Genomic DNA, 144179 nt, shown 5'->3' on the forward strand with positions numbered 1-144179 from the left:
CCCAGACGGCGCGATTGCTCTGAAGGTTAATGGAATGTGTGCTTGCATATGCTTAAAAAAATTTTGTTTTACTTCCTAACGTGGTAAGTATTAATAGATACAGCCCACATAAACAAAAGCACTTGAAGGGTCCGCCATCATTTTTCAGAGTATGAAAGTGTCCTGAGAACTGCTGTTCCAAAATATGAACAGTATTCTTTGTTTTCCTTTTCCGTATATCAAAACCTGAAAAATTCCTTTCACAGAAGTTTGATATTATTTATTCTTCTTGATTATGGACAAACGAACAACTTTCAGGTTATGTAGGATATATTATAGTCATAAGGAGAGCAGTAGATCTTACTGTTCAAAGCTCCTTTGAGGAACTGATAAACACTATGAGCCCTCTCAACCACACATAACAACAGACACACACGGCATTTTACAAAGAATTTCATAACATTTTGAACACCCTGAAGTCTGTCTATTGATACTGTGGGGTTCTAAGGCTCTAAAGGAGTCCTGCAAAAGGACAGAGAAAGAAACCTGGTTACACTGGTTTCCCATGACTGACTTCCTTAAATTGTTTTACAATACAGTTTTAAGGTAAATTTGGGTAATAAGATAAAGAGAAGCTTAATGAATAGTGGTTCCTTTTTCTCCTCTGTCTCTTGTCATCTCTGTTTCCCTCCACAGCATAAATTAAGATGAATTATTTCTAGTTATACTTGAACTCAATCCACAGCAGAAAAGAATATTGTTTCTGGTCATGTTGGTGCATGGGAGGTTTTGCAGGCTTACCTTTCTTCCTTAGATCCTAAAAATGATAACCTTAATTACATAGCATACATCCATTTCCTTCAAATTATTCTGATGATTGGGCACCTGGGTGGCTCGGTCAGTTAAGCATCTGCCTTCGGCTCAGGTCATGATCCCAGGGCCCTGGGATCCAGCCCCGCATCGGGCTCCCTGCTCCGCGGGGAGCCTGCTTCTCTCTCTCCTCCTTGCTTGTGCTTTCTGTCTCTCTCTCTCTCAAATAAATAAATAAAATCTTTAAAAAAAACACAAATATTCTGATGCTCTCATAGATTTTAAAAACTTCGCTACATGCAGATAGGTGAGCCGACATAGAGACTCTCTTGAGGACTGCTTAGTTACAAATACAGCTTCTGAATTCACTAAGATGTATTTATTGAGTACCTCCTGAAAGACAGACCTGGGCATTGCAGGGGCTATTTGAATACAACATGACACTTGGCTGAGACTCAACTAATGTATAGGACATAATTCATAAATGAATAGGCATTATATATGTGGGAGATAGTGTAACATGAGCAAGCATAATGGTTAAAAAGAATGTTCTAAATGCAGAAAACTTGGTGGATATAGTATTTACTCGTTGTATGGCTTGTCCAAATATCTTAATCTGGTCCACTGAATTGGCATAAAGAATAGTACCTGATGCATAATGTTATTATGAGAATTAAATTTAGTAATGCATATAAAGTACAGAGAAAAGTGAGTGTCGTGTAACAAGTGCTCAGTACATCATATTACAGAGAGTGCTATGGGATGTGATGCAATGAAAAATCCAATATGATTTCGGAGAAGGATAGGATCACCAGGAGTCAGAAGGGTCTAAGGGAGAGTTCACGAAAGAGGTAAGACCTCAGCTGTGGGGCTACTAAGTGGAGTGGGGAGTTATAAAGTTCTTGGTGCACAATAAATTTAAAATATAATGGAGGAGAGAGGAACAGCCCCAATACGTATAAGCACAAGTGTCAGAAACATGGAAAGAATGCTGGGGTCTCCAGAGATATACATAGAAGTGCTAAAACACAGGCAAGTGAAAGGGATAAAGAGTGGGCGTGAGTTATTAAAATGATTGGAATGGAGCTAAGTATATTGCACTATTTATGGGACCAGATTGTTCCATTCATCCCTCCCAAATTAAATTTCACTTTTCTCGTAGGAATCTTTTGTGGTTAATGGTTCCAAAGGGAGGATTTGTCTTTTATTTTATTTATTTTTGAGGAGAACACACCTTAGGCACACATAAATACACACACACATACACACCCACACCCCCAAATGAAGCATGTTTATGTGCCCTTTAAGATATTTGTGGTTTTGTCTCTTCATTGAAAGAGTTAAAAAAATAAAACCTTAGGAAAGGAATTTTTGGAAAAGGCTCACAAATACATTTAATGGAAACAGAGGTATTTCTACAGAAACATTTCAGGAATATTCTAAAGTAATGATTTTGCAATTCTTTGCCGATTTTTTAAAATGCTCATGGTGATATATCCTGGCTTTGTTAGTCCACTTTTCCTCATTAAGAACTCCCATTACTCTAATTAAAATAACACCGTCTGGTTTTAATACTGCACAATAAGTCTTCTACCCCTTAATCCCATGGCTGAAGTAACATTCACAGTCTGGACCATGGAGAAGTCATGTGGTATTAGTTCACTTGCAGCTACAATTTATGGATTTGCTGATGGAGGAACGTGAGAGATAGTGGTGCTAGAGATTAAAAAAAAAAAAAAAAAAACAGGTAGAGGATCCAGAAGAAAGAATAAGATACTGGAGCTGTGGGCATACATGGTAGATCCTCTCAAAATGGAGACCTTCATGTTCTAAAGAGAAGACCTTTTTGAAGAGATAGCATTTGATGGATCTCTACGAATCAATTTCAGGTGGGGGGGTGTATATGGAAATTATAGTAGGGTAAAAGGACTGAAGGAAGGGTGACTTTGATGGGAACAACCTTGGTGAGTTCAAGGAACAGAAAGAAAATAAACCCATCTAAATTGGAGCGACAGAGGGGAGAGAGAGATAGGAGACAAGTCAAGAAGGTAAGCAGAGCCCAGATCACGTTGGATTTTGAGGTTATTCTGAGGTAATGAGAGACTGGATATTTGTAGCAGAGGAATATGTGACATTTCTCTTTTTTCTAAATATACAAGAAAAAAGCCCAACTGCAATAAAAAAAAAATCTCTATCTCTATCTATCTCTCTATCTATCTATATATTTATCTATCTATCCATCTATCATCTATCTATCTATATAGCAATCGGTGTTCAAAACACCAGAGAGAGGTGGGAACCAAAGAAAATTAGAAGTCAGAGAACTCCAACCCCTCTTAGCTCTAGTCAATCACTGATGCCAGAAATGAAGGCCCAGCATTTTCTTATAGTTCATGGTGTTTTGTTTGGCTTGGTTTTTCAAAAGAATCTAGAAATCCAGATTTTCATGTAAGAACTTTCCATTTTCTTAATGTTTGCAAACAGGACAAATTTTCCTAAAATTAGGATACAAGCCATCACACTAAATTCAAGTGTTCAGTAGACAACACTAAACATGTATGGAAGCCAGACAAAGGATGTGACTTGATAATTGGCCACCTTTATGATGTCACATCTTGACTTTCAAAGACTGTGAAGGAGAATGGTGAAAAGGAAAAGCAGATTAACATTTATACCTAGGTATCAGTCAGGGTCCTGGCAGGAAACAGATGGCAGACAGAGACAAGTTATTGGGGAGAGACTGATGAAGGTGAATTTATAATCATGTAGGCAGTGTTCTGGAAACGCAACAAGGGATGTTGATGCACTCAGGGCTAGGATCAATAGGAGTTAGCATTTCTATTCCTGAAGAAGTCATCCCTGAAACCTGGAAAAGAGTCATAAAAAGGGTGCTCATCACCACCTATGGCCTTTGGTGGAGCAATACAGCCACTACCAGACTATGCCATATCAGGTGAAGAGCCAAGAGCCCTGTATTCTCACAGTCAGATCCTCTTCAAGTGTCTTCCTCAGCCAAACCCAGGAAGGAGTTGGAGGTTTAGGGAGCCTACTCATGCAGTTGCTATCAGTTAATCTCCTGGGACACAAGAGGGCAGAGAAAAATCATCGGTCAGGTACTTTTCCTTTTAAGTGATTTGAAGTATATTACAACTTAATAATTGTATCAATCCAAGAAGAAATAAAGATCTTTCCAACCTTAGGACATTTTTATGGAAACCACTTACAAACTAAAAGTTGTGAGATTTTTTAAAGATTTATTTATTTATGAGAGAGGGAGAGAGAGAGAATACATGCGGGGAGGGCAGAAGAAGAGAATCTTCAACCAGACTCCCTGCTGAGCATGGAGCCTGATGCAGGGCTAGATCTCATGACCCTGAGGTCATGATCTGAGCCAAAATCAAGAGTTGGACGCTTAATTGACTGAGCCACCCTGTGCCTTTCATTTTTAAACAGCGAATTATGGTCATTACACAAAGTATTTTTTTACCTCACTCTGATACAGTATTTATTTGTAAACTTTATAAACTGTTATATACACATGAGCTGTTCTTGTTAGCATTGTCCAAAATACTAAGTGGGTAAGTTTGTCCCCTGGGAAGAAATCAATGAGGAGAAATAGCTGCTGAGGAGAGAGTGATATATTGTTAGCCCTGATTCCAGCACTAACTACTATGTTTTCAGGGAAATAGGGGAACTGCTTTAGGAAGTACTCAGTAAATCTTAGAATGAAGAAATAGTTATGAAAGATAGACTAGCCTCAGCTCTGATGCTCATGAGCGCTGTGTCAGTAGGCAAGCCACAAAACCTCCATAATCATAAGTGGGGTGCTTATTTCCAATGGAAGCAGCATAAGTTAATCAATAAGAGTGCAGACTCCTGCCTCACAGAGTCAGAGTCTCAAATCCTGACTCCAGCCCTCTTGGCTATAGAGGGGTTGCTCTGAAGAATGACATGAGATGATGTAGAGGCACTGCTAAGCCCATACCTGGTCCATAGTTAACATTTAAGAGAGACAAGAGTTACAAGCATATCGTAAGGAATAAAGGATCACACTTAATGGCATTCTGAGGCACCGTAAAAAGTGCTTCTTATTATCATTACTATTGTCTATATCCTATGGGACAGTCCCTGTGGACATTCTTCTTTGCCAATGGATGATGAGATAAAACCTGGGTTCTTGGTAGATGACGTGAAGAATATGAGAGGGATGTTGAACCTGCATAATATTCTGTTTGGATAGACCCTAAGTCATTGGCTTTTCTGTGAATCTCCCATCCCTAACAGCCAGTTTTCACCCAATGAATCCTTCTCTTTAAATGCTTCTCAGCCATCAGAAAGGATGAGATCTTCCCATTTGCATGGACATGGATGGAACTGGAGGGGATTATGCTAAGTGTAATAAGTCAAGCAGAGAAAGAAAATTATCATATGGTTTCACTCATATGTGGATCATAAGGAATAGCGTGGAGGACCATAGGGGAAGGGAGGGAAAACCGGATGGGAAGAAGTCAGAGAGGGAGACAAACCATGAGAGACTCTTAACTACAGGAAACAAACCAAGGGTTGCTGGAGGGGAGGTGAATGGGAAGATGGGGTAACTGGGTGATGGGCTTAAGGAGGCCACATGATGTGATGAGCACTGGGTGTTATATGCAACTGATGAATTATTGAACACTACATCTGAAGCTAATGATGTACTATATGTTGGCTAATTGAATTTAAATTAATAAAATAAAATAAAGAATAAAATAAATGCTTCCTTTGACTTATTTCAAGGATATCAAAACAAAAGTTTCTTCAAAGAAAGTTCACATTTTCAGGCGCCTGGGGGTGGCTCAGTTGGTTAAGCAACTGCCTTCGGCTCAGGTCATGATCCTGGAGTCCCGGGATCGAGTCCCACATCGGGCTCCCTGCTCAGCAGGGAGTCTGCTTCTCCCTCTGACCCTCCCCCCTCTCATGCTCCCTCTATCTCATTCGCTCTCTCAAATAAATAAATAAAATCTTAAAAAAAAAAAAGAAAGTTCACATTCTCTTGTTCCCTGAACATTTTCTCGAATTGCCTCTGCCTGTCCTCCCAGATGGTCAACCTCTTCAGTCTATTCCACTCTTAACACTAGCAGGTTTTTCTTGAGATTGTTTCTCCCTGTTAAATAATAGACACCCATTCTCTTCTGAAGCCCTAAAACTGTTTTTGAGCAACTTTACACCCACTAAAGAAATAAATCCTAACTTTTAAGTTGTATTTACTGCTTTTATCTTAAGGAACATTTTGCATAGCCTCCTCACATTTCTCCACAGCTAAGAATGATTTTTAACAGCCCCAAGCTGAAACCAAATGTAGTATTGAGGAGTATACTCTCTGTAGAGAATTCAAGGTCCCTTGATAGATGTAAAAATGAGTTTTGCTGTGTATTCCTCTCAGGCATTATAAAGGGTAGCATCGCTATATTTGGATCTTGGAAAGTTATAAGATGTGGATGTGTGTTAAATAGTTTGAACATTACTGTGCAATTTCCTTATACATTGCTTGGTTTTCCTGTTCTCTAATAAGCTTAAGTATGGCATACAATTGGAAAAAGAATAAATGGGCATTGCAACAGACAAGAGCACAGTGGTAAGGAGTGATAGGCAAGGTAGGAAAAGAAATGGAGGATAAATGATCTCAATTTCATAGTCTGCCTGAAAAGCTTAAGTGGGACTTAGAGTATTTTATATGCATTAGCTGATCTGATGTTCTCCATCTGTTACTAGCCCCTGGAGGCTGACTGGCCATTAAACACAGAATGATGACTGGTGTAGCAGGTGCAGTGAAGTGGGAAGGTGTGGAGCAAATAAAACAAGTCCATGGCATCTATAAGAAATGATGAGCCCCAGGAAATTTTAAAAGGTTGTGCATTGTGGTATTCATGACGTATGTGTGAGAGGTATGATGGCAAGTGTATTTCTCAGGAAAGTACTTCAATTACTTGCATATTGTTATTTCTTTAGAATTCCCAGGTCCTACCCTCTACAATTACTTAAAACTCAAAGAGAACTATGACTTGCTTTGACAAATTGCCCTTTACTGCAACTCATTGGCCCAAAGTCAATGGGAGTGTTGCCTGGGCTACACCCTTTGCTTCAATAATTTTCTAAACCTACTGCTGTGAGTCAACCATTCTCTTCCCATAAGTTTTCCTTGACACTGTTTGACATCTGTATCAAATTGAAGTTTCTTATTAGCACCTTTTAGGATTTCTAGCGTTCCACTTGATGTCTCTTTCCTACATTCTGGCTTAAAACTCTCTGCTCTGTCTCTTTGCTCTGGCCCCTGTTTATTCCCTTTTCTATGTCTTCCTGCCACCCTCTCATTCTTCTGTTTGTCTGCAACTGCTTTTCTTAGTGCATCCAACAAGTTCTCTCTTTTTGTTGACTCAGTCTCTCCTTTACATGATTTATCCTCAAGCTCTCAAGATAGCTGGTGAGAAATTTGCAAAGGGCAACTTCCTAAAGAGCTGTCAACAGGAAAGAGTTTTTTTTAACCTTTTTTCCTTATCAACAATTTCTCAATGATCTTCATCCCTGGGCTAGGCTAGAGAGGCTCTGCATCCAGTCCAACAGCACAGCCAGTTGGCTCTACCTCCGACATACCTTAAATCCAACCATCTGTCGTGACCTCCACCTTACCTCGCAAACCTAAGCTACCAGTGCTTCTTGCCTGGGTGACCTCATCTCTTCTCTACACAGTAGCTTGCGTGAACCTTTGAAAACCTGTTAGCTCATGCTATTCCTCTGCTCCAAAGCTCTCGGCCCCTCCAGCTCTCTTTCAAAATAAAAGTACTTATGAAGGTCAATGAGGTTCTGTGCAATCTGACCCAACTCCTTCTCTAACCTCAACTTCCCTCTCTCTCCCCTTGCTCATCCTATCTGAGTCTCCTTCTCAGGTTTTTCCCAATGTCAAATGTTTGCCTGTGTTCTTCTTCCTTTACTGCTGTTTCTCTAGACATTCCCATTCCCAACCCCTCACTTCACTCAGGTTTCTACTCATATTTGCCTCCTCTAAGAGATGCCCCCAGCCCCACAGAATCTGTTTCTTTACCCAGCTTCAATTTTCTTCATAGGGCTCATCCTCTGTCTCCTATAGTCTTTATATAATTTTTATTTAATTATTTTCTGCCTCCCAGCTATTGCCCTAAAAAAAATAACTGGAATGTAAAAGCAGTGAAAGGATGAACTTTTTTGGTTTGGTTTTCTGCTTCTATCGAATGTGCCTACAAAGCTGCCTGGCACACAGAAGACATTCTCGGTGAGTATGTGTTGAGTGAAGGAATGTAAGTTGGGAGTGTCTTCTGGGCCTCGGGGCACCGTTTGCTAAAATAATTTTCAGGAGTATCAATAGCAATTTTATTTCAGGAATGTGTTGATGTGCTTCTACAGCTTGAATAAATGCAGGGATGAGGAAATAAGTAATGCATGAAGTAATGGAAGTTGCCATTATGGCACACCCCTAAAAAAGATCAACTTACAAGATATTATGGAGGCCACATCACCAGACCAAACATATTTTCAAGCACTGGTGATACTTTGAATATGCTAGGTGTATAAAAAAGAAGCCCCAATGAGGTTAATAGCTAATGGTGAGTTTCTAAAGTTGACCAGTTTTACGTGAAGACAGTAATGCCTCAAATACCACTCACTCTCTAAAAGTAGATGGAATACACAGGTGGATTCTCCTCCCAGCTTATCATATGGTAAACTATAGTGCTGTATCTAATATCTTGGTGGGATGTTTTTCCCAAGTAAGTTTAAGTACATGGGTCCTGGGTTCCAGAACTGATTTGGATTAGTTGACTTTTTTTTATTAGTTGACATTTTTAACAAAGCAAAAACATCTACCTTCTTTCACTCATATTCCAAGCATCTTTCTTATGGTTCTTGATGACACCATGTCCTGGATTTGTTAACAGGTTATTGCCTGGTATATCTTCCCTAAGAGCTAGAGATTGCCTTATTTTCTAAATGTGGTGACATCTTTGACTTAATCGGATATATCCAAAAATTGATTGGACATGATTAAAAATTAAGTCTCTCAGCAGAGCCTGGATGGCTTAGTCAGTCAGCTCTTGATTTAGGTCATGATCCCAGGGTCCTGGAATCTAGCCTGAGGTGGGCTCGGCTCTCAGCAGGGAGTCTGTTTCTCCCTCTGCCCCTCCCCCCACTCATGCTAGCACTCCCTCTCTCTCTCGCTCTCAAGTAAATAAATAAAATCTTTAAAAAATTTTAAATCTCTCATTCCAGTGAGATACTGTCCTGGCCATAGCTGCTGAAAGAGTCCCACTCAACACAGGCATCAATAAAGCCTCCAGCTAAGAGAGAGCAGAATACATCTGGGATGAGGAAGGAAAACTTTAGCCATTAACTTGAAGATTTTGCATTTCAGTTTCTTTGGGCTCCTTCCTTATTCTAAAGAGGAAGATAACAAATATAGACTTTAAGTTCATTGGACTTCAACTTATTTTGACTTTCACATGCAAGAGGGTTTAAATTTTGTGCATTAATTTCTCCTTGGGATTTCTTAATGGAACAGGATTTATATTCAAAAGTCTTTGGGTTGTTGGAATTTTATGATTGCAGTACTTTTTATACATTATCAGATACCCAATGTGTCATTTAATCTCACTGCAGAACCACTGATAGATTGTGGTGGATAATATGATGGACATAATTTGAGATGCTGAAAAGAAAGAGGAGTTATTTTCCAACCCTGAGTATAGTGTGGTCTTGGAGTCAATTGAATTAATGAATTATTTTCATCCATCTTGCCATCTTCTGGGGATAAAAATTGAAACTTTCCACCCCTGGTCCTGAGAGTATCTATAAAGGAGTGACTGACATTGGGGGGAAGACCTCATCAGGTGTTGCTTTAGTAGATAGCTGATCTATGGTGGTGTGTTCACCAGAGACAAATGGCTATGTACAATGTGTTAAGAATATAAAGATCTGGGGAGTGATGTGGGGGAGGGGTTTCTTCTTTTCTAGTTCTTAACATTAGTTGAATGTGGAGTGTATAATAATCTTTGTCTCTATCCCTCATTCACTCCTTTCATGTGCTGTGAATTATCCAGTAGAATTTCAAATGAGATTCTTGAAGGAGAAATGCATAGTTCTGTTCCTTCCCCACCCTTCTTTGGCACAAATTGCCAGAAAAACTCTGTTCTGCCCATCCATTTAGTAAATTTTATAGGAGCTCCCACAGATAGAAGTGATGTTGCCTGGTGTTGTCTGAGATTGGGCAACTTTCTAGTATCTTGCTCCGGAACCTGGCTCTTTCTATTATCCTCTGGCCTACGCTAAGCTACACACCACACTCTCCGATAACTTTATCAGCCTAGGGTAATCTGTCATCTGCCTTTCTTTCTTAACTTTTTTTCTCAAATGGCCTGAATTTGGGGGGTGGAGAAAAGTGTAATTGATTGTTTCCCCCCTCAAATCCTAGGGCTGTGATAAGGCATTGTGTTTCTTGGCTAAAAGGGAAGTCAAGACAATTTGTCAGTTTTCAGAGCATCTCCCTGAGCTCAGTGGAAAAGAAAAATATCACCCATATGACTGTTATAGTCTAAAAATACACTGTAGCTAGGAAATACAAATGTTCTCAATTTGAGGAAATGGATAACTATTTAAGAATAACTAAGTGACTAATTAGAATAATGTGGGAGTTATTTCAGCAATGCTTGAGGTATCTTCAACTCTGACCTCTAGCTATGGGACTGTTTTAGCTTCATTACACTGCCATAGCTACACTTAATCCATTCTACTGTCACACAATGTTTATTTTCCACATTTATAGCCCATTAACATCTCTAATACAACATGGGCTTCTACAACCACTCCCAGTCTCAAAATTGGTGAGTTCTGTTTAACAAACACTACTGACATCTTTGTGCTCAGGAAGCAAAGACTTTCCCAGGAAGTGGCTTTGAGTTCACTCAGGGCCAGGTAACTCAGTCCGTATCCATATAGGGATAAAGATATTTTGTAGCTCCTTTGTGCCATCAGGGAATGAATCAATATGCTAAGCATGTTGGCATCTCTATTTGGGGACATTTTAATCGGGGTAGAAGATTATAGGAAATAGGCTAGGTGGCTTCAAGTGTTTTGAAGAAGTTTGTGGAGAACCCTTGTTCCAAGATGTTCCAGAACACAGAGTAAGAATAAATGGGTAGAAAGCACAAGCTGGGATATTTTAGTTTAATGAAAAAATAACTTTCTAACAATTACATCTGCCCTGCCATGAATAAGCTGCCTTTAGTAATAGTAAACTGCCTTGGATCATCTCATAGTGAGGTCATCCAAAAGATTCCTACCCCAACTGTCAAATCCATTTGAACTCTGAGAATCTATGATTCTGTGAAAGTTTTTCTCATAAGCAAAACACAAGGAAGTTTGAATTCCATTTTTGAAGGAGAAAAATTTAATATATTTTATCTTATTATACATTTTCCCTAAATTACAAAGTCAATAGCTGCAAATATATTCTGCTACAAAGCTTTCTGTAAGAAATATCTCTATAAGAAAATACATCTCATTAACATTTCCTGTAAATAAATTACTTCAAATAATAATTTTGGGATGTACATAAGGGAAATAATGCAAAAACCAGATTGTAAATGTGATTGCTATATAGGAAATGTTTGACTGAAATGTTCCGTTTTCATGTTGCCAAGCTTATAGAAACCTGTTTGCACAAACTTTGGTTCTTGGATAGATTAGCTTATAATTTTTGTTTTAGCAGACATGTGGAAAAAATGTAAATCTTAATCACCCTTGTAAATGTGTATGGGAGGCTGAAATTCTTAATAGACATGCAGGCTCAGATTCAATCTCTACTGGGAAAACTTGAATTTGAAACTGCAGAAGGGGTTCAAGTAAAAGAAAATTAAGGAGTGACTTGCAGTCTATAAAAGAAAAGGTCAAAAGTAACAACTATAAGATAACTTTTTTGCTTTATGCTCTAGACATAAATATTTAGAACTGAGTAAAGTAAAAAAAAGTAATAAAATGGTTTCAAAGAATTTGGAAACTGTGGTTTCTATAGGTTAGCAATATGTAGATTTTACAAGTTATTCCATTTATATTTTTTACTTTCAATGGCTGCAGAAAACAGAAACAATATCTTTGGCAAAAAAAAAAAAAAAACAGCTGTTGCAGAGAGAGATTGGTACAGAAATTTCAGATGGTGCCATTGGCAAGTTAGACGTTTAGGGAGGACACTGGAACCTTACTATACTACCTGCCTTGGGAGTCCATTTCATGAGACCTCCCCATATTATTTTAGGACCTCAAAAAATATAAAATAAATATTTTGAGGTCAACTAGTGACCTACACAGAACTCATCTGCATAGTAAATATTGTGATAGCAAATCCCATGGAAAACTTCCATTTAGGTTGTGCGGCCTCAGGCTTCAAATATGAATAGCCAGTTTGTGCCTCAGACATATGATCAACATTTGCCCAAACCTGGGCACTTGACAAAGTTTTGTCCATTTCCTTTGTGTCCCTCGGTGCAGCACAAATGTAGATCAAGTTTCTATTATCAGCTTTTCCTCAATGTATTGCTGCGTGTGTAAAGAATACATGTATTTACCAATCTAATTCTACCAAACATGGGAAACGCCAAAGCTTCAACAAATAACAATCTATTAGCGTTGATTCTGTATCTTGGACACCTTAAAAATTTTTGAAATCTGTGAAATTCTGCTCTGTACTATTCACAATTAATTGGGATAGTTTGGAAAATAAAATATATTCAGGGTAGGAATCACATACAATCAAGAAAACGTGCAATGCCATTCCTTTAGAATGTGAATGGACTGCTTTTGTCTTATACAAAAACATTCTTGGGAATTACCAGTGAAAATAAATTTTTGAGAAACGTAACTAAACAGTTTAAAGCAAAACAACTTTGGTTTCTCCTAAAGGTGTTCACGAAAAGACTTGCAATTATTTTGAAATTATTCGGAAAACACTGACTGCTTTTTTTCTTATCTACCAAGCCCTTTCATTGAACCATGGAAGTAGTGTTCCAAACCAAAAGGTGATTCTGTGTCGCAAATTATCTATGTTCCATGCTTTCATTTCCTATTTAACAACTCTTTTCATGTGAAAGCCTATTGTATGCCAAGGGACTATTTTGTTAAACAATAACCTTGAACTAGAAATATGGCTTTTAGGTTATTTCTATAGGCAATCACCAATCTGAAGGACACCAATCCTCCAGCACAACCTAAACTCTTGGAAAGTCACATGGTATTCATCAGTAAATTTCACTGTGTGCTTTTTTTTTTTCAGTAATAGCATTTTCACAAATGTGTACATTATTTACATAAACAAGTTGCATCACGGAAATGCATCGGTTGTACTACATTTGTTACCCCTTTCTAATCTGCTTATTCTCTTTTCCTTTTTCTCTCTCTGTGATCTCTATATTCATATCACATTCCTTATGTTAGCCATTCTTCTGAGATCCAAATCCTATTTTCCACCATGCTATAATGCATTAAATACACAGATTCACAGTCTGCTAGTGATGATTTTCCTCAGAGGTGATCATATTTTCTGACACACGTGGAGTCTGGCTTTGGAGGAATAGGTGGCATCTTTCCATACTTTACACGATAGGCCCTTTGCGCAGTCACACCGCTGGAAAATTTCCAGCCCATGAGAGCCCTTCTTGCGCTGTTTGGTACAGACTTCCCCCTGATGGAGCACTGGTTTGCAGATTTTGGTCCAGAAGTGGCGAGCGCAGCAAAACCCTTCGATGCAGTCTGATGATCGTAGGCAGGGGTCTCCTTCATGCCCTACAGAGATGATGACCAAGAGATATTACCATGACACTTTAGGAAAAAATCCTACTCTGCAATCAGAAGCATCTACAATATTTTTACTTGTACTGTCTTCCATGGAGTTATCATTTATGATGGAAAGTCTTGGATTCCTATCGATCGGCTCTCCCTCTAATCACATCAAGCCATTATTGTCCATTTTGATTATTCGCTGTCTGAATATCAAGCTTCATGAATAGCAAGGACTGTGCTTCATCTTCTCTTTACTTCGGCATGGTCTGCTCTTAGATCTTTCTCTGATCATTATTTTTAACGAGGTGAGTGAAAAATAAGCAAAGAAAGAGAATTGCTTTCAAAGTAATTAATTTGATACCTTCTTGGGAGGTATAAATAAACTCTGATTCAGGGAGAAAGCTGAAATTCTCAGGGACTCCTAAAACCCTGCTTCACTGTCTAGCCAGGAAAACAGAAACTTAAGACAGAAGATGTTTAATGCAGAGAACTGGGCACGCAGGTGGCGGCAGACGAAGAAGGCCCAGAGGATGGTAAAGCAACAGAGCAGGAAGCCGCTACCACAGTTAGGCTGAAGGATCCAGTGGAGAAGGTCATGTCAGAATCTGGGGCCAGGAATCGCTAGCTGGGACTGGAATCCCAAAGGCCCACTGACAGGGAGCCTAGGACGCGCAGTCTCTAAAGAGCTGTGATTCAGAGCAGAGTAGAGAAAGGGCAGACAGCCCCAGGGTCAACAAAGAACCCATCATTAAAAACATGTGGAAGAACAGATCTGGATATTTAATTCAGAAAAAATGACTAAATCAGCAAAAGAGCAAACACACATCACAGCTGGGTTGATGTGTCACCTATACAAAGAAGGGGTCAAAAAACTTCTTTGTATTTTTGTCAGATTGTAAATATTTAGGCTTTTTAGGCCATGTGATCTGTCACTCCTCACTTCTGCTGTCACAAAAGCAGCCATAAGTAATGCCTAAATGAAGAGGCAAGTCTGTGTTCCATTAAAACATTATTTTACAAAAACAGGCAGTAGGACGTATTTGGCACACAGGCTGTAATGTGCCGATCCTGGTCTAAAGGATTGTCTGTCAGCCCAGATATAACCAATCCCACTATGTGATATGGACATGACCCACTAGGAGTTCTTCCTAGTTTCCATCAGAAAATTATACATAAAACTATATAAAAATATTAGTAAATTTGAAACTGTATGGTGACATAGCTATCTATTGGAATAAGGAAGTGTACTCATGTAATGACAAATGCGTGTGAATTTGGTGGAATAGAAATAGGAGATCGGGTAAAGACATAGGTCTTCAGGGAGCATAGACAGGGGATAATTAAAGAGGAATTGTTAATCTTTTTAACATTATCCATGTCAACATTAATATTCCAGGTCTGACTAATAGGTCAGTTATTCTATAGGATACTAGCTCTGCAGAACACGAAAATGTGGGGAAATATTTTTGTGGTCAAGAAATTATTGACCACAATATTTGTGGTCAATATTGAGGACATACAGTGTTTAAAAAACTTAACTAGTTTTCCTCACTGCCGGGCTTCTCAGAGCCCTCAATATTCCAATTGTATAAAGTTCCCAAACTGGGAGATGCATTATTACAAAACTCTTGAACACGGCACACTTTCATTCACAGACTGTCTTCAAAGAGTATTGCTCCACAGAACACACTTGAAAGAAGCCTCCTTTAAAGATGGACATGTTTCATGCCTTCAACCTTCTACTATTAGTAATAAAGATCAATAATTTCATGCTTTCAAATTTTACTGTTAGTGATTAGGCGTCCCAAATATTTTGATACAAGTAAGGGGATTTTATGACCATATATAATCCCACTAGAAACCAATTATTTTTGATAAGTTGGTCTATGAATAGTATATTATGTGGTTGTTTAGTAAAATTAAATTTCTGCAAAGGTGAGAAAATGATTCAAAAGCTTAGGGATTTAATCATATGACTGCAAACATTTAAAGGCAGGACTGTTTAGAAAATGGCATGATTGATCAGGGGTGCTGCAATTCTCATAATATATATTTCCTAACAATTTAAGATCTCTTAGAAACCTCCAGCATCCTCAAAATTAAGAATTAATAAATTCAGTTAAAATCTTGCCAACAAAGTATCTTCCTGGTATTTTTTCTAAAACCAATGCAATGAATTATCAATATTTTAATTTTACTTCTCTTAAAACAAGAAAAAGTAAGCATAGAGCTACAGATCGCTTACTTTTTTTTCCTTTTGAAAGTGTTTATTTTTTATTTGTTCAAATTATGTGTACATGTACACGTCTATACACATGTACAGTTTTTTAAAGAGAATAAACGTGTGTTAGAATCAGGCAGATCTTGGTTCAGACTTCAGTCCTGACTCATTAGCTATTTTGTGCTGGGTAAGTTCCTTTTCCTTTTCGTCATTTGTAAAATCTGGGAGACTATTCCTGCCACGTGGTGGTTGGGATTGGACAGGGCGATGCCTGGCGAGTACTAACATCTCCTGGTCCTTCGGTCATCCTCCCAAGTTCATTTCCTTCACACACGACTTCAACTTCCTACTCTTCATTTTTGAAAAGTATTTGTACTAAGATATTTAAACTGGTAATCAACCTTTTATTCTCAAGCTTTTTTTTTGTTTTTTTTTTGGGGGGGGTAATTTTTTATTGTTATGTTAATCACCATATATTACATCATTAGTTTTTGGTGCAGTGTTCCATGATTCATTGTTTGTTCATAACACCCAGTGCTCCATGCAGAACGTGCCCTCCTCAATACCCATCACCAGGCTAATCCATCCCCCTACCCCCCTCCCCTCTAGAACCCTCAGTTTGTTTTTCAGCAGATCGCTTACCTTTTATATGTGACATCTTAGTGTGTGGTCTTCCTAGATTCTGCCATCCCAAGTCATGGTTTGAGTAATGACCATGGTTTCGATCTCTGTGTCGAGTGCCATCCAGAGCTGGGATGTGAGGGGTTAAGATGCTCTCAGTGACAGGGATGCAGATGCCTGGAGATGGCAAGTAAGTAGTTAGACTTATCTGATTCTATAAAGTGTGATTCTTACCCAAGTATTGTGCTGATGTGAGGTGTGATGCTATCTCCTATCTATCTGTCTATTTATCTATCATCTATCTTTTATCTATCCTCAATTCATTCAGCCATTCATTTATTTACATAAACAATATTAAATCATATTATTTAATATTAAATAGAATTAGTTTGGCCTAACTAAGGCCTCCTTAATTTGAATCTCGTCTCAAGACCAGGTGTCTGTGGGCAAAAATAGGAATAAAAACATTTCATTAAGTTGTGAATACGTGTGTTTAGAATAGTGACTTAGTAAGTATTAAATTAATATTAGCTATTCCTACTTTTAAAATGCCTGACCAGACATCCATCTTCAGGATCCAGGTTCCTTTGTTCAATCAACAATATCACCCTAGTCTACATTGTAAACATCTCTCCCTTTCACCTGTCCCAGGTACTTCCAATAGGACTCTGCCCAGAGGTCAGGAGCATGTATATGGACAGGAATCTGATTATCTTGGTTTATATGACTAGATTTATGTTTCAGATCACCTTCTGTAATTATTTAATGGTTTTATCCTGTGTTGTCTGTGGTTCTTCATTTCATCATTAATGCTGAATTGTATGCCTAGAAGTTCACTGACATTGGGTGAAGTCATGCTTATGGAAAGGCTGGGGAATAGACCCGCGTGTCTCCATTTGGAGGAGCCAATCCCCCCCTCACTATGAATGTGGTGAGTGGGGGGGGGCTTTAAAAGAAGACACCCTGAATATAAGAACCGAGGTATGAAACTGGAAGAGGGCCACACGACTGTATTGCTCAATCACATCAGGTTCTTTGTTTGGTCTTTTGCACGTATTCACTTATGTGCTTATAGCTATTCACGCACAACACTTTGGCGTGGCAAATCCTGGATTGCCATAGAATATAGAATCTAGAAATATAGATCAGAGTCCAGGAAAACTAGGATTTGGGAGGTAATCCAAGTAATTGTACACATATCTAAACCGTGATCCAATCCCTGCCAGTTTTGAAAGGCTCCTTGCATTTCAGGGGTCTGGCTAAGGAGAATGTAGTCGAATTTGCTAGACAAGCCTCCTACAGAAAGAGGAAGAGGCCCGTCAACACTGAACTGGATCTTTACCATTATTGCAGCGGGTACCGGGACAACACATGCCATCTCTGTGGCAGCGCTTCTTTTTCCTTCGACACACCATGCAGGCCGAGGATCCCTGGTGGGGACTGTGGCAATATCTCCCAATTTCACATTCCTTATCACTGCTACAAGGGTAGGCCTGTCAGAAAGTGCAACAACACCAAACGCAAAGTAGATTAGATTCCGTCACACCTATCAAAGTTACTGCAGCAAATCATGATGGGAAATAAATCACAGTAGGTTTCTCATCAAAGGAAATATGCCATTGAAATCACGTTCTGAACACAGATCCTACAGAGTGACACTTCCTTCATCAAGGACCCTCTAACTACTGATTGTTGACAGGGACAAAGATAAAGTTGATGCTATTCCTATATTTTTGTTGACACGACTTTGGAGCTGGGATTTTACATTTTGTGTGGATAGGTAGCGCTTTTAAGAGTACCTTTGGGGGCTCAGAAATTCTTGTGACTCTTATATTGCCACTGATTTATGGTGTAAATGAAACAGTGAGCCTCACTACTCCTCACTACACAACTGAACTGGATGAGGGGAAGTTTAAATGAAACAACAAAGGGCTGTGTTAGAAGCTGGAACACATCTCCTGCCCAGTTGGGGAACAAATACATTCAGAGTGACTCCCCACAAATCTTGCCTGTGAGGAGCACGGCAGAGAACCACTTCCAGAACCATTTGAGGTAACAGGCTGTTTGGCACAAAGAAATCAAGGAGCTGGGTTCTCATTCCAAATGCGGGTTGATGAGCAGCAGTGGGGTTCTAAGCCGTCAGAGAAATGCTCAACTCCAATGACATCGTGTTCTCGAGAAATAAAAAGGCAGGCTCTTTACGTACAAATCAGCCCTATGGGCTCTGGGGCCTTCAACTTATACAGAAAGGACCCGGTGCCTCTATTTCTCACCACGTGAGGCTACTTAAGCAGTGCCCTAGATTATCTCCCAAAATAAAAATACATTCTCCAGTTACGTACTCCTTGCCTCTTGGAAGTTTTCAGGACACTTAAAATGTGCCTGTTTGCAGAGGCAGAGTTGAGAAACTGAGCTGCCACGCCACACATCAAACTTCCTCATATTTTGAAGCATGTTGACAGGGAGACTTATTTATAAGTTGTTTTTCTTTTCTTTTTGTAGCTCTTTCCTGTTTTCAGAATAATGCATGGGGTTTTTTTTAATTGAAAAATACAAAAAGTAAAAAGAAGCTATGTAGTTATTTTTAAGCACACATAAAGGATATGAATGTAAACCTATGGGCTAAAGTTTTTGCAACCCTCAAATAATTAGTGGGATTTGAGTGCTTTGCTTATGAAATGAGGTTTGGTGACCTCGGTCTGCACACACGGTCTATTTCTTTTCCCCTTCTTTCTCCCTCTCTTACATTCTCTTTCCTCCCCACACTTCTGCTACATGTGGCTACCTTCAGTGTCCCCGTGTTTTCTGTTTAGATCTGATCCTCTTCAGTTTGACAGAGGAAATAAATGTTAAGCTGACATGTGAGGCTGAAAACTCTACATGTTCTATGGGGAAAAAATACACTTTCAGCATCATTACAATAGGAAAATCACGAATTTTGAGTTTGCAAGTGCTTTTGAAGGATTGCATAATGGCCATGTTTGATGCCTACATTATAATCGGAGCCAGATAGAGCTATAAAATGATTTTGCATATTATTGTCCCTTTCTGGATCTCCATCACTTGGCTTAATGGAGAATCTGAATGAGGTTAAATTCAGAGTATTAGGCCATTTTTCAAGAATCCAAGACTGATGAAAACAAAACAAATGTAACTTCCCGCCTTGCCACACTCTTTCCCCCAAGCACTTTACTCCCTTCATATTTAAACCCATTAATTTTAAGTGAAATACAATTCACATGTTTCTGATTCATTTACATTTATTTCATCAAATTGTTTTGCAAGAAACATTTGATGTCTTACATGTTTTTTCTTCCTCAAAAATAGGACATGTTCTTTCAATGGAAATACACATGTGCTACCTAAAACATCATGTGCAATTTGCAACACAAACAACAAATCTTCAAGGGATTCTGAATATAGAATAATACTTGATTCCATTCCAAAAAAAAAAAAAAAAAAAAAAAACCACAATAGTCTATAAGGTAAAAAAACAAGTTGATTGCTAACAGTAGCAGTTTGTTTTGCGGAAAATTGTGGAAGACACATCATTAACTTCCCATTCTCAGTTTGTGGGAAATGGAAAATATTTGATGCATGTGGGTCCTGGGTGGCTCAATCCATTGAGCAACCGACTCTTGGTTTTAGCTCAGGTCATGATCTCAGGGTCATAAGATAGAGCCCCACTGTGTGCTCCACATTCAGCACGGAGTCTGCTTGAGATTCTCTGCCTCTCCCTCTTCGTCTGCCCCTCCCCCCCGACTTGCACGCACTCTCTCTCTCAAGTAAATAAAATCTTTTTTTTAAAGAAAATATTTGACACAGATGATATTGCAAAAAGCAATATGTTTAGTAGTCCTCTATTTGAATAGGATCACAGTAAAATTCTCACAAGTTTTTCAGAGGAAAGCTCAGTTGGTCTAAGAAATAAAATATATTAGAGGACATGCAGTTTTATTATGCTATTTTTATAGTTTTATTTAAAGCCAATTTAAATAGAAATGACACAGGCAGAAAAAATATGCAGAATTTTTTGTAATGAAAGATTATTGTTAATGTGATCTTGCACTTGAAGTGCAATCCCAGAACATAACATTAAAAGCAATTCTTTGACAATTAAAATAAAATTTTAATAATTGAAATGCAAGGTTATATTATATAGCTTCTAGTATGCTTATGAAACTCCTTGCTCCAATAAACAACCTTTAAATATGAATAAAATCAAAAAGTGGTAGGACAGGTGGAAGCAGGTTTTAGGGAAAGTGAAGAAGATGGGAGCATGTCTTACCTTCTGAAATCAATGTCTCCCAGCCCAGATCTACTCAGCCATATAGTTTCCTTTGGCATAACCATTAGCAACAAAACACAGAACATGAGAAAATATGGATCTGACCCATTAATAGCAATTGTCATATTTTCAGCCTAATACATTATTTTTCAATAAAGAGCTTGAAATAAGACATTTTCATCTCAAGGATGAGGGCTCTGCAGCTTGCTACTGTTTCTTCCCATATTTCCCCTTTAAAATGTCTGGAAATTCTATCATAGTAGGCAAGACAGGAAGGGTGGCAGAATGGGAGGGAGGGAGGTGGGAAAGGGGGGAAAGAGGGAGAGAGAGAGAGAAAGAGGAGAGGGAAGCACATGGTTAAAGTAGTTTTGGAGGATCCTGAAGAAGGGATGATTGTGGCATTAATAGGCCACTGTAGGGAATTATATACATTAATAAAAGTGCCATTCAGAAACTTTCCCATAGAAAAATCTTTATTTTCCACTTACTTTGGCCTCAAAAGCCTGTTGCTGTTCCCGTCTGATGGTGGTTTTATGGCAAACGAAAAATGAATTTGATTGAGTATCTTAATCTAACTTTCCATTTAACAAAAACAATAATATGCTTCTCTGTTACTTATTTGTAGAAATTAATAAGAAGACCGATCTTTTTTACCTGCTATGGAAATTATTAATAGTGAATTGGCATGGTTCTTCATTGACTTGTCTAGGTAAACAGTCTGAGGAACAGTGACATTAGGCTGCATAAGCATCCAGGAATACTTGCCTTCATGCAAAATCATTCATGACTTAGCCTCAGTCACAATTAGGAGATGGATTCATTTGAGACACCTAATAATAACAGATGGGATGGGCCATGAATTAAGAATATACGAGAGCTGTCCATGATCAGGCCAAAAAACAAAGAGGTTTTGCCCAACCCCATTTCCAGGCTAAAAATAAAGTAGTTTCTGTAAATAGCAGCACTAGTTATCATTACAACCATGACAGGAACTAAAAAAAGAGTGAACGCATTGGACACAGCTTGAAAATAAAGTCCATCAAAAATGAGCATTTCTTTTAGTATAGAGGATTTTTTTTACATCTATTTACTCTGTGCTAATTTGGAATCATTACTTAAAATTTTAGCAATGAAGTAAAGAGAGGTTAAGTAACTTCGGCAGATAAGTCCTATGTGCTCAGTAGCAGAGAATTTGGGGATTCAGGGTCCTGCCCTAGCTTTCAGGCCTCCCTGCAAGGTATGATGACTAAGAGCATTAACTAGTGACAGTTTGTTGTACACATAGATAAGGAGTTTTCAGTGCTGACCTGTGTGCCGAATTTAGAGATTAGAAAAATAAACTTGGCCACTTCTCTCTCTAGAGGCCTCCAAATACCAACAGCATGTCCTGGTGCAGCTGTTGGAAAGATAGAATACTGGCGGACAACATGGGCAATACCGTAAACAACATTTTCTCATTTCATTTCTTGACAACAGTTTTATGTCCATTTAAACTCAATGTAATCAGAGTTACAAGCAAAAGCCCATCATGCAGTTAGTGATAATTAAATAATATTCTAATGAATGAAATAAAATGAAATGTTACTCCATCTTATTTGAACTAATTGAGTCTTTTTTTTTTTTTTTCAATTATTATCAAAACTGCAGGGAGAAAAAGACCTGCTAATTCGAGATTAAGAGTCAAGGTGGAATTTATTCTTATTTTTCAGGGCTGCCCATCCCTTAAAACACACCAATGCGATAATGACAGAATCAGACCCCTAAGACTAATGACATAGAAAAAAGTTTTTTAGGCATCTCAGCAGCACTGGCTATTGAACAAACCTTTGGCCACAACTAAAACCTTAGTGTAACTCCTGAGTTTTCAAAATAATGACATTGTTCCTGTTTAATGATGGGGAGAAAAAAAAAAAGAAGAGAGAAACATCACATAGTGTTCATGTGGGCTGGCCACCCATCCGGATTCTTGCAAGACTGTCCTAGTTTTGTTGTTGTTGTTTTAATCGGGACAATCCTTTGTCCCCGCAAGCACTGTTTGTAACAATCGGAAGTTTTCTGGAGCCAGAAAAACATCATCAGCTGGGCAGGCAGAAGAAAGCCTGCAGGGGGACGACCCAGCTATGGGAATAAAAAACATTTGGGGCGAGTGGATAGAAGGAGGTAGCAACAAAGGGTTGGGGACTAGAATGTCTAGAATGTCTGGGGTCTCAAAGAGAACATAGCAGGAGGTTGGCAATTACTTTTGGGAAATTGTTGCCATCAGACTGGCTCCCCGTAGGTCCTTAAAGAAAAGATTAATTTCCCTTGCCCTGATGTTCCATCTGATAGTTCTCTGTTTCAACGTATATGCAAGGTATGCTATCCTTTAAGGCGGTAATTGCAAAGTCAAACCTTAAGACTGCAACTTCAGGAGGTGCAGGGACATGGGACTCAATCTGGCTAATGTGCGGTCGTATACTGCATGCCAAAGGCTGTGCCATTGGATCTTTCCTTTGTCCACAATTACCTCTAGGGGATAAGGGTGTATCTTTGAGGATTCCTGAACATAAGGCCAGGAGGATTGAGCTACATTAAATTGGAGAGGAGAAGTTCATGATGTTCTGGCTGTGTGCCATAGGTTCATTAAGGCAGCTGTTTGGGTATTCATTCAATATCCAATAATTGTTTATTCAGCATTTATTTATTGAACACCAGCTACAATCCAGACACAACCAGTTCTGTGATCTACAAATGTTTTCCCTGCACCATCCCTAAAATAATCTTGAAAAGTATACATCCTCTCACACATCTGACATGTAAAATTTTTCAGCATAAGTGTAGTTTGTTTTATGAATATGGCATGTAATGTTTATAAGATGAAATTCACAGTAATTTGACATGATTCAATAAAATAGCTTTTACCTACCTGATTGATCAATGCATACTGATCCTAAAATAAGTCACAACATGGTCATGGATATTTTTCTTTGAGAAAATTAGTTTTAGAAAATGTCCAGTTAAATTTTAAAATACAAAAGTCATCACAACTATTTTAGATGTTCTGTATCCAGAATTTTCCAGCCAGCGCCAAGCTTCACTTTTAAAGAATTAAAGACAAGACAAGGCAAGATGTGTTTAGGATGCCCTAATCCACTGTTAAGAACGTCTTTGTTAAAACCAATACTCCAAATTTTATGTTAGTCTGTCATCCATAAAAGGTTTTATTCTGCTGGTTAATGCAGTATATCAAGATTTGGAATGTATGACAATGTTGCCTTTCTTTCCACATAAAATGGCAAAAGACTTATTGTAAACACAGGCACATTCCCAGACAATTTTAAGGAAAAAAAATCATGGGAGTTAAGGATATGGAAATTGATTTACTGAAAACAATTCATGCTGTGCACACCGTGGAAAACCTTTGAGTACCTTTTCCACATATTCATTTTAGGGCTGGGGTTGTTAGATATTTGGTTTTTGACACAGAAGTTCAGAGCTGAGAGAACTCTGCTAATGCTGCCTGGATCATAAGTTAGGAAAGATGGATCTCTGCCAGTGGTCCATTAACTTCCCCAGTGTATTCAGAGATCCTCACAGAAATCCTAAGAAACAATACTTGTATGAAATCAAGGCAAGGTTCTCCCTAACTTGGGTTGCTCCAACCTGTTCTCTGTATCTCATTAACCAGAAAGGAGACTCCAGGGAATACTCTACTTTGAACACAGAACACATTCTCAACAGTAACATGTACATTGCTGCTTTGATCATGGGGCAAATGGGCAAAGCTAACCCTTTCCATACAGTCTCAGAACCTAGAGAAATCGACACCTTGTAGTCTACCTGATTTTTTAAATTTTTTTCATGTTTTTGACCCATTTTCCCCTCATTTGGAATAGATCGGACCAAAACACTTCTGTTCCATGCTCAAAAAGCAGCATCTCCAGAGTGTTTTTGGAGCAATGGTTGGAGACCTTTATACTCCATATATAATTATAAAGCCCTTTGTAATTTGGCAATTGGTGGAGTATAATTGTTCTAAACAAAACAGAGGAAGAAACCACACAATTTCAAGTTTTCTTCCAAATCCCGGATCGAATGTTTACAATATAAAATTTTCAATGCAACCTTACACATTTTCCTGACCTCATGACCTTCAGAAAGGTAACATGGTAGGAAGAATTTTGGAGTCATACTGCCGTTTGAATTATGCCTCCACAATTAATTCATTGTTGTAAGTTACTTAACAGAGTCTCAGTTTCCTCCTCAGTAAGATGGATAGCATTCCTACTTTTAGCAGTGTTTCCCTGCTTACCTAATCTTTAAAATCTCACAGGATTTCTTTAAAAACTACTTATTCACAGACTCCTTCTCCCAGAGACTCTCATTTTGTAGAACTGGATATGGTCCAGGAGTCTGTATTATTAATAAAATTGTCCTGGTGATCATAGATAAGGTAAGATAGGGAAACACTGCTCTATAGAATTGTTGCAAAGATTGATGCCTCTCGTGTGTGTGTGTGTGTGTGTGTGTGTGTGTGTGTGTGTGTGTGTGTGTGTGTATCATACAGAAAATATCTGGTCCATATGAGATATGGACCCAATATTACCTCTCAGATAGACACGGGTCTAAGTGGGAAATTGGTTCCCTGACACATGAGTCTAAGTAAGAGATTCACTGACAACTATTTCCAGACAGGTTCATCTTTACTCCTACTACTTAGCCACTGTGTTTAGCGATAGGCTTGAGAATTTCTGAAACTATATGAAAAAATAAAGCAATGCATAACAAACACACCAGTGTACTTTGGGAGAAATACAGTGTAGACTCAGAGCTGTCAACACACCCATTGTGGCTGGATTGTTTCATATCCTCATGTGGTGTACACCTGTGTCTTGTTGGCAATACACAGCTTTGCAGTTTTCTTTACATCTTGTATCCTGGGGTCTTTACAAAAGAAGTACTTTTCCTCCCCATATCAAGTATGATAAATAGATGATGTGTGTTTTTATTACTTCCTATTTCTTATAGAGCATCAAATTCCGTTTCCAGTGAAAAATCACATTCAAAATTCAAATATTGATGTCCAGATAGATATGAATTCTTAACATACTTTCAAATTGCTGTTTATGAAAGACCTTCCTTACGATTATAGAATAGGTCAGTGTTGGTAACTATTTCTGAGTCCAAGTGTAAACACTTGTGAATTTTAAATGTTACATGAGTTTGAGCCATTTTTCACTTGTAATATCATGGTTTATAAATGAAGATAAAAAAAATCCAGTGACGATATAGGTTAATGTGTGTGTTAATATACATATGTTTGTGTGTGTGTGTGTGTGTGTGCGCGCATAAGTTATCCAATGTATTATTTCAGGAGGTACACCTAAGAAATATGAAGCAGAATTTACCGATGAGAAGGTGGGACAGAGTTATTGGGAACTGAGAGAAGAGGAAAACTTTAGTTTCCATGTAAAGTCCTTTAAATATTTTCTAATTTGTACTAGGTGTGTGTATTATCTATTAAAATTAACACAATATTTAAAAGAACTAATCTTCTGAGATTCAAGGTGAAATTTCTTATTCCTTGCTAAATTATGCTTCATAGTTTTTGTATTAGGAAGGCTTGAAAGAACTTGGGTTTCAAGTTTCCAAGAACGTGAAAGAACCAGGACTTCTTGCAAGAGTAACAAGAATCCAGACTGAAGTGTCTTAATTAAAAATTTTTTGTTTTGTTTCATTGATGTCACCTTATTAGCAGAATCAGATTATTAATACATTTAAATTATGTATAAACAATCCATTGTTCCAACAATTACTTAACTGAAGTAGTGTTTATTGTCTTATTCATTTAGTATAGACCATGCAAACTTTGCACTTCTCCGATCTCATTTAATTCTCTTCCATCTCCTCTAGGAATTAGGCTAGACTAATAATCACATGGCCACTTGCCACATTCAATTCTGATTTTCAGGAAACAGTTGCTAGAACCAATAAAATTGAAAAATTCATTCTTTTATGGTTGGGAAGATGGAAAAATCACAGCAATATATATAATCTTCAATATTCGTTTGCAGTGAAAGACTCAATTTTTATTTAAGAACTACTTTAAGCTCTATATAAATATTGCTTGAAAATATAAAATGTTACCATTCAAATTTAGAGTCATAAACAAGATGGCAGGCAGTGTTTTATCCCTCCATGTGTGCTGGGAGGAGAAGCACTGACTTGAGAAGAAGCATGGCCCAATGTGATTCCTCAGAGGGTTGGAGCAAGAGGTTTACTTAATCATGATAGACACAAAGATTGACTTGACTAAAAACCTTTTGATTAAAAAAGTAGGTTGCAGGGGCACCTGGGTGGCTCAGTTGTTTAAGTGTCTGCCTTCAGCTCTGGTCATGATCCCAGGGTCCTGGAATCACCGCTCATCAGGCTCCTTGCTCAGCTGGGAGTCTGCTTCTTCCACTCCCTCTCCCTCTGCCCCTTGCCCAACTCATTTGCCCATGCACGCGCTCTCTCTCTCACAAATGAATAAAATCTTAAAAAAAAAAAAACATTGAAAAAGGAAAAAAAAAAGGAGGATGCAGAGGTGGTTCACAATTTTAACAAGAATCCTGCCTAAATAACTCATCTATTTCTGCCTCTGCCATTTGGAAGAAATAGTAAGTGTGTGAAGACTCTTGAACTGAAATCATTAGGACATGACACACTACTGACATATGGAGGGACTAAAGTGCAAGTTACATGTGCAGCAGGGCGAAGGACTTTAACTCCTGAGCTTTGGATAAACCAACTTGCCTTTTACTAAGAGAAAGGAATGGAAGTCATTTAATCCATTATTTTGCCATCCCAATCCTTTCCCGTTTCCCAGCTTGAGTCCTTCTCTAGCTATCGCCAGCTAATATTTATATAACCTATAAAACAGGTTAAGAATCTATGCTCCATGCCCAGTCTTCATTTTTATTTTTATAGAATGTTTAGTTGATGGGACAGGTCTCACATAGATATTCACAAAAGAAGCACTCAAAATAGACTCATATCATCATTTCTGGGTTCTGAAGTTCAGGGCAAACTGTGTTAGAGAGAGTTGGAACCAGTCTCAGAGTCTCTAACATAACAGAAGGGTTAAAGCATCTGGGTAGAATAGCTGCCTGACTTCCTGATGGATGAAATTACAAAAGCTAAGGCTACTCATTTATTTCAGACATTTGCAAGATGATTGGGTTCAAAAGCCCCAGCTTGGAGAGTATTTTTATTTTTAGGGTCTAATAATAGCAATTATGTGACCACATGTTGTTTATTAAAATAAAATGCTTTTCCAAAAAACAATCGATATCTCAAGACACACGTGGTCTTACTTACCAGCCTTCTACCCCCATGAACCAATTTAAATTCTTATTGTGTGGAAGAAGGAAGAGAAGTTCAGCACACAAGGACAAAGGAACTTACTCAAGCAAGCAGCGTGGCATAAAGACATCATTCATTGGCTTATAATCTACTTCTATCAAAAAATTCTATTTAAATGCTTTGTTACAGGATTGGAAAGGGAGGAAGTTATAAGCCAGATGACAGATTCTTTGGTTTGTGTGACCCTAGTGTTCAAATATCAGCCTCAGAAATGTGGTACATCTTGTGATGACATACTCAATGTGTTAGTAATCCCAAGGAAAACACATTGAAGACGTTGGTCCCCCACGCCACCCACATCCTATACATCTGCTTTGGTGTGGTGACCAGCACATTCTCCATAGTGCAAGGGAGGTCAGATGATTTGTAACTAGATGAAAAAAATGAAATCCTGTCTCCAGGCTTAAGTCACTTCCCCTCCATCCCTTGGTCCTTCCAGCCTGTGCAAAAAGTATGCTCCTCTGTATCTCTCTTGCTTCTTTTATTGGCCCTTCTTCATTACTAAGAATCCCCAGACGTACTGGCATTGGACTCTTTGTAACACCTCTGTGTCTGGCTCACATTCCACACTTCGTAGAAAATATGGGGCTTTAAAATGTGAGATGGGGGAGGGAGGGTGGGAAAGGAGCGCAACTAGGAAAGGGAGGACCACCCCCCCACACACACCTGCCCCGGGGACTGGGGTAGAGCTGTCCTGCCTCAGCACAACCCCAGTACTGTTGGCTAGTTAGAAGTCTAGGTAAACAAATGGAATAGAATTCGTTAGCCAAATGGCTAATAGAGTTTTTATACAACTTTGCTAGGGTTGATCTGTGATCCTATACTTTTTTCAAATATTTTTTCCCTCTCATGCAACGCTAAAATGTTTCTAGAACTATGTTTGGAATGCTATCTGAAATCCATCCTGTTTGTTTGTTTGGACGGAAGGAGGCAGCTGTGTCACAATAAAGACGACCAGAAAACATTTTTGTTCTTAGCATGACATATGATCCCCATCTCCCTCCCCAGCACTCACATTACATACACATGCCAGCTATATGAGGCTACTTGCACATCCATTAGCCACACTCCCTCAGGACTAGGCACTTGTACACATTTTTCTTCTGCCAAGAACACCTTTCCTCCATTTACTTCATCATTGGAATAAATCCAACTCACCGTTCAGACACTATTTCAAGTAACTTTACTTTTGGGAAACCTTCTGGGCTGGCTCCTCACTTCCAGCTGATTTGGATGTTCCATTTCACCTGCACCCTGTTAATACCTCAAGCTCATCTGTACCATGATATCGATCATGCTCTGTTACATTCTTCCTCTGCCTTCTTTATACTCTTTGATTACAGAAATCATATTTCACCTCTGTATCCCCAGTGGTCACATCATGCCTGGAACAACAGTATTTTGCATTTTGTCCAGTAATGAATTAATGAATGAGGTTCTGTTGTAAAAGTATTTGGAAATTTGTACAATGAATTGACAAAAATGCTCACATAAGTACCAATCAGAAGATGGTAAAAAAAAAATTGAAAATTAAATGGTGATATTTGTATACATTTTGAAATGGATTTTTTTTAAAGATTTATTTATTTATTTGAGAGAGCGAGAATGAGAGAGAGAGAGAGTACATGAGGGGGGGAGGGTTAGAGGGAGAAGCAGGCTCCTCGCTGAGCAGGGAGCCTGATGCGGGACTCGATCCAGGGACTCCAGGATCATGACCGGAGCCGAAGGCAGTCGCCCAACCAACTGAGCCACCCAGGCGCCCTTGAAATGGATTTTTAAAAATCAGCGAGGTTCTACATAAGCCATTTATCACTTAGCACTATATTGCTAAAGACATCATATGTGTTTCAGAAGAAAAGAGATTGGCTGATGAGTAATTTTCCAGCCAGCAACTTAGCTTTGTGTTTCATGTGGAGCCTCAGGTTCACATTTTCAAGTACGATCGCCAGCTTCTTTATATTACATTCCTGTAGCTGAGGATATTTTTCACATGTAAATTATCTAAAGTGAAAAGTGGGCTCTTTCATTTCTAAGTGGTATCAGTGGTCTCTGCCAGAGCCATCGTGCTATCCAAGTGGCCCTTCATAGCAGTGACTCTGATCTCACCTCTTTCCTAATTGTCCTCAGGCCATTGTTTAAGCCTATTGGTGGGTTGGAAACTATGACTCTGAGTACTTCTGAGGATCAGACGAAGCTTGTGACACTCCATCCTAAATACTTCTAACTTTTCTTTGCCTTTAGCTCTTAATATTTTTCTCATTGGTGGATCATATCTGATAGTGTTCATAGTTAATCCCACCACTATGACATATTATTGCAAAGAAGCAAGAAGGTGACTGAGTAGTTCATGATGGCTTCCTTTAAACATCTTGGAGGCACACAGATAGAATAGTAAGGGGAGCCAGTTACTTGATATACCTTGGTCACAGCAATATAGCAACCAGAGCATAACAATGAAAGCAATTTTTCCAAACGTGTGCCTCATGGAATGCCCCACCAAAGCATTTATTGGATTTCTGACTTGTTTATGATCCTAAACAAATTGAGCTAAACAAGGTTCTCAAAAGCCATGTTAAATTAGTTAAGTCTCACGGGCATGTCAATTTTTACCAGAAAACGTGGACAGTGCTTTCAGATTTTGAACCAAATTGATTTCAAATCGTGTCTATAGTTCTTGTACAAACCCATCCAACTCCCCTCATTGTGGCCACACATCAGAATTTTAGAGACACTCGTACACTTTTCACACCCACTCCCAAGTTTATAAACTTAAAGGAATTTATGAAGGGCTTTATTCAGCCTAAGCTAGGTGCATATTTGGTATTTGTAAAATGATGAGATGGGCCTATTGCCTGGGCAAAGAGGTAAGAAATAAGAACTCTACTTTCTAGGTTAAATTTTCTAAGTTATATGTTTGCTACATGTTTTGAGTCCAGGCAGGGATGTCACTGTGTATCTTAAAAAGTTGAGTCTCTATATGACTCCTGTACAGTTTAGCTTCCCAGTCTAGAGACTAGAGTGATTGGATCCCCTTGTTCTGTAGAAAGAGGAAGGACACAGCCACACCTGGGCACAGCAGGTATCAGACAGGATGGATTACGGTCTGACTATAACATTTCCTGGGTTTAAATGAGATCACCAGAACTTCATTCACACAAGCAAGTCAAGTTGTTTCCACATTAACTTTGGATGAAGTGATTTTTATTACAAAAACCCAGCACTAGCCAGGCTCTTTCTGAGGGCAGATCAAAAGCATAAGAATCTGGTCATGTGCTGCTTTTTATCTCCCCTCCTTGAACACAGCACTGCCTAATGCACGCTGATCAAATTCTGCCTGGGATTTTAAACAGGATGGTCTGGAAAAGCCAAGAATAAGCTCTTGAAATAAGACTGCTCATCTCATAGTAACGAGGGCTGGAGCTGTAATTTTGTATATGGTACATTGAAAACTATTTACAACTTGTAAATGATGATCCCAAGAAACATTAGAATGCCTTTCTTATAGAGACACATTAATAACTAACAGCAAATTTGCTAAAAAGTCCAGTTCTGCTTTCTGGGAACCTTCCAAAAAGAAATCACAGCTCTTTAAAACACAGTTTCACAGAATGCATCAGTTAAAAGAGTAACCAGCCAGTTACTGATTATAGAATAGTAATTAATATTAATATTTAACAATAACTGTACATAGTTATTTGTCTTCAAAGTAGTGAACTCCTTAAGTATTAACAAATTAGCTCTCTCTGTCACAACTGCCAGCATGTGTTTGGAGAACTCTAGGGAGAATTTTATTTAACATCCATGTGTTCTGTTCTGGTAGTATCTGCAGGGCGATCTTTCCACTGTTAGATAAACATATTTGGATGTACAGAGATGGGGTAATAATGCACACCCATGTCCTGCTGTCGGGCCAGTTTGCTGCTGAGTCCTCAACCAATACCCAATCAAAGGCAAAAAATGTGTTTCCAGTGATAGAGCAGTATGGTTTTCATTGAGGACAGACTTTGCCGAAAATAAGACAAAAATTGTCTGGGAATTTGGGTGCATAACCTGGGTGTGGTGAGGATGAGCTTTTCACATTTCTTACTAGAGTTCAGTAACTCTCCACATAACCTCAGCCCAGCCGTGGATTCTTAAATCCACCATCTCACCAGCCAAAAAGACTCCTCCTGCTAACAGATGCCACAGTTGCTAGAGCTACTCTACAAACTGCACATATTTTCATGAGACCCTGAAAATAACAGGCTCCTGGAAACTACAGATATTTTGCAGATGTGCTTTCCACAGAAATAATTTCACAATTTGTCTAGGTACTTGATTGGTGTGTCCCTTTATAAACGAATGAAGACCATTCTACATTACAAATGACAAATTTTGATGGTAATCATTTCCCCTTGATAATTTCCAAAACTGTAAGTACTCAAGAATTCTATTTACTGGATATTTCATGATTTTAAGGAAGTGTTGTTAACTTTTAGTTTTAATAATAGTATTGTGCTTATTTTTAAAAAGTTCTTTTCTCTTGGGGTGCCTGGGTGGCTCAGTTGGTTAAGGCAGCTGACTCTTGATTTTGGCTCAGGTCTCATGATCTCAGAGTCGTGAGATCAAGCCCCGTGTTGGTCTCCATGCTCAGTGGGGAGTCTGCCTGAGATTCTCTCTCTCCCTCTCCTTCTGCCCCCCTTAACTCCTTCTCTCTCGCTCTCTCTCTCAAGTAAATAAATAAACCTTTTTTTTAAATAAAAAGTCCTTTTTCCTTAAAGAAACAACTGAAATATTTGTGGATAAATAATATGATATATAGGATTTATTTTTAAATGCCTTGCAGAAAGTGGGGATGAGTTGGGCAGTATGGATGAAACAAGATTAGCCACGAGTTTAAAACCATTGAAGCTACAGGATGGGCACGTAGGGAGATTCACTCATACTATTCTCTCTACTTTTGTCTATGTTTGAAATTTCCAGTAGGAAGAAAACTAAGAACTCCTGTAACATAGGCAGAACTCTAAATCTAATCTTCAAGGAGCAGCCAACTCTAGACACTATCTGAAATCCCTTGATTCCACACATGGAGCACAGGCAGCATCCTGAAGATGTGGAATCAAAATTCTCTACTTCTCCTGATTCCATCCTCACCTTGAAGAGGCTCAAAATACAACCCCTGATAAGACTGCACCAGGCTGACAAGACCTCTAATGGTGTGAATAAACTTCTGAGCTTCCCCAAACTGGATTATTCACAATTTACTAAGTGGAGGTGTCTCTACGTTCATTGTATTCATGAATGAGTGCTCTGGTCTCTGATGTTCCAATTTCTAGAGTGAAAATTATCCCAGGAGCCCACAGGAAAATACCCATTGTAGGCCATTGCCATCCACTGAGTATTTACTGCTGGGCTGCTAATGTAGGCATTTTAGCGGTGGTAGAGAGGCATAAGACGTGGTTCCTGCCCGTAAGAGAATCACACGGGGCAGAAACAAGCCATTGCTCGTTTGGGTAGTCACACACCCAGGTGGTAATGATACACTTACTCTCAGCCTGTCTTTTCAGGGAGCACACAGGAACCCCATTATCTTAGAAAAGGCAGACAAGAGGAAAGAATCGATATCAGACTGAATGGAATTTCCTTAAGTACATGGAGTTTCTTAATTTTTTTATTCTGCTTTTGGTTTTGGAAGAACTGGAGAAGTAGGTATGACCAGGAGGTCTAGGATTGTATTTCTTGATGCCAGCTACATCAGGTGCAGCTGGTATTCCCCTCCGCCCACCCCGAATTCATCCCATGATAGCTGCTTTGGGAAGTACGGTAAAGATAAAATGTTTTCTTTAAAATGCCACATTATTTGGCAACACTTGCTAAATGTCTACTTGAATTGACAGGGCTCTCTGGTTTTCAGGAAAAATAAAAGTAGCTAAGAATAGTCACTCTCCGAATAGCCTTCCCACAAACACATCTGTAGAGCACCTTCTGGTTGGCACAGAGCCTTCAGGCACATTTTCTCGCCGATTAGGGAGGTGAGCTGGGTAGGCAGTTCTTAAAAAATCACTGATGTGAAATTCAAATACTCTAAAGTTAACCATCTTAAAATGAATAATGCAGTGCCCTTTAGTATATTCACAGTGTTGTGCAACCACTACCTCCATCTAGTTCCAAAACATTTCCGTCACTTCAAAATACACCCCCTCCACCCCAAACCCATTAAGCCGTTTGGGTAGGCATTACTAACTTCAGCTTTACAAGGGAGGAAGTTACTCAGCTGCTGTTAAGTGACTTGCAGAGAGTAAATGCCCCATCCAGAAACAGAACCCTGATTTTCTGACGCAGCACTCACTCCTTACCAGACAAGTGGTTCTCAAACTTTAGCCTACATCAGAATCACCTGGAAGACATGTTAGACCATGTTAGATTGCCGTGCTCCAGCCTCAGAGTTTCTGATTCAGTGAAGTCTGGGGTGGGGGCTGAGAGTTTGCATTTCTACTAAATTCCCAAGTGCAGTTGATATTGCTGGTCCAGAGCCCACACTTTCAGAACGCTGTGCTACACTGAGTTGTCTAGTCTCCTATGTTCTAATCTTAGGTTTTGCTAATTCAAATGGGGATGTTACATATTTAAACAAAATAGGCTAATAGGAGGTGTCTGCTTTCTCTCACAGGCTGGATGAACCTCAAAATGAAACCTGCAGGTGAAAGCACTCTGTCAGCTTAAAAATTACCATGTAGATTAGAACCTTATTCCTTGCTGAAAATCAGTCTTTTTTCTTAATTAGCTAAGCATATTATCTCTCCCAGAATGCCTGAGAAACTGAAAACTGTGTAAAGGTTGTACTTCCAAAATGCCAGAACGAGAGCTATCTCCTAGCACGGGTCTGACACACAGTGCCTGGCAAAGAGTAGTCCTCCGCTACTGAATGAATTAATCTACATATCAAAGGTAAGAGGGCTTCCATAGCATGACTTGAGGCGCTTCCAAATACAGGGCTGTATGGCAACAAAGACTCTTGACACGGAGGACAGAACTTCATACATAGGTTAATTCCTACGCAAGTCAGGTTTCATGCCAATGTCATAGTCTAAATGCACTGAAAAGTCTTAAAGGCGCCGATTGGAGCACCCCTCCCCTCCTGGATGTCCACATGAGTTGATGCCAGTGTTTCAGCATCAACCCCAAACCACTCTCTTTGCCCGCCCCTCCCCCATGTGCGTACATGTGTACAGATGACAACTTGTAATACAGCCAACATATACTCCAACATCTGCCTACCAGATCTGTGCACGCCTTCCTGGTCACTTAGCTTGAGGTTGGGTGAGGAGGAGCATTGCAGGAGAGTAAACGGTAGAGCTGACAAGGTCTTGTTTCTAAAGTGCTGGGATCCTTTAATCTTCTTTCTTCCTTTGATGTCTGAGATTTCCTTCTTTATGCAGTGACACTGGGACTAAATGAAACACCAGGAAACCATTTACCAGTAAAGGGTGTGTGTTACAAACACCTGCAGAGCCCATGGTACCAGGTGACTTGAATTACCCACACATTTCTAGATCTCTGCTCCGTGGGTGGGTGGCTATTTTGACTCTTTTTAACTTTGGGCAAAAAGATGATAACTCTGGTCACACTGCTATGACTTCTATTTATTTTGTGTCCAGATAGCAAATAACAGCAGGAACAATCGGGAGGGAGAAAACCCCCTTTGTAGCTCCGACGAATAATAAACAGTTGTACACGTAGGATCTTTGTACAAACTGTTTTTTGACTCAAACAAAAGAGATAATGTATTGTGGTCCACGTAGCCGAAGGCTGAGAGACTAAATTCTCCGTTCAAGTCCTGACTGCCATCCATTCGTTGTTAGCACATGGGTTTTGCACATATCACGGTGAGCTTCTGGTTTGCCATTTGTAGAATGAAGGAAATCACGTTAAAAAAAGTTTTACTTTGTTTTTTGTTTTTAATAAGCTAGCTGTTGCAACTAGCAAAAAATTTACCCATTTTCCAGGGGTGATTTGTCATTAACCGGCTTCTTTTTTTGCATTACAGAAATAATATGACACCTCCTTTTATGGTTTGTTTCACCTAGTAAAACAAACTGGATATCGAAACAGAACATTTGATTAATGCGAAGCAGCATCATTGTTAACACAGCCTGGCATTATGAAAAATTTCTAATCATAGCTAATATTTACTGAGAATTTACTACGCACCACTCTTTGTGTTAAGTGCTTTACAAACGACAACTTGCCTGGGAGGATCCTGCATAGTGTAAACCATGTCTTGAATTGCAAAACCTTTAACAATTCGATTCCAAATTGGAATGACAAAGAAGTCCCAGGAGATACATGTTTTGTGAAAACCTGCATAGGAAGGGATGCCTGTCCAGATCTTCAAACAATGCTGCAAATGCTGCTTCGTTTCTTCTTCACAGCAGTCTTCCCCGTTTCAGTAAATGGCAAGTCTACAGTGACGGTGGTCAGGCTGAAAACCTTGGAGCCAGCCTGGATTCCTGTCTCTTACTCCTGACTTCAAATGCATCAGCAAATCCAGGCAGCTCTATCTTCAAAGAGTTTGTAGAACGCAACCCTTTCATCCATCTGCACTGCTGCACTCTGCTCTGAGCCTCCCACTCTGGCCCTCCCTCCCATTTCTTACCCCACTTCATTCCCAACACAGCAGCCCTAGTGGGCCCGTTGGCATGGGAGCTGGATCCTGTCAGGTGCTGGGCAAAACTGTCCATGGGCTTTGCATCTCATTGGACACAACAGCCTGAGCCCGTTCTGCTTGACATGAGCTTGCCCTGTGCTTCTTTCTCGCTTCTCACCCCTTTCTTGGCTCACCCTGCTGCAGCTACACTGGTCTACTTGCTATTATTCCTACACACCAGGCGTCCTCCAACTTGGGGCCCAGCACTAGCTCTTTTCTTTGCCTGGAAAGCTCCTCCCCAGAAGCCACATGGCCGACATCTTCCTATCCTTCAATCTTTGCTCAAATGCCACCTTATTATTGAGGCCTTCCTGACACCCCACTCCACTGGTCTCTCGCCTCCTTTACCACTTTATTTTCCCCTATTTATAGCATTTCTTACCTGCTGACATCCTATATAGCCCTCTTCCAGTTGCTTTCCCTTTCTCTTATAAAACTTTGCCCCACCACCAGAATAAATTGTTTTCCTGAGTTTGACTAGTGAGAGTTTTGTTAAAAAGAGATCATGTCATTTTTACTTCTTCCCACCCACTAGCAAATTTTCTTTCCCTTGAGAAAATCTCTTATTAAAAACCAAGTCTCTAACGATGCTCTTTCCTCTCTTTCATTGGCAGGTTTCTTGAAAGAGTGCTTTACACTTGTAGTCTCCTCTTTCTGGCCACTAATATATTTCTTAATTCATCATTTAACCTGAAATCTGATGCTACCAACGTGCAGAAACTCATCAGTCCTGGGTATACTTACCCTCTAACAGCTCAATTCAAGGCATCATTCTCTTACTCTTTCTGCAGGACCGGCTTGTCTTTATAAACAATCATTTTCTCCTGAGCTTCTGTCACACATCATCCCGGTTCTTCACCTTGTTATACATGAGTCCTCTCTACTCTCTCACCTAACATAGTAATTCTAAACAGCCCTGGCCGGCCTCTCACTTTAATTTTTCTTATAGAATCTTGCACTCCGGAATCCTACCCACGTCTACAGCTTCAGCTGTCTTGTGCAGATGGCATTCTACACAATGATGACTAAAACTTGTCCCTTGTGACTCCAGACATTTCCCATTCACTGCCTAACATCTTCTGGATCTCTTCTGGCACCCTAGGTGTTGTGACTTTACATCTGCATTCACTAAAATTCATCCCTTCCTCATGATCTTCCTGTTTCTCCTTAAACATTCTCCAAAAAGGTAAAAGGAGTGTTTCAAAACATTTAAAAGAAAACCAGTAAAACCTGTGACTAAGGGAGTATGAGATTAGATGAAAGAGGGACGGAAGTTAAGCAGTGTTTAGAACATTCTTAACAATAAAGTTAAACTCTAACATTTTATTTTTTAATCAAATATGAAAAAACATTAAAAAGCTCCTAATTCTGGGTGAGGAAGGTCAGGGACTTAATTATTCTTTAAAATTTTTAGTGTTTTAAAATTTTCTCCAAAAATATTGGCTCTTAAAAAAGGTGATATGTCTACCATTTGGGAAAATATTTGCATTAAATGGAAAGTAATATAGTTTTTCTAAATGCCATTAAACAAACATGCAAGTCTGGAAATAGCTACATGTTTGGTGTGGCATTGAGTAAACAAGAAAACTAAATCTTGGATTTGGATGTGAGCTTTGCAATTATTTAACTCAATATGAAGATTTTATTCAGCATCTTTGACAAGTGGCCATCCAGCCTTGGCTCCAGTGAGGAAATTATGACCTCGAGGGGCTGTCCGTTCCATTTTGGAAACAAATTCCAGAACTGTTCTTCCCCGTATCAAGTAAAACTCTAATTCCCTTTCTGTTTCTGCTCAGTTTTCCTGGTTCTACCTATTAAATCTACTCACCGCAAGTTTTACACCCTGATTAGTCCAGTGGTTTTATTTAACTTTCTGTGATTACATCTTAAACCACAAGAAAGCCTCCATTTGGCTTTGGTCAATGCCCTTAAAGGCAAGGACCTATTTTTATTTTAAATATTCTGATGTCACCTAGGATGAGAGTAGGTATAGCAGAAATTTTTCTAACCAAAGAATTTGGGAATTTAATGAATCTTCCAACTTAAGAGATGAAGGTGAAGAACAATCACTATGACTCTGTTAACAACTTTTTGTAAATAATCAGGTCCTGTGCCCTGATAAATGAAGAGTAATTTGGATACCAAAACTCTTTTTGTATTAAGGTTATGATTTAAAATGGGCACTACTTCAGTGTCAGTATGTAATCGGTGAGTCCATAAAATTACAGTCTTCTCAAAAATAAAAAAGAGCCTCAAATCCTTCAAATATAATGATACCATGTTTAATTCCATGAAAAAAAATAAGAAGTTAAAAGTTACTGGTCAACCACTTCTAACGGAAGTCTCAAGCATTTTCTAATCTTTGGATACCTTACAATGAGCTTCAAGAGGCTTAACTGAACTGATAATCATGGTTACCATTTCTGCTAGGATTCATAGGGACTCCAAAAAACAGAAACTCATCAGTCCTGGATATACTTACCCTCTAAACAGCTCAATTCAAGGCATCATTCTCTTACTCTTTCTGCAGGACCGGCTTGTCTTTATAAACAATCATTTTCTCCTGAGCTTCTGTCACACATCATCCTGGTTCTTCACCTTGTTTTACATGAGTCCTCTCTACTCTCTCACCTAACAGTAATTCTAAACAACCCTGGCCGGCCTCTGACTTTAACTTTTCTTATAGAATCTTGCACTCCGGAATCCTACCTAAATTCTGTTAGTCCAAATTCTCCAAAATTTAATCAGGATCTTTCATCTTTCCAACATGTTGGTCAACTTGCTTATAAAAATAATATAAAACTTAAACTCACAATCTTCATTTTATTTAATGTTGGGGGATAACATGATCTTTTATCCATTTTCTAAATTCTCTGATATATTTCTCCATGTCTTTTGCAAGTTGCATCTATCTAATTTCCTGCTTTAGCTTAGTTATTTCTCAGTATTCCTCCTAGGTAACCACTTTTATTTTGTGGTATTCCCATTTGTGTTTCAACTCCTTATTCAAATTTTCCTGTAGACAACCAGCTGTTAAGCTTAAGAACACCAGATGTTAGTGTAAGATTTGAGATGCTGTTACCAGGACAACCAGCATTGAGTGCTGGCCATCGCCATCATTGTGTTCACTACTCCAAAGAGGGGACTGAGCTTCACCTTTCTCTATGGAAATAAAACAGACAAAAACACATTTGTAGTACAAATTTAAAGAGGTGGCTAGAACACCCTTCTGGTGTAAACCCTGTTCAGACCTTCCCAGTGATTCTGCTCTACATGAAAAGAACAAAGTAACAAGTGTTTAATAAAGAAAAACGGGAGACAAAGAAGGCTTTAACCATAACCACTTGGAGGATCAATTACATTTTGATGATTTTCAAGACTGTAGATGAGTTGCCTCACTCAGTAGATGAAAAGGGAAAGTTTTGAGATTTCTCATCCCACCTTCCCTTCCCTCAGATGCTCAGAGGCTACTGAGATTTCTTTTCTGTCTTCACGAGAGGTAATTCCTCACATAAAAAAAAGAAATCCTACATTCAAGTCTCAATATGGCCCAGCAAAGAGATAAGAGAGAATTCAGTGTTCCCTGCAGGATGGGGAATATTTGAGCCTCCTCTGACATTCCAGAATCACAGAATCATAGGATATAGAATTTATGATAAGGTAGCACAACCCTATCACTTTCAGGTAATGAAATCAAATATTTTAACTTCAAATCTGTACTAACTTTATGATTCTAGTCAATTTATCCATAAGCTCTTAACATTTAGTTTTCTTATGGTATAAAAATCCTGCTGTGCTGTATGGTGAGGAAAATCCAAGTCACAGCTAGAGCCTAAGTATATCTCCTGCAAATTATCAGCCAAGCTGCAGTTTCTACAAATACACAATGTAACAGTAACTATTTTTCTCTTTACTACACCATTGAGTGGTCAAATGAGATAATATGTTGTTTAAAGTACATTGCGAATGTTGTAAAAGTGTTAGTATTCTCAACAATTTACATAAAACCCCTAAAATAGAAAAATCACCTCTCATGGAAAGTTGTCTCCTCTCCCATATGGAACCAAACTCACCACTATGCCAGCTAAAATTTCACAGACAAAAGATCTAGGAAGTAAGCTATTATCTAAAAGTGCTAGGACTGTGCATATGAATTTTGAAGTTTTGAATTGTTGTCTTGCTGGTTGATTCATTTTCCCTGACATAATACTATCATCACTTTCTTATATTTTCCATTTGGAATACCTAAAAGTTTATTTTTACTGTAGGAAAATAAGAGAGGAAGAAGAGATGACTGCTGTAATTGCATTTAATCAAGATGAAATACATTCTCTAATACACCACTCCATTATTTCAAATGACAGCCTAAATCAAATTTGAGAAATGCCCATTTTTACGTGACAGAGAAAAGCAGGTCTTTGGCAGTTCATGCGATACAGAAACCACCATCAGTGTTAAATAGAAGGCCATGTCTGTACAAACTGGAATGGAAACATTTCCAGACAATGTGGAGGGGTTTCCCCATTGTGGAATATGACCTCACAGGTTCATAATTAATAACATTGCTTTGCTTCAATTGGAGAGCCTTGGGAAATTGCTTAGTGAGGCAACTTTGCATGTCTTCTCAATGGAAATTTTTTTATTCATAAATCAAGTAATAATGAACAAGACATACTGTGCTAGATTTTAATGTTAAGGATCTTTTTTAAAATAACTTACTGGAAATGTCATGGGTTTTATTTTCTCTTTTAATGTACTTATGCCTTCCCCAAAACTAAAGGCTGAGTGGTTTTTATGCCCCTCTTCCTTACCCATATCTTCTTCCTATCCTTCCAAAGTCAGAAAGGTAAAGTATCCGGGTGCCTGTGTGGCTCAGTCGGTTAAGTGTCTGCCTTTGGCTCAGGTCATGATCCCAGGGTCCTGGGTTGGAGCCCCACATCGGGCTCCCTGCTCAGCGGGGAGTCTGCTTCTCCCTCTCCCTCTGCCTCCCCCCTGCTGTGTGCTCTCTCTCTCTGTCTGTCAAATAAATAAATAAAATCTTTTTTTAAAAAAGGTAAAACATCCATATAGCTGAAACTCTTTCAAAGTAAATGTACGGTGGATACATTTTAAAAATAGATTCATCACTGGCTCCACTTATTAGGCTAGGGCATGAAATTTGGGGAGATTTTATAGGTTAGGCAAAGGAACCACTGCACCAGAGTGTGTGTATCAGATGATTGTTCTCCCTTCTGTGGAATCACACCCAACACAAATAACACATCATCCATGAAATCACCACAATTCATCTTTTCACATCTAACAATACCAAGGGAGAAGTCAATTATTACTTGTTTTTTCCAGTAAACGTCAACAATTATCTGGTGTACCATGGAAACACTTGGTGAAATTGCAGCTAAACCTAGATATGCCAAATATTTTTTATTTGTCATAATCAGAAATACAAAGAGAGCAAATGGAAAACATTTTTTGGTGGTAAACCACTGCTATTAAGAGCAGACTACTGATAAAGAGAGAAATCCTACGTTTAGGTTGCAACATAGCCCAGTGAAGAGTTAAACGGATATTGCCCCTCTGTGAAGCCCTCTCTTCCATGTCTTCCTCCTGCACCCCAGCCCCAGAAACAGAACTCCCACCCCTGCCCCCAGTTGAACTCATTTCCCTTTATTGCATTTCCACAATCTACTGTGGTTGTTCAGAATTTTCCCTAAAGGCAAGTAAGGTGTTTAGCTCATCTCTATATTGCAACCTCATGATACAATTTTTGGTGCATAGAAGAGAATCAGTGAATAATTATCGAATACAGGAATTCTGAAGATAATTTAATCTAAGGAGTAAGAAAATGTAGTCCACATACATATTTTTTGTAGTCCATATTTTTTAAGATGATACTCTCCTGGGATTTTTATTTTTTATTTATTTTATTTTTTTAAAGATTTTATTTATTTATTTGAGAGAGAGAGAATGAGAGATAGAGAGCACGAGAGGGAAGAGGGTCAGAGGGAGAAGCAGACTCCCCGCTGAGCAGGGAGCCCGATGCGGAACTCGATCCCGGGACTCCAGGATCATGACCTGAGCCGAAGGCAGTCGCTTAACCAACTGAGCCACCCCGGCGCCCTCTCCTGGGATTTTTAAAAGGAGTAAGAACTCTTCAAAAAATTTAGCTGACCACTTCTATTGAAGTAAAAGAATTGAGAATTTATTCAGAATTGTCTGCATTGCAAAACTTTCTTGCAATTACTATGATCTAAGATAGAAAAGATTGATAACATGAAAGTGTATATTAAAATGTATATTAGATATATAAGTCATATATAGATTGTATTACAGGGTCTTTGGAATGGATTGGTTTACTTTTACCTTTGCTGGGAGCTTTATTAACAAAATACAATTATCCCAAGCTCAAGTATGAACAGTAATGGCATTCCTGTTTTAAAGAATCAATCAAAAATAGATGCAAATCTAAGATCTATGAGAATATGCCTGGATTACACATTGCCTATAATTTTGCAAGATTTGCACAAATATTCAAGAAACAAGTGTGATACTGTGACTCTTAATCTCCCATCTATAACTCCCCCCAAACCACACATATAAACTAAAAAAGATAAAGTCCTCTTATACTGACTATTTATGTGGTAGGCACTGTGAAGGAAGTCTGAATTCATGGATGCATGCCTGGCATCATTTTTAAAGGTGATAGCTTGGTAAAATTTTAATTAACCAAAGAGGACAAAAATTATGCATTTGGCCAGGTTTATGCTGTTTCTAATTTTTGGTATCCAGTTCAACCAACTGTCCTCCTGCCCAATAGATTCAGTTTTCCTCATGTTCTCACCATTCCTTAAATAAAAAAGTGACCAGAAAGGTTATTATTAAGAATTTAAGAACTTATTAATTTTATTATTAATTAAATTTATAAAATTATAATTTATGTAAATTTATTTATATATTTTATATATTATATATTAAATTTATTTATATAAATTTATAAAATTATAATTAAATTTATTATTAAGAATTTAAGAGATTAAGAGATGAAAAAGGGGGTGCCTGTGTGGCTCAATGGGGTCATGGCCCTGGGGTTCTGGGATTGAGCCCCATATTGGGCTCCCTGCTCAGTGGGGAGTCAGCCTCTCCCTCTCCACCTCCCTCCCTGCTCATGCTTTCTCTCTCTCTCTCTCTCAAATAAATACATAAAATCTATTTTAAAAAAAGATGAAAAAATGGCATTAAATGCAGATAAATTGTTTCCATTTCCCTTCTTAATAGTTGATCATATCAAGCAGACATTATTTTGGAAAGCCAAAAATATATGCCCAGTACTGTATTTGACTTTCTAAAATCGCAAGACATCTAAAAAAAGATTTTATTTGCCTGTGTGGGAAAATATTCCAAACATATAAAATGGTTTTCCTGGTGGATTAGGAATGAAATATCCCAAATCTCCACATCACAGAAATTCATTACATTAAGCTGTTTTTATGAGTGCCTGATTGCCTCACATAAGTTTATGTTCTTGATTGATCTCATTCTTCTTTCTCAGGGACTCTAGAAAATTGGCCTTCCATGCTATTAAGAAATGATTGGCTTACAGTACTCAATGCAAGGAAATTACTCCTTTCCCTTTCATGTAAGTCTCTTCATTTATCTGGGAAGTCTACTTAATTCTTTATGCCTATTTTTTTCAAATGACTCTTAAGAGGATGCAGAGATTAAGTGGGACCTAGGCCACAATTTATAAAAAGTTCCCATAAGTAACTTCATTCCTAGAACAGAAGGGTTGCATTTTAATGGGAATTTTAAAAATTTAATAAGGAATATGCCTAATAAAAATAAGGTAAAAATTAAAAAATGAGCAAATCCATGGCAGTAATAGTTTGCAAAAATGAAAGATATTAAAAAAGTTATGGTTGGCAGAAGTTCACTCTTCTTTCTCTTATTCCTTCATTCATTCAACAATTTCTTTTGCCCCTTGAGAAACCAATTTACCCTTCCTACCCTAGAGTGTGTAGATATTCAATTAAGCTCAGACACAATGAAGCTCAAGTAATTTTTAAAATGTGATTTCTGAGTTTGCCCAACCTGTCATCAATTTATGAAACGATTTGCTCACTGGCATGAAAACTGAACTGAGGGGGTGCAAGCTTAGACAAAAGGGTAAAACTAGTTATGCACAGAAAGAAGAACTTGGATGTCTTGATATCCATTATAAGTTTATTTTATAAACAGTGATTCATGTCTCATTAAATAAATGGCCAACTAGCCTTAAGACACACTGCCTAAAATTTCAAAATGTTTCATATTGACATTCATATTGTTATAAGATGTGTAAACTTTCCTTCACATCAGTTATAATTTATAATTAGAAAAAATGCTTATAGCCAATTAAATTCTCTTTCCTATGAGTCTTAAAAATAATGATTAATTAAATTGTAAGGGAACAATGAAATGGGTAGGTTTATATTTTTCCTATTTTCTTCTTCCCTACTGGTTTCTTCATTCTATTGTCATTGGCCTGCTCCACGTGAGGAAAAAGATTTAATACTATGGTCACTGTATGTTTATTTTTCATTATAACTAGGCATATGTGCAGAATGCAATTCATCTATTTGTTAGAAGCTTAACTAATAATTTGATAAGGGAGAATGTTTATATTAAGTATTAATTTTCGCTTGACACTATGTATGAGTCCTCATGCCATCTCACCTCCCCTTTCTCCAGAAAATTAAGAGTTGGCTAAATTTCTATGTGTTCTAAAACAGTAAACCTAAACTCATTAAATCTTTCAGGAAAAAAAAGTATTTTGACTTTGCTGAAAAGTTGGTACGTGTTGTGGGTTGTCTCTTACAAAATTTTTAGAGTTGAAAAATATTTAATAATTATAGTAGCTAAGTTTTAACACCATGTTAGTTTTCCTTAGTTTTTAATCTTATTAAAATTTCTAAGATCTTAACATTTTCATAACAAAGTGGTTCTAGAATTCCAAGAGTCAACCATATAACAATAAATTTTAGCATGTTTCAACCTTGTAAAGAAATTTCGAACTCTTACCTTTGCAACCACTGAGAGCTTGTACTAAAAGAAGAGAGTCTGCTAATAGTTAACAGCCACAGACTTTCTTTGTAAGCATGGGTTTTCTCTTTCTTGTACTTCTGACATGAACAATTTAGTTACAATAATTTATAAATTAGACAACAGTAAACCCCTTATGCAAATTTATAGATATTCAAAATACTTCACAACTTTTTCTATTGAAAAAAATTTCTCACGTAATTTTGCCCTTCCATTATTTACCATACAGCTCAGGCAAATACAAAGAAACAAGCTATGAATTATAGTCGTCCTCCTTTATCCACAGGGGATACATCCCAAGACCCTCTGTGGATGCCTGAAACCATAAATAGTATGGAACCCTATATACTATGTTCTTCCTATACATACATACTTATGATAAATTTTAATTTATAAATTAGGCATGGTAAGAGGTTAACGATAGGAACTAATAATAAAATAGAACAATTATAATATGCTATAATAAAAGTTATATTAATGTGCCCCCTCTCTCTCTCTCAAAATATCTTATTGTATTGTTCTCACTCTTGTGAGATGGTAAAATACCTACATGATGAGATGCAGGAAGGTGAATGACGAAGGTGTCATGACATAGTGTTAGGCGACTATTGACCTTCTGACGATAAGTCAGAAGGAGGATTGTTTGTTGCTGAATGTAGCTGACTGCTGGCAACTGAGAACACAAACAGCATAACCATGGATAAAGGGAGACTACCAGACATAGCACAATAGTTAAAAGGCCATGACAGACCTGGATCCAGCACCTAAAAAACTGTATGACTTTGGGCAAGTTATTTCACCTCTCTGTGCATCTGTAAAATCTTGCCTCATGAAATTTTTTCTAAGAATGATGTGATATGATATATATAAAACACTTCAGACAATGTCTGGCACTTGATAAGTACCATGGGTGTTAGCTGGTGCTATTATTATTATTGTTGTCATCCAGACAAAACTTGAGAAATTAAATCCGTAGACCATCTCCAAGTCTTAGTTGCTCAAACCATCATTTTTTTTTTCTCATCAAACAATGAACTAGTTCTTAACCAGATGTCTCTGAACTTGGCTGGGAAAATATGGCATCTTTATTTTCACTAAACTCTAACTATATGCCCTTCAATTGTGAATGCACACAGTGGATCACAGTGCTATTAGCAGCATCTGTGACTTTGTCAACAATAGAAATCACAGATACATTCATATCACATTACATTGGTTATTTCCAGATCTCAAAATACTGTTTCCACTCATCACCATTTTAAAATTATGGTAGCTATTAAAGATAGAGCTAGATCTTGTTTTTCAATATATAAATAAACACATCACAAATTTGGTTAATCGTATTTCAATATAAATGATGTTTCTCTTAGTTCTACTATTTTATTTAAACATTATTCTGAGAAGGGGTCCCTAAGTTTCACCAGCCTGCAAAGGAGTCTTGTATAGTTGACCTACTGATCAAGCACATGGATGGATAGAGTGATCTTTACCTATTCTTTTCTCTTTCCAGTTCTTAGATTAATGTACAGATATACAACAAAATGACTAAAAGGGTGAGCAACTAAAGGAAGAAAACATAACTAAAAACTGCTTTATTTTGAAATTTAAATTAAGAATATGAATTGAATTGCCAGCACTCAACAGATAAAAAACTTGGAAACTAATAAAGCAACTTGGTGTTTGTGATGGTTTGTTTTGTGTTGACGTTGGTGGGGGTTAATGTGCTCCTTTAATCAAGCACTCATCTACCTCCGTGTTGCTGTGTGGTACTTTGTAGATGTGATTAACAACTATAATCAGCTGACTTTAAGGAAATTTTCCAGATCAGTGGGAGTGGGCCTCATCCAATCAGTTGATAGGCCTTAAGAGGAAAGCCTAAGGTTTCCCAGGGAAGAAGAAGTTCTGCCTGAAGACTGCAGTATCACCTCTGAGCTTCTAGCCTGTGGATTTCAGACTTAGTTCCACAATCACGTCAGCCAATTTCTTTCAAAATATACATAGATATCGACATATAGATTTATATGTTTCTGGTTAATATAGATTTATATGTTTATATCTATGTCTAGATACATACAGATATAAATACAGACATATGGATATAGATCTATATGTCTGTATTACATCCATAAATGTATTATATATCTCTCCTATTAGTTCTGTTTCTTTGGAAAACCTGATTGATTTATGTTTATTACTACTCAACCTCCTTGATTTAAAATAGAATAAAGATAAAAGAAGAAAGCTTTTTCTCTTCCACATTTTTCTTAAACTCCTTTGTCCTTTTTACTTCATCATAGAATTTTATTTCTTGACATTTAAATACCACCAAAAAAACAGTTTTAAAGACACAAAATAGAAATATACCTATATCATGTTTTGTTAATATCCAGATAATTAATATATATATATTTTTGGAATAGCTAATATCAACCATTGTGTTAAAACTAAGGCAACATATCTTTTTGTGAGCCTAATGAGTTATTTTTAAGTTTGGCAGGAATAGGTTTCCTGAGAATGTCAAAGCCAAGAGTTATGCAGGTCTTCCCAATTAAAAAGCAATAAAAACTATTTGAAACATCCCACCAAAAATAAGATTTAATACATGCAAGTTATTTTGCTTGCTTTTGATCTTTTATATAATTCTTTCAATTTTTTCCAAAGAATATTAATACCACTGAGAAGTTCTTTATTGCATTTGAAGTCCAGTGAAAAATCCAGTGATATATAAGTAATTTAAGATTTAAAAATAACTTAGGAAAATGTAAAGGCTTTTAGTACCTAGTTTCAAATGAACTTAGGTTTAGATCTTTGTAATAAGACATGGATAATTAATTTAAGGTGATGTCAGGTGATTGAAATTATGAGAAAATGACCAAGTAGTCACTTAACACAATAATCTGCCAAAAAGCAGTAGCTAATATACTGACTCTAGTAAAAAGTTGCCTTTTATGACATAATATTCCTTCACCAAAGAAAAACAGCAAATGTTAACCAAACTTTGGAATCAGACTCTGAGCTTAAAGAAGCATGCAGTTCATTCATTTTCTTCATACACAATGGAATTTATGTGGGAATATGCATTATAGGCCAAAACGTGCGTAGCCTTACTCTCAACTCCGGTCACAAGAGCAACAACTGAATGCAACCTCCTCAATATCCTGGGGGTTTTCTCAATAGTAGCTAACTCTCCATCCCTTCCAAATTTTCAACCATTCTAATTTTCTCAAGAATGTACGTGTGTTTTTTATTTAAATCTCATCTGCTAGGAAGTAAATTAAATGCCTTGACCATTGTTCACAAATAGTCATGTTTAAAAGAGCATATTGTAAGCCTCTGGGTTCTTTCTTTCTTTAGACAATATGCATGTTAATGAACAGCCTGCAAGTCATAATTCTCTGGAGGCTGTCTCAGAACTACCAGGCTTTTCAGCCATAGGTTTCTGATTAATAATGGATTACAAGTAGAAGAAAGGTCACAATAAGGAACTGTCTTCAAAGAATTATTTTCATTATTAGAGTCTGTTCGTGTAGTACAGACATGCATAATTTGTAAATTTTTTTAAATTTTAAAGGTGGACTGCTTTTTTTTTTTTTAAGAATTACAAGCACTGATAGGGACAAGAATTGATGACAGTAAAGTGTCTTGGTGGATCTACTCATTCATACATTCATTCACTCACTCATTCAACTAGTAAATATTGAGCACTTATCCTAAATCAGGCACCGTGGGAGGCACTGGCTTCACAAGGATGGAAGACAAATAATGTTTTCTTATGGAGCTTGCTGTTGGTGGGGTAGAGATTAATAAATATGTTAAACTTAGATAAGTACTCGGAGTGAATGTGACACAGTGTTGTAGAAGCACATAGCAAAAGAACCTCATCCAGATGAACGGTCAGAGAAAGTTTTTCCAAAGAAGTGATATCTGAGCTGAGATCTGAAGGATGCCTAGCAGTTAACTAGTAGAAGGGAGAGCCATGCTTAGGAAAGTTCCAGAAAGTGGAAATGGTTTGTGTAAAGTCCCTGTGGCATGAGATAGCATGGCACAAAGAAGGATGCAGTGTCCCAAGGGATGAGAGCAAGGTGGTGACCCGGTGAGATGAGACTTAGTCAGACACTGGTTTATTCTAGAAAACAGGAAGTCACAGAAGGATTTTGAGGAGAATGATGACATGATCCTAGGGCACACATCTCTCTTCCCTGCTGGGGGTTTTGTTAAATACCAGAAAGGCAATGCCTGACACTTAATAGAGTTGATAAATAAAAGAAAGAAAGAAGGGGAGGGCAGTGAAAGGGAAACAACAGAGAGCGAGACAGAGTAAGTGGTATAGATTTGGAGATATCTAGGTTAAATAGAGTGCCCACCCCCACTGCCTTGGCTCCTCAACTTTTTCCAGAGCTTGTCTCATTTTGGTTGCTATCATCATTTTTATAGATGGTGTTAATAAGGCCAGGATAATTAAGTAACTTGCTTAGGTGATACAACCATATCAGCCCTCTCTCCAGCATCTTAGTGTGTGTGTGTGTGTGTGTGTGTGTGTGTGTGTGTGTTTGCGTGTCTGTGTGTGTGTGTGTGTGTACCTGTGCCCACACACATATATCATTTTCTATCTCTCCACCCAGACAGGTCTTGATTGTGATTAAGATTTAAAGTAAGGGTCTGAATACTGGGACCATGCTTTATATTCTTAAAATTATCTTTTAATTCAAGTCGGTGTGAAACACAGTGTGCCCAACAGATAGCAGAAATGCATAATGCATAAAATGGACTGCATAATGGGGTAATTGATTTTTCATTTCCCTATGGCTTTCTGGGAAATTTGGCTTTCAATGCGTTGGCGAGATTCCTGAACTGTTGTCACACTTGGTATTTATAGAAAATTGAAGAGCTGGCTCTCGTTGTAGTTCCTTCAGGTTAAGAAGAAAGGAGTTAATATTATTGATTCCCCTACTAAAGAGAAGATAAAAAGACACTCCCTCAAGATATATGGTCAGATTCTTTCTCCCTTTCCCATGTTGCCAATTTGGATTTCACAGAAGCGTAACTTGGTCAACTTAGAGACACTCCCAGAGTAAAACAAAACTACTCAAGAAGAAATTTTAGCATTTGACCTAAAACAAATCCTAGTTCCTTTCTGGAATTAAGTTGAGTACTAGTTCCTGGAGAAAAAGGCTATCCATTTTTTTTTTTTTTTTTTTAGGAGTGAATTACCCCAAAGAAGCAGTTTCATGATCGTTGCTTGGAATTGAGTCCTTGCTTCCCTCACTCTGTCTCTGCTAAAACTTTTGCCTCCAGTTTGGGATCTGTCCTCTCTCTTGTCCCACATCGCCCAGGTCATCTCAGGTACTCCCACTTCTTCTTCAGGACTATTTTCCTGGGCTCCTCACTCTTAGGACCTACCGGTAGTGCTGATGCCCCCTTTTCCTCACTTCTCCCTTCCCATGTTTCCTAGCTCTCTGTCCAGGAAATTCAGCCCCATGCTGACTCCAGAATTTAAAAAGTTTTACTCTGAAAATTAATTACATAACTTGTACCAAGTATAGTGTTTAAGTGTGTGTGTCAGGAGGTGGGGTGGGGAGATAGCTTAAAAAAAAGAAGAAGAAGAAGAAGAAGAAGAAGAAGAAGAAATATGTTTCCCCTGTTATGTACTTTCACCCTCTCTGTTGTTTCCCGGTCCTTAGTGATACCACCTTTCAAGGCTTTTGACATTTACTTTGACTGCTTGTTTCAGGTGTGAGTAATATTCTACCGCTTTCCAAACTCAAGAATGCAAGGAGGAAAAAACAACTTGGAATGATTCATGGTGCCAATGGAAAGGAGCTGACAAAGAAAGACGCGGAGTCCTCAAAAGCACAGAAACATCTCAAGGAGTTCAACTTGATCAGAAACCTCCCCACCCTCATTCCAACCTTCCTGTCAGCTCCACTACTGGGGGCTGGACCCCAGGGATGGAAGCCCTGGGGAACTTCCTGTGTCTGCTACAGAGCTGGCTGCAGAACAAAGGAGGGAGGTATCATGAGTTGGATAGGACTTTATGAAAACCCAGCCACTGTGATTATTTTCCTCAGAACACGTATTTTTGAGTTTGGGTCAAACGTTAATGTGCTCTAGCCAGGTGGCTTGGATTTGAATCCCAGTTCTACCACTTTTCAGATGCATGACCTGTAACAGTTAATTTAGCCTCACTTTTCACACTTATAAAATAGGGACATTATTCCTCTCTGCTTCACATGGTTATCGAGAGAATTAAATGAATCAATTAACGTAAAGAAATGAGAACATTTTCTGGCACTTTATGGAATTGCTAAATTAAGACTGTAAATAAACAGAAATTTTGGAAGCCTTCCGACTGTGTATATGACAGCAAGCATGCAACTGTAGGCCATTTAGAAACGAGTAATGGTTATCTATCTTTGCCATTGTCATTCTGAAGATTCAGTGAGATGATGTATGTGAAAATCTCAGCAAAACAACTCAACAGTTGCTATTATTATTGTTATTACCATCATCATCAATATCATCAGCATGTATTACTTTTGTTAGTTTGCCAGCTGCTATATCTGCACAGGGCCATAGAATGTTAGGATTGTGGCAAAACTGGCATTGCTGATCATTGGAAAAATCTTTAATCAAGACAATTCAGTTCCAAAATTTCGAGTCAACTCCTAATCCGCATATAACTAGTTTGTATCCAAAGGGAGGAAACATGGCCACAATTTACATCTGACAGTATTTCATAGGAAATCTTGCTGCTAAATGCAACTGACTACTTCTTCGAGAAGGACTAGAAAAGTCAAGTTTTTAAAATGTTAACACAACTATTTAGAAACAGGAAGAAAAAGGAATCAAATAGCTGTTGTTAGGTTTCAACCTTTTAAAATACCAAACTAGGTTTTTTTTGTTTTGCTTTGTTTTGCTTTACAAAAGTAAACATTTGTTTGGGTGGCCATCTTAGAACATATTCTAGCACTGACTTTTGTCACAGTGTGCAAACATTTTCTTGCTTTGTGTTTTCCCTAGGTAAACATATTGAGAATGTGATTTTTCATATGTACCCTGTCATTTGCATTACATTGAGGGATTTGATTTGTCTGAGATATGCAAGATCCCTGAGTCAGAATAAACCCCGCCACTAACTTTCTAAATGATATTGAGCTATTCCCTCTGGATATCCAATTTATTTGTTCACAGATCTCTTTCTCCTAAAAGAAAACCATGTTATGTTACTCCTCGTGCTTTCTATATTATTAAAGCAATAGTAACTGCATGATTCAATTTATTTCAAAATGATATTAAAAAACTTACATCTCTACTCTGTTTAATGCTGGAGGAGGAAAAGACCAGAAGATTAATGGCACACTGATGAGACAGAGCAGAGAAACTCCTGCCCCTGAGATCATCAAAACCAAAGACATGTACACAACTACCTATAATGTAGGCCAGACCACATAAATGCTAAGCGATGTTTTAAAGTATTCCGAAAAATAATGCCTTAACTAAATAAAATCACCCTAAATCCAGAGTATGAATGATGCTGTTATTACTTATTTCTACTGTCTTCCATCTATTTTATAGTGTTCTTTGATCCATTCTTTGCATTATTCTTGTCTGAAAGTAATATTCTTGATATGTTTAATAAGGAGACCCTTCCTTTGTTCCTAGATGCCGTGGCTGCTGATCAACAAAAGCCACTGAAGGACTTAATCCCTTAAGCTTGGCACTACATCAGTCTGGAAGTAGTTTACATGCAGAGTCCTTTGGAGTAAATACTCATTAGAGGTTCCGCTGGCTCATTTGGTCACCCACACTTTGCAGTGGGTGGCCCAGTTGGTATCCTCATTATTTTATTTTCCACCCTTGAAAAAAATCCATCTGTAGCAACCTGAGACTGCTTTCTTTGGTACTCTAAATCCATTGTGATGGAGCATCCCTTCATTTGTGATGCTAGTTAATAGGTACAAAGAAGTTAAGTGCCTCAGGCTGGTAATGCTATAATAATTTTTTTGCTAATACACCTTTTTCAGTGCAACCTCCTGAAATGCAATCTGATCACTTCAAGGATAATTCACTAGTGATTTCTCACACCTGAGAATTTAAAGAATTGTGTCATCTCCCTTCCTCCCTCTCTTTCTTCCCCCTCTCCTTTCTACCACCATCTTTACACAAATGAGCAAACCAGCTCACAGAAGCAAAATTTATCAAAGTTAGTCACAAATTACAGAGCAAAATTCTTGCTTTTTCACTTATTACTTAAGTGCAAAAGCAGAAGCAAGTGAAAAAGCAACTTATTATTTAAGTGAAAAAGCAAGAGCCTACCTAGAGCTTCTTTTTTTTTTTTTAAGATTTTATCTATTTGACAGAGGGAGAGAAAGCGAGAGCAGGAACACAAGCAGGGGGTGGGGCAGGCAGAGGGAGAAGCAGGCTTCCCGCTGAGCAAAGAGCCTGATGCGGGACTCGGTCCCAGCCAGGACCCTGGGATCATGACCTGAGCCGAAGGCAGGCACCCAATGGACTGAGCCACCCAGGCATCCCTACCTAGAGCTTCTTGATTAGTACTTGGATCAGAGAAGCAGAGTTTCTATAATGCCATCCTTTTAGATTTAGCAATGAAGGTTTTCAAGAGAAAAAAAATCAACTAATGTTTCTTGACTGCCTATGAAGTGCAAAGCAAAGTGCTGTGAAACTACAAATAGGATAAACGTGTCTTCTTCTTACAGAGCTTTCTTGTTATAAAGCCAGTATAGGTAATATGGTACTTTTTTCCTCATGATAATTATGAGCATCTGCAAAATACTTATAATAATATCTACTGGATGGGGTATTTATCAAGGCATGTATTCAAATCTTAACATATACAAAGCTTTGGGGCACCTGAGTGGCTCAGTCGGTTAAGTGTCCAACTCTTGGTTTCTGCTCAGGTCATGAACTCATGGATCATGAGATGGGGCCCCCATTGGGTTCCCCACTCAGCAGGGAGTCTGCTTGAAGATTCTCTCCCTCTGCCCGTCCCCCCACTCACTCTCTCTCAAATAAATAAATCTTTTAAAATAACATATATAATGTTCTTAGAACAAGTGCTAGCTTCTTTTTATAGGTACGAATATAAGAGAAGTTATTGCATTCTTCTCAATAAATTAGCATCAATTTTCAATAAGAAAACATTTAAAGTTTTTAATTTTAGAATTTATAAGAATAAGATTCTTTGGTTAATTTCCCTGTGGATGATAGGAAATGTAGTGGAGATACGGTGTTAGACCATGAGGGAGTGTGACCATCTAAAAGATGTTAGGCATTATATTGTATATTTGCATCCATTACCTCACTTACTACTCAAAATGACCATGCAAGTTACGTACTATTTTGTCTGTTGCACAAAAAAACTAAAACGTGGGCCAACAAAAATTAAATAAAGAGCCAGGATTTGAAGGCAAGTTCAGCTGGCTCAAAAAGTCACATTTTTCTCATTCCTTGAGTTCTGATCAGACTACTTAATCTCATTTTCTTCAAAGACAGGAAGACTGTAGGAAGCATCCTGTCATCTTGTGCAAAGTTATACGGTATCTTGGATTGTAACTGCTCCTAAGATTTAATAACTGTAGAAAAAACAACCAGCAAGGTATCCTCCTGTGTACCATAAATAGGCCACTCCATGGTAAATTACATACTTGTGACTTATCCTAGAAGGAGCCCCACGTCGCTGTTGGACAGTGTTGCTGACCAAAACCATAAGGGCTCACACATGTTTAGGGTCTGCTCAGCTAAGTGCATAACACACTCAGCTGACGTTGTGTTATTCCCAGCCTTACTACCAACTTACACTCGCACTTGTGCAAGGATGTACTTCTGTCTTTTCTCATCCATCACAGTATCCAGACGTTTGTTTGCTTGTTAAACCTTGACACTTAACCACATAAGACTTGTATAAATGGTCAAATAGAGTCATAAGGGGAAAATTCATAAAACTAGTCACTTCAGCTTATTATCATAAGTCTTATATTAGTCATCCACAGACCTACACATAGAATTTCATTTTTGTCTATATTATGGTTTCTGGTACACCAGTCTATATTACAGAAAGTTCCTCCCACCTAGAATGCGATAAGAACTCTGAAATGGTTTTAATTTTAATAAGACAATTGTTGTAGAGCTATACATATTTGCTTTGTTTCAATGTGATTTGAAACTCGGCACATTCTGAGGCACTAGTACTATTAACTTCAACTGAGACTATATGGTTGTATATCTATAATATCTATACATCTATATATTTACATATATAGTTATATACCGAAAGATATATTTGTATGTACATATATATACATGCCCACATGCATATACCTGTCTATATGGTTTCAGAAATTAAGTTTAAATGTTTAGGCTTGAAACTTTGAAACTTAAACTTTTTAATTTTTCTGCATGTTATATACTGACTATTATATCATTATAATATCTACTTACACACAAAGTAAAGCCAATGGAAGACATGTAATTTGACTTTTATTCAGCATGACACTATAAATTATATCAGAATTATAACAAGTAATAATTTTGGACACAAGTAATATGTTCTCTAGTCTAGATGCTTTACTCTGATTAAAAAGATAATTACATGCTAAATTCCTTGTAAATAAGTTCATGGAACATTCATTTATTCATCAACAAACTTATTAAACAGATTCTATGTGTAAAGGCAAATAAATGTACTGTGGTACTGTTGCTATTTTCAGCAATGCTACCAGAAATAACTAGGTACTCTATACCAGGTAGTGCAGAAGGCACTTGGAAAATGCAAAGATATCTGAGAGGTAGTCCAAGCCATCATAAAGTTTATTACCTAATAATATTAAGTTAGTGCTCTACCAATTTTCTTTAAAAACAAAACAAAACAAAACAAAACACATACATGGTTTCATTTTAACCTTATGACAACAACAATCTGAAGTAAATGTTATTATTGTCTCCCCACTCAAAGATGACAACTGACATGAGCAAAAATTCAATACAGGTTAGGATTCCAACTCTTAAATGTGCTATTATTATCAGAAGGTCAGCCTATATGGGAAAAATGGATGGAATTCATAGTGGTCTATGGATTCATGAAGAAGTGGTTTGAATTTTTTTAAAAAGTGACCTGAAGCAACAATAAACTTATTGCAATTTCATGTTGACACATTATGCAAACAAGTATTTTAAGCCTTTGGGAAATTGGGAAAATAAAGATTTTTCTTATAAGCCACGACATTGTATCCATTATTCAATCTAAAATCTTAAAAAGGAATCACACAAATGGAAACATTCTTCCATCCTATTTAAAGCCTAAATCTTTTAATTCTTTTGGAAGCTGTTGTGCATATAGGGTCCAGGTACAAATAGGCATCTTCCCATAGCATTCAAAATGTGTTACTGTGCATTTATTCCCTTTGTATTTGAATCTCCTACTTTTTAAACTACGATGTCAAAACTGGTCTGTCATCCCGGAAACAGGGGAGCCGTGTTTTCTCTGGACACTGAACCTTTGTTAGGGCAATCTTCCTCACTGTCCTTTGCCTCCTTCATGGTCTTGAACTATTTGAAATCTTGCCTCCACTTTAAAGTTTGCTGCAAAGCCCATCTTTGTTGCTCAGTGATGCTTTCCCAGACCCACTCCCAATAGAAGGGACTTTTCCTCTTCACTCAACTATTTTTGTTTTTAATCTTTATCGTTCATTCTTTTTATATGACATTTATTTAATATATTTATGTGTTTTATGTATATTCTTATCTCTTCAGGTAAATTATAAATTCTTAGGGATCAAAACTTATGCAATTTTTTTTCCTCTAAGGTTATATCAGCAACTAGGACAACTATGGTGTACTCAATAAATATTGGGCAAATCAATAAAACATCGTCAATAAATTCAACACAAATATCACTCTAATGACACATTTTGTAATTCTAATATTACATTCTACACAATGAATAGTCAAAGATTTGGAGTATTCCCATGTGTAACTGATAAAACCTTACGAAGTGGCATTTATTCTGATCTGTAATTATTTCATTTATGTACTTAATTTCTTCCTCCTTCATTAGAATAAGACCTCCATGAAAGCAAAGACCTGTCTACTTTGTCCAGGTAGGGAAGGGGGGAAGGACAGAAGAAGGTATAAGATCTGTTTGCATAAGTTACTGTTCTCACCACTTTTGTTGACTGGAAAGTCTCCTGTGTCCCATTTCCTAGTTTCAGGGCCTCCTGATACAGCAGAACAGGAATCAACCTAGAGGAATTGGTGTTGCTGACATTGGGTACATAGTATAACAAAGAGAGGACTAAAATATTCTACCTGTTTCCATCTCTCTTTTGCTAATTAATTAACATGACAATTATGAAAGTACATAACTGGACCAGCAAAATGCCAATGTAGGTGTTTGGTAAATATAGAAAAAATGTAAATTCGTGACTTCCATGGACATGTTGAGCATCCAACTCCATAGCACAAAAGTGTTGAAACTTTAGTTTACACAAAGAAAAACCAGCCACAGTGAGATTTTGTAGATTATGTAAAGTAGTAGCCAAAAAGAAAGAGAAAAAAGAAGGGAGGGAGGAGGGAGGAAAGAGCGTCATTTTAGGGTAATTTAAAAAGTTCAGTGGAGAATTTGTAGTGTTTTCAATAAGTAGTACAAGAGCAATTGGGTATCCATGAGGGAAAAAAATCGTAATTTTGACCAAAATCTCACACCTTATATAAAAATCAACTCAAAATGAATCACAGATTTAAATGTAATTATAAAGCTCTACAACTTGTAAGAAAAAAAAAGGTATGAGAAATCTTTGAGGCCTAGGACTAGGCAAAGAGTTCTTAGACTTAACACCAAAGTATAATCCACAGAAAGAAAAAAATGATAAATGGACTTCATCAAAATTTTTAAAATTTTGTTCTATGAAATTAAAGCCAGTGACAGAGTAGGAGAAAACGTGCAAATTACAACTGCAACAAAGGTCTAGTACAGAGAGTATATAAAGAACACTCAAAACCCGACAGTAAAAAGACAAACAATTCGATTAGAAAGTAGACAAAAGACATGAAGGGGCATTTCACTTAAGGCATACAGATGGCAAAATGCATCTGAAAAGATGTTCAACATCATTAGTTCTTAGGGAAATGCAAATTAAAACCACAGTGAGATATCAGTACGCACCTATCAGAAGGACTAAAATCTTTTTAAAAATTAGTGACAACACCAGATGTTGGTGAGGCTACAGAGAAACTTGATCACTCATACATTGATGATGGGAATGAAAATGGCACAGGACTTGGGAAGACAGTTTAGCATTTTCTTTAAAAAATAAAAATGCAACTATCATGTGACCCAGCAATTATACTCCTGGGCTTCTATTCCAGAGAAATGAAGGCTTCTGTTCATACACAAACCTGTGCACAAGTGTTTATATATTCCTTTTTCATTATTGTGGTAATATACACATACCATAAATTTTACCATTTTATTCATATTTAAGTGCACAATTCAGTGACATGTAAGTACATTCACAACACTATGTAACCATTACAAATTGGAACCATTTTCCAAACTTTTTCATCAACCTAAATGAAAACTCCATGCCCATTAAGTAATAACTTCCGTTTTCCTCTCCCCTTCAGCTCCTGGTAACCTCTAACTCTCCTTTCTCTCTGTATGAATTTGCTTATTTTAGGTACTTCAGATGAGTGGAATCATACTAAAGGTGTCCTATTGTGTCTGGCTCATTTCACATAGCACAATGTTTTCAAGGTTCATCCATGGTGCAGCATGTATCAGAATTTCATTCCTTTTTAAGGCTGAATAATATTTCATGCTATGTATATACAACATTTTCTTTACCCATTTATATGTTGGTGTACATTTTGGTTGTTTCTATCTCTTGTCTATTGGAAATAACACTGCTATAAACATTGGTATGCAAGTATTTAAAACAGATTCATTCTCAATGGACAAGAATGGGAAACAAACCTGCCTTTCAACAGGTCAATGGTTAAACAAACTGGTATTCCATACAATGAAATATTATTACTCAGCAATAAAAAAAGAATAAACTATTGATACACACAACCACCTGTTGTGAAGTTCCAAAAAATTAAGTTGAGTAAGAAAAGACAACCCCCAAATATTAAATAGTGTATGAATCCATTTATGGAACACTCTTGAAGTGACAAAATTAGGGTGGGAGAGAAGTATACATGACTATAAAAGGCAACATGATAAATAACTGCAGAATGGAAATGTTCTATATCTTGACAAATGTCAAAACCTGGTTGTGATCCTGTACTATACTTTTGCAAGATGTTACTACCGGGGGAACCTTGGCAAAAGCTACCCCAGATCTCTCTATGTCACTTACTACAACCGCATGTGAATCTACAATTATCACAAAACAAAATGTTTAACTAAAAGAAAGAAGAAGGAGAAAGGGAAGGAGGGAGGAGGGGAGGGAGGGTGGAAAGGAGGATGGGAGGAAGGAAAAAAATCTCACTCAGATATACAAATATATATACAAATTCAACCTGAGTCTCTGATGGGGCACAGATCCCTTAGACCTGTCAGCCAAGTCTCCACATCTCTCCCAATGGTGGCCCAGAGGCACCGTGTGAATTTTAAGATCTTTCCAGAATGGAAATGGTGATGACTCAGATTTCAGTTTAATACCCACAGTGAACTGCACACAGTACAATTGTAAAATGGCACTATTTTAAATTTCTTTCAACTCTATTTATTTACAGAATTCCCTGAAAATTTTTGCAGGAGCTATATCATGACACTAGACCCCTACCATCAGTGTAGAGGAGTTTCTCTTACTGGGGTTGTGTTATGGAAGCAGAGGGCATACTCTGTTCCTCTTCATATTGTATACATATTTTGTCTTTTACTGAAGATTTATGATGAGGGAAATAACTTTGAGTCTTATGTTAATTGTTTGAGGCCTTGCTTTGACAGTGCTAATTGTTTAGTTTTAATGGAAGACATTGTTGTGAAGTGAAAGCAGAAGTTTAAATAAAAAAAAAAATACAGAGTTGGTTCCTTTTAAGTTCCTGGTGTTGTCATGTAGTCCCCAAGCAATTTTAGGCCAAATGTAACTAGATTCTTCCTTAATGTTCTTTAAAAAGTTACAAATTTCAATGCACACTGGCAATCTTAGTATGGTAAAGCAGTGTGCCACAGAATATATTCCTCTATAAACTATGTCAGGATATTAAGTGTTCTAGATTTTCTGTTTGCACATAACTGGAGAGACTTATTCACACACACACACACACACACACACACACACACACCATCAATGAACCCATGTCGGAAGAGTCTACAGTCTCTCTAATTTGAAGCAGCTGGTGTAATATAAATATGGAGAGTCCAAGCTTCTAGGATCATCAGTACCATCATTAAGAATCAGAATCATTGATTTAAATGTTATTTATTATTCTCTCTGTTGGGGAATTTATATCACATAGCTGTTAGTTCTTCTCCTATTATTCCCAGACTGTCATGCAAATGTCAACAAGAGTGTATTTTGTTCATACTCTGAAATTAAATCCTTTATCCCTCAATTAGCCATAATCATGACCACATACGACTATGATTTACCATAACTAAAATAGATGGTGCGGGATTTATTGTTGGCTTGTGTTTGAAATGGCAAAGGCAGATTTTTGAATTAAATAATTGTATGCTAACTATTTGGGACATAGTTACTACTTATTTTGCTTTCCATGTATCTCCATCTAGTTAGATAGCAAATTGTTACAATGTCTCATTAGTAAAACTTAAAGGACTGCTGTGTGTATGTGTGTGTGTGCGTGTGTGTGTGTATAAAATAATGCTCTTTGAGAACATGACCAGTTTTAACAGACAATGATGTACTGTATTATGAACTCTTTCTTAATGACAATTTTTTAAATCATCTTTATTGACCACTTATCTGTACTGTCACTGTGTGTACCAATGCCAATGATCTCATTTGAATGGCATAATGATTCTATGCCAGGAGTCTGTAAAACATTTCATTCCTTTTACTTGTTCAATACCCATGTCCCCTTCCTTGGTAACAGCACCCTGATATTTTAAGAATTCAGTCTCTCAGGGCACCTGGGTGGCTCAATTGGTTAAGTGGCTGCCCTCAGTTCAGGTCATGATCTCAGCGTCCTGGGATTGAGCCCCGAGTTGGGCTCCCTGCTCTGCAGGGAGTCTGTCCCTCCCCTTCCCTGTGCTCTCACTCCCCCTCTCTCAAATAAATAAATAAAATCTTAAAAAGAAAACGAACCCAGTCTCTCTTATTTATTGCACCCTACCTTTTCCTGCCCTCCCTTGGCCAAGGGAAGGAATGCAAGACCCTAACCAGGCCATTCAGACACTTCCTGGGAATTTGCATCTTGAGTAAAAAGGCCAAAGGATGAAATTTGATTAGAACTTTCTCATTCTGGTCGAGGCACCCTAATAATTCCCACCCAGCCTTGTTTTCTAGAACTCTGGCACTCCAATAGTTCATACTCTTCTGAGGCCCAATTCATTCTTCCTTTGGATTCTTTCAGCCACCTCATATCCTTATATCCTTATACAATAAATTCCCTTCTAAGAAATATTTTGCGTAAGTTACTTAAGAGTTGGTTTCTGTTGCTTACATCTGAATAACTCTAACTGATATGTTGTTACTCTTTTTTTGCAGGTAAGGAAATTGAGTTGTCAAGAGGCGAAGGAGCCAGTCTACAATCCTGTAGCATTTAGGTAACATAGCTGAATTCACATCTGCCTGATTTCAAGATCAGCTTTTAATCCCAGGTAACATTGCCTCTGTTTTCATCTTCAGAAGAGTTTAGATGAGAGGATATCTAGGTGGTCACACGGTCATATTAGATCAGACCAAAGAATAAGATGGATATAAGAGGAAGCATCCCTTGCTTTGTTACGTTTAATCAGATAGTATTTATTATGCATCCAGAGGATTCCTTGCACGAAATAAGGAGTACAAAATCATGACCAGTTTGCAGTGATCCTGCAGGTTCCTGTCATTCCCTTTTCAGTGTTTAATGTCACACAGCTGTGTACAATTCCAGACATAACATGGGTTCAGGTTCAGTCCCTACCTGCATTTAAAAATATATTTTTATTTCACACCCATTTAGCAAGAGAGGATATGTGAAGTCCAATGCAACAACTGCTAACATGTGTGTAAACATCACTTTAAAACTCCCAAGAAGTTGTAAATTGGAGTCAATGCAAGAGGATCAAATTATGCATAGACTGGAAATAAGAATGGGAGGCAGTACTGTGACATCTTCAACCCCAAGTCAAGGACCTTCATCTCTTTCGTGACTTGGGTACAGTTTCCATCTCTGAGCCTCTGTTTCAGAGGCTATCTAAGACTATCTAAGCGTCCACATAGGACTCTGATTAAAGATCAAGAGCAGGAGGAGGTGAGACAGAGGCAGGGGTTGGGGCTGGGTTCAGCAGAATGCAGCCCACCCAAATTGGTCTGATTTATTCCACCAAACCTCTGGCTCTCCCTTCTTGCAAGTGCCTGACAAGCCACCCCTAGAAGCAACTTTTAATGGAAGTATTGTGAGCTATGGTCTTTTCTAGGGCTGTTCAAAAATGATTACCCTTGAGACCAAGGTAGAAGTAGAATGTGGTGTGAGAGTTTGGGTAGGAGGGAAAAGGAGGCGAATGACCATCTATATTGCAGGGAAACCTTAAGAATCAATATCTAGTAAAATCAACAACTCTCCCCCTCTAAATTTTGTTTAAGATGCCTTAGAGTAAGGAATATTTCTTGCTCAATGTGTTAGAATGATCCTGGGGTATAAAGTCAAGCAAATCTGGGTTTCATTTTGGCCTCCACGCTTACCAGCTCTGTGACCTTGAACAAGTAACTTCTCCATGTCTCAATTTCCCGGTCTGTAAAACAAGGATATCTCAAAATTCCTATCTCTCAGGATTATTGAGAGAGTTGAATTAGACAGTCTATCCAAAAAATTATCTGGCATATGAAAGCTACTTAACAGTATTAATACTTCCTTCCTTTTTGAGGATTCTTCCGCTAGACCATATTGTAAAAATTGTTTAGGAAACATCAGAAGCTAAGTGTCACCTATCTAATAGTGTCCACTAGATGTATTCTTCCAAAATAAACCTGTTTCTTTTCTCTTTAAAAAAGAGAGTGGTAATTTAGCTCATAAAGAAAAAAAATGAATTAATCACAGATTTTTTTTTTTTTGGTAGTGGTGGTGGTGGTGGTATCAGTTGGGCTCCACCAGTCAGAAACTAATGGTATGTTTAAGCTGTGTATTTGAAAAGAGTATAAAGGGGCTATTTACAGTAGTATGGGCAAGGTTTAGAGTCGGAAAGTCTAATAGTGGGAACCACTATTTAGAATTTTCTAGTAACCACATTAAAAAAGTGAACAGAAACAGGTAAAATTACTCTTAATAATGTATTTAGTTTAATTCAACATAGCCAAGTGTTATTTTAATATGAAATAAATATAAGGAAGTCACTAGTTAGATGTGTTTCTTTTTTTTATATCAAGTCTTTGAAATCTGGTGTGTATTTTATATTTATAGCCCATCTCAGTTCAAATAATGTCTTAATTAAAATGAAGCCCTACCAAAACAATAAAGTTGTATTTAATGGAAAAATGTTTTATACCATTTCTGTTTCTAAAATTTTATTTTTAATTAATTTTAACCAAATAAAATAAAAAATTCAATTAATCAGTTAGACTATTATGATAGTCACACACCATCAAACAGTCAATAGCCACATGTAGCTAGTAGCTACCATATTAGATGGTGCAGGTTTAGAGAAACAAAAGAGATGGTGCAGTAGTCTGAGGTGAGCAAGACAAGAAACCATCATCTCTTTAAGTCTGAAGAGAAAGCAGTGGTTAGAGAAACCTGAATAGAGAGTCCCCTCCATCCACTTTTGGTTGAGGTACATAGCCGACTTAGATGGCTAGGAAACGGAATGAAAGGTATAAATAGCTGGACACACACTCTTCTAGTGTTACGCTGGTAGCTTGATTTTCCAAAAATGAAAATCCCAATTTATAACATGCCCTCATTTCCATGGTATAAATTCTCCTATCATGGCTGATTGCAAGCTAACAACATGATGCCACTGAAAGCAGAGTTGGGGGAAAATGTGCAAAATTGGCTCTTTCCAACACACCACTGAATCTCTTCCTACCATTCTCCCCTGCTAGTCTCTTCTGATGGCCAAACTCAAGTGGTAACCAGAGGCAAGGGTGCCCAGATGCACTTCTTGCAGGTCAACCTCCTTGGGCACTGAACAGATTATTGAAGGATGAGAAAGAAGTGGAAAATATACTCAATGCTTAAATCAAAAAGACTTGTCTACATTTTTTTTCTTTTTTTCCTTCTGCACATAAAGAAAGAAAATGACCACAAGGAAGCTGAAAATCTATGGCACAGACATTGAAGGTAGGATGCTAAATAGGAAAGGCATCAGATGATTTCTTTTTTAGATTTTTAGAAAAAATGTTGTCCTCTGTGAGTATAGAATTTATGCAAAGGAAAAATGGCCTTCCAGTATAAACCCTTGGTGGATACCACTTGGGAAAAACAATTAATGTAGCCTCACAGATTATCAGAGAGCCCATTTCTTTTTCTTTCTTTCTTTCTTTCTTTCTTTTCTTTCTTTCTTTCTTTCTTTCTTTCTTTCTTTCTTTCTTTCTTTCTTTCTTTCTTTCTTTCTTTCTTTCTTCTTTCTTTCTTTCTTTCTTTCTTTTTCTTTCTTTCTTTCTTTCTTTCTTTTTTTTGCAGTGGATTAGGAAAATTCTTTTGTGAAAAGAATTTCTACAGACAAGTATTGAAATGCTACTGCTTGGGTATGAAACAATGAGCTTATTTATATCAAGAGTAAAATTATTCAGTATATTGACAAAATTGATGTGCCACATAAAATGAGGATCAGAGTCAATTATTTCAGCCTCCGTTTTAGGAATGACCCAGGTTGGTACACTTGCATTCTCCTATGACTGCCTTCACCCTTATACCCAGAAGTCTTTCAAGCCCTTGCTTTTAGTTCCATTCCTCTGCAGTAGGAATCCTGGTCTTCACCATGGTGCGCAGGTACCTTTGCCAGCTGCATGGCCCTCTGCCTTCTCTCTTACTTTCCAGATAGTCCCCACCTAGCACCACTAGGGGATTCCTCCCAAGACGCTGCTTTTTATGTCATCCCCACTGCTCAAGAACCGAAAGGGCTCTCTTTTGACTACTGAAGCAATTCCAAATTCTTGGCCTGGCCTGCAAAGAACCCCATAACTTGATTTTAACCTACTTTTCTGAAGTTTCGTGTGAGCCCTTCCATGTAGATCAAGTTATTGCAATTTCCAGAACACAGGCTCAATTTGTCACAGTGTTTCTGTTCCATACTCACTCCTTTTGGCCTGGCCTCTAACACACACACACACACACACACACACACACACACACACACACCAGAGTATTACCGGTCCTCATCTGTAGTTTTTCAAATCCCACCCAGCACCAAAGTTCATCACTGAGGCTCTAACTGTTCGAAGCCTTCATAACCATTTGACCATTCCCCTCAACTCCAAACCCTGAACTCCGGTGACAGGTAATTCCCTCACTCACTTTGCCACTTGGATTCTCTCTCCAGTTGTTTCCATGGACCTTGCATCACTGCTTTTTGTTTCCATCCTAATACTACACCCTAAAGTGATCCCACGGAGCCAGGAAGGTGACCAGATTTTGAATCTAAGTCACTTGCTGAACCTCTCCTCAGAGATAAGCAGCAAGCCTGAAATGACCAACAAAAAAATGAAATGAAATGACCAACAATGAAAGACCAACAACCATTACCAGTAAATGTAACATGATCTCTGCTTGAACAAATTGATCCTATTATCAGCAGTACATGTATGATGCCAGCCTGCCCTAAATCCTGGAATCACCATATTATTAGATGAAAGATTTGTATGAGAAGTAGCAGAAACACTAAAGGTTTGGGTTGGTTAAGTGCCCAGCTGTGGTGATGTGCCAGACTTTTCCTAAATTTATTTCAGCATTGGCAAACAACATTTTGATTGACATGTCAAATGCAACTTTGGTCACCTGAGCCCAGTGTCTCTACTGTGGTCTCTGGAATTGCTGGAGTAACATCCCTCTCCACCTGCTGCCTCTTCCCCACCTCCTGGCCATTAAACATTTGCTCAGGGGTTTACTTCTGAATTCAGCTATTATGAAGATCTGGAACAGTGATCTTCAATTTGTTCTCTATGAAATGTTAATAGGTGTTAGTGGAGATGGGAGCATATATTAGAATAAATTTGGGATATGCTGGCTAAAACAAAGCCGTTTCTTTACCGCAGAACTTCTCAGAGACTTTACTAGGCTGATGTGAAATGTGAATCATTAAAAAGAGAATACAATAGGTCACACTTCACTCATATATTTGAATAGGAAAATGTCCCCCCCCACTACATCTTTCCCCCAGAACATGAGAACTCACCTCATAGGGTTGTTGTGAAGATTGGAATGAGTTATTGCATGGAAAACAATTAGAACAGTGCCTGGCAGAAGATGAAAACTCTTTGGGCTTATTGCTATCATTATTGTCACAAACATGTCTAACCGAGGCCTCACCAAGTGATCCTGCCCCTCTGAGAAAGAAACAGAATTGCATGTAGACTGAATGGGGATCTTTTCAGGAGCTTTGAATATCCCATACAAATACTTCACAGAACCAGTATATGACTCTCCTTGGGATCCTTTGAATCTGAAACCAGTTCAAGTGCAAGGAAGTTTATTCTTTTCCATTCTTCCCAAAGCCTGGCTAACTGGGATTCAATTAAATAGCATGGAGTAATGATTCAGAGCACAGCCTTTGGTATCTTGTTTAAATCTTGGCTCTTTTATTGGTGACAATATACCCTTGGGCAAATTGTTAAAAGGAGTGGTGCCTATAAATCTATAAAATCTGAAAAATAATATTCATCTCTCTGGCTTGTTGTCAGTAACTCAAGAGATTATGCATTTGAAGTACTTGGCGCATGCCCGATACATGGTGAAACGCTCAATAAATGGAAGTTCTTAGGTATTGCAGTAATAGACTCATTTCTCTAGTTTATCTAAACCATGAAATACTAGCTAACTTTACCCCTGTAGTCACTGCCACGGTATCCACAAGGACCAATTTGCTTCACATCCAACAGCACTTTAGTAAGTATGTAGGCCACTTGGACTGTGGAGTAATTGGTCTGCTGGATTAGGCCTCTGAGGCCGAAAGGGTAACTCCATGCTTTTAGGAGCTGAACGGGGAAGACATACAAGCTCTCAGTGACCACTCCCTGGGCAGCTAGAACAGGCACACTAGATTTCACAAGATCAAAAAGTAATCTCGGAAGCAACTCTGGTATTCCCTTCTTTTTTAAAACCTATCAACAATTCCTAATCTCATACATAAAGGTTTAGTTCCTAGTTAAAATAAAAAGTATTCCCAAGTTCATACTTCACAATCCAGTGGTCAGAAGCTGTGGGAAAAATAATTTTAATTTTAGATGTTTCACGCAACACTGCTAATGTTATCTATCCTGTTTGAGCAGGGAGAAAACTGGCAGGCGTCGTGAGATGGGGAATTTATGTGAGTTAATGGAAATGTTGTGGCTGACCAACAAAGGAACTTCCCCAGCCAAAATCAAAACAAAGATATTAACTTGGAAGGGGGGAGAAAGCCTGCGGCATAATAATATCATGGATTGAAACCTTATCTAGTGGTTGAGGTAATTTGGTTTGAAGAACTTAAACAACATTTTGTGGTTTATGGAAACTGCCAGCAGACACTGTATTTAGCAACCTCTCCACTATTAAGTTCACATGCCTTCCTTTCTTCTCACCAAGTGGGGCCATTTAACTTTCTTTATCTCTGGGTTGTTACCAACCCATCTGAGATCTCTTAAGGACAAAAGCCAAGTTTTGGAGTTTGCAATGCATCCATCTCTCATTCTTCCAGAAAGTAGTCTTTCAAAACAATCACACACACACACACACACACACACACACACACACACACACACACACACCATCCTTATTGCAAGTTCACAATTAAACTTTATAATTCTCAATTAAATAATTCCAAGAATGGGTTATTCTGAGTGAGCCAGCTATTGCAGATAAATAATTCGAGGGTTAGAGACCAATTCTTTTCTTCTCTTTTATCATTCAGTATCATGACTTTCTTTGTGTAAATAATAGGAGAGTAACCAGGGAAAAACAAGAAGACCTTGTAAGGAACTTACCAAAATAACCCTCTCACGGCTACCACTGGTCTCATCTGGCCCCCAGCCACTCTCCTTTGAAGTCCTGGTGCCCCAACAAGGACAGCCCTGCGCCCCTGAAGCTAGAACAAGTGCTACAAGGGCTCTCATTTGACCCACACATGTAGTTAACTCTGCTCAGACAGCTGTAAGGAGATGGTAGCTCTTATTTCCCCATTCATTTTTATAGTAAAATATGCTTATTCTAACACCAACAATTTCTCAAGACTGGCATATTATTATATTAAAAATTGTTTTCATTTGTTATAGATAATATTATTAATATCATTAACAGTATTAGTTACATATAATATTAGAACTACTACCCAAAATATTAATTTCCTATAATCCAATTTGTTTCCTCTTTTATGTTTTAAGAATTTAACATTATTAAGTGTTCTATTAAAATTAAGTATAGTTCTAATTTTGTTTTCTACACAACATCCTTGAGAATTATTGATTCAGGAATTAAAATATATAGTATTTTTTAATCCTTTTATTTTCCTTTAGCTAAAAACATTATTGTAAATACGTTGATTAGAGTTTTGAGAGTCTTTTTCCTACTTAAACTACTTTATATAAGAATGTATAAGTTAAAATTAAACTTTATCTCGGAAATTTCACCAATGTCCTATTGGTGTCTTTTTTTTTTACTTTCTGATTAGATACAAATCTCAGTGGATATTTGTTCTACTGTTTTCCATGAAATAAAATACAGAGAAAGAATGTATTTTGCTCTTACTTACTTTTTGCTGAAGGAGTCTTTAAAAAATAAATTCTCCAATATGAATTTTCATAAACCTACATAAATGTTGTAGGGAAAACAGACCATTCTCACATGTAGAATGAGGCCACTGAGGAACAGGACTCTATGTACCTTTGAGTCCCCTTTTGCCATGAGAACTTTGAAAAAAAATTACTTCCATACTTCTTAGCCATGTGAATATCTGTCCCAAACTTAATTCTGTGATACTGAGAGATCTTAAAGGGGGTCGGGGGGAAGCATTATGAAGCATTAAATGAGTGCATTAAAAACCAGAAAGGTCTACTTTGGAAATCTTTCACTTGAAAGTCAAATAGAATAGAGAGAGAGAAAGTATATTTGTCATTCTGGATCTTCAAAGTCACGTAATCTCTTAAGTGATAAGTATTCAGATACAAAGCTGGCCCCATCTACAATAATTTATAGATCACATTTTAAAAAGAGCCTATGCTTTGACTTATGAAAGACAGAATATGCAAATATAGGGGGGAAAGTATAAACTTAGAGTTTTTTTACTTCAAGTGTTCTGATTAGGATTCCATTCTATTTCTAGGAAATACACAGCAGATTGTAAGTTTAGTATGGTATGAAGAAAGGTTTTTGAATGAAGTTCTTTGGAGGCCAGAGTTCTAAGGTAAACTATGAAATCACGTGGGCGTTGAATTTGACAAATCTTGGAGGCCACAACTACCTTCACACTCCAAGACATCAAAGAAAGGGCAACGTCTGGTGATTAACCTCACACACAAAATTACTGGGTCATGGGCTGGAGACAGGTTTTCACAGTTCCCTCAGTGACTTGTTTTGCTAGTCTAAAAACTAGCAGGATGGGGGAAAACAGCTGCACAACGTTGGCTCTCTTCTTTCTGAGGCGGGTGTGACAGCAATACAACCAGTAGGTTTGTTTCCTGCTTCTCTGAAGAGCATCTGTCTGACACCTAGTTTAGCCTTTTCTGTAGTCTAAGTTTAACTCTGAAAAGCTCATTTTAATTTGACTAATAATAAATTACAGTGATTTTAAAAATAAATCATTGAGTTGAGAGGAAGCGTGGAAGTTTTCACCACCTATCATGTATGAACTACTCCCTATATATTGGTGCACAGTTACCTTTAGAACACGCCTAGAGATTTTATAACATGAAATAGCCTTTTATTTTTTATGAAGTCTCTGGTTTTTAGAAATGTTTACCCTATGCAAAATGCAAGTTTGAATCTCTGTAATGCCTCCCCATTATTTTCAGTTCTTTCTTCCAGTTACGAAGAATAACTATCCCCATCACACTAGCTATAACACAAGAGCTCTTTCTATCTCCTCACCTCTAGCACAGGCCTGACACACAGTAGGCTCTCAAGAAATGTTTGTTAAATAAATGGTTGAATGAATGAGTGAATGAATGAATGAACAGTCACCCCAGGGCAATACTAAAAATATTGCTAGACATTCCTTCCAGGTTAAAAAGTTTCAATTATTTGTTCATCCTGTAAAATGGTTTTCAGATTTTTTTACCAGCTGTGACTTTGAAGATCCAGAATAACAAACACACTTTCTCTTTATACATTCTATTTGACTTTCAAGTGAAAGATTTCAAGTGAATAGATTCAATTCCTCCTGAAATATAGGAAATTACCAAGAATATCAACAAGGTTATATGGGGCCAGTCAGCTGTCTAGATACTCTCGAGTTATATTTCTTAATTTCCTTAGAGTTCAATTTTCCCTTTACCTTGCCAGCTGAAAACCTTTCTTGTAATTTCATTCAAAAAAAGTTATTGGAGGCTGGGAACTCATTAGGTCAATAAGCCAAAGCATCCTTGATAAAGGTCCAGGTAGCTTAAATACTGATTTTTCTTCTAAAAACATCTCCAAGACTCAGGTGTATTGAAATAAATATTCAGGTCTGCAATTATGCATGTATGCATAATCAGTTACTCCAGCACTTTTTAATGGGATTGTACTTGCCTTTCTCAATTTAAATAGTTTCTTCTTTTTCTCTTTTATGGTCCACCAAATTACATCTGACTAAATGTACCTATTTAGTGAAAATGGATTCCATTAGAGCATAATCTTACCCAGCTATTGTTTTCTTCTGGAGGGAAATAATGGAGAACATGTGCAGATGCTTAATACCAGGCTCCTGTTTCTAGAATTACAGTCTTAAAGCTGTCAGGACTGTTCAAGAACAAGAATGATACGGAGCTCCTTCGGCATATGAAACACCCTTTCCGTGAACATTTAAGTAGGTGAGGCAGGAGAATGCTAAACAACTGGCATGGAGAGCTTGAAATATCCAAGTGAAGGGACGCTTTCTTTTCTTCTCAGTTGTCAAGACATCCTGTTTTCCCACAAAATAAAATGAATCATATTTTCTAATCTATTTTGAATGCACTGGGTTTTTCTAGTCCATTCTGTTTCAATCTCACAATGTGGTGGCCCTCCATCTGGCCACCAAACAAGTTATTTTGCTTAAATTTCTTCTGGAAGAAGAGTACATAAAGTATATCCACATTTTTCTGTCAAATTGTTGTAATTACTTTGGGTATGCAAGGGCATAAAGGTGTATTTTCATCACTTCCTTTACTTCAGTAAGGACAACCAGTCAGTGTGTCTTCCAAAAGCAGTCTCTGGACTGGATGCCAGCAGCAGTTTACAATAAACCTCATTTAATTCAGTAGGTCTAGTCAAAAAAGAACAGTGATTTTAAAAACTATGATAATAATTTTAAGGTAATAATTGTGATAATAATTTTAAATTTTTTAAATTATGATAATTTTTATTATAATAACAATCAATGGTTTCTCCCATAAAAGGAACAGTTCTATAAAATATCAATAATACTTCCTAAAAGTACGTGTTCGAGAAATTTGTTGTCAACTTTTTTTAAGATGAGCCATATTGAATAGCTTATAGCTAATCAGAAAAATTACCCTATATCCTGTTTAGAAAGAGAAATCAGTTTATTTGTGCAAATTACAGAAAGCATTAAATAGTAGTTCCTATTGAGGACCATATTAAAAAGCTTATGTTTGAGGTAATAAAATCCCAAGTAATTTTGTTGTGACATAAGCCAATCCTATTATAAGCATGTGACTTTGCAACTGATAAAAAGAGCTTCCTGAATACTATATGAAAAACTTTCAGAGGAACAACTGAAGCATTAAAAATGGGGATCATTGACTTAACCAATATGCAAGTAAAGGGACTCCTTAGAGTCATCCACTTTAAGTTTCTTTAGGGAAAATAAAAGGCAGAATTGGCTACAAGGAAGCATACAAACTCTGGAATCGGAAAGACTTGGATTAATATCTGGACCTCAGGGCTTACCTTTTGTGTTCTTAGGCAAATTACTTTACTTTCCTGATGATAACCCTATTCCTATCTTCTAGATTTGCTACAGGAATAACCACTGAAGTATGTGAATCACCTCGCACAAGACCTGGGTCACTGCAGAGTATAAGCTTTTAAGAATGCATTAGATGTGACCCTACTTCATGAAGAAAATGTTTAAATGTATGTGAGGCATGTGGAGGGTAATGTGTATGAACAAACATATATATCCATATATCTTTTTTAAGGGAACTTCTTTTTCTGATTCAATCTCCATTTCTTTAGTTAGAAAGGATATGGCTACATGAAAGACAAATAGCTAATTAAAAAACAAGTTCAAATTTTTATATTTTTTCATCTTTTTAACTTTCATATTCTATAGACAAATATGTCATGGAAATTTAAGTATAAACTGGAGTGTTTTAAGTTGGTAAGATTTCAACTCTTCAAATAATTATGGTAGAAAACAATGGTGCCTGTGAACGGAAGGGGAATGTTTTGAAACCTTATCGCCATGAAAATGAATAAGCATGATGATAAAATAAGTAATGTAAAAAGAAATACATAAAGCGGTGATAACAGCATATGTAACTGGAGAAAAGGAAAGTGTGTAAAGGGGTGATAAAATAGAAATCTAAAGATCAACAGACAAAAATACTTAAAACAATGTGCAGTTTTATAAATAATCAAAGATATACTGTTATAGAGCTCATAAATTCTTACTTTTAAGAAGAACAGTCTTCTATTTGAATAGGAAATTCTCTTTTATTATGGATTTTTCTTTGCTAGTGTTATAAATTGCAGAACCACAGTTCAGTAGGTTTGGATTGATGTTAATGACTAGAGATTAAATTACAGTGTTTCTGTTTAACCTGTCGATGATATAGCACTTGTTTCAATTAGAATAAAGAATTTTGTTTACAACATTGGACAAGATTATTATGGGTTTTTCAATCTTCGTAAAATCTGCACCAACAGTTTTGTAGCACTGGACACTTCACTACTTTTGGCACCTGAAACATTGCTCACAATTGAGGCTTCTACTCAAGGAGCAAAAGGGCATTTGAACCCGAATCCGTTGATTTGTTATTTGGTAACAATTCAGTATCTTCTCTTGTGTTATATGCTAATCATGGTTCATTTTACCTCTTTCCTCCTATATGCTAAGAGAGGGGTCCTTTATCAGATTTCCTACATTGTGCCCCTTTGAGATATAGCGTACCATAAGTCAAAGGACAAAGAGAACAAACTTCTATAGCCTATTATACACCAGGCATGATGCCGGACCCTTTAAATGTATTGTTTCATAAAATCCTTATGCCATGCGTATTATCTCCATTTTTTAGATAAAGAAATTGAAATTTGAATTAAGTCTCTTGTCCATGGTGACACAACTAGGAAGGTTAGATCTCACCACCTATAAAATCCGTGAGTTGAGATAAGTAGTTATTCTAAGTCCCACAACCACATGACCTGTAGTAACTGCAACTTGTTCTAAGATCGTAGACTTGAAGCTTCCTGGGAGGAAAAGCCAGGTATGACTGGTCTATGGACTGACCTTTCTTTACTTCTCCCATATCATATAGACAGGGCTCTTTTCTCTGCTAAAAACAAAACAAACAAATAAAAAAAGTAAAAATAAAAACTTACTCTCAGCTTAGAAACATAAAGCCCCAGTGAGACCAGTGTCGTTATAACTCTCCATCCCCAACCTGAGCAACATGCAAAGGTACATACAAAACTAAGGAAGGCCAAGGGTTGCCAACAACTGTCAGAAGCTAGAAGAGGCAGAAAAGAACACGTCCTTAGAACCTTCGCAGGGAACATGGTTCTTGCCAACACCTTGATCTCAGACTTCTTCCCTCCCTACCTATGAGTGAATACGTTTCTGTTCTTCCAAGTCACCCAGTTTGTGTGTACTTTGTTTCAGCAGGTCTAAGAAACTAATAGATCTTAGTAATCCTAAAGACTTTCATTTTCCAAGAATCTTCTAAATAAACAATTTAATTCTATATGATGGTATTTATACTTGCAAGGCCTAAATTAAGGAAATTGCCCTTTGAGGCAATGAAATGGGGCTTAAATCAATTAGTACTGATTGCTGTGAGGATTAAGTAATATAGTTAAAATCTCTTAGCCCAAAAATCTGGCAGGTGTCTTGTGCTCAGTAAAGAATAGTGTGTTCTCTTTCTTTTTCATTCCTCTTAGCCCCAATTATTTGCAGGTTTTAAGGTCCTGGAGGGCAGAGATCGTGGCTTGCCACCTCTCACACCATTCAGTTCCTTGTCTTGCTTATGTGTACAGAAGAATGAACTATTTTTTTAACTTAAAGGAATGAAAAACTACTTGTCTCCCATAAGGTAAGGCTTATAGCAATGCATAAAGACAATTTCTAGAATAACTGAAATATAGAATATAGAAAAATCTAGAATATAGAAAAATAAACATTTCGAATTCACAACAGACAAAAATCATTGTCCTTTGGAATGGGAAAGCCTTATCATTATATTACCTTCACTGGACTACCACAGACCTCAGCTCCAGAAAACCCGCTGGTCTTTGCTGACAAGAAATATGCTCATCCAATCAAAGATAAGCAGGAAGTGAAATGTTACGTGCCATGAAAATCTTACTCAGAGCTTAATTTTTTGCACTTGGTTCATAATGACTTTTCCATCTTCCTTCAAAGAAAATAAATCTTCGATTTCAAAACCATGTGTTGGAGAGAAAAAAAAAATCTGTCCTGAATTATATCATTCCGAACTAGCTACAAGACACTGTTTCCTTTGCAATGCCTGATTTCACAGTGCATAGATTGCAAACAAATGTTCAAATCTCTCAAGTCTACATTTTTGCATTCTGGAACTCTAAGTATCACTGTGTGGCTATACAGTTAGCAGACGTACTGGTTCTCCCTGCTTTTTGCTTGCTTTTCCATAAGCAGAAGCTGGATCTAATTTCCAAATGAAAGACCTCTTCACCAAAAATTTATTTTTATGAAGGAATGGCTTTATAGTGTTTGCCATTTGGGTTCTTTTATTTGGCCTTTTTATTCTCTTCAAAATGTGAATGGAAAATGTTTATCTGCTGGAGGGCTTCACATGCTTCTGCTTTGCTGGCTCAATGATTTCTACTGCCAAAAAGAAAAAGAAGAAAAGAAAAAAGGAAAGAAAAAGAAAAGGAAGAGAAAACCACTAGTCATTGGACAAATGTTGAGCCAACAGCAAAGTTGGTATGCCCTAAAAATGGTATAAAAATTAAAAATCAATCTCATTCTAATACTCTGATATCTGGAGTTGGGGTTCTGGGTTGACTCCCTGTTAAAATGTTTACTATAGCACAGTGATAAAAATTCCAGATCCTAGAAAAGCATAGATGTATTTGAATTCATCTGTGCCACTTACAAATTGTGTGATCTTGGACAAATCATTGGACTTTCCTCACCTTTTGTTTCCTTTTCTTTAAAATGGGATAATGCCCATCTCTTGGCACCAGTATAGGGATTAAATTAGATAACATATATTAAATGCTTAGTATAGGTCAGATAAGTTATCATATTCCATAAATGATTAATAGTATATACTCTACACACCTACTATAGGACTATGGATGAATTGAAGGTAAGATCCTTCATAGCTCAAGTCCACTAAAATCTTGTTACTTAAAGGTGATGGCAGAGTTGGTTCCTTCCGAAGGTGCTAAGGGAGGAATTTGCACCTTGCCTCTCCATAGTTTCTGATGGTTGTTGGCAATCTTTAGCAGTCCGTGGTTTGTAAATTTCTGCCTTCCTTTTCACAGGGCATTCTCCATGGTACCTGCTATCCTGAGGGAAACTTTGAATGGAACGAGCTATTAGATGACTCAGTATTTCTCCCCTTTATCTATGTCAGATGAGGGATCTACATAGGACTTGCTGTAGTCCTCCACCAAACTTTCCTCTGGCTTCACTGCCCAGGCATCATTTGCCATCATTCCAGTCCTAACAGAAGTGCTCATGCTTCAGTCCCTCACCCTGCCACTCCCCCAGGCCCCCCATGTGCCCTTGGCCAACTGGAGAAGCCTTGGGATCGATCCCATCTCAGCAAGCGATCCCATCAGCCTTCACTATCATTGAGCCAAGGGCTATACAAGGCTTGGTGACACAGCCCTAAAGTTCTGCCTTGGTGGGATTCTGAATTAGAGGCATTCAGTCATAATTCCATAGATGTAGCTTTGCCCCTTTGGCTCCTCAGCCAACCACATACACCAAATACCTGTACCTGCAGCTTCCTTTCCTACAGAGTTGGGTTACCATAGCAACAACACCTCATTAGCAAGGTACAACTAATATATCTCAAACTGGGTCCATCATTATCATATCACCTGGGACCTTGTTTAAATAAAAAATATTAGTCTTTATCCCAGATCTGCTGAATAAGATTCTGTATTCGAATAAGATCCCCAGGTAATTTGTATGCACATCATAATTTGAGAAGCACAGCTCTGGAAGTTGTATAAGTCTTGCATTCCAAACTGAACTATTAGATGGGGGGAAAACTCACAGGGTTGGAATTCATATTCCCTATTTGTTTTACTTATTTCTTTTCTTATGAGCAATGGCCAAAATTCAAGTTGATGAAGAAACATGGTTCAATATAATTTGTATTTATAATACTATGTGTTTTGAGAGAGAGAGCAAGAATCTATAAAATAGAATGCAAGAGAGAGAACAACTTAAATTAAGTCCACCATTCCAGACCATATAATCAGAATGAGTGAAGGATTGGGTATGTGAATATGCTATTGAATGACTCAGTTCCAACATGTCTCTGTATTGTAATATTATGGGGTCTCATTTCACTATTATTCAAATGTTTAAAAATATACAGTTTTTATTTACTAACTATTGCACTTGGTGCTTAGGCAGATCACAATGCTGGTGATCTATTCCAATAGTGAAGAAAAAACAGATATATATATATATATCTAACATATATATATAGGTTATTATTGATAGACCTAGCTTAAGATTCAGAATAATGTCTTCCTAAGAAATTTTTAAGGGTCATTTAGACCAACGCCCCAATTAAGAATCTATTAACATCTATTCTACCACTAGCCACAAGTCATCTGCAGTTGACAAAATATGCTTTTAATAAAGTTTTTAAACTTACCTCCCTATGTAATTCTTATAATTCAATAAAATTATAGAAGATGTGGTATACAAATTACAGTCTAAGATCATGCATGCTGTAGTAGGCAGACTTAAGGCCCACAACTATGTCTATATCTTAGTCCCTGGAATTTGTGAATACATTACTTCACATGACAAAAGGGACTTTGCAGATATTAAAGACCTTGGGAGGGGAAGATTATTCTAGAACACCTGGGCAGGCCCAATCCAATCATATAGGCCTTTAAAACAGGAAGAGCTTCCCAGGCTAGAGTTGAAAGGACTATAAAACTTGGAGATGTTTGTTACTGAGGAAGAAGGGTCAGAGAGATGCAATGTGAAAGGAAGACCTTCTGTTACCGACTTTGAAGATGGAGGAAAAGGGTCCCAGGAGCCAAGGAGCACGGGCAGTCTACAGAAACCAGGAAAGTCCAGGAAATGAATTCTCTCCCAGAGCTCTAGAAAGGAACACAACCCTACTGACACCTTGATTTTAGCCCAAGGAGACCAGTGCCAAATTTCCAGATCTGTAAGATAATTAACATGTTGATTTAAGCCACTAAGTTTGTGGTCATTAATTATGGCAGTAAGAGAAAATTAAAAATAGTAAATAGAAAATTTAAAAATGTGAAACAGCAGGTAAACCTAGAAGATCTGTTTCTTCCATCACAATGCCTTTAACACGGTTCTCCCAAAATATGTGGAGATATTTTGATGATGCTCTATCATCTCATTCTTTCTTCCTTATATGGTATTTGGTGTGCACCATGCTCTTAATTTGCCTATACACCTCATGCGTCCCAGTTGCATTATTATTTTGAACTTGCAATTAAAGAGGTAGAGGGTAATTTCAAAGATTTTTGTGAGTGGGGAGATAAAATGCAGAGGCTTTTATTTTATTTTGGTTTTAGTTTCTAATGGACGGGTAGCTCCTTATTAAACAAATTATATTAATGATCATACAATTACCAGTGGAGTTCCATGAAGTGTCTTCCCACTGATTAAGGTACACTAGTTACAAGAAGTTTTTCCATCTCATTTAAGAAACACTTTTGTTTCTAGAGCAGTCGCTCCCAAATCTGGCAGCATACCAGAATCATTGAAGAAACTCCTTGGCAAAGACCATAGTCTGCTGTTTCAAAACAGCACAACTCTACAGAAACTAGAATCACAGTGCCAATGAGAGTTTAAAATAAAAAGCACTCTTCTGCATAAAAGAACAGTTGTGGCTTCAAAGAGCAATTCCCACATTTAAGAAAATGTTGGAACTAGAAACTACAGAGCTAAGAAGGTAATCAAAGAGCTAGAATGTCGCTAATGAGCTAGAAGATAAATGTCGGAAATAAAAATTAAAGGGCAAGAAGGTAATGGTTTGAGCAGTTTTCTTCTGTTATTAATGATAATCATGTTTGAATACGTAACTTTGGTGATGTGGGTAGGGTGTTACAGCATGATTCAGAAGGAGAAATTTCAACATCTCAATAATTTCAAAGCAATCGATTTTTCAATATACCTAACTAAACTCCAGCAGGAAGTCCTCCCTGGTTTCAGAGCCTCTTTCCATGCTTAGCAGCACCTGGTTGTGGGAAAAAGAGCACCTTCCGCAATCTCTTGGCAACTAAGAAGGTTTGTTGGCCTGGGCCGAATTTCGGGGATCTGGTTGAAATCTTTAGTGACTCCCAGATCATGTTAAGTGCGCAGTATTTGTCAAGTATTATATTCTATACGATTCATTTGATGGCTGAATTGGGTACAAGCAGTTTCCACTTTTTCTTTTTACTCTCTGCTCATCCCCTCCCCGCACTCATTCTGTGTACCTGCCAATCTGACCCCACAGAGAGAGAAGTGAAAGGCCAAGTGACAATCTCTGCCTCGTGTCCTGCTTTTTTGTAAAAAGCAAAACCAAACGAAAACCAAGGAAACATGTACCTGTTAAATAAGAACCTTTCGGCAAAAATATTGTTCTAAAATTTGATGGGGAAGTACACCATTTTGAGAGTGGATTGAAATGAAATCTTCATTGTAATTACTTTGGTGGGGAAAATGGAGGGAAATAAGGAGTGTTAATAGGACAAATACATCAAACATTGATAGACCGTGAAAACTTTTCAAAGAGACAGTGTTTTAAATGTGGTAAAGCAAAAAAATTCCTTAAAATACAACTTCATTTCAAATGTTCAGAGCTAATGGATAAAATAAATAAGTGTACTTTCTTATAACAATATCATAGTAACTTTGCTTTTTTGAGGTTAATCATTTTTCCCCAGTGCAATAATCCTGAATTCATTTTTAAAAATAGGAGAGTTGCATAGCTTTTTAAGTTCGTCCTTAAATTGAAGTTCCTGCATGGAACTTCAATATCTCTTCTGTGTCAGTGGACTCAAGAGTAACGGAGGCTCTACTTACTCTTTATATGGTCATGAAAAATTTAAGTTCTTTTTCAGCATGAAGCTTAAGGATGGTGGCAGTAAGGAAGCAGATTATTTTTTCGTATGCATTGCCTTTCCTTGCCAAAGTAGTCATTTATTTCAGCACTCCTGAATGTAATTAGAGTGACTTCATTTGCAGCTCCATTAGTATTTTAAAATAAACGTAATTCTAAATTATAACACTACAAAAAAGAAATGTTTTGAAAAGAAATCAAATACCTTCATGTGATGGTGCTATGGCTCACTGCTAGAGGTGGTTTTCTAACCCAGTGATGCCTTTCCTTGAGCATGCTCATGGAGTTTACTGTGATTCCAAATCAAAACTTCCGTTGTCATCTTCAAGTGCCTTGGATCTCAAATTGGTTGCACATTGAAATTGATTGAAGAGGTTTAAAAACTAAGAATGAGTGGATTTTTTTAAAGATTTTATTTATTTATTCATGAGAGACAGAGGGAGAGAGAGAGGGAGAGAGAGAGAGAGAGAGAGAGAAGCAGAGGGAGAAGCAGGCTCCCAAGGAGCAGGGAGCCCAATGCGGGACTCGATCCCAGGACCCTGGGATCATGACCTGAGCTGAAGGCAGATGCTTAACCATCTGAGCTACCCAGGTGCCCAAGAATGAGTGGATTTTACACCAGATTTGATTTAATTGGTCTGAAGGGGAGCCTGGGCTTCTGCTGATTCTAGTGCATAGTAAAGTTAAGGAAGTGCTGTGTGAGAGGATGGAAGTCATGCCATATGCCAAGTGTAGACATATAATGGCATACTTGATAGTGTTAAGACTTGAGGTAAACAGCAGGAGGCAACCGCATGTCATTATACAGGTTTGTTAATTCCTTGGGAAAGAGCAGCTCTCAAAATGAGAAACTTCCCAAACTAGACCTCCTGATCTTTACTCCGTTTATGGCTGCACATTTTTGATTCAACTCCAAAGTGTTCCACTGGTTATGTCCCCACCTGTGTTTCAGCCTCTGATAAGACAGGGTCAAAAGGAAATAAGTATTCTCTAATCACCACCATTAAAAGCTAAATGGACTCCATAAAAAGCTGTAGAATCATACTGTATATGATTGAGAGGGACTTCAAAGGATTTATAATTCAACATTCATTCACTTATTCAAGTAATATTTGTTACACATCCACTTTGTGTCTGTTACTGTGCTAGACACTGGATGTACAATGGTGCAAAAGATAGGATCTTTCAATTTGGGTGGGAATGGGCAGTGAACGATAATACTGACTCAAAATATTCAGAACAGCAACAGTTATAGTTAGAATAAATACAGGGTGCTATTAGAAGTTAGCAACATTGTTTTGTCTTGAGAAATTCAGTAAGGCACGCAGGCGGAATAAATTATCCAAGTAAAATGTGTAATAGGAAAAAGAAGAAGCACCGTCTACTAGGTAAAGATAAGTGCTCCCGTAAATCATAGACTTGTGGGTCCTGTTAGAACTTTATCTTAAAGGGGAGAGGCACCATCAAATTTGTAATTTGGAAAGCTCACTCCATTCACGAAGTGGAAAAGCAAAGGGAGAAAGTCAAAGGTCCTTTAATGTTTCATACATACAATACCTTAAACACACACACATGCAGATTGAACTTCCTCTAGATTTTGAATGATTTATTTATTTATTTTTGCTCCTTTTTTTTCTTTAAAATTTTTTATTGTTATGTTAAGAAGCATACATTACATCATTAGTTTTTGATGTAGTGTTCCATGATTCATTGTTTGTGCATAACACCCAGCGCTCCACGCAGAACGTGCCCTCTTTAATACCCATCACCAGGCTAACCCATCCCCCCACCACCCTCCCCTCTAGAACCCTCAGTTTGTTTTTCAGAGTCCATCGTCTCTCATGATTCGTTTCCCCTTGAATGATTTATTTAATGTCTAATTAGGCTTATGTTTATTTCCAAGTGCTTAGGGTTTAATAGTCTATGAAAATTATAAATCAAATAAAAATAGTACAATTGGCCCTTGAACATCACGGAGGTTGGGGTGCCAACACCCACACAGTCAGAAATCCACCTATAACTTTTGACTCTTCCAAAACTTAACTACTAATAACTGCTTAACAACTAACTTAACTGTTGACCAGAAGCCTTACTGAGAACATAGTCAATTAACACATATTTTGTACATTATATGTATTAAAACCATATTCTTATGATAAAGTAAGCTAGAGAAAAGAATATGTTTTTAAGAAAATCATAAGGGAAAGAAAATATATTTACAGCACTGTACTGTATTTATAAAAATAATCCACATATAAGTGGAGCCATGTAGTTCAAACCTGTGTTGTTCAAAGGTCAACTATAGTAATAACATAGAAGGATTTCCTAGATATTAGATATTTTTATTTCCTAGGTATTAGATATCTATTCCTAGTATTAGATATTTTAATAAGCAGAAATGTGCAAGATACCTAGAAAGATGACCGATAAATGCAATCAAAACTGGACTATATAAAAGAAATATCAATACATTATTCTATGATCAAGAGCATTTGATTATTTGTAATGTCTTTTCATAAACTGCCAAACAGAATTTGTTTGCAAATCTGACAAGTGAAAACAAATATATATATCACGTGTTATCGAAGTAGAATCAAGTGTGTCTTCTTAACTGAAATGCTTTCATATACTTATATTTTTAATGTGAAGGAATTATAGATTGCCTACTAAAGGATTAGTTCAAAAAGTAGGATGTCCATTGTCTTCAAGCACAGACAAAAAAATCCCTCTTAATTTCAAAATAGGGTATTATAACCCTATTGTGCCCTTCCTTGGCTAATGCTCATTTAGTAATGTTTTGAGGACTGAAAAGCTCAAAAAAGCAAAATAAAAAAATAGTAGAATTTAAAAGTAATGTTTCACCTGAGGAAGAACACGGGCTACTACTACTCTCCACTGGCAAGGACCAGAACCACTGAGAGTCAGGACAACATGTGGGCTTGGAAAGAGGTACTGCAGAATCTGAACTTGTTCTGTATTTATGGCATATTATTGCAAATAAAAAGCTTAAAAAAATCACAAAAGGGCTAGAAATGTGCAGCTTGGAGAGTAGAGGGGAGAAGACGAGTTCTTATTTTAAACATATGTATTAATTATCTCACAAGGCCAGGTAGGAGTTTGCAGCTGGAAGGGATAGAGCAAAGGAAAAATAAAATTTTGTTTTAGAATAAATTTATGAAATCATGCTCAACAAGGGAACTTGTAGCTGGGGGAGGGCAAAGGGACAGCAATATTTTTCAAGTAAGTCACTTTAATAAAATATGCAAGCCCTCATTTTGACATAGTATTGGAAGGGACATTCTTGAATCAGTATCAAAGTGGAATAAGGCATTTTGTTACGCAAAAAAACAATTGTAGGCTCCTTGGCTAACAGATATTTTTCTTTAAATGAGTACTTGCTAACTAGTTTCTAAGTCTCTGTAATTCTATGGGAATTCTTCTCGAATTGCAGGGAATAAGAATTTGGCTTCAGGTGACGTTTCCTCAATTCTTCAAATTTATACTTCAAAAGGATTTATTTTCCCCTACGGATCCCAAAGCATTTAGCCATCTGTGAAATTTACCATCACTTTATAGACTTAACTGAGCTGCTTTTTACACTACAACAAAACAAAACAAACCTATGGGTTTTTTTCCTTCCATTTCAATGATTTACCTACAAGCAGGCTGTCTTCCTAAAGGATAGGAAAGGGGTAATGGGATGATGTCTATACTCACAGTGTATGTGCTCTGAGTTAGAGTACAGCCATAATTCTTGGTTAAAGACCCATCAACCTAAAACTATAAAATGTCTAACAAGTCCCTTTAGAATTACAGGTTAACTCTTTATTAACACAGCTAAACCTAAGAGTGGGTGGGCACTAAAAAATGATAAACACTTCTATTCCTGGTTTCTAACTTGAAAAATCTACTAAGTACACATCGATGTTTTCACATAATCTTTCACTGTCATTAATTTAAGCTAAAGCAAATATTTAATTTAATCTTTCACTTTTATCAATTTAAGCTAAATCCAATACTGAATTTACACGTCCTTTTTAGGGGAGTACAAGGGTGTTTGTCTTTTTTTCTGTATTTCCAGTTCTAGGACAATACTTAAGCCTTAGAAGGTTCTAAATAAATTTTTGGTTAAGAGAATAAATGTGGGGTTCAACCTAAGTGAACTAGGATGTTAAACTAAAGAGAATAGATCAAGTTGCCTTCCTGGTTCACCCGTTAAGTTCTGACACTCCTGAAAGTTTTCTGTTTACTTTGCTGCTAACCACTGGAGGAGAAAGACTGAGAATTTGCATAAGAATGTTGTTCTCAAAGTTTTGAGTTTAAGGACCCTACTGGCATTTTAAAAACTATTGAGGTCTTCAAAAAGCTTTTGTTTATGTTTGTTGTATCTATCCATAATGACCATATTAGAAGTTAAATTTTTAAAAATATTTATTAATTTACTTACAAATAATAATAACCTCATATAGCTTATGAAAAATAACTGTATTTTTAAAAACAGAAGAAAAGTGTAATGAAGCATCATTTTACATTTTTTTTTAAAGATTTTTTATTTATTTATTTGACACACAGAGAGAGTGAGAGAGAGAGAGAGCGAGAGAGAGAGAGAGAGAGGGAGAGCACAAGCAGGGGGAGCGGCAGGCAGAGGGAGAAGCAGGCTCCCTGCATGAGCAGGGAGCCCGATGTGGGGCTCGATCCCAGGACCCTGGGATCATGGCCTGAGCTGAAGGCAGCGGTTTAACCAACTGAGCCACCCAGGTGCCCCTCATTTTACATTTTTGAAAATCTAACATCTGAGTAGAAGACAGCTGGATTCTCTTATCTTCTTCTGCAATTAATTTCTTGTGATATGTCGTTTTGGTTGAAATAGATCTAAAAAAATCTGGCTTCTCATAGAAACGTAGTTTGAAAGAAGAGGAGTATTTTAATAGCTTTTTCATATAATTGTGACTATTCTTTGATTACTAGACCAGAACTTGACAGATAGTAGTTTCTTAAAGGTTAGTGGCAGTATGGAAACTGAAACCATGTCAATGAACCTTTCATACTGTATCACATTAAAACCCTTTGGTCTACTTTGCATTATGATTTTTGCAACATTACCCATTGATCACTTAGAAAATGTTTTGTACAGCTATGCAGACCTTGAAAGCTCTAATGTTATCATGGCAACAAATATCATGAACTGTTTTTCTTGAAGTAACAGGTTCACTTTGTTCATTTCTGAGAAAGTATTTGCCAAATACTTGCTAAGTCTGAATAACCACAGCTTATTTTTCAGTCATTCTTTCAGGTAAAATAAATAAATAAATAAATAAATAAATAAATAAATAAATAAATAAATAAATAAGCAGCTAGTTCAACTTGCAATTCATATATTGCAGTCATATCATGGCATGCAGCAAAAGTACTTTATGCATACTTTCTATCTCATCACACAGAATATAGAAAAGATAGCTTCTCAAGGATCAAGATGTAATAAAATGGATTAATTTTCACTACTTCACCAAGAGCATTCTTAAGGGAAAGGGTCATACGTACGTATGTATGTATAATTTTATTATGAGCGTGTTGATGCAGAATACAGTAGCTACTAGTACAGTTTGGTGGTACTATCGTGATTCATGCTAAAGTACCAGAAATTTTTTCACCATTGTTTTTGCACCATCAATAACAAATTGTCAACATAGTGAAAAAAGGAAAATAGAATCTTAATGTTATTATGAAAAAAGTTTTGATCTTTAGACTTCTTGAAATGGTCCTGGGACATGCCCAGGAATCCATGGACCAAACTTGGAGAACCACTGGCATAAAGCAGTTTTTTATGTCAATAAATTAGAAAAAATTAATTTAATTTCCTATTTTGCTCTTAAAGAAAAGAGTTATAGCACCTCCATCATCTTTAGAACAGGAAGTTGTTAACTAGATATAACTTACCATTTAAATAACAAAGATCATTTAAACCACTCTCTCCAAGATGCAGAATTCATCAAAAGCCAAACCACTGAAAGATCTCATATCCTATGCATATAATATTGCTGAAGAGAAAGTTTACACATAGATTTTAAAGTGATTTTAACCTGTTTTACTGCAGCTTAAGAATTAGAACCTACTTTACAAGCAAGGTACCCAAGGAGTGAATAAGTTAATATCACTCCCAGTAGAATCATTCAGCAACAGTTTTTTGCAAAGGTGATTAAAATAAACATCATCCAATATTTATGTTAGTTTCAGTGCTGAAACCTTAAAATTCATTATTCTCCTCATTCATTATAAGTAATTTCATCTCTATTCACCATCCTAGGAAGTTACAGCAATAAGATAGAGATACATTTTGTAGAAGGGGGTGTTTATTGGAGCCATAAGTGCTTTTCTTAAAAAAAAAAAAAGTCTCTACATTCTGGGTTAGGTGCAACATATCCAAAGCCATGATGTTTTCAAAGATGATAAGTAAGCAGGGAGATATCCAGGTTTATATATCAGGGGAATATTCCAGAAGGTAGGGATATGTGAGAGTGGGAAAGGGGTTCATCATTAGTTGAGAAAGAAATTCATAAAATTTTTATCTACATTCGCTAAGGTCTGAGTCCTACTCTTAGACGACTTTCCCTAGTACTGTTTATCATAGTGTTGCCAACATATGACTTCTAAAAGTTACTTTAAAGTGACAACACTTTTCAGAGGACATGCTCACAGATGTTTATCCCCTCTTGAATTTCATCTGCAGATATCCCATCTGAATGGACAATCCTTAAGTTATACTAAGATTCTCATTTTTCTTTTGTATTACCTTTATTTTTTTTATTTTTAAATAGTTTAAAATATATTTGACACATACAAAATACACTTAAGTATTTGTAAGTTGTCAAACACAACTGTGAACCCATATTTAACGCTAACAAATCATTAAATCATGAAAGGAATGAATGTAAAAGGCAAGGATTAAACATCATACTGAGACCAGACCAGGACCCTTGTTCAAGAAATAATAAAATTAGTTTGTCATAATTTATTCTAAGTAACCTGTGTTATTTCTTGGGTATATCTATTTCCCTAAGTACTGAATTTCATAATCTGCTTTATAATGCAATCTGGAATCAATATCAAACGAGTCATTCTTATAGACTAAATCTTTACTTCTTGGAAATAAGAATATCTCTTCCATATTATATTATCCCTTTTAGATCAATGGGAAGAGTTGAATTATCTTAACACGGTGGAATAAAATCACTTCTGGGTAATAAACTTTTAGTTCCCCCTTGAGCTGAGTAATTATGTCTGCTTATCTAAAGGCAGGGTGAATCCATTTTGTAGGGCATACTTGAGTGAAAATGAAGAGCTTTTCATAAACAAGACGTATTAATTTTCAAAGTTATGTTTTGTGAAAGAGAGAAAACAAGAACACAATCTAAATCTCAAAAATGTGATACCATCTCTTCCCTCATTATTTCTCCGAATGCTTTTCCTACCTAGCCATATTCATTACAAGCAGTTGTTAGGGGCAGCTATTACTAAGATGGAAAGAAATGGGAAAGTTCTTAAATATTGCTTTCTTTTTAAAACAAACAAATAAACAAACAAACTTCAAAACATCTGGGCTCTGCACTGACAAATATTTATGGTGAGACCAAAATAATTATGTAAGAGATTATGCAGCAGGAACATCAACTAAATTTCTTCTTTGTTGCCTACAGTTTTGAAGTTGCCTTTTACTTTCACAGCAGTTTTTGTCAAATGCTATGAAAAGTTTAATGAATGTGTCTAGTTTTTCTCATTTTTAAACCCTGAAGATTACTTAACATTGGAATGTGGTTGCCTGATATTTGCCAATGATTAGGAAAGCCACCCATTTGATGTAGAATGTTTAGCTTTGTTTATTACAACAGCATTTCCCCCTCCAAGGGACTTTACCCTCCTGAGAAGTACCCAAAATTCGAAGAGGTGAAGGGAGGAGACATGAATGACAAAACACAATATAAAAGAGGAAATCAAAACCAAAAAGTTGGCTCAAACTCTTAGAACAAACCCTACGCCCTGGGTCTCCGCTAAATATGAGTTAGAGGGTTATGTTATCACCTTAGTCAGAGCTGTTATTGTTAGGCCAGTATATCTGTTGTCACTAGAAAACAGCATAACCAAGTCATACCTCCCCATGGAGGAAAGTGTGGTGTCAGAATTTCAAGAAGGTCCAAATCAGGACACCTGTGTGCCAGATAGGCCCAGCTGCACATGTGGGCTGGCCAGTGCTGCAGGATGCCATCTGCTCAGCACATGGGATGCCAGTTCCTTTGCAGAAGATGGGTTGAAGGATGGGATTCTTTAAAGAGGAAGCTCACAGCTCGACTGTGACATCCTTAGCCTTTCTCACATTTTAAAATAAACAATTTTAGGAAGAGGGGATTAAAGGCTTATGTCTGAGAGATGACAAGTAGGGTATATGGCTAGCTCCAGAAGAATTGCCTCAGAAGTTCTCCTTCAGATCGGCATTTGGCTTTTCATTCTGGTGACTGATGAAGTATGACTGTAACTCTCAGAAAATTCCAGGTGCTAAGCATGTGCACATCCCAAAAATGTTCTATGTTCTTGTCCCTGGGTTTGTAACAATCAGATCAACCAGGGAATATCTCTCTTCCTTAGTCTTTCTGAAACATAATGAGACATTTGGCCCACACCTTGACTTCCTGATTATGAATGAAAATCTGGTCAGAGAAAACATGGTGGACAATCCAGAATCTATTAAACAATTAGTATTGATTGCCTTTGCTTCTTCCTCCCAATAAAACCAACATTTAAAAGAGTATAAATTAACATTTCTTTGCAATTTGGGGGGACTGAATTCCCCACAAACTATCTTTATTAAATACTTGTTTAGCAACCTATTACCATTCGCCAACCATTAGTAATGATCAGATATTTTAAATGTTTATTTTTTCCTTTAATAGATATTTATAATCTACTCCTTTTAAAGATTATGGCAATTTTGGTTTATTCTTCAGAGATGAGAAGATAAGCACTTTGATAACGTTTCTAGAGTTTACAGGCACAGTTCTATAAAGTTGTTAAACTCCTAAAATAAAACAAAATAAAATCTCAATATGGGGGAAATAAGCTCATTCACTATTTTTTAAGATTGGTCGAAAATGGAAAGAAAACTTCAGTTTTCTAACTATATTTCTAACTATTACATAGTTATGAATATATAATATAGTTACAAATAGAGTTGTAGTATCATCCTGAAAAAGCAGAAACTATAATAAAGATTTCACAAAACCCACTCAATAGATTCCAATTTGACCAAGATCAGAGTATTCACCTCAACTTTCAGGCACAGGAACAAACAACTCATAATCTTAATTAAACCATAATGTAGACCGACTTGAGAAATTATTTACTGTTCAGATTTAATGCCACTGATAATTTTTCTTTCTTGGTTCATGTGAGGACTGTTTCAGTAAAACATGCTAGTCTGTTTCTGTACAATTAAAAAGTATCTTGTACAAGAAATGAAGCACATAAAAAAATATCAGACACACTTGCTAAACTAATTGCATATGGAGTTGTGCCAGTTTCCAGCCTCAGTGATTGGATTATGTGATTCCACTTCATTTTTAATTCTCCTACCCTGCCCCCCAGTAACCGCCAATCTAGTCTCTATCTACAAGCAAAGTTTTTGTTTGTTTGTATGTTTGCTGGTTTCTTTCTTTTTTAGATTCCATATATAAGAGATATCAGACAGTATTTGTCTTTCTCTGTCTGACTTATTTCATTTAGCATAATGCCCTTGAGGTCTATCCATGTTGTCACAAACGACAAGATTTCATTCATTTTATGGCTGAATAATATTTCATTATATCCAAATATTCTATTTATGGCTGAATAATATTCCATTATATATGGAATTTTATATAATTTCTATTTATATAAACAATTTCTTTATCCATTTATCCATCAGTGGACACTTAAGTTGTTTCCATATCTTGGCTATTGTAAATAATGCTGCAGTAAACATAGGGTGCATATATCTTTCTGAGTTAGTGTTTTTGTTTTCTTTGGATAAATACCAGAAGTGAAATTGCTGGATCAGATGATAGTTCAATTTTTAATTTTTTGAGGAAACTCCACAGTGTTTTCCATAATGGCTGCATCACTTTAGATTCCCACCAAGAGTGCACAAGTGTTCCCTTTTCTTCACATCCCCATATATACTTGTTATTTCTTGCCCCCCCTTTTTTTAATAGTAACTATCCTAACAAGTGTAAGGTGATATCTCCCAGTGGTTTGGATTTGCATTTCCCTGATGATTAATGATGTTGAGCATCTTTCATGCACTTTTTGGCCATGTGTACAATGGCCTGATAACCTGATAGCCATCTAAATCTCATTCATTTAAAACAAATTAAGTGGTCTCCCTACTAACTCAGCAAGGCAAAATCATTCTACATTAAAACTGTGATCAAATAACTCTGAATTTGAAGATAAACCATCACAGGACCACAGATATCATATGTTGAGCTTTCTCATAATGTAACTATTCAGTTTTCCAGCATCTTCTTCTTGCCTGTCTTTCACAAACATTTACTGAGTGCTCTGCACATGACAGAAGCTCATAAGGCATTGAGAAGATTAAGTGAGGTAATATAAAGTTCTTGGCATGAAGTAGGTTCTCAACAAATGTTAGTTGCCCTATCTTCTAGAAGCAAGGTATCATGTATTGCTCAGCTATCTGAACTCACTAATGCTGGCTGGAAGATATTGCTAAGAGTACACTGGAGAAGTATAGTGACACTACACATGGATAAGCAATGATTATGATGGAAAGGTCAGCTGATTTTTCCTGCTTGATTTTGTGAGTCACAAGTAGCTCTGAGTCATGCTCTTTCTTTTCATGCATTTTAGCTCTTTCAAATCCTTATACTAAATCCCCTTATGATGGTTGCAATGGGCTCATCGTTAAGCCCAAGAGTCTTAAATCTGATAGCATGCATTCAAAATCAATAATTTGTTCATTGCTTTGGTCACCCTGCCTTGATTCCCTAAGATATTTTAAATGGCCCCTGAAAATTCAGAACATCTTGGTTTCAACAACTATCAGGACATTCTCTCCAGGGGCGCCTGGGTGGCTCAGTCGTTAAGCGTCTGCCTTTGGCTCGGGTCATGATCCCGGTGTCCCGGGATCGAGCCCCGTATCAGGTTCCCTGCTCCGTGGGAAGCCTGCTTCTCCCTCTCCCACTCCCCCTGCTTGTGTTCCTTCTCTGGTTGTGTCTCTCTGTCAAATAAATAAATAAAATCTTAAAAAAAAAAAAAAGAACATTCTCTCCAGTTAGTCTCTGACTCTCCCAGAAGTGGAGTTAAAAACAACAACAACAAAATTACTGGTGAGGTTGGGCTGCATTCTTCTTTATTGACGTTTACTAAGAACAAGAATTATATTTTTTGGTCTAACTTAATTTTTTTAAGTGTCAACCCATCAAATATAGTTGCTCTTTTGTGTTGAAAGCTTGTATTTTTCACACACTCCAATCCAATTTGTAATCAATCACTGGGATGTCAGTGGCGTAAGACCTGAGTGCCGGCACTTGTGCTTTTAACAAGAAGAGCCAACAGAGACTAAAATTCAGTAACAATATGCTGCAGCTGGTGTGGCCAGGACCTCACTGGAATGTAATTTCAAGAAGATTTTTCTTGTTAAAAAGAAAATTTTCCCTCTGAAAAGTGTTGGGAAGATAGCAGTAGGGCAAATAAGCAAGCAAGAAAATTTATAAGGATTTCCAAAGAACATTTTGGAAGCATTGTATTAATTTGAAGAGTTGCAAAAACATTTTCACTGAAGTTCAGCAATTTAGCTTTTTTGCTGAAATTTTAATAGAATGTTTGCATTAAAAAATAACTTTTGACAGAACTTTTTGTTTTTCTGACTTCAGTGTACACATTGTAATTAAGTGGCATATAAAGTAATGTTTATCACTGGACGGACTCTAGGGAATTGCCCTGTGTTTGATTTGTTCCTGCCTCTTCTTTCAGGAAAAGAGTGGGTTTTGGGTGGGGAACGTACTGCTGGCTTGCATTCATTAAATGCTTCCTGAATACCATGATCCTCTGAGAAATAGTAACCATATTACATAAATTCTGATCAGGTTCTTCTAATGGAGAAGACCTAATTACAAAATAATATAATATATATATGTACATACATATATATTAAATTTTAAGACCATAAACCCAACTGATGGTTTTCCACCTTAAAGCAATCAACATTGAAGGGTTTACAGTTTAAACCACAATACTGATTCCTTGACTCAGAAGGTCTTTTGGAAGTTTTTGGAATCGCTTTCAGAAACTACACCACATTTCTTTGACATCCTTACCTTCTGTGGGGTTTTTGGTTTATGGAAATAATATAAAGCCACTCAGAGCCAAGTATTTTAAATGTGGTATGTTAATCAGTATGTATAACATTGTTTGTGGTAATAAAGTTATAACCTAAAATAAACATGTAAATTATTTCTGAAGTTAGTTCCAACAGAAAATCTAAGTGACAATATCAAAAGAATGAGTTCTCTGCAGTGACTAGTTTGGAAAAATAATATTTCAGTGTGGTTGTTTAAAAAAAATCTATGACATCATTTTAAACTTGTATCTTTATCAAATTTCTTCCTTTGATATATTTTAGCACACATTCCATCCCTCTTCCCTACCTGAGGTAAGATCTTGTCTACTTTACTGAACACACCCTCTCTGCAATTCCATTTTTAGGTCACCAGACTCCTACCCTCCTACTAGTGCAACTTTGTTATTTCTTGCCATTCTTCTAATTCCTGCTAAGTCTACCTCTTCCTACTAATGTTTCTTTAGTGCTTTATAAATGATAAAATTAGGATCAGACCTCCTCAGGGAATTGTGAGGCATTTACAAAGGGAAAAAAATCAAAATTTAATTCCTTCTAAAATATTTAGAAAAGAAAAAGCAGACACCGGCTCTTCGCATTATCACCATAATGTCCACCAGGACCAGACTTTTTTCTTCACTGTTTATAGAGATGGTCTTACTCTTCCAGGTCAGCCTGACTGTTCATCAAGGGAATCAGAGTGTAATCTGTGAAGAATGACTAAAATAATTTGATTACATTTCTCTTAATAAGGAAGGGATCTTACATAGAAATTGATATCCAGGTTTGATTTATTCATGCTTCACTTAAAACAGAAAGCAGGATGTTCCCATTCTTAACATAATTAAAGTTAAGATAATGAGATAACTAAACAATGCAACACAAGTGTTCATTCTCAGAATTCTTTCTAAAAAGGAAAACACAGCAGGTTGTCCAACTTTAACATCGTATTGGAAACAGGAATGAACTGGACCATTTCTGGGTACCTCTTTCAATCTTAAAATTCCAACTGGATTCCACAAGAAGACTGCATTTGTCTTTATGGTTACCTATTTCAAGGACCCAGCATGGCATCTATGTCAAACGTTTGTTCACTATGATTATAGCATCTAATACACCTAAGAAGTAAATAAGGAATTAGCAAGTTGACTGATCTAAAGAATTTAGTCACATCTGAATCTGAAATGTACCAATAAAAATTCTCTAGCTGGTTTCTCTGGCTTCCAATTTATACGATGGCAGCATGGCTCAGTGATTGGGTAGACAGACTCCAGCAAGACTGCTTGGTTATAAATCCCAGCTCTTTCACTCAACAATTGTGTGGCCCCAGGGACAAAGTAGAGAGAAACAAAATAATTGATGACATTGTATGCCATGTCAAGAAGTTTGGACTTCATGCTCTAGAAATGGACATGAGATGGAGAATAGTCTGATCAGATTTTTACTTTAAAAATCTCACCTTAGAGGTAGTATAGAGGATGGTTTAGAGATGTACAAAACTGTTATAATATTGTAATAGCCCATCAGGAAATGATTATGATCTGAGTCAAAACAATGACAATTGGAGGACAATAAAGTATCAAAAGAGATCAATATTAAGGAAGAAGTAGAATCCTATAAATTAGAGAATAATTGCTTTAGAGCAGGGATAAAAGCAGGAAGCCTAGACTATTTTTAGCTTAGACAAATGTTTGAATGAGATTCCAGCACTTGTAACTATGAATGATCAGAGTTATTACATTGTTCCCTAGGAAATGCCTCCTTAGCAATACAATATGTTTCCAACAGCTCTGAAAATACCCACTTTCCTGTTTGGAGAATTTTGACAAAATGTATTTCCTCTGTCACAGTCCATGTGATTTCACATCCAGACAACTTGACTACAATTGGCTATTTCCCCAAATTTTATCCATTCTGAACCCCATAACCTATAATGTGTCCAAAACATGACCCTCAGGTTTAGTTTCAGAGCTTTAAAAGTATACTTACTTCTATTATTAAGATGCTTATCATGCCGTTCCAAGATAGAACATATAAATGGTAACACATCTCTGACATGATAGAAAAAAATAAAAAGGTATAGAGCTCTCCTTGAATATCGTGGACAGGGTTTTCTAACAGCAAGCAAGAGAGCAGTTTGTAGCGTGCAAGAACAAAACAAAAACAAAAACTAAGTTTTAATCAGAAAGGTGAAAGTCTTATCACTGGCACTGAAATCTTTGAATAAATCCAAGAAAATCAAAACAAATAGAAAAAAAAACAACACAAGACCGAAAAAAACACCTTCCACTTTCGACTTCCTCTTATAAAAAAAGGCAATCAAGACAGAAACTGAATTTATGATTCCAGAATCATAAAATCCAATTAGATTAACTCATTCTTGGGTTGATTCTAACTAATTCACATTTATCCTTCATAAATTCAGAGTAGAAAGGTCTTAATTTTGTTTTTCACAAAATCATCTCTAATGGTGTTAATTAAATAAGCAATATTTTATATTTGGTGAAAGGCAAGGAAAATACAATATTATTATTATGAACTAACATTTTACTGATGAGATAACTAAGGTTTAAGGGTGTCAGATGATTTCTTCAAGGGCAAGCATATAAAAAGATAGGCTAACCAAGTCTTCTGAACCTATATCCCATGCTCTTTGAAGTTCACCTTCTGTCCCACATAGAAATTATAACCATCTTCAACTGCATTTTCTCAGAAATAAAGTATGACTGTGCACATGGCATACACCCAAAAAGAACAATACTAATGTAGCATAACAGATTCTGAGTAAACATGTCTGAAACATCCATGTACCACATGCAGTATAGTTATTGGTCACCTATTCCTAGAAGTGGAGAGAGAGGCAGAGTTTAAGTACATCTCAGGTGAAGAGGTACACCACACAGAGGCCAGAGGCTGACACACGGTTGCAGAAGAGAAGAATCTACCTGCTCTGCTTTCTACCTCCCCCTTACTGGGGCTGATCCTAAAGTGCTGCTGATCTCCAAGCATAGTACCCTGAGTTCCATGCAAGGTGAGTATCAAATGAGGCAGAGGTTTTCAAACCACAGGTTTTGATCAATCAATTCAATGAGTCATGACCAGCATTTTAAAGAGACAGACAGAGAGAGAGAGAGAGAATAGAATAGAATAGAACAAGAGACCAGCATAGAACAGAACAGAAGGAAAGGACTAAAATTTTGAAAATGTCTCACTGCATTACCCATCATAAGAATATTTATTTTCAAAGCTTTGTTTTCAGAGGTGTGTGTGTGTGTGTGTGTGTGTGTGTGTGTGTGTGTGCTGGGTCACAACATAAAGTATCTCTCTGTTCGTACATTTCTATCAGAAAATTTTTAAAGCCTTTAGCCTCTATTCCTAGATGATGCTTGGACAAAGGTCAAGCAATCTGTGTTCCCAGAGCCCACCATTATTTTTTTCCCTTCTTCTGTGTGCTCCTGCTGTTCCTGGGCAGACTCTCTCCAGCCAGGCTTCTTGCTAATCATGTCATTAAGTACTATGACTGAAAAAATGAGCAAGGACAATACATGCGAAGCCACTCCCCTTCATTAATTTTGTTTAAATCCTGCTGACACAGTTGTCATCATGACATTGTACTCTTTGATAATACATTTTGACATACAAAATTCAGAGCTGAAAAAGAACTCTCAATATAATTAACTCCAACTAGCTTTGAATCAACTGAATTTAATTCTTCTGTAGAGCTTTGCTATTATGCACTTAACAGAAAGCATTTCTTTTGATTATTTGGAAGACTTGCCTTAGAAGTCAAATAATCTAAGTTCCAGGAGAAATTCTTTTGTCATGGGCACTGACTGTAGTACATTGGGGCAGACCAGGAAACATCTCCTAGCATGGTTCCCTCCTACATAAAATGAGTTAAACGAGGTGATTTCTACTGTATCTGTCAGCTTCAACTATGCCCACTTTAGTCTGTTGTACAAGGTCTGGAAACCTGTAGATGATAAAAGCTTCTCTTGGTTCTTTCTATAAAGTTCTCCATCTTGAATAAAAATGAATAAGTACATTTGAAGAATCCTCTTACACAGTTATGAAAGCACATTTAAGCGTCTGTCAGGTTGAAAGTAAATGTTAAGGTTTTTCCACACCAAAACTTAACAATTATTTCTAAAATAGCAAATAGCAAAAAAAATACTCTGTGGTAAGTAGTTCAAGGTATAAAAATAAACATTTATATTGTTTAAAATGTGTATGTACACATTATAATATGTAATGTTTTATAAGCATAAATTCTAGATTTGTGCACATTCAAATCAGACAGGAGTTGTTTTAACAAACAGGTCTATCATAGAGAAAAAAAGTGGAGGCTATTTAAATCCCAAGCATTCAAATATGTAGGGTTCATGGGAATCTACACAGCTTTCTTTCATCACCAGTGAGTGATGAACAGACCAGAGCATGAAAAGAATTTGGGCAATGAGACTTGATTCTCATGGTCTTCATTAGACTAACCTAGGGTACTGTTTACCAGGTTTTATTATTGGCATGAGAAATCATAAAGACTTGGTTGCCTGACTCCTGACAATTCAGACATAAAATGTATATTTTTTGATATGGAGATGTTTGTTTGTTTCTGGAAAGACTTCCCAAACTGTTGAGCAGGTAAGAGGGCTCAGGAGTTCAATCAAACTAAGGACAGATTTCTGCCTATGTAACAGATGATTTCCAAAGAAGGAAATCATATCAGCAAAAGAGAGATAGTGGAATAGGAAAAGAAGAGGACTAAGGAAGGGACTTGAGGAAATGTCCACATTTATGGTCAGAAGGTTGTACAGGGAAGAAAGAAAAGAAAGAAAGAAAGAAAGAAAGAAAGAAAGAAAGAAAGAAAGAAAGAAAGAAAGAAAGAAAGAGAGAGAGAGAGAGAGAGAGAGAGAGAGAGAGAGAGAGAGAGAGAGAGAGAGAAAGAAAGAAAGAAAGAAAGAAGAAAGAAGAAAGCAAAAGAAAGAAAGAAAGAAAAGAAAGAAGGAAGGAAGGAAGGAAGGAAAGGAAGGAAGGAAGGAAGGAAGGAAGGAAGGAAGGAAGGAAGAAGGAAGGAAGGAAAGAAAGAAAGCAAGAATAACCCAGAAAAGAACATGGAAATATGTAGCAACAGAAGTAAGGGGATAAATTAAGTATTAAAGGAAAGACTACAGAGTATAGAGATGATTTTTGGAAAGAAGACCTTGGATTTCAAGACATAAATTAACCCAATGCCTGTTGAGCCAAGTTTCAAAGGGTTAAGATGAAGTGAAGCTAGAATGAGCAAGTGAAGACCATTATTTGAATGTGAGCTGTCATTTCAGTCGGTTTTAAACGACAATTCCCCCCACCCATCCTCCCATTTGAATGCAGCCTTTTAGCTCATTATCAGATAGAAACACTTATTGGCAAATAAGCTTGGCAGCTTGTTTCTGATCCGTTAAAAGAAATTTATCACGTACTTCAAAGAGATGACTTTCACTCTTCATTTAACATTGTTAAAATATTTCCAAATTACCTGAATCATGAAAGAAATAGCTCAAATAAAACAAAGAAAGTGAAGGGAATGGAATGGGAATAATGAGCTCCAAATTTCTGAGTACTCCTAGTAGGACAGCTGACACTCAAAGAGGGTTGTAAACCTTCCAAATTCTCAGTAAGCTCTCTGGGCCCCAGGCTGTGCAGAAAGTGTCAAGAAACTTGCCTTTGCAGAGGCTATCTCACTTTGGAGAATATCAAATTAATGCTGTTGGCAGCAGACTCTAACATGTTGTTCAATTATTTTGGTTCCTGTGGTTAAATAACTAATATTGCCATGGCGGTTAGGACCTTCACTTACTGCGATTATATTTTAATGTCTGCTATACCCTGGCTTCTGTGTAATTTCACCAATTACTCAATTATATGTTATGCTTACTTTGTATGAGACAGCACTGACTCACCATCCCTATATTCACATTCGATACAAGAAAAGCAATAACATATTTGTGTGTGTATTTATTTTGTCTTGTTTTGTTTTACAATTCCTGGCCTTGGTGTAGAGTTCATTTGCTTCCCTCATGCACATCACATGCATTTATTTAGTTGCCCCTGACCAGTTTGGCCAGGGGAAGACTGAACAGCCACTTTCTATTTTGTGCGTGAGCACTGGGCCTTACCTATTTCTGTTATGGTAGTAGTAATAATGACATTAGCACAGTAAATAAGTGTACTTTCCTCTCCCTCTGTCTCAGTCACATAAGTATCATTACTCTTATGGTTGCTATTGTTATTGTATCTTATTTTACATATTAAAAAAAAACAGAGATTGAAGTGCCTTTTTCAAAGACATTTAGCTGGTTAGTGGCAAGTCAGAAGTTAGAACCTGTTTGGAAACTATAGTGTTGTAGTGTTGCTACAGATCGTCTGATTCTCTGAAAGGCAGCTAGAAGGAGTCAAAAGTAAGGAAGACATGAAAGCAATAGTAGGCTCTCACCCTAGATAATTTTTCCCCATCTGAGCAGAGCATGAGTGATGCCCGCCAAACCAACTCACAGTCCTTGCACAGAAGTCCCTGAGAAGGCCTCTGCCTGCTGTCAGTGGGCACCTGGTAGCGCTCAGATGCAGGGAGATGGATACTGGGGAGGGTGGTTTGCCTTTCTCCTTTTAACACTGCGTGACTTATACAAACTGCGTAACCTCTGTGTGTCTTAGGAAAATTATTGTTTTATCATTTATAAAATATTTCATCATTTCTAAAAATAAGGATGATAATAGGACTTGCCCTTTGAAGGGCTGTTAAGAGGCTCAAAAGAGTTAATTAAAATGAAACATCTGGAGCAATTCATGGCACAGAATAAATAATAAATGGAACCTCAAACTATAATTTAATGTGTGTTATAAGTACTTGTAAACCAGTTAAGAAAATAATATGTCTGAAGATCACTCACTTCCTTCAGTTCTTAGAAAAAAGAACATTCTTATTTGGAATGATAAAGCATAATATGGAGAACTAACATCTTTTAGGAAATGTTTGGATAGATCCACCATTTTAAGAAATCAGTCCTCCTAATTGTGATGCTTTGACTGGTTTTGCCACTTACTGTACTTATTCACTCATTGATTTTATATATTTGTTTTAGAGAGGGTGGGGTAGTTAAAATTTGTATGACTACGAAATATGTAACTATTCTGTATACCAAATTATAATATATAAGTGGAATCAATTAAATTAGCACTGTAATATATTTAAAAGGATATCTGATGCACATTTGTCCCTTTTATTTGTGGAGGAGAGAGACGTAATGGGTTTTTAAAAACTTACTCCTTTTGTGCTTTTTCTGATTTCATTTCTACATTTATTATCTGGAGCACATAGATAAATCTAAACTAGTATTAGGATCCCACAAATATAATCTGTTATACAGATTCAGTGGTTGTGGAATCAGTATTGAAATAATAATTCTGTTTTTTAATGCCTACATAAGCTAATTACTTGAGTTAAGATACAGCATTTTCGATCTGATATTGAAATCCCTCTGCCTTAACGTTTTCTCTGATTCAGTTTACAAGGATTTATGGGATGAGCTCTCCCTAAGGACATTTGATTAGATGTTGGTATCATTCATGGCCTTCCAACATTGGTTTGAACCCAAAGAAGTGAGCAGTGACCCAAAGTTGCTAGCATGAGAGACACGCTGGGAAACCACTACTTAAAATATTTGGGTGGTGACTTTTCTTTCTGTGGACAGATGTTCCTATCAAAAAAATCTCCCATATTTTATATCAGTTGACCTCTTTGTTTGGGAGAATGATTTATATTTGTCCTGAAAAAAAAAAAAACAACAATTAGAGAAAAGTATGTTGCTGTTCTCTAGTTCCTGGCAAAAATCAACAGAGGAGGAAGAGAAAATTAACTTCTGCTTACCTCACATGGTAAAACTAAATTTTCATTATTCCTTCCATATTTAATCTATGTTATCTTAAAGCAATCCTACACAAGGCAAAAATCTATCCACTATTATTAATTTTGTTTCCTTTTGGGTTCTGCCTCAAATTTTAAAAAAATGACTCAGTAAGAGTCACAGGCAGACACAAATATCGCATAAATCTTTTCAATTATCGGATAAATAACTAGGAGCAGCTTTATGTCCTTTATCGATGAATACAAGTAACTAGAAGTCCAATGAAGTAAAATGACTTTAGAGGGCTATCAGGGAATCACAGATAGAAATAAGATTGTAATTCATTTTGATGTTACATCAATATCAAAGAATGAATAGCCAGAAAAGAGTGAGTTTAAAATGTAAATACATTGATTTTATAAAAGACCTCTATAATTTAACAGGTTATTTTAATATCCATTCAAAATGATTGTGCGGGGAAAAGAATAAGTGGCAATATTCTCCTAGAACAGAATATATCAGTTACCTTTCTGTTACATTGCTTTCTCTACTTTAAAAACTATAAGATTTGAAACATCCTGGGAGGAGTTTGCATTAGAGGGGAGTACTAAAGAAGACTCTTGTAGGGTCAAAGTCACAGCTGGAGTGAGTTTAAGTAAACTTGTCCCTTGCTCTCTCTCCTCTAGCACAAAAATGAAATGATAGATGCTCGTAGATTATCGTTAAAATACTTTTCTTCCTATTCACAAGGTCACCTTCCACTTGTACCAACTATTAATTTCTCTATTATTCACAGTGAAGGAACAAGAACCTTACTGTGGATTGTTTCAAAATCTTTCTATTTTGGAAACTTTAAATTTTGAAAATGATTTGCATTCCCGATTACACTTAGCGTCAGTTGATGTCCAGAGGAAATCGCAGATATTTACTCTCTAGCAGGAGAAAGTTGGGCTAGGGTTAAAAAAAAGTTATGGATAATTTCAAAAAGCGAAGTGATCACCTATAGAAAATAGACTATCTAGTTTATATATAGTTGATTTTTGTGAGCACTTTCATGAGTGTTTACGCATACAAGTAGATGTGGCACTTTTATTAAAGAAAATGCAATACACAAATATTAGTACTCTCTAGCTGACTTCTGTTTCAATGCATTTCAAGCATTCTTTATTCACAGCACAACTTCATCTAAACCTGTCCAAATGTCCAAGTTATATGAGAAAATCATAGAATCTAAATTTGTGTTAAGCCAGTTTTCAGCTTCTTTTTTAGAGATACATGCCAGGAAGCTTATTTACACTTAAAAACATAATTATTTTCCACTGTTCTACTCATAACCTTTAAAAAATATTTAAAAGTCCTATAGCATTGCATTCAAATTAATCTGCTTGTCTCAAAAAGACAAAGCAAGGAGTAAAGAAGACTAAAAGAAGTAATTACAAGCACAAATCCAAAATGTTTTCCAGTTACAAAAAAAAAAAAAGTGAACTGCAAAGATAAATTGAGTTTTTAAATTGCTTGTTTTCAATTTGTTCTTAAGGGTGGCCGATAAAAGTTGATCACCTCAAACTCCAGAGGTGATGTCGAGTAACAGTGTACTCATTCAGAATATATGTATCCACATGATATTAAAGATTTTCTTTAAAATGCCTTTTAATTTAGAATGTTTGCAATAATCTCTTTAGACACTGAAATATATTGACATGTATATACATTAATAACAGTCCACAACTTAATTTATCCCATATACTTAGACGGATGTACACTATCTTTTAAAACCCGTAAGGAATAGATGAAAACAGAAAGTCAGATTAAAACGTATGTATGAATAATTCAGCAAAATCATTTTTGCTCCTTCTGTATCAATCACCTGAATACTGCCATATTCAATTTTCTATGTTATTTTCCATCATAACTTATAACTGTATTTGAAAGCAAACCTAAAAATGGAATTGTAACACCTCTGAAGAACAGTACGTTCTCTTTCTGAGCTCTCTAAATCTTTCCTGACATTCAAAGGCATCTTTTCCAGTAGTGATTTACAAATAATCCACCTTGCCTCCAGAACAAATAGAATTCCTATACATAAGAATGTTTACCTTATATGAAAACAGACTACATTGAATGAAGAAAACCTTGGGGCCCATTTTGTCTCATTTTTACTTTTGTAGATTAGTGAATTATTAAATTCCTTCAATAATTTATTCTGCAATCACAATAAATTTTTACTTTAATTCTCTATTCTCAAAGTAAGTCAGAAAAAACAGACAATTATTCAATTTTCACGTAAGGAAAAGAAGACCAAAGACTAAGTTTCTAAAGTGCCTACTTGAATTTGCATCCTACAGTTTCCTGTTCCTGAATCCTGTATCTCTGAAACACATACATTTCAGCATCAGCAATCAAGGATGGGGGAGGGAGAGACAATCAACTGATCAGGCCTCAGGATGACACTACTTAATTAGCTAGTTTGATCAGCTGGCACTTTAGTTCCAATCTTCTCAATCAATCATATTTTTCTATTCTGATGGATAAAAATTCAGCTCAGCTACAATTCAATTCTAGATTTTTTTTCTCCAAAACAGGATATGGCATCTTCCTGTTTGAATAGTCTTTCTAACTTCCATTCCATTATTGAAAATGAGAGTTCTAAGATTTGCAGAAACCACATAACTAGTAGAATAAAGAAGGTAAAGAGACCCATAAATATTCAAAGAATTCCTCTTTCTACTTCAAAGAAGATAGATTTTTCTATGTGTTTCTTCATAATAGTATACATTATAGATCACCCGCAAAACAAGTGAGAAGCCAATAACAAAAGATAATCCTCCTATTTTCCAGCTATCTTACTTCAATTCAACTCAGTGTTTTATTTTACGTTACCACTATCTCTCATAAATTACCATTTTCTCACAAATCCAACATCAAATCTTAAGGATATGGTATCACAGTTAAGTAAATATAATGAAATATATTCCATGGAACCACTAGGTTATGGAGAGTATATAAGAAATTCAACTCAAAAGAAGAAATAAGAAAAGAAAGAAAGAAAGAAAGAAGAAAGAAAGAAAGAAAGAAAGAGAAAGAAAGAAAAGAAAGAAAAGAAAGAAAGAGAAGAAAGAAAAGAAAGAAAGAAAAAGAAAGAAAGAAAGAAAGAAAGAGAAAGAAAGAAAGAAAAGAAAGAAGAAAGAAAGAAAGAAGAAAGAAGAAGAAAGAAAGAAAAAGAAAAAGAAAGAAAGAAAGAAAAGAAAGAAAGAAAGAAAGAAAAGAAAGAAAGAAAGAAGAAAGAAAAGAAAGAAAGAAAGAAAGAAAGAAAGAAAGAAAGAAAGAAAGAAAGAAAGAAAGAAAGAAAAAGTTATACTCATTTGTAAAATAAATAAATTTTCCGTTTGAAGACATGCAAATAGAGTTGCAACCTCTTTAAGGAGCAGATATTTGGAGAGAAAGCGAAATAGACATATCAAAATATAAGACATAAGCTAGATTCTGGGCAGCAACCCTCAGTTTAGTCCATGTAACTCCATGGCTAATGACAGTTCTGACATAACTGATAATTTGATTCAGGAACATCAAGTGTTGGGGCCCAGTGGCGATAAAAACAGAAAGTCTTTTACAGAAACTCACAGAACATACATGGATTAGAATCGAAAGGAACCTCAAAAGATCATTGGGTCCATCCCTCTGTCCTTGGCTGAACTAAGTAAACATCTAGCTCTCTTCAACTGATAAGGTGGAATTTGAAGTCAATACCATTAGAGAAAAGTCTTATGATTTGGATTGACAGCATCCTTTCTAAACTTTGCCTCATTTCATGATGGATGTCTAAGAAAATGTTATGTTTCTTACTATCGAAAGTGTCAGGGTGTTTCGGAGGAAAGAGTAAAAGGGAATGAGAATGCTCACGTAAATGTGGAGGTATATGCACATGTGCGAGAATGTGCAAAGGATATGTATGCATGTAGTATGTAGGCATATATATAGTTTATTTCCCTTGAGACCTGGAAAAAAAAAAAAAAACCTGTGATTGTAGACTGTATTCCTTTGAAAAGATAGCTGAAATGGTTGCCATTTCAAAGCCTAGTAAGCATTCTGGAACTGCAAAACTAGCAAAATTGTCCCCGTGAGAGGGCAGTAGGGGGCCAAGTGCTGCTAACTTTCCCCTCGCTGTCCCTCCAGGACTGGCCCTTGCTCTCACCCTTCACCCTGCTGCCTGCCTGCGCTAGGGGCAGGGGCATGGAGGACACCGAGAGCTCGCACTGCGGCTGCAGAGAGCTCTTCTGATGAAACAAGGAAACTCAGGATCCGTGGGGCAACAAGCCACCTTCACGGGTTGACAGTTGTGCTGAGAGGTGCGCGTGCTGTTTGGCCAACTAGCTTTCAGTTTTGGCTTCCTACAAAAGGAGCAGAAAGGGGGAGCTGTCGTGGTTCCTGGTGCCCACAAGGCCCCCCTCTCTTGGCCATTGCGCGCCGGCCACAGCGGGTGCCGAGTGTGCACGTTCGTTTTACAGTGTGTGTATGTTTGTGTAACTCATCGCAAGCGACTGTCAATCTATCTGACGCCCTCTTGCAAGAACGACTCCGGGCTCCACCTTGCTATATCGCAGGCACTCCGGTCGCCCGCGCTACGATGCTGTCACTGTTACTTCATCATATTGCTCCCTCCTGGATGATTTATTTACGAGGCTACAGAAGTGAGAAATGGCGTGTCTGTTGAAGTTCTGTCTGTGACCTCACTTCTTTGAAGGAAGAAAGTGGTTGCGAGGGGAACAGAACCCGAAAGAGGGTAAACTCCCCCTCCAGATTGTGAAATGCAACAGTAAAGAGACCAGGATCTGGACCCAGACTGTTCGGATTGGAATCCCACTCTGCCACTTAACATTAGCTTGTGTGCCCTGGACAAATTGCTTAATCACTCCGTAACTCAATTTCTTCATTGGCAAAATGGGGAAAAGTAACAGCGCCTAGTTCATAGGGTTGTGAAGATTAAACATATGTAAGCGCTTAGAACGGTGCCTGACCCAAAATCGTTGCTATGTGTTAGCTGCTACTAACATCATCATCAGCATTGCCGTGGTAAATTTGGAGAAGGACCATTCCCCACCAGTACACACTGGATCTTGTACCTGCCCATGTCCCCAAGCAAAGGTGGGAGAACCCTAACCCGCCCACTCCACGCCCTCCAGAACCTGCAACCACCAGCCGCCCCCACCCACGAAGATCTGCTTCCGGGAACCCCACCCCAGCTGCGGGGCGCGCCACACCTGGGGGCGCACTTGAAAGGTTGAGGGGTGCAAAGGCAAACTACGCGCTCTAGAGCGTTGATGCCTACCGCTCTTGGGTATAGAGTGTATTTGGAGTGTTTTCCTACCTGCCCCAGGTTTTTGCCTTTCTTACTGCCGCCGAAAGCCAGTCCTTGGTATGTGCCCGCTGATCGATTGGCGGCCTGGGCAGGCGTCTCCCCGCCCAGGGAGGACTTGATGGAGTTGAGTTTGGCCCGCGAGCTGTCGAGCTGTGAGCTCTCCACCATCAGCACCGCGGCCAGTAGGAGCAGACAGCGGGACGAGTCCTTGCCCCGCATCAACGCGGCCATTTCCCGGCGAGGGGTCCCCGGGGAGGCGCAAAGCCCGGAAGGGTGCGGGTGCAAGGGGAGGGAGGACCCTAACACCGGGCCCCTCACTCGGGGTGTGGGGGCTCGCAGGCTCTGTTCCCCCAACCCTACTTGGCTTCGGGGGCCCAGCACCGTATGAATTCAGTCTCACGCCTCAGACCAGGAGCGAGAGCGACCCAAGCAAGACCCGCTTCTCCACCAGGGCAGGAAGTTCTGCAGGAACTGGAAGCAATCAAAGGCGAGGCGCCTTCTCGCCAAGGAGGCGTGACCCGAGGTGCAAGAAGACCCAGCCCCACAGACCGCACTGCTTCAGTTGCTCCTTGCCCCGCACCACCGCGTTCCCGCCGGATCTCCGCGGTCCAGTTCTCTTAATCGGCTCTGGAGGGCCACACCGGTTCCTTCTCCTTCGGCCTCAGTTGCTTTTCTCTCCTCTTTTCCTTCCCGACCCTTTATGTCTCAACCTTTGCAGGACACAATGATAGCGGGCGCTATTAGGGGGATCAGGAACGCCCCAGACCGGACCCTCGAGGTCTGAGGAGAGCCGAGGTCTCCCACGCGCGCGGGCACAGTCTCGGCGAAGTGTCGCTCCCCGGTACACACCCGGGAGCCTACTGCTGCCGGAGACGCAGCAATGCCCTGGGAGCGGTCGTGCGCGCCGCGCGGTCTCGCTCTCTCCGTTTGCTCTCTCACCGCCGCCCCCTTTGCTTTTTATAGCTTCCCACAGTGGGTTTTTTTTTTTTCCTCCGCCCCCAATTCAAGAGTGACAAAGAGTGAAAACGTTTCTCTCACCCCCCACGTTCCCGCCCCACTCCTCTCCTTCCCCCTTGCGCCCCCCCCCACGCCTCTCCCTCTTGTCCCCCTCCCACACCCCTCTGCTCTCTACAACAATTGAGAAAATGGGATTCATTCCCAGAGGAACGTGAGGCCTCCTAATTCCTGACAACAGCTCCAGCGGGTGGAAGGACCTTTGGAAACAGACGGAGGGCAAAAGTGGAAGTGGAGAGGGGCAGGTTGCCACTGCCCTTGGGGACCGCCAGCACCCTTCTTTAGGTTTCCCAACCCATCTCCAGTGCTTGACACCTAGAGGAGCACTAGAAAAGCCCCATAGAAGATTTCGAGAAGTGAGCATCTGGGCGTTAATGCTGCGGTCTGTGTACGCTCAAGTGCCCAAGTTGGGTTCTAGTCTGTGCCTCCCAGTGTGTGTGTGAGGCTGCGCTATGTTGTGCCAGGGGGTGCCCAACTGACGTGGACGGGGGCTTTGGAATTGGGGTGAAGAGGACCAGAGAAAGGGGAAAGATGTTCCTATTCTCTCACCCGGGAGACGTTTGGAATTTTCTAGTCTCCACCTTTTGTACCCCCCAACCGCACGACCCCACCACACACGCAGCGTATGTTTCTGTCTCCTCGGGGTTGGGAGAAATGGGGTGCCTTGAGTAGGCTCCGAGGGCTTCAGTCTCACAGCTCTACCGGGCATCTCTACTGTGCCAGGCGGCTGCCCCCTTTGCGAAGAGGAAATCCCAAACAGAAATGAACGGAGGCAGGGAAGGCTTTGAGATCCTGCCTTCCTCAGCTCCCTGCCTCCTAACTAGCCTCTGGGAATTCCCAGGGAAGCCTTTCCTGCCAGCCCCCAGGCTCCCCAGGTCAGGTTTGCGTCTGAGAAGGTCGAAGGAGGTGCAGAGAGCGGCTGGGACGCGCGGGCGCGCTGCGCTTGGGGGCGCCAGTGGCAGCGGCCCCGCGGGGCGCGGAAGTATTGGCCGGAGACAAGCTGTCCCGGGCTAGCACAGGGCTCGGGTTTGGGGCGGTTTGGCGGTTAAGCGCCAATGTTTCTAATGCAACGCGAAGGGTTGTTTGGGAATTGCTGCGTTTGTCCTTCTCAGGCTCTAACGCCTGCGCGCAGAGAAGTTGAGGCAGTGCCACAAGTTGGCAGCTAACGACTAGAGAACGAAGCTGATCTCCCTAACCGCATTCTGATCTTCGGACCCGGGTTCCTCAGGTTTCATACCTGATGCAGATGCACACCAGTGTGTACAGGAGTATACATTCAACATGTCGTCGCTAAGCGAGAACGATAGTGACTCTTTTCTTTGCCCCAAAAGGGCCGAGTTCTAAAGTGTGAATTTATGGCTGGGTTCTCCCAGACAGCACCAGTTTTGCCTATTTCCTGCCCTGATCTGTGAGTCTGTCTGGCCTGGAATGCTTCCAGTTGCAGATTTTTTTTTTTTTTTTAAACACCACAAGCAAAGGGGCATTAAAACTTAAGGAAACCTCTGGCATCTTTTCTTATCTTTAGATTGCCTTTATGCTTTCCTAGGATAGAGATTTTCACATTCAAATTTTTTCCACTTTTTTAAAAATATGTCTAGGAGTGGATTTGTAAGGACAAAGGAAGCATGCCAGGCACCAGTGGAGGGCAAGGAAACTCAATTAGTAAGTACTTGTGATTCACTATTTACACCTTAAGGAGGGTATATTGTATCATTTGCCTTCTTTGTGATATGCCAGTCAGAAAACATTAGAGAAAAGGAGAAAAATAAGTTAAGAGACTATTGGTTTGGAATTTTTCAAGAGTATTTTAGAGCAAAAGGAAAATTCAAAAGAGAGCTAAATATGTAGGCAAGAAACCACTCTACATCCATTTGAAGGTTGTGAATACCCACCGTCAGCTAAAGAAGGGAACAAATGAACCAAGAGAAAATTTGAAGATAGTTTGCCTGTTTCCATCAGTTCCTCTTTCCTTACTTCCAACCAAAGTTAGATCCCAGATAGTCATACCTAACTCCTGTCAATGCTCTGCTGAAAAGAAAAATGATGTCAAGCTCACCTTATTTACTCTCACAAAACACCTCAGCTCTGGGTAGCATGATACAGATTATCTCAGAGGCTTGCTTACACAACACCCTACAAGCTCCAAAAGCAAATTTTTACACAAAGTTGAAAATCAAAGTTCACTTTTGTGTGCACAAAAGTATGTATGTACGTATGTATGTGTCTCACATACATATGACTAAATCACACTATGGAATCAAATACTACAACATACACCATTATACCCGAAAAGGAGGTAAAAACTAATTTCATTCATGATCCAAATGTTCTCTGTAAAATTGTATAACAGACAGAAAGACACACATAACCCACATGGAGACAAGTAGATATGCATACACAAAATCAACTAACTGCAAATAACATAATCCTTTGGATTACCGTCATAACCACACATGTGTTTTTTCATGTGTGTTTTTATAAGCCTGAAGTTACACACTTCATATTCTACTTGGAAAAACATATTTTTTATGCATTTTGCAATAACATCATTAGGGAGTAAACATATAAAAGCAACACTGCACAGAAGGATAGGGTTTTCTTATTCAGAAGAAAGTGTTCACCTCTACGAACACTTTTTCCTTTGGCCATATTTTCCCTCTTTGCTCCTCCAGTCGTCTTGGTGCCATCAAAAAAACCACAACTGTCTCAGTAGTTGTTTCTGGATCCTGGTTTCCTTCTGACTACTTAGCCTCAGAGGTGAGCTAAGTGCATACACATCATTGCTTTATTCTTGTTTTCTATCCCAGTATCTCTTTCCCTGCATTGGTAACCACTTCCTACATAAGTCTGTTTAGCAGTTGTTCATCCGTTCACGGCATATGTATTAAGTTTCAGGTCTTGAAGATACAAAGGTGCATAAGTCCGGGCCTTGGCTATGGAGAGGTTTGCGGTCCACTGTCAAGGCCTTGCTTCACTGAAATCTGTCTCTCACCCCTCTCGGGAGCCTTCCTCTGTTCTCATCTGCTACTGAATTCTGCCAATCTCTGTCTCTCACAGGGTATCTGGAACTTCTGAACTAGATCGAATTCATGTGACTGTGGAAATAAAAGAAATTAGAGATGTCCCCCAGAGTTTTGCTTTTCTCATAAGTTGCATGTACACTTTTAGAGTGCACAAGGAGACAATACTCCTACATTTGTGGCTGAACCCAACCAAATGACACTAGTTGTTGTCATTTTAGGTTAGTAAGAACACAAGTATGGTATTATGGCAAACTTGGGAAGGGAGAGTATATTTTAGTAGCGCCTTTAGGACCCCGAATCATCTTGTCCACACAGGATGGACATGACAGACCTTCTTCTTGTTGGATGTTAAAAGATTTGGAAAATTTGGTTATGTGGGTTTCCCCTCTCCATAGTAAACAAAGCTACCTAGTAGCCTCTCTATTCTAGTAGTACTTGACTCTTCGGATCCTATCACATGAGAATTTCATGTTTCTCACTCTGCCTATAAAATAATAGTCCCATGTGTTGCTGTCAATTTCATTTTAAATAACCTTCAGTAAATGTAAGTTAGCACTGGTATTGTGAACATTTTTTGTGTTTGATAGGACTAATTTCCATACCAGATAGGAAAATTTGCATCTCCTATTTGATCCCTGCCATATTTTCAGCTACTAACTCTTTTCTACCTTGATTTCAGGGACAACGAGACCAGCTAATGAGAAAAGGCCTCATCACTCACAGTTGAGGCACTAGCTGTACTTGACACAATCACGCACAAGTGAAATGGTTTCAAGGATTTCACAGTGAATCAATCAGAAACGTAATTCCTGAGCTAATGGCTTGGTTTTTGATCCTTGACATATTAATCATCTTCTCAATACTTTATCTGCCACTCAAATGAGAGAGAATTATTGAACAGATCCCTCCCCTAACACCTGAACCCAACTAATAAAAAGTGTGCAAATATTATAGTAAAAAATTCAAATGGATAAAATTCTACTGATTCTTGGGCATGCGAGAGACCTTTGGTGAACACCTTTGAACACCAAGCATTTCCCTTTGCAATGCCCAATTTCTGCTGGTTTTATACACTGCGGATCCTTCCTGGTGGTCCACTTACTCCCACTGCTGAACTCTGGCAGGCTATTTCAAGATTCATCTTTGGAAACTACTACATTTGTCTGTGAAAGGGAAACGTTTAATTCTTAAGAGAAGTTCATTGTAAGAAATGTCATCTTGGTGAGCAAGAAAACAAACAACTTCTCAATAATCTGGACCAGGGGCTTCCAAACTCTGCTTCTTAGGTCTCCAGGGTTCTAGAGAAGTTAAAGCTGCTGTATTTTTTATAGAAAGGGCTCCAGAAACATGACTTTTTAAATGTCTGCTTTTGTATTGTTTTTATTTGGGGGAGAGATGTATTGGGTGATTGGTTGGTTTTCATCAATTGTTAACTGCTAAGATTTGGAAGCCACGGTGATGTAGGCAAAATGTTCTATGAGCCCTCAACCTGCTAACAACAAGATGGATTCATTTCTACCCTGTTATTATTACAGAGTATCTCCAAAACAAACATTAATCAAATGGGGAAACTATTGAAAATCTGGCAGTTTATCCAGTCAGAAATGATTTGGTCACTTGAAGTAGAGAGTATTAAAAAATGGAAGAGGAGGGTAGCTAATCCAGTCATGGTACAGTGTGTTTGTTCCTGTCAGTTATCTGAACCTTAGACTAATGACCATGGAAAAACTTCAACTAGAAAATAAATTGTGGCATAGATTGAAAAATAATGTGAGAACTATTTGCAAAAAATAAGAAAATAGGTCCCCAAGTGGCAATTTAAAATCTGTGTTTGAAGTGTAAGTAGGGCTTGGTAACAGCGACTGTAAATTGTGTTTAGTTTATTTTGGGATGATCATTTTGTAATAGATTCTACCTTTTGATACTGTAAGAATAGGCTACAATGCTCAAAAGCAATTTGAGATATGAAAAGTTAAGATATTAAACTACAACCAACTTAAGGAATTTTATAGGCATCTGGCTTGGAATAAATAGTGGTAATAAAAACAATAATAATAAGCAAAATATATTAAATGCTTACTATGTGCCAGCTGGTCAAGTACTCTACATGCATTACATGTATTATCTCTTATTTGGGTCCCTTAGTTCATGCCATTAAAACAACATCCAATATTAAAATAATACTGAGCACAGAGTAACTGGTAGCACAGCAGGCTCTCATTTCAGATATAATGTCCAGTTATGGCAACAATGTGGAGCACACCTAAAAAAGGAGAAAATTCCATTATTGCAATAGTACTTAACACTGATTCCCCTGCAGGAGATGATCTTGGTACATGGCTACAAATAACATCAAGAATAGAAGTAGATGAGTACATATATTTCAGCTTTGTCCAATGTTGTAAAGCCTCTTGGAAACTAAGTGATCATTTAACAGAGAACCAGAAAAGGCTCTTTGCTCTAAACATGGTGTCTTATTTTGCTCTTAGTCTGCTGCTATAACAAAATACCACAGACTGGGTGGTTTAAACAACAGAAATTTATTTATTATTAATAAATAAAATTTATTCCTCCTTCTGGAGGGGAGAAGTCCAAGATCAAGGTGTTGGTAGGTTTGGTTTCTTTGCAGGCCACTCTCCTTGGCTTGCAGATGGCCACCATTGCCCTGTGTCCTCATATGGCTGTCCCTTTCTGTATTTGGCCAAATTTTCTCTTCTTAAAAGGCCACAAATCATATTGGATTAAGGCCTACCCTAAAGATCTCATTTTAACTTAATGACCTTTTTAAAGACCTTATCTCCAAATGCAGTTACATTCTGAGAGACTGGGGGTTAGGGTTTCAACATATGAATTTGTGAGGGAAACATAATTCAGCCCATAACAGATGGATTTATAGACATAGTGCATATTAAGACATTTGGGCATGTGGGGAAGGAGTAACATTTCTGGAACTCTACCAGAGTTCCTAAACTTAATGTGGGAGATGTGTCATATGTCCACTTAAAAATGTTATTTAAATTTGTCCTATTACATTTTACCTCTGGCCTGTATTAATGATATTAACTTCCTCACCTTCCTTCTGTGTGTGAATTATGGCTGAATATGAACCCAGCTGACTGAGTTTGAATATGATTGTCAAGATTCCACTGGGGCCCTGAAAAAGAAAACAAAGAATACAAGCTATTTGCCAAGAAGATAAGGTCATTTTTACATTTAGAAACAGCACTTTGTTAATGAAAGATGGAAACGATAAAATACAGGAGTATAGGATACAAAAATGAAATCATTGTAGATCAAAGAAAAAGGAAGCGGCTATCAAAAATAGAGTGATCTAGCAATCAGCAAGTTGTTCTGTTACTAACTTAATTTGTCCATTTATTTAATTTGATTTGTTCCATTTACTCAGTAAATTAATAGCCAGTTGGAATCACAGTACCTTTAATTAATTCAAGGCAGTGCTAACTATGTGGAAGCAGAGGGAATATCTGATTTCATTGAAACTGCTCATGAAATCATATTTTAATATATGTGCACTTTGACCACTTTGTTTTTAAATTATCAAGAAATCTGAGAATAAGCTCAGATTTAGTTTAGTTTTTGTTGTTGTTCTTTCTGAAATCCATAAAATGCTATTTTTGTTGTCAGTGTCAAGAATATATGTGCAAATTTGTATAAATCTAAGATCAAATAAGATTGAGAAGATCACAACTGTTTGTGTTCTAAAAGTGGGTTAGCCTTGTTCTCCAATGCCAGTGTTGTATTTTAATTAATAAGAAAATGAAATTCTCAAGTCTCTTATCAATTGGCCTTTTAGGTATCAAAATGTATTCTATAAATATGATCTTAGCATGTAATAGAACTATTCAAATTTTGAAAACTATCTTTTTGTTCTACAATATTGAATATATTTCTTTCCTCCACTTAACACTGGAGCTAGCACTGGGGCCCTTTCTAACATGATAAAATTAGGCATAACCTGATAAAATAGGCGAGATAAAATTATAACCTTCTGAGTACTACTTTCAAATTCACAGAATTACCTGATTTTCCTTCTACGTGTTTGCATAATTCCAGGAGGTGATTCATTTAAAAAGCCCACAGTTGTAAGTTCTGATCAAAAGTTATGCTTATTAAAATCCACCACTTTTCATTCTTTTTAGTCAAGTGTAGATACAGTCTGAGACTAGTAATTTTAAGTTAATTTGTACACTATGTGCCACTCATTTGTAAAGCACTTTCTTAATATAGTAGACATGATCATCTGCTTTTCTTTTTCAATGGCCATTTAATATGAAAATACCTCTAGGAAACCACTCTAAGTAAAGCTTCTAAGTAAATCCATACATATGGGGGATGCAAATTGCATCAAGAGTAGAATTCCTGTCAACTGTTAGAAATGGACTTAAAAAAATCAATGATCTTACACAGTAATTATCAGTCTACAAAGACTACGGAGAGGTCCAAGTTCATGCAGCAGAGGGCAGTAATGCACATTTATCAATAGTAAGAAAGATGAAGAATTAGAGATCATTACAAAGTAACTTTTCTGGAGAACCAGTGTTAATTGAAGGGAGAGACCTGACGAAATAATTCATCTATTCTTCCCATGAAGATGTTGTAATACTTCTGAATCCTACATTTAAAAGGATTAAAAAAAAAGTCAGAAAGATTTCCTTTACCCAACTGCACACAAGGAGCCATCTTTCTTTGTCAAAGTCGGTGCAGAGGTTGCCCATGTGGCACAAAGTCTACTGTAAAAACTCTTCCAGAAGACTCAGAAACAAGAGCAGATAAACAATGTTGCAAATGGTCTAATGAATGTGCAGAATGCATTGGAAATGAACCACACAATTTAATCTTACTGCCACTTTATTTTCAAACCGTCTCTGGCTACTTGAAAAAAAAAAAAAGGGCAACAAAACCCAAGGACCTCAGTTCTTACCCTTCCTTTAGCTTCTGTGACTGCCCACCACCATAACAATATTTGCATCTTTTTTCCCTGGCTCTTTAAAATGCTACTTCAACAAGCTTCCTCCCTCCTCATTCACTCTGTCCTGACTTCATCCCATGTTCTACCGCTTGCAATAAATATCAAATAAAGCAGCCCCACACAAGGGGTTAGTGTTATTCAAAAAGCCTATAGGTAAAGGGCGTCTGGGTGGCTCAGTTGGTTAACCGACTGCCTTCGGCTCAGGTCATGATCCCGGAGTCCCGAGATCTAGTCCCGCGTCGGGCTCCCCGCTCAGCGGGGGGCGGGGGGGTCTGCTTCTCCCTCTGACCCTCTTCCCTCTCATGCTCTCTGTCTCTCAAATAAATAAATAAATAAATAAAATCTTTAAAAAAAAAGCCTATAGGTAAAAATTTGAAGGTAGAGTCTGGGAATACATGATGGCATAGTTTTCAAACTCCTCCTATACAAAACCAGAAGAAAAAAAAAGACACTTAGGATAACAAAACCCAAACCAAACACACAAATAAACACAACCACCACCACAACCACAACAAACCCCACAGATGACACCTAAAGTAAAATCAGGCAATAAGGTGAGTGAGCAAAATCACCAGTGGTTATAAGCCTCACATAATATCGATTTTGTGAAAAATTAATTGAGGAAAGAAACGGGGCTCTAAAAACAGAGAACCCTGAAGTCTATATCAGGTCCTTATTGGAAAGAACACAGCCAGTCTGAGAACGGTAGACAAAACCAGGAGGGAATGAGTTCTGCAGGCTCTAAATTAAAAAAAAAAGAAAGAAAGAAAGAAAAGAAAAGAAAATTCCTCAATGAAGAAAAACTTAGGAAAATAGAATCCAAATGAGCAGGCCAGGAACAGTTGGGACAAAAGGAAAAAGTCTAGATTAAAATGAGCAAAGGGAGGAAGTAGATATCCACAATATGAGGGTATTTTTTAAATCACTTTAGAAACACAATAGAAGGGGAGTGGTAGAGCAACGTAGCTGGAAAAGCTATTCTGGCCCAATCCTCTCTTGAACCCAAAGAGAAACTTATTTGACTTAAAAATGGGCAGTAATAAAAGATTGTGGCCCAGTCCTGTGTGAGTTGAATATGTGAAAAAAAGAATACGGACCAGAATAGCATCACTACAAGCAAGCCAAAAAACAATTTCCAATAAACAATTAAAACAGTAACCTAAACTTCTAAAACATGTTAAAGGAAATTTAAAAAATTGAATCTATGAAAGAACAGCATAAATCAGAATTAGAAAACTCTAATCCATGTTTCAAGAAAAGAAAGATGTGAAAAAAAGATGTAACAAGAAAAATTATTTCAGAAATGACATTGAATTGGAAAGAACAAAAGAGCAACATATAGTGCTTTTGGAGAAATATCAGGTGAAAAAAGAGGGAGATTCAATAAATCAAAAGAAATAAGAAAAGGGATAAAAAGAGTTCAAGAAAAATGATAAATATAGAAGATAGGAAGAGAAAATCCAACAAGCTTATAACAGCTTTCCCCAAATAAGAAGCCCAAGTAATGGAAGAAAAACAAAAACAACAAACCTGCTAAATAAAATAATTTAAGAAAGTGATCTAAAATAAAATGAACAAAAACAAAAAGGTTTGAAAATACATGTCATACTATCACACAGGAGAAAGTCATCTTTCTTAGAAACATCTTCTAAACTCTTGAACTTGAAAAAAATATCTTTTGGCAGTGGGACAAAGATCATGTCAATTTCAACAATGATGTTTTATGTGAGGATACAATTAGGTAAAATATTTAAGATAGTGAAAGAAAGAAATGTGAACCAAGGATGTTGAATCCAGCTGAACTAACCGTCATGTACAAAGGTTCCAGACAAAATAGTTTGTGAATCCAAAAAGTCAGAGAATATTATTATAGAAGCCCTCCCTTAGAAATTTACCAGAAAATAAGATTTAGACAACCCCAATGATTGGGAAGACATTGAAATAAGGACTGGTACTAAATATGCAATTACCTATGAAATTCAGAATACAGGATGGTCTTCAGAGAGAGGCAGTATTACATAATGGCTATATGCAGTAACAAGTTATATAAGGGAGAAGTGGGAGGAGAGAAAGAGAGAGATAACAGATAATCTCCTTGTGAATATTGATGTAAAGAAATCTTAAAGTAGTAGTAAAGAAAATCCAACTGTCTTTTTAAACAATACACTTTTGACTAAGTGGGGTTTATTCAGAAGTGAAAGTTTAGGAAATCCATTAATATGCTCTATCAGTATAATAGAACTAAGGAGGAAAATAATATGATCATCTCCATTGATGCAGAAAAAGCATGTGGCAATATTCAACCAACACCATTCATGTTAAAAATTACCAAATAGAATAGGAGTTATATATGTGTGTGTGTGTATGTATATATAATGTAAAATACATAGTTTTACATATAATGTAAATTCATAATATATAATATATATTTATATATGTAATTTATAATATATATATCCATATATATCACAAAAGTTAACATCTTTACTTCATAGAGAATCACCTGATGCTTGAATAAGAAAGTCAGAAATAAGACAGGAATGACTAAAATCTCCAGTTATTGAGCACTGGGTCATTGGTAATAGTCATTCAAATGAGCAACAGAAATCAATTATAGCCATAGAATTAAAAAAGTTAAACTATTTCTTTTTTTTTTAAGATTTTATTTATTTATTTGACAGAGAGAGACACTGTGAGAGAGGGAACACAAGCAGGGGGAATGGGAGAGGGAGAAGCAGGCTTCCCGTGGAGCAGGGAGCCCGATGCGGGGCTCGATCCCAGGACCCTGGGATCATCACCTGAGCTGAATTCAGGCAGACGCTTAATGACTGAGCCACCCAGGTGCCCCAAAGTTAAACTATTTCTATTTGCAGATAATGCAAGTATATATCTGGAAATTCTCTGAAACAAAATTTACTAAAGAAGCAGCTTTTAATATAAATGTCCAATAATCACTAGTCTTTATAATTAACAAAAAATCATTTAGAAGTTATAATGGAAGAGAAGACCCCTTGTCAATTGCCAAAAGCAAATAATACAATTCTTAGGTATGAACGTAACCTGAAATGTACAAAATCTAAGTGAAAACAACTAAAACTACTCCTGAAAGATTAAAAAAAGATAGACTGAATCAAATGAAAAGTTAGACAATATTCTTAGAAGACTCAACATTATGTCAGTTATACCTGAATTAATTAATAAATTTAATATAATCATAATAATCTGTCATGTTTCTTTTCCCCTGAAATTAGGAAAGTTGATTTAAAAGTGCATTAGATTGAATCAAAAATCTTTTGGGAGAGTAAACAAGAATTGTCAGGAAAACTCTGAGGAGAAGGAGTAGTAGTTGGAGACATGAAGATAAACCTACCATAAATTAAAGCCTCCAAAATAGGCATTAATTGGTTATTGGTTCAGAAACAGACATACAAACCAATGTGACACAATAGAAAACTCAGCAGTACACTCAATTGCATAAGGACATTTAGTATATGATAAAAGCAGCATTCCAAATCTATAGGCTAAAAAATTGACTTTTTAATGGTTGATTTAAACAGATAGTCATCTGAAAAAAGGTAAAACTGGATCTATTCTTCACACTCTAACAGATAAGTTCCAAATGGATCAAAAATTTAATTGTAAAAATAAATAAATAAAACAATGCAGGAGGTTAAACAAATGTATAGACGAACTCCTCCATAAACTGATTTTTCCATAACCAGGGAAATACTCTACTGATTTAAAATCAAGGTCTAGTAAAGGGAAGGATTGGAAAATTTGATTTCATAAAGATTATCTTTTTTCATGGCAAAGATCACTATAAACAAAGCCAGAAGATTAATGATAAACAGGAAAAGATATTTACATCTCACATCGGAGGCAAATGGTGAGTGTCTCTAACGAATAAAGAATTCCTAAAAATGGAAAAGAAAAAGCCCAATAACTCTATAAAGAAGAAAGCCTAGAGATAAGAAGAGAAAGTTTAGAGAAAAAATTAAATGGCTCCTAAAAATGTGGGAAAAAATGCTTATATATAATAAAAGAAATCAAAATTAAAACTATGCCAATATATTATTTCTTGTCTCTAAGATGACAAAAATCCAAATGTTTGACAATATCTCTACAGCAAGTCAGTCAGAAAACAAACGCCATCATACATTGTTGAGGGAAAACAAAATGGCATTATCCCATATGGAGGGAAATTTGGCAGTCTAGCAAAATTACACGTGCATGTTACCTTTGGCTCAGTGAGTAATCCCACTTTTGGGAATCTATTCCAAAGATATGCTAGTAAAAGTAAGAAAAGACATAGACATGGGTATTTATTATGGCACTATTTATAATATCAAGAGTTTAGAAAGAATCTAAATGTCTATCAGCAGGGCCTTGGTTGAACAAACTCAGGAAATATCCACAATGGAGTCCTATATATCTATAAAAAGGAATTATATATAATTCCTATATATATAATATATATATTATATATAATATATAATTTAATTATATTATAATATAATTTAATTATATTAAAAATAATATATATTTTTACATTACTATGGAATGATCTCCAAGATACATCATTAAGTGAAAAAAAGCAAGATGGAAAACTGTGTACTATCATTTAACAAAGAAAGGGCAGGATACAAATATATATCTGCAGTTGTATCTCTAAGTTTTTGCTTAAGATTTAAAAAAATAAATAAAGACAAATCACCACAAAAACAAAATAAAGAATAGGAATAAGGTGGAGGGGCCCATGAATATAAACTAGGCTTATTTCATAAATTTGGCTATGTAACTACATAAATATTTTACATAACTATGAAATATTCGTTATTTAATTATTTTCAATAACCAGATTCTTAGTGTTAGGGTTGGTATCATTATCCTGAGACTGTGCTGTGGCTTCTATAGGACTGTAATTACTTTTGCATGGTGGGGGACCAGGCTTTTTGATATTGGAGGAAGGAGAAACAGATGTAAGATCCATGAGGTTAAATACAAGTAAACTCTAGACACTGGAATTTAAATTTGCAGTATCACTATTAACTTCCTACTAAAAGGATCCAGCACTCTTCACAGAAAAGACTAATTGCAGTTCTGAAGTAGGAAATATACAAAATCAGCCTTATCATCTTGAAAAATCAGATAACCAGGAAGTTATAAAAAATTGGTATGTCCAAAGGATTTAGGAGCCTGAGTCTCCACTGGACAAATGTGCATCAATAAGGAAATTAACTGCAATATATTGAAACTCATAAAGTAGATTTAGACCCATAAATTCATAGTAATATTTAAAAAAAAAAAATCATTGGTCACCCCTGGATGATGCAAAGTAACCAGGTTATTATTTTGAAAAAAATGATAAAAGAGAAAAAAAATAAGCATCTATTCTGTCTTTCCTATTCTTACTATACCTCAGGATAACCAAATAAATTGTCAAGAAATTATCTTCACATAGGGGTTAATATATGAAAGATAAATGATAGAATATCACCATTTGACAATCCCTAAGGAGTTATAGAATCTAGGCTATCATCATCAATGGTTGATAACATTACAGAAATTGAGGCAACCAAACACATGTGCTGCTTGACGGAAATACATATTACCCCTTCTCAAGTTGTCTGGCTAAAAAAATTGAATCTGAATCTGATCAAGACTCCAGATCAAAGTAAGGATTTTCAGATATACAGGAAACGGAGGAACATGTTAAAAAGCACCAAGGAGATGAACTCAGTAAAATCCTTATCAACCCTTATCATGTGCAAAACTCTACAGAATAAATGACTCAGTTTTTATAAACGCTGGCAAGGACAACAAAATGCAAGTAAACAAAGATGATGGAGGAAGAAATCTGTAAGTGAGAAGACAATAAAGACACATTAAATTGTAATTCCTGGATCTTGTATGAATCTTATTCAAGCAAACAAATTTAAAAATTTACATGATAAATATGTGATAAATTTCGAAGCTATTGTTAATTTTTAAAGTGTGATCATGGTTCCTGTGAATGAGTTTTCTTAGGGCATTCTTATCTTTCAAGGATATATACTGGAATACTTAAAAGATGAGATGGCTTTATGTGTGGGATTTGCTACAAAATAATCTGGGGGAGGAGTGAGTGTGTTGGGATATAAATTAAATCTGATTGGTCACAAGTTGGTAATTATTGAAGCCGGGTGATGTGTATTTGTGGATTTATTATACCCTTCTCTATTTTTATAGCTTTGAAAATATCTATAAATAAAAGTAACAACAACAGCAATAACAATAACAACAATTTTAAGACAAAACCTCCAATTATACAAACAGGTGGACTTTGAAGCAAAGTGTCTTCATGAATACTGATTATAGCATTTACATTCCTCTAAAGTCTTCAAGAGAGTTGAAAACATTAAAACATTGGGTCTGTAAGTGTCCTAAAGGCCTCTTGAGGAATTAACCTCTTTGAAACTCTTCTGCAATAAGTTGGCTTCAATGCCTCTATCCATATATATTTCTTACTAGGAGATGGACCTAGAATAAACATGTTTTGACTTTTTTCAAGTGGCATTTGATTTAAAAAATTCTACCCTTATATTTCAATAATAACACTTCAGACAATATGTCCCGACTTATTATTTTTTAGGGGGGTGGGAATAGTGTACTTTTATTGGCTCAGATACCAAGGCAGTGCATTTTAGAGTGTGAAACAGATAATGGTAATGCAGGTCCAGAAACTGGAGAAAAATAAAGGAGGCTGTTCCAGAAATAGTTGTGTATGAAGATCATTTCTATACAAACGTCCAAAGTAATGCTATTGGTATTAGAGTTGGTTTTACAACTGAATTGAAATTTTTAAGAGGAAGTTTACATATAAGTGGAAACTTACTCAATTCGATTCCCAGACCCCCACCTCTTTCTCAGAGACCCCCTTTCTCTGAGAATTGCCTCTCCTTCACAGCTTTCTTAGCTGCAGGGCAAGGTCTCCAGGGGTCATGATGCTAAAACACCACCTGTCTCCCAGACTATAGTAGAGGGATTTGGTGTCACATCTGACTCAACACGATAGTTGGTAGTGTTTGGTTCTATTGGTAGTGTTTTCTGTCTTGTGGAAAGGAAGGAAAAAAAGTCAGTCCTCAGTGAGATAGATTGATACAGATGAGCAGAAAGAAATGGAAATGAATGATGGGGAGAGGAGACTTATTAGATGATGTTAGAAATGATTGGATGGATGGATGGATGAATAGGCAAGTAGATATAAAGAGAGGTATAGATGGAGCAATAGAGATAAATGAATAGTTATAACATGCAAATATCTACAAGTTACACAGTTAAGTGATAAAAGCATAATGCAGAAAAATGTAGTATAACCATGTAGTGTAACCACGTACATACACAAATTGAATATTTAAATAAAACTCAAACTCCTAATGCTAGCTTACCATGGGCAGGGAAATGGGAGGGAGTGAAGGAAAAGAACTGGTGCATGGTAGATTTTTTTACTATATATATATTCCAATAATATTTCATTTTTGTACAGCGTATTTGTATTTTTGTTTCATTTATGAAAATGTAAACATATATTCAAGTATTACATGAGCAAGTAGAAAAACTAAGTTTAAAAATATTAATATCCAAGAAAAACTGAACAAGAACTCAAGGCCTAAAGGGAAACAAAATCTGACTTTAAAAGTAATTAGTAAGGGGCACCTGGGTGGCTCAGTCGGTTAAGCGGCTGCCTTCAGCTCAGGTCATGATCCTGGAGTCCTGGGATCGAGCCCCACATCGGGCTCCCTGCTCCGCGGGAAGCCTGCTTCTCCCTCTCCCACTCCCCCTGCTTGTGTTCCCTCTCTCGCTTCTCTCTCTCTCTCTCTGTCAAGGAAATAAATAAAATCTTTAAAAATTTTGTTTAAAAATAAAAGTAATTAGTAAAATTCAATCAATTAAAAAAACCTATCAACTCAACTTTACCACTAAAAAAGACAAGTAATAGTGTAAGACCCATTTTCAGAATGTAATATTTTATTTCCTTTCATAGACTGCTTTCTTGTGTTTACTTAAGATGACACTAAATGAATTGCTATTCTCTAAGCATTCACATTCCCTGGAAGAAAGAAGCCATAAATTGTTTCACTTAGTGGCAGAGGCAGGACTGGGAATAAATACTCAGGACAGAAAATCTAAAATATATTATTGTTATCAAGAGTAGGGACTCTGATTTTCTGTTCTTGTAATTTTTTCCCAAAATACCTTAGCTCCATCCACAGGGCTTGATGTTGACAAATGTTTATGAAATAAATGGTCATACATATAATTACAATTGCTATTTGGCAAGCACACTTAGTAAACACTGAAATCTAATAAATTTTATCAGCTACTAAGTTATTCATAATGATGCAATCAAAGCTTTTCATTTATTGAAGATTCAGATCAATAACTGGTTTGCAGTTGCCCAGCACATCAGCAGAAAGTCCAAACTGAATTCCATCTTCGGATTTCACTTGAGCATTGTTTCCAACAAATTCCATTTGATAGTTAGGTCTGCACGTTTTCCTTCTTGGACGCTAGAGGGAGATTGTTTGCAGTTATCCGCTTTCAGGCATATTTTTTAGCATGGCTATGTCCTTTTTTATCATCATCCAGTCTGTGGCTACATCCAGTCACATATGACGGCTTCATATCCTAAGGTCCTATCAAGAAAACATATTTGTAAAAACACTCTTCTAATATATGTGGCAGATACCAATTTAGAAAATAGTTCACATTTATTTATAGAATGAGATTCTAAATTGAAATAAATTTAGATTTATTATTAAAATAGGTAAAAATAACATCAAACCAAAGTAGACCACAGCTCAGACCTTGCTAATTTAATCATATTTACAAAGCAAAATACATTTCTAAAAAATAGAATAGCTAAACTTTTAGAACCTTAGAGGATATAACCAATTTGTACTAAAGCATTTTGGTTGAAAATATATAATATCCTCTGGGTTCTCATTTCCTCTACTCTCCTCCTTGTTCATTCATCCCAACACACCAATGCCATTGCTGTTGCTCAACCCTTAAGACACAGTCTCACCTGGGAACTTCTCACTGGCTGGTCGCTGTGCCCACAACTTCCTGCCAACAACCGTGTGTCTCATTCCCTCAGTGGTTTCAAGTCTTTGCCCAAATGTCATCTTCCCAGTCAAGTCTACTCTACTTAAAATTGCACTACATAAGCCCTCCTTGTCTCTGTTAACTTACTCTGTATTATATTTTTCCTATGGCATTTATAAGGTTCTATTATTGTATGTATTGTGCTTACATATTATATGGATTATTTTTTATGTCCTCTACTCACATATAAGCTCAGCAAGGGTGAGGATTTTAGTCTATTTTGTAGATCAGTGTATCCCAAGCACCTTGATCAATGCCTATGCTTAGAAGGTACTAAATGTCAAAAGACATAATAAATCATCAACAATTTAATTCAATAAAACATTGCTTTGCACTTGATTTTAATAATATTTTTATGATTGCAGTATCTGTTATTGAAGTGAGCTCTTCCTATCCAGAAAAACTTACAAAGATAATAACATTAACTCTCTTTGACACAGAGTCTTACTCCCCAAACACTGATGGATAGCTATCAAATCTTATCTTCCATGTGGTTTGCAACTTGAAATACCTTTATTTTTTTCAACACCCGTGAATAAGAAATCCTTTTGTCATTTTTTTCTCTTCTCTTACATCCATTATAATTTATCTGTGTTTTGCCATTGGGGTTGCAGAAGTATAAAAGATGGCTTAGAGCCGGAATAACCATAAGCAAAATTGTGAAGTTAGACCAAGTAAATCTTTGATGCTGTGCCAACAAAAATCATCTAATATTCTATCTCCCTTTGACACTGCCCCTCAGAAAACTGTTTTATCACTAGCCATCAACTAATCTCTGCTAAAGCACCAACTCTGAATAGCTTAAGATATTACCGCTCTAAGGGGATATTTGTGTTTAAATAAATCTGGAAACCTCCAAGACCCCTGGGATCCAAAAAAATACATTTCTGTGTTAGGTAGTGGGAGGGAATATTTGGACTAAAGAGGAAAATCACCAGGCACTCTGAATCATATCACATAAAAGGTCTCAGGTCTTAAGACTATCGCTAGATGAATGATTTTTGAATTGGTGGATCCCATTTGAAAGATAATAATTATCAGTGCCTAAGAACTTACAGGTCAACAGAACATAATTGACAACAAACAAGCTATAATAACTTAAGTGGGCAGATGAAGTCAGAATAAAGACAGAAATGGATGAAGTGTTGGGTAGATTTAGGGGATATCTTTGCTTATGCCTCCCAGCCCCATCTGTCCTCCTTCTAGTAAAAGCATCTTGGTTATCTTTGGGAAACTACCTACCCCCATTGCCCCATTCTTTCTTCATGTGACCTCACTGGCGGACATGGGACCCAGACCTAGTAACTCAGAGCATTCTATCTCTGGTCACAGAAGTTGCTTCTTAGCAGTATGGTCAGACATTTGCTAGAAACATTAAGAACAAGAAATTCTCCTTCTGCCAAGATTTCTTAACTGGCAGGATGTAAGATAAGGAAATACCTACACGAGAAAGAAAACTCTACAGGGGAAAGTGAAGTCAAGAGACAAGAGAGAAAGATTATTACTTATTGTTTGAGCCAGACCTGAAGGCTAGATTAGAGAATCCTATTTATGAGAGCCAATAAATCTTCCTTTTTGTCTAAGCCATTTCAAGGTTGGGTTCTTTTTTCACTTACAATCAGAAGATTCCTAATACATAAAAATACATATATTGAATTTAGAATAAACAAGAACACAATTTGGAAAAAATCCCAGTCTAGAGACAAATAAGCATACTTTCCCTTAAGTTCAGGCTTGACACATGCCAGAGTTTGGGTTTGATTGGGGACAAGAAGATGTTTGAGAATTTATTAGAGAATATCTGACATGATCATTTTGCATGATAGGTATCATGTAGAGAAAAAGTGCTTATGGTTTTCTAATATGGAAATACACCTGAAGATTGAAAGGTTCTCTTTCAGCAGCATGGTCAGACATGCATATATTTTATTATTCACATACTTTGGATCTGGTAATTTTATATGAAATGGAACTGCAAGAGAATCTCTTTTACTCTTTTGACTTATAATTCCCCTCAGGTATTATTAAATTTATAAATACCTTTTGATTTTTAAATAGCTCTCAGGATTATTAGGTTGCAACTGACAAAAATTTACTAAAGCTTGCACAGAAAATTTGAAGCAGATAGTGAAAGAAATTTGATAGTAAGAGTACAATGGGCAGTCTCCCCAGGATCTGAAGGTAAGCCACAAAGCTGCTTTAGCTTGCTCACACCACCCAGACCCCAGAGCTGAGAACCAGAGCACTCCCTCTGCTTTACACGGGGCTGTCTCCTATTCTTGCCTAGCTTGGAGCTTCTGCTTCATTCTGCTGCTTCTTTCTGAAAACCACCTTTCTTTGCTGACTTGCAGCTGTCTTCTCTCCATAACTGGATTTGGCGGGTTTTTTTTTTTTTTTTTTTTTTTTTTTTTAGAACCAACTTCCATTCACATCACTCCATGATCTCGGAATTCAGTTTGTGTTAGCTGGATGATTCACTCAATTTGAGCATTCTAAATTCCAAATTCCTGGCGAAAAGAATCTATTTGGATCCCTTCAGGGGCGTGGTCACCTGGTATAAAGGAGCTCCCTAGGTTCACCATCCCCCAGAGTGGAAGCTTTGAGTGGGAACAGGTATTTTTCAGAAAGGATGTGAGCAGGGAGGTAATGATCAGTTTTTCTCCGGCAAAAAGTAATATAAAAACTATTCTGATGACCACAGGAATACTTACACATTCTTTCTTACTGGAGAAACAGGATAAAAATCATAAGAGATGGCATTAAGAAATAAATCATAATGATTTGAATCATAAATTCATACTTCAAAAGTATTATTGAATGATTTGCATTCCATACAGAGGACTTTGGTTTGCATTAAGAGTAAACTAAAGTATCTTAGAAGACTGATTACACATGTTTGAAATTATGCAGCCCATTATGTCTTACAACAGTATTACCTGTTTAGCATTCATTGGTATGTGGTATAAATATATGCAGAACTAAAGATTTTAGAAACAAACCAGAGATTACATTCACTCTGATAATTGTTTAGAGATGTTGGTTTTACTGGAAACCTCAGGGCAGGGGGAAAAGGGAAAAAGGGAAATGGAAAAACATCAACGACTAACCTATAAGATCAATAGAAAAATTTGAAATTGTTTCTGATGTTTCAATGGACATAATTTCTCAAGACATCATAAAATAATTTAAAACATATTCATATTACTATAGATAATATTTATCTAAAGCAAAGAAATTATAACCATACAAGATTGAACGTGTCTGATTTAGTTTTAGGAAATCTTTATGACCTAATATACAAAGCAATTTTGGAGGAAACTAAAGCAAAAAATTCAAGCTCTCCAAGGTCTGATATTTTTTCTGAAGTGTGACATATTGAAATAATCTCTACTAAAATGAGTACTGATGAGGCAATTGAGTAAACGGTATAAGTTCAGAAGATGAAAGAGGCAAATGACGTATTGAGGAATCAATCATATAAACCATGTAAAATAGACCACGCAATACTTGTTATAACTGGTTAGGGTTCCTATACTGCTTGGTATATTACACTTAGGAAGGTGTTTATAACAATATTTTATTAATAAAGAATTGGCAATTCAATTTAAACATAAAAGGATTCTTCTTATGTTTAAAGATAGACAAAATTTTGAGAAAAAGATTGATTAAAGTAGTTTCAAATTTTTTTATTCCTTGAAGCACATACCACACCGTCTTTGGTTTGCTTGATCTCTTTAGTGGCCCAAAGATCGATGTTTTTGGAGGCCACAGTGAGAGTTAGAAGTTGATTCATCCCTCTAACGAGTCAGAACATTAAGAAACCTCTGACGTAAACTCTTATCAACCTATCATTCCACACTAAGGTGAGTATTTAAGTGATCACTGTAGGAAACAACCCACGATCTTTTTAAATGACAACAATTTCTGAGGAAGAGGACCTCTTTTTCCTAATGAATGCCACATATCTTTTATAGGATTAAAAAAATGTTAGAAGTCATTTAATTAATAAAATGCAAAATTGCAAGAAAACAAAGTAGATACTTCATAAATTTATAACAGTGGTCACTTCAACGAGATAAAGCATTTCAAATGACTAATAGCTTTTGGAGGGCCAAGAAATGCTTCCAAGCAGAGATGACATTTGAACGGAAGTTTAAGGAATGAATAGTCATAGTGAAATGGAGGAAGCTGACAAACCACAGGAACAAGAGACACTGAGCTGCAAACATACAGGAGCTTAACAAACAACAAGGATTGCTGAGGAGGTGGAGCACAGAACCTCCCCGCGACGAATGAGAGGTGGTTGTAAAAACAACACTCCCAGGGAAACAGTCTCTCAGGAGTGGGCAAGAGAGCCCCACTGACCTCTTTCCCAGTTTCAGCTGTATCCAGTTATGTCCCTGGAAAAGTTGGATCTCCTTAAACGTGGGCAATGCTGAACTTCTTATGTTCAGAGTATGCTCACATGGCTGGCTCTTCTGCTGAAACCATGCCTTCCCAGGGCATGAATGTGTCTCAGCCGAGCAGGTATCCTTAGCTCCTAACACCATGAAGAACACCGAAGGTACTAAACAAACGTGTTTAACAGATAAAGAAGGAAACAAACACTAAGCAGTAACTTTTTGCTATTTATTATTCTTTTTTCTATTATTACTGCTATATGTTATTTCCTATTTATAGTAGGACTTGCACTGAAACTTAATAAAACGTGGCACCAAAATATAGCCCATTATATCATTTTTATGGTTAAAACCATGAAACAGAAACACATGAATAATTCATGGTTTAACTTCCTGATTTATTTGCCTAAAACTAATGCGATCTTGGTCTGCATATCAGGAGCGCTTGGCTACTAACTAGGTATGTAACCCTGGACAAGTAACTTAACCTCATCCTTAAAATGACAATTAACATGAATATCCCTTTAAACTCTATTAATATAACAGGGTGCAGAGATCATTGTACTTTAAATATAATTTTAAGCATTTAAAAATATTTGCTTGTGTGCGCCTGGATGGCTCAGTTGGTTAAGCGTCTGCCTTCGGCTCAGGTCATGATCCCAGGGTCCTGGGATCGAGTCCCACATTGGGCTCCTGGCTTGGCGGGAAGCCTGCTTCTCCCTCTTCTGCTCCCCCTGCTTGTGTTCCTGCTCTTGCTATCTCTTTGTCAAATAAATAAATAAAGTCTTTAAAAAGAAATAAAATAAAAAAATAAAAATATTTTCTTGTTTGTTATGATTCAGGATATAATTTAGTTCTGAATAGGGAAATTAATTTCTGCCTTTTTGCCCAAACTGCATGTAGAAAATTATTTGGCTCTTACTATTAATATGTGGTCATATTATTAATCATTTTGATATTATATATATATATTTGATATATATATCTTATTTTATTCTCTCTCTTATGAGTATAGGAAAAACTTGATATTCTAATGCAGTTACATTCAAAAGTTTATAAAGTAAAAAATTAAGATATAAAAGTTGAAAAGAAGGACGAGAGATAAACAGAATTCAGTTATTAATTTTTATATACTCAACCTTCTCAAAAAAAATTAAGGTGGTTAAACAAAACATGGTACATAATAGTCCAAAGAACAGCCTTTCTGTATTTGCTAAATTTATCAGAGGAACAACCAAGAGAAAATAAATCTTTTAAATATCAGGCTAGATCCTCAGGGGTAACTGAATCTGGGATATTTATATAGAGAGAGGCACCGTATAGTTGGATAGAATGTGTCATTACAGGAAAAGTAAATAACTGAAACACACTCAACAGGAAAACATTCATCAGAAAAGGCAGAACAGGCAGGAAACTTTTCACCAAGAGCTTAACACTGCACGTAAAACAGAAGTAATTCATTGCCAAGAGTTTAACGATTAAAAAACATAACAACACTAGCTTCTAAAAGTAGAAAATACAAGCACTCTACAAAGAAAACTTTTTCAAAATCATGGCTTAGCCAAATAGTTATCATTGATCACTTATTGTGGACATGGACAGGTAGACATATTTTCAAAAGGGGTTGACCAAAAATGATAGTAATGATTCAAGAAGTCAACAATTCAGTTCAATAAGTAATTGCCACATATAATTCAAACAGCAGCTCTCAATACAAAGGTGTTTACAGCACAGTTTTACCCCCAGTAGCCACAGTCTCAGAAGGGAGGCAGGTGTGCAAAGAAAGAAGTTACAGTATGGTATGGTAAAGTGAAAGATTAAAAATATGCACAGGATGCAGAGATAGCACAAGAAAAATCACAATTAAGAGTAATTACTTCTATAGGGACCTGGGGGTGGGAAGGTGTAGAACGCTTCCCAGAGGAGGGGAGTTCTGAGATGAGTAGTTCAACCAGAAGTTCACTTTCTCCTACTTCACTCTCTATATTTCTGAAAAGATCATGCTTGTTTGGGAAAATGAAAAAGGATCATCACAGCGGGGTTTGATTTTATTCCTTGGCAAGAAATAAAGGGAGAGTACAAGGGGCCAGAAATCATGGTAATTAGAGGAGGAGGGCCAGCACTTAAACAGTCATAACAACCAAAGAGGAAGACTTTTAAATCAATTTTAAATTGAATTTACAATCATTATGAAGCATTATTTCCCTCCTTATCTTCCAAAAAGATCTAAGGCTGCCAAATACAATCAAACAAATTTGTCCTGCACATTTGTTTCTAGTAAAGTGAAAATTGTTTATATAAGGTGTCTCACTTTCGATAGATGGTCAGGAGCATGACTGGTATGCTTTTAAATATTCAAAATTCATTTTCAGAATCAAAGACCTATCACATGCTCTCCTACTGTATGCCTAAGATAGCCTCGGAGGATAAAATAAAAGAAGTTGACTGATTATTTCCCAACCTAATTAAACTTACAACCACACTAGGAAAACATATTATATGATCACAGAGCAAATTCAAGGTAAAATCTTTTTATAGGTAATCTGTATAATCACAGGAAGAAAAGCATACATAGTACGCTTTGTATACTAAATAAGGGAAAAATAATTTTTCGATAGTATTGTTATGACAATAATCAAAAGAATATAGATGCAGGTCTTTATATCTGGATTTAAAGTTATCATATATGGAGTGTCTATTATGTACCAGGCACTTCATCAAGGGCTGCATATACATTTTTCCATTCAATCTGTATCACATCCCTGCAAGTAACTGATACTATATCCAATCTATAGATGAGGGTGAAATTTGAACCTCAGACATACTTACCTATCTTCAGAAGCTTCACAAAAGCACAGGATTAAATTCATGAGGTTGGCGGAAAGAAAAATGGGGCAACTTTCCATGTAGATTAAATAGTCTAAAGCAAGATGACCAAGGAATTTAAAGTGTAAATTCTGCCCTTTTTAGATCTAGGAAGACAGCAAGCACTCACAGGCAACTAGTCAGGTCACTCCATGCCCTACTCTCCTCCCCACTGTGTTTACCTTTCAAATTTTCAGAATCCATGTAAGACTAAAGTCAGACACCAGTCCTTTGACTAAGGAAGCCCAAGGATCCTGGACACAGGGTATATAAGCTGTGGGTATGGATCATATACCCAAAGAGCTCAATATCCAGCATGGTGTGGAACCTTCAAGTTTCACCTATACAAGTATAAATATTTGGCCTGTTCAACCTGAAGGAATAAAGCATTCCATGAATAATGGAAATATTTCTCTTCCTGCTATTTTTAAGGATCTCAAGGAAATCCATTAAACAGCTAGCTTTCTCTCAAGAAGAGAGGAAAGACACATTTATTTTGACAGACTATCTCTTCTCCAGATACCTGCTATAAATTAGTAACTGTTTCCCTAACACAACTCCAAATTCCCCAAACCAGAGAAGACAGTTTTCTTTCTTTCCCTCGTGTACATTCATTGTCTGCATCAAGCCCCGAGTGGTGGTGTTTAAGCATGCCTTCTGTGACCACATTGTCTTTCAATGAACCTCTTTAAATTGTTGCTCAAACTTCATAATTTCATGAAATAGAATTGAAATTTGTTGGTTTGGAGTTATTACATTCTTAATTTTATAGGAAGCTGAATGTGTTTGCACAAGAGAAAGAATCTCACCATAGGCAATAGATTCATTACTAAAATATTCAGTGCTCGTCATTTTTTATGTTTGCATTCTCTTCTAACAAGGATTCTTTAATTGAACATTTTATGAAATGATAAATCATTATATATAATATGCCTGTGCCCTCCTCCCATCAATTTCCATGCTTTGCTATTTAAATTTTTACTTAGATTGTTTTCAATCAACATAAATTCTAAGTGTTGGAGCAGGTTTGGAAGTCTGGCAGGACCAGTTCTGAATCTCATGGTTTTTGTAACAGTTACATTTCCTATCTTGTAAATTCTTGTGGATGACTGTGTTGTGCAGCCATGGCACTTGGAATTCCATCCAGGAGTAAGAAACCTGACAAACATCATTTGCACCACCTCCCACTCTCCACCTCATTGTACACTCAGACTTCTCCAATATTCTTTAAGCTTGTATGTTTCCAGTTTAACATTTTCGTTAATCCAACTGACGTTGTTTCAGAATGGCTCCCAAGAAACTTAACTATTGGAAATAGAGTTACCCTCAAAATGATATTGATAGTTTGAATGAGTGAGACAGTCAATCTCAGAAACTTAGTATTTTAGTCAGTTTGGTCTGTTGGATGGCTTAATCAACAAACATTGACTTGTCATGATTCTGGAGGCTGGAAGTTGGATATCAGGGTGCCAGTGTGGTCAAGTTCTTGGTGAAGGTCCCCTTCTTGGTTACGTGCTCACGTGGCCTTTCGTTTGTGTGTGCACGTAAAGAGAGAGAGATTCCATGTCTCTTCCTCTTTTTATAAAGGCACTAATCCTCATCAAGTCCCCACCTAATTAGCTCCCAAAGGCCCCACCTCCAAATACCATCGCATTTTGAGACATTTGTCATAGAGAGATACTTATACTTTTTTTTTCAGCCTCCAAGATAAGAGAATTGTAAAGATATTAAAAAGTGTCCTATACAAGGTCCATCGTCAGAAATGATAGCATGGAACTTAAAACCTTTTAAGAAGGGTTCTATCACAACTAGGAAGTACTAAAGAGGTTTTTTTTTAATTAATTCAATATGAAAATAACTCATATTTTTACCAAGACCTCTTCATCACTTCTGAATTAAATATTTAATTGCATTGAAATGACACTTAATTCAAAGTAATATATAAAAAAGTAAATTTATCAACCAACATGGATATAAAGATTTTAAAATATCCTAATTTTGCTTAGCAAACCCTTTAGTTTTGAAGCTTCTTCCATTTTCCTGTATTTCTAAGAAATAGAAGATCTGTAGTATTATAATTGCTCTATTATTAATTCATTCTTTCAACAAACACATACTTCATACCTACTGTATACCAAACTGTTCTTGACACCTTCTTATGTAACAGTCTGCTCTTTGGTTACTAACAATGGGTATCTTGGCAAGAAATACTCTGATTTACAGGCTTATCAAATGTCTATATATGCATATACACACACATATATACAGATATGTGTATATATGCATATAGGTATATATGTATACATACATATATCTGTATATATTGTATATGTGTATATGTGGGTATGCATATATACATACATACATACATATGTACGTATACATATACACCCATATATACACACACAAATATATATAGAAACAGACATCACATACAGCTGCTATCTGGTTTTAGTATTAATAACAAGAATCATAAAGAACTTCTATCATTTATTGAGTAACTACTACATTCCAAGAATGCCTTTAAAGACTTTAGAGGATCAAACATATTCTCACATTTAAAAATGAGAGAATCAAGTCAAAGAAAGATTTACCTGTCCAAGTTTCACCTACTGAGCACAAAATTATGAGATGGCCACAAACAATGCCCCCAAAGTCATTTACTGTACATTTCAGTTACAAAATCACATAATCCCATTCTTTTATCATAAGAGAATTCTGGAGGGGCAAGGAAATTGATTTATCATAGTTGGATTTGAAATAACTAAAATTCCTAGTCAGTTTCTCTGCTGGTTACAGAGAGTTCAAAGCTGAGGCTAATGTCAAAACTCATGCGGTAAATTGTGAAATTTGATATCCTGATATCCCAACAGAAGGGTGGAGGAATCTTCTAACATCAAAATTCCTATTGATGGTAATAGCATTTGCTCATTTAAGTATTCAAAAATAACTGTCCAGTCACTTTGTGCCAGAAATACAACAGTGAGCAAGGAGACATGGTCTTAGACTGTTGAAGTTCTGGTTCAGTTAGTAAAGAATTGAACAAGCAAGTATGAAATCTGCAATTTAGATAACTATCATGGGAAATTTCAGGATTCCTTAGGGAGGGAAGAGAAATTTCAGGAAACTTTAAGAAGAAGTTGTGATCAAAAAGTTTGGAATGTCAGAAGAGTTCTCCTTAATAAAGTAATATCGAAGCTGGTATAAGATGGATTGCATCAAACCAGGTAAAAAAAAAAAATGCTGGAGCAGTGGAAGGACACTTCAAGCAAAGGGGACCACCGGAATGGGGTGGGAAGGGCTTACTCTGTTAGTGTGCTGTAGAGAAGAGCTGGGTAGCTGGAGGAACAAAGTAAGAGAGATGGAGTATGGTGGGAGTGTGGAAGAAGATGTAGGCAGAAGCCAGATCATGCAGGCTATCTCATGGAATTAGCACTTTATTCTAAGAACAAAGGAATACCATTGAAAGGATTTACTTAGAGGAGCAACTGGAACAAAAATAACTTGAAAAGTCCAGTCTGGCCACATTGTGCAGAATGCTTTGAGAGAGGAAGGAAACTAGTAGGGAAATTAGAATAATCCAAGAGAACCATAAAGGACGGAAGTAGGATAAAGGGAACAAAATGACCACTAATGGACAAAAGCTGGGATGAATTTAAGGATAGGAATGAGCTGGTCCAGAAGAGATGGGATGCCACAACCCCAAGCCTAGAAGATGGAAGTAACAAAGTTTGTTTTTATAGATACACTCATCAATAAGAGATAAGAAGTAGAGGGATATGACACCTAAGGAATTCAATAATTTTGGTAAATTAGACATTGAGATTGTCAGTTAAGGATAAGACAGGACAAGGTTAATAAGAGATCTCAGGAGAATGATAATACTTGAAATAGTTACCAATGTAAACAAAAATAATAATAGCTAAGAATTATTGGGCACTAGGGATTGTTTCAAGTACCTAATTTTTTTTTTTTTTTTTAATTCAGAGCAGCTCTGTAAGTCAGAGAATTTTACCAGGGCTACTTTGGGAATGAGGGAATTTAGAGACCAGAAAATGAATTAACTTTCCTAAAGTTCCACAATTCAGTGCTCTGGTTTCTCTTCAGATCACATAAATCTTTCACCTTTTACTAAAGTTCCACAATCCATAGTTGGTAGCATCAAGATCAAAATCCAAGCAGTCTGGCATGGGAGTCTGCACACTGAACTACTGTGCGTAGGCAGCACAACTGATCAATCATGGCGACACCACCAAGAGCCCACATCATAAGTGTGTGGCAGGGCATATCTGCCATGACAGTGCCAACATAGTCTGGAGTGACTCTTACACTTCCTTCCTGAACGTTTTTCTTTTCACACTGAATTGAAATATTGAAATGGGTAACATTTTCTGAAGCTGTATTCTCCTTTCACCCTCTGTTGCTCTCTATTTTTCTATCCAGGATCTCTTACTGTTTTCCTATGAAAGATTCTCAAAAGTAATATAGTGCATTTTATTTTGTTTACCATTTAAATTTGTGATTTGAAATTATATATGTGTGTATATATATATATATATATATATATATATATATATATATAAAATTCTCTGTCTCTATTGCTCTCTCTCTGTCTCTCCCCCTGTGTCTCTTTGTCTCTCTCAAAATCTCCATGCTTTGACAAAGTCCGTGAACAGCTGAAGATGTAGTCAATGATACCATGATCCTTGGGCTGCTGAAAGAGGCCTTGAGCAAGACCAGAACTTCAAAACTTCTCTCTTCTGGAAAAAAAAAAAAAAAGTAAGATGCTAATTCAGAGAAGATTTTATACATGACTTAGTTGTACTTCCCACCAAGTTCTTTGCAGTGGGTATGTAACAGTTATATGGTTTACAATCACAAACTCAAATATGCAAAAACTGAGCTTTTTTAAATGGACCTCTGACTGTGAATTTAACTCCTGCACCCCCATGTTCAGTGAAGGTGGGAAACTCAAGTCTTGTTCAAATAAAAGTAAACTCAATCCTTGCTAGATATTTGTCATATAAAGAAGGGAGTGGTTTTAATACAGAAAAGAAACAAGGCAGAAGATCATAGGGGAAGAAATGAAAAAATGAAACAAGACAAACCAGAGAGGGAGACAAACCATAAGAGACTCTTAATCTTAGGAAACAAACTGAGGGTTGTTGGAGGGGAGGTGGTTAGGGGATGGGGTAACTGGGTTATGGACATTGGGGAGGGTTTGTGTTGTAGTGAGCACTGGGTAGTATATAAGACTGAAGAATCACAGACCTGTACCCCTGAAACAAATAATACATTATATGTTAATTAATTGAATTTAAATTAAAAAAAAAAGTTCTACTGCAGTGGGGCTGCTAAGTCTGAGGGGATCTGTATTTTGTTCTTCACAATAGTGAGTGATATAGAACTGTAAGAACATTGTATGGCGACAGATGGTAGCCACACTGGTGGTGAGCACAGCATAATGCGTAGACTTGTTGAATCCCTATGTCGTACACCTGAAATTAGTGTAACATTGTGTGTCAACTACACTTAAATAAAAAAATCAATCAATCAATAAATTTAAAAATAATAGTGGTATAGACAACATGAGGAACTCACAAACTGTCTAAAATTTGAAAAATTCAGTCACGTGATTGTCTGTTCTCTTCTAAACAACCTGAAATCCCCCCACCAAGACATGAATTCCAGAAAATGACTGACAACAAACTCATCAAAATACATTAATGAATGAATGTTCTAGCCCCTGTGCCTAAACAGTGCCTAGAAGATACAGGTCATTCAACATGTATTTGTCAGATTTATAAGTGGATGAATAAATAAAATAATTTTAAAGACAAGAGTTGATTAGTTTCTTGGGTAAAATATGCATTCACTGTCAAAAAGGTATTCTTGAGAGCAGAGTTGTATGGCCTGCTGTGGTTTAAATCATAATAAAATACCACCCACTTCACTATAAATGATGACTGGATACAAGTAAAAACAGAAATGTAATACCACAATGAAAACACACAAGGTTGGCTCAGTCGGCAGAGCATGCGACTCTTGATCTCAGGGTTGTGGGTTCGAGCCCCATGTTGGGTGTAGAGATTACTTAAAAATAAAATCTCTAAAATAAACGTGCAAAGAATTCAATGGTTGTCAACAAAGCTGTTTCTGATCACTACCCTAGTTTTTTGCAGCATGCACCTGTGGGAATATACGATACCCTCCTCTCCTGCCACACAGGTTAAAAAATTTTTTTAATAAAGACTGTTCAATATCTTTAACTTTGCATTGTCTTTAATCAAGACAATCATACGGAAAGAGGTGTGCTTTACTTTTTTGAATATACATAGTTCCAGAATCTCTCCACATTAAATATTATATTTCTGTTTGTGGTCACTTTATAAAAGAGGTATAGTTCTATCGGGATCTTTTGTTAAAGGTAATAAAGCTTAAAAATGATATAATATTTTAAATATCCCATCTCCCATTTGGAAGTATTTATACTGACAGGCAGTTCCTTTCAATGAAGTTGGAGTGGAGAGTCATTGTACATTATCTCCAATGTGCTCTGGCCCCTCACACGCTGTGGCCTCCATCAAGATGCAAGACCACCACCACCACTCAGAAGACCCATTACTAAACTGTAGTTTCTAGTTTCCCTACAACTACGGTACGTGGGTATGGGTATAGCTTGCCAACCTTCTTTTTAACTTTTTTACTGATAAAAGTAAGTCCTTTCTCACTCCACCGTGTTCTCTTTTTTTCTCTTTTTAATTTTTGCTAAAGAAAAATAACTTTGTTCTTTTTATTTTCCTTTGGAAACAATTCCAAAAAGATCGCCAAGGATTGCTTTATTTTGGTGTTGTATCCAAAAGAATTTTCTGCTTATCTGTAGGGGTAGAGACATAAAAAGTTTCAACTATTTTTTTTAGCCTCTTTATACAAAACAACGATGTATAATCTCCAGGCTGCTGTGAACATGAAAGTATGTGTCATTGATATAAAACTTCACATTCCATTTTTTTCCCTTATTCCAGCTAATCAGTTAGTAGAAGGTCACCAATTAACCATCCGATTTAACATTTTGGAAGTAGCCAAATAAAACGTAATAAAGGAAAAAGAGAAAATGTCATTGTAGGATGTGGTTTACATGAGATGTTTTGACCGTACTGTTTGTAAGAGAGCACAAGCATTAGTCAAGTGCAACCAATTAAGCATGGTGTTCATTACCTCTTTCTTCAGATCCAATTGTGTTTAAATCTTTGAATTATGTGCAACGGAGAGGGAGAATGTCGATAGAATAGGAGTTAGATGATTAAATTGCATAACCATTTCAATGGATTCACCCAAACATCCTCTCTCAATGAATCCTGAATGATATTTTTAAATATATATTGTTCTAGGGGAGGTAATGAGAGAAATCATCATATATTCTTTTCTCCAAGTTCCAAAAGCTGTTTAGTAAAGATCCTGTCTCCTTGATGGACCTCAAACTTCCCTGACAGTTGAATATACCCTGTAACAGAGTATCTGTAAAGCAAAAATGTACATAATATGCTTTCCTCAAGCCCACATGTAACAAATAAAGATATCAAATGAACTGACATTTCTGCATTACAGTTTAAAATAACATCCTGTGTGACTTCTATATGCTGTGTTGTTAGCTCGACTTCAGATTTTCTAAACACTGGCTTTGCTTTCAAAGAATAATGTTCCAGTTCCTGTACTGAGTGTGTGGAGACTGGTTCGAAAGCTGGGGGGAAAGTTAAGAATGTGTGGGTTTTGGCTTCAGAATTAGCCATGCTTTAGTGATCTCCTGCATTAAACTGTTTCTTATTAATAGATCATGCAGCTACCCACCATTCACCCTCCCCTCTTCCCCACACACATATCTGACACATTCTCATAATCAATAGCAAATGTTCATTCTCAAAGTTTCACTTTTTTTTTTTCTTAAGCCCACCCAGACTTTTCATTGTGATACAATGAAACCATCAACTATCCAAATTTAGTGTTTGGAGTAAGGTATATAAAATAAGTGAGTGTATCTGGAAAGTATAGTTGATACTTTTGAAATAATATAACATTTATTGGGTTTATTCTTCTCTCCAAAGACAATGAAGATTTATCCTGAACAAATAGAAGAGAAATATATACCCAAACCCCCTACGTTACTATCTATTTTAACATGGAAGGAGGTCTCAGCACTAAGTCATACATTTTTAGCAGTAATTTAAATGAGATCACAGACACGATGACAATAAAATTTGCATTTTATTATATTGCATTTGACACTGTAAACTTTTCTCAGATACAATTTAGTTTCATTTCAAACATGTTCTAGACAGCAAAAAGGTAGAAGAGCAAAAGGCCACTCCAAGAGAGATCCATTCTTCCTTCCTTCCTTCCTTCTTCCTTCCTGCCTTCGTCCTTCCTGCCTTCCTTCTTCCTTCCTCCCTTCCTTCCTTCCTTCCTTCTGTTTTGTTTTTTTTTTTTTTAATTTTTATTGTTATGTTAATCACCATATATTACATCATTAGTTTTTGGTGCAGTGTTCCATGATTCATTGTTTGTTCATAACACCCAGTGCTCCATGCAGAACGTGCCCTCCTCAATGCCCATCACCAGGCTAACCCATCCCCCCACCCCCCTCCCCTCCAGAACCCCCAGTTTGCTTCTCAGAGTCCATCATCTCCCATGGTTCGTCTCCCCCTCTGACATACTCCCCTTTTCTTCCTCTCCTGTTATCTTCTTCTTTTTCTTTTTTCTCAAAATATGTTGCATTATTTGTTTCAGAAGTACAGATCTGTGATTCAACAGTCTTGCAAAAATCCTTCCCAGGACCCTCAGTACCTGAGTTCACTTAATTCTCACTAACCAGAACTGCATCATCATATGGCCACTTTTAGCATCAAGGGAGGCTGGGGAATGGGTATTTAGTATTCCACTTTGAACAGTATTTGTGTTCTCAAACCTTACTGTGCATCAGAATCACCTGGGGTGCTTACTAAAACACTGATTGCTGGACCCCACTCCCAGAATTCTGACTGGGCAGGTATGGGGAGGGGCCTGGGAATTTGCAATTCTAACAAGTCTTCAGAAAAACCTGCAGCTGCTGCTCCCAGAACCACACTTTGATAACCCCTGCTCTACACTAAAGGAAGGCAAATGTGAAGGGCTTTGGAAAGGGTTTGTGGGTGAGCTAACTTACAGTCCCTGCCCCCAACACTTATTAGCCTTTGTTGTTGGATCAGAAAGTACATGTACATGAAGACCTGAGGAATAATAAGGGGAAATGTTAGAAGAAAGTGTTGCCTAATGTACAAAGTCCTCATGGCAAGTGAAAGCTTAGCATAGAGAAGAGGATGTGGAGCACAAAGCCTGAGGGAGCAAGAGGTGAGGGATGAGAGGAGAATCCAGAAGCAGGGACCTCTGGAGTTACCTAAACCCCCCAGGGCAGAAACTGGTAAGAAACAGCTCCAGGATTTGGATGCAGATGTCTGGCACTAGAATCTCCTGCCTCTCTACTGAAGAACCAGTGAGAAACTTTAGATAAAACTTCGCAGAATTTTTCGTTGTGCAAGAAAAGATTTATCAACTTATTTATTATTATAATTTCCAAACAGAAAAACAAGACAAACTGAAGGGATAACATATATGAAGATGAAACGGTTGATATCCCTATTCAAGATCATATTTTTGTCAATCAATAAGAAAAATATAAACACCCAAAGAAAATATGGGTAAGTGATCAATACTGGAAGTAAAAATGGCCAGAAAATATGAACTATGTCTAATCAAAGAGAGAAACAGATCTTAGAACCTAATAGAAAAAAAAATGGAGAAGGTCAATCCTTTGTAGTTCTGGGGCAGCTCAAGCTCTGGGTTTTTTTCCAGCTTGGGAGGGAAACAGGTTCACCACTGAGGGTTCTTCAAGGAAGAGCCTACTGTGTCATCAGCCCTGAGACCACCAGGGGAGCTTTGCTGATACTCATATGGAGACAGACCATTTACAAAAAGATAATCCATTCTTAATCTCAGGACACAGATATTCAACACAGTATTGTTTATAGGAAAAATATATGAGATGGTTTAAAGTTCAAAAGTAGGAGATTGGTGGGCAGATTAACTGTAAGTTATACAATAGAATGTGATCTAAAGAATAAAAAAGGTCAGGCATGTGGAGACTACTCAAGGGGTTTGTAGCTTGGTGTGATTTGGCTTCATGGTCTCACTGCACACACCACAATTGAATGAAATTCTTCCCATAGCCCAGGAGCTTATAGCCAATCACAGAGTGATATAGGGAACCGATGGAATAGTATGCTAATCTATTGAAAATGGTGTTTATGAAGCTCTCTTAAAATCTGTAAAGCTGTTTCCCTTATAAAGTTCAGGGTACCAAATCTGGATTCTGTTATGTATTAAGAACTTTTGTATAAATTTTTAAATTCATAAAAAAATAACTACTAAAGAGAAATACAAAAATTTACATTTATACTTAGTGGCAAACTTTACGATTTTTTTTCTTATAATTGTCTGTATTTTTCAACATTTGTGCAATAAGCAGATGTTGGTCTCATAGTATTAAAACTGTTAATATTTGTAAAAAGAAATCCCTATCAAATGCTGGCAAATTTAACTACCTAATTTCAGCAAAAATAATTTGTTCCTTTTTTTTAAGATTTTATTTATTTATTTGACAGAGAGAGAGAGACAGTGAGAGATGGAACACAAGCTGGGGGAGTGGGAGAGGGAGAAGCAGGCTTCCCACGGAGCAGGGAGCCCGATGTGGGGCTCGATCCCAGGACCCTGGGATCATGACCTGAGCCAAAGGCAGACACCCAATGACTGAGCCACCCAGGCACCCCATAATTTGCTCTTAAAAAGGGAAAGTATGAAAGTTTCTATCAACATGTTTCCTTAAAACATGAATAATGTTATAAAGATACTTATTATAATGCTATTTTGAAATCTGTGCCAGTTAATAAGAAATGACAATCCCTGAGCAAAAACATTTTTAATAATAGAATTCATGAATGTGGCAATTTATAATAGTATATGAACAGTTACTTAGAAAATACAGCCATAAAAATAATATTAGCAAGAAAAATGTTAAAATGACTAGAAAATTAAGAAAATGTTTATGGTAATTGAAGCTGGGTGGTAATTACATGTGACCAGTACCCTATAATCAATAATCATTACTTTTTCTTTTTGAAAAAATTCCATAAGAAAACATGTTATGAAATGACTCAAGTATTAAAAAGATTCAAGTATTAAAAATTACACAAAAGCCATATAAAAAAAGTCTTAAGATATACTGAAGGGCATAGAAGACTTCAATATTTAAAAATGCAGAACTCTTTTTGGAGTTAGGAAAAGGTAAATATGACAAAAATCATAATTATGCCAAAATGTCTTTTAAAACTCAATTTTATGGGGCACCTATGTGGCTCAGTCGGTAAGCATCTGCCTTCTGCTCAGGTAAAGATCCTGGGGTCCTAGGATGGAGCGCCACATTGGGCTCCCTGCTCAGCAAGGAGCCTGCTTCTGCCTCCCCCTCTGTCGCTCCCCCTGCTTGTGCTCTCTCTTCTCTCTCTGTCAAATAAATAAATAAAATCTTTTAAAAAATAAAATAAAATAAAATTTTATCCCAAACAAAATATCAACTTGACTTTTTATTGGTATGATAGAAAATAAACTGTAGGGTTTTTTTTAAATAAATATACAAGAAGACCTAGAAAACCAGGAATGAAAAAAGAGTAATGAAGTTATAGAGTGAGCATGTCGCTCATCATCCAAACCAGGACACTTGATGGGAAAAGACACATTAAAGCTAACTAACAGGTATTAACTGATCTACAACAGGTGTACACTGGGACTGTTCTGGTTAACTGGGTAGTGTGATCACCCTAGCTACCGACCTACTAGATAGCCAGATGAAGTTTAATATTAACAATGGCAGACAAGTTAAAGGAGAAAAACCAAAAGAGCCAAATGCACCTGGGAATTTAGTATATAATCAAGGTAACACTGCAACTCAATACAATTAACAATGGATTATTCAATAATGTATTGAGACCCATGGTTGCTATTCTGTTTCCCTTTTGCTCATTTATAGTATCTTCTACACAGAGCTGCTAGAAGGATTCTTTATGAATGAAAATGAGTTATGTCCATCTTCGGTACATTACCTTCCAATGGCTTCCCATCTTACTCACATGA

The 144179-nt window shown here is 37.1% G+C and overlaps 1 protein-coding gene and 1 non-coding gene across 2 annotated transcripts; one reads left to right on the forward strand and one right to left on the reverse strand.

The window, feature by feature from the left end:
* Positions 1-13229: 13229 nt before the first annotated feature.
* On the reverse strand, positions 13230-106755 carry DKK2 (dickkopf WNT signaling pathway inhibitor 2). Its single transcript, XM_027599810.1, has 4 exons — positions 106534-106755; positions 17808-17958; positions 16487-16642; positions 13230-13626 (listed from the first exon to the last, which is right to left on the reverse strand). The coding sequence occupies exons 1-4, from the start codon at positions 106753-106755 to the stop codon at positions 13376-13378; spliced, it is 780 nt and encodes a 259-aa protein (XP_027455611.1). The 3' UTR covers positions 13230-13375.
* On the forward strand, positions 60758-60872 carry LOC113926024. The gene has a single exon (XR_003521112.1). It is a non-coding gene; the product is annotated as a U5 spliceosomal RNA (small nuclear RNA).
* Positions 106756-144179: the final 37424 nt, after the last annotated feature.

Source organism: Zalophus californianus, chromosome 2 (genome assembly GCF_009762305.2).
Source record: "Zalophus californianus isolate mZalCal1 chromosome 2, mZalCal1.pri.v2, whole genome shotgun sequence".
Lineage (NCBI taxonomy): Eukaryota > Metazoa > Chordata > Mammalia > Carnivora > Otariidae > Zalophus > Zalophus californianus.

Bases quoted from the DNA above. Each gene is read 5' to 3' on its own strand.
- DKK2 (XM_027599810.1), bottom strand. From the start codon at position 106,755: ATGGCCGCGTTGATGCGGGGCAAGGACTCGTCCCGCTGTCTGCTCCTA. The intron at 16,643-17,807 runs GTAAAGATCCAG...TGCCATCTCCAG, and splicing joins CGGTACCCGCTGCAATAATG to GCATCTGCATCCCTGTCACT. The intron at 13,627-16,486 runs GTAAGCGATCTG...TCATCTCTGTAG, and splicing joins TAAGATGTCACATATAAAAG to GGCATGAAGGAGACCCCTGC.